We start from the raw sequence: 144179 nt of genomic DNA on the forward strand, positions 1-144179 counted from the left end.
AATCTTGATTTTTACAAGCTGTGCCATCCATTCAACACACATTTCGAAAGAGCTTTATTTTTCGCCAACGGGTCGCCCTCCTGAAATGGTGTGGAGGTCGAAGTCTACCACAGATGCAGATTTTTACATTTAGTGAGTAGTGACACAGCTGCATTATGTTCAGAAATTATTTTTTGGTTTTGTAACGCACTGGGTGAACTTTCTGGCACCACTTTACGTGTGCTGAACACCATCTTATCTAAAAAGTACTAAGAGAGCTCCACATTTGTTAATCTTACAAAATAGCAGAAAAGGGGAAGTCAGTTTCCAAGACATTCGGACGTGAAGACAAGCATACTGACTGAAGTGAAAAACTTAACTGAAGAGCGGGAGTGTGACAGAATTGTTTAAGAACTGTGAACGTGGAAGTTAGACAATTGGCTAATGCTGTTAAAGGTATGATAGGTCGGGAGTTGGCTATTTTGTTAACAACAGTATCACTGGCCAGCATTTTGCAGAGCCTTTCACATTGGCGCACAAGAATTACGCAGACTTGTAGACAGAGGAGAGAAGTCTGTTGCGGATTCTGAAGGGAGCACTTTGTCTGTGGATTTTGAAGAGGGATCTTCCCGAAATCAGCAGCTGGTTTGTTTTAGACTGCAGCAGATCACGTCGCTCGCAACTCTCCACACTACTGAATGCAGAATACTGAGAGAAATTGCAATTTAGGCGAAGCACGGAATGAGAGTTGACGAGCGCTTGTAGACGCGTTATTAGGATCAAGATGGTCCTGCGAATCTTATACTTTTGCCGAATGACTGAAGGCTCATTCATGACTCAGTGAATGATGTCCTCATAATGTAGATTTTCATTCTACTGGCGCAATCACTGTGCGTCCACCACAGATTTGTTTCTCCATGATTCGTCTAGTCACATAAGCTATCTGGTCTTCGCGAGATCATTCGAGAATTAGATTATAACTGTTCCATATTAATAACTGTCAGCTTTCGTGTACTCTGCTTTTTTGAAGATCGAGTAGATCTTGTGATTATTTTTTGTTCGTGTTTGAGTAAGTAGAGAAGTTTATAATAAATAGGCGTTGATGTAAACCAGTTGGATGACTCCCTTGTTATGGTTTCTGAGGTGCAACACCCAAGTCTCATGTTTGCTAGGGCTACCTCTGCCCCATTAATTATCCGTTGCGATACAGTTTTATTAAAGTATGTGAGGGGTCCCATTGTTACGCTGCAAAGCCATATTGCTGCCAAGGATTGTGTGACCGTTTCGGCTCACCAGATCCGTCCCATTGTCCAATGTTTGTTACAACATTGTGATGCTGTGTTCCAAGACGACAGGACTACTGTTCACACAGCTTGCATCGTCCACAACTGGTTGTGTGAGCACAAGGATAAATTGTCCTAGCCACTACAGTCACCAGATCTCAGTAGTAATAAGCCTACATGGTCTTCTTTCGAGAGAAGGGTGCGTCATCGATATCCACCTCTATCACCGTTACTTGAACTTATTATTTTGCAAGAACACGAGTATAAGACACCTTTTAAAACCGCACAGGAGCTGTATTTATCCGGTAATGTGTAGTGTTTTAGGTGTCTCCATTTTGTCCCTTTACGTATACACTGAAGAGCCAAAGAAACTGGTACACCTGCTTAATTATCGTCTAGGGCCACCGCGAGCACGCAGTAGTGCAGTAGTGCCGCAACACGACGTGGCAGGGACTCGACTAATATCTGAAGTAGTGATGGAGGGAACTGCCACCACGAATCCTGCAAAGCTGTCCATAAATCCGTAAGAGTACGAGGGGTGGTGATCTCTTCTGAACAGCATATTGCAAGGCATCCCAGGTATTCTCAATAATGTTCAGGTCTGGGGAATTTGGTGGCCAGCGGAAGTGTTTAAACTCAAATGAGTGTTCCTGGAGCCACTCTGTAGCAATTATGGGGTGTTACGTTATCCTGCTGGAATTGCCCAAGTCTGTCGGAATGCACAATGGACATGGATGGATGCAGGTGATCCGACAGGATGCGTACGTACGTGTCACCTGTCAGAGTCGTATCTAGAGGTATAAGGGGTTCCATATCACCCCAACTGCAGACGCCCCACACCATTACAGAGCCTCCACCAGCTTGGACGGTCCCCTACTGACATTCAGGGTCCGTGGATTCATAAGGTTGTCTCCTTATCCATACGCGTCCATCTGCTCGATACAATCTGAAACGATACTCTTCCAAACAGACAACATATTTCCACTCATCAACAGTCCGATGTCGGTGTTGATGGGCCCAGGCGAGGCGTAAAGCTTTGTGTCGCCCACTCATCAAGGGTACACAAGTGGGCCTTAGGCCCATGTCGATGAAGTTTTGTTGAATGGTTTACACGCTGACACTTGTTGATGGCCCAGCATTGAAATCTGCTGCAATTTGCGGAAGGGTTGCACTTCTGCCACGTTGTTGGTCCCATTCTTGCAGGATCTTTTCCTTGCCGTAGCGATGTCGGAGATTTGATGTTTTACCAGGTTCCTGATACTCACGGGACACTCGTGAAATGATCGTACGGGAAATCTCCACTTCATCCCATTCTTGCAGGATCTTTTTCCGGCCGTAGTGATGTCGGAGATTTGATGTTTTACCACATTCCTGATGTTCACGGTACACTCGTGAAATGGTCGTACGGGAAATCCCCACTCCATCGCTACTTCGGAGATGCTGTGTCCCATCTCTTGTGCGCCGACTATGATACCACGTCCAAACTCACTTAAATCTTGATAACCTGCCATTGTAGGAGCAATAACCGATCTAACAACAGCGCTAGACATTTGCTTATATAGGCGTTGCCGACCGCAGAGCCATATTCTGCCTATTTACAAATCTCTGTATTCGAATATGTGTGCCTATACCAGTTTCTTTGGCGCATCGGTGCATATGTGTGTGGGTATTCCAATATAGCGCTGAAACGCTTGGAAAAATTCAGCCAAACTTGGCATGCATATGACTTACTGCTTGGAAAATATTCTGTGGACGTGGTAAACCCTAGCAACTACATGGATTGGATGGCAGTAAGGGGACACAGGAGGTGATATCAACATAACTCTGCCAAGCATGTAGACATTTCAGTCAAACTTAGCACACATATGGATTACTATACGGGTAAGGTGGCAGTGGTGAAGTACAACTCCAGCACAGCCGCGGCAATGTTTGTGTGAAATTGCTAGTGCGCTGAAGTAGTAGGGAGATAGTGGCACAAGCTCACTTTTGAAATCAAACTGATATGCAAATTAATTAAATTGATCAATTAATTACTGGCCTTCCTGAAGTTCAGGCATCTGGGTTAAAGGATGATTGTCGAGCAATGAAGCAGGAGGCATCTGTAGCGAACTCTGACGTCTAACAGCGACAGACACAGTTCTCAGATGTTTGCTTACAGGTAATACACTTATTAAATTCCTCTCTGTCCAACACCAGCACCTCGTCAGTTGAACACAATTCCCGGCAAAAATAAAGATATTACCTTCCACTCCAGCCTTTTTTTGGCCATCTTGTAGGTGAAGGGATCATCCTATGTAGTGTTTGACTATGTCTGCCACTAATTTCGAGTGGTATTGTGATTTCTTCCCCAGCAGAATAACACTGGTTGTATGACATCGTCAATTTCTTAGCTGTATTGCGATTTTAGACGCTCCTTGTGTAGCGCTATGCATATAGTCGTGTAATTAGACACAATCTTTAATTAGATTATTAGGACCGACCTTTACTTCAGTTTCCCAAGCAAAATAAAAGCAGTACATTAACCTAACCTTCCTGTCCTGCATCTGGACAGTTTCCATGTGTTTGGGGTACACTTGGGCTTTCTGTCCAGACGGACCAGAGTTCCAGTCCCAGGAAGGGTACCGCCATTTTTAATTTCCCGCCAATTCCCAGGGGGGGGGGGAGGTGGGGTGGGACGGCAGCACAGCCCTGGGACTAAGAAATTCCTACCAAATTTCGAAATTCCCGCCAATAGGGTATTTAGGGGAGAGGGTGGGGAGGGTTGAGGAGAAGGAGGAGGGGGGACTGACGTGCAGGCTGAGGAAAACACGTGACGTCATCTAGGGGTCGGGGTGATGGTGGGTAGGGTGTGTGGGTGGTAGGGTAGAGGTAATTAATTGATTAATTTAATTCTACATCTGCATCTACCTGATTACTCTGCCATTGACAATAAAGTGCCTGGCAGAGGGTTCAATGAACCACCTTCAAGCTTTCTCTCTGCCGTTCGATTCTCGAACGGCGCGCGGGAAAAACGAGCACTTAAATTTTTCTGTGCGAACCCTGATTTCTCTTATTTTATTGTGATGATCATTTCTCCCTATGTAGGTGGGTGCCAACAGAATGTTTTCGCATTCGAAGGAGAAAAGTGGTGATTGAAATTTCATGAGAAGATCCCGTCGCATCGAGAAACGCCTTTGTTTCAGTGATTGCAGCTACAATTCACGTATCATGTCTGTGGCACTATCTTCTCTATTTCGCGATAATGCAAAACGAACTGCCCTTCTTTGTACTTTTTCGATGTTCTGTCAATCCTACCTGATGCGGATCCCATACAGCACAGTAATACTCCAGAACAGGACATACAAGCGTGGCGCAAGCAGTCTCTTTAGTAGACTTCTTGCACTTTCTAAGTTTTGTGCCAATGAATCGCATCTATAGTTTGGTCTACCCACAATATTATCTATGTGATCGTTCCAGTTTAAGTTATTTGTAATTGTAATCCCTAAGTATTTAGTTGAATTTACAGCCTTCAGATTAGTGTGACTTATCGCGTAATCGAAATGTAGTGGATCTCTTTTAGTACTCATGTGAATAACTTCACACTTCTCTTTATTCAGGGTCAACTGTCACTTTTCGCACCATACAGATATCTTATCTAAATCATTTTGCAATTCGTTTTGGTCATCTGATGACTTTACAAAACAGCATCATCTGCCAGCAATCTGTGACGGCTACTAAGATTGTCTCCTATATCGTTAATATAGATCAGGAACAATAGAGGGCCTATAACATTAATTTGCATTTCAAAAATGGCTCTGAGCACTATGGGACTTAACTTCAGAGGTGATCAGTTCCCTAGAACTTAGAACTACTTAAACCTAACTAACCTAAGGACATCACACACATCCATGCCCGAGGCAGGATTCGAACCTGCGACCGTATCGGTCTCGCGGTTCCAGACTGTAGCGCCTAGAACCGCTCGACCACCCCGGCCGGCATTTGCATTTCAATTTGATATCAAAAGCTGGCCTGTACCATCATAATCCTACTACTCACTGAATTCGTAAGTGATTTTAGTCTGTAATTTGTATACTGTACTTATAGTTTTAAGAAGATGTAAATAAACTATGTTTTAATCTGTAGACATTTTTCATTTTTTTCTACTTGATATGAGACTGAGGTAAATAAGTAATCAGGTTTCGGTGAACCCTCTGCTAGGCACTTAAATGTGATTTGAGAGCATCCATGTGGATGTAGATATAAGCTAATCAGGTCCAGGGAGATGTGACCTAGACAAGATCTGAGTCCCACTTGTCTCCGTTGACACATGCAAATAAGAAGGGGAAACGTATACTGTTGACTGACCTTTGACGAATACATGACTTTCATTTGTATACTACACTGAAGCACAAAAGAAACTGGTATAGGCGTGCGTATTCAAATACAGAGATATGTAAGTAGGCAGCATATGGTGCTGCAGTCGGCAACCCCTACATAACACAACAAGTGTCTGGCGCAATTGTTAGATCATTTACTGCTGCTACAATGGCAGGTTATCAAGATTTAAGTGTGTTTGAACGTGGTGTTAAAGTCGGGGCACGAGCGATGGGACACAGCATCTCCGAGGTAGCGATGAAGTGGGGATTTTCCCGAACGACCATTTGACGAGTGTACCGTGAATACCAGGAATCCATGGACCCTGCATGTCAGCAGGGAACTGTTGAAGCTGGTGGAAGCTCTGTAATGGTGTGGGGCGTGTGTCATTGGAGTGATATGGGACGCCCGATATGTCTATATACGACTCTGACAGGTGACACGTACGTAAGCATCCTGTCCGATTACCTGCATCCATCTTTGCCTCTTGTGCATTCTGATGGACTTGGGCAATTCCAACAGGACAATGCGACACCCCACACGTCCAGAATTTCTAAAGAGTGGCTCCAGGAATACTCTTCTGAGTTTAAACACTCCCGCTGGCCGCCAAACTCCCCAGAGATGAACATTATTGAGAATATCTCAGATGCCTTGCAACGTGCTGTGCAGAAGAAAGCTCCCCCCCCCCCTCCCCCCGAACTCTTACGGATTTATGCCAGCACTACTTCAGATATTAGTCGAGTCCATGCCAAGTCGTGTTGCGGCACTTCTGCGTTCTCTCGGCGGCCCTACACGACATTAGTTAGGTGTACCAGTTCCTTGGCTCTTCAGTGTAAAACGAAGACCTTACTGCATGTGCCAAAAATTGCACCTATTTTTGTTGAAATGGCCGCTGCTGCATTCTTACACATCGGTTATTGCAGTATTTTAACAAAATGCCTAACGTAATGTTTATTTACTCTTTCATTATAATTACTTAAAAAAATTGAGTTTATTGACCAGAAAAACGTTACAGACTCCCGCTATTTGCATTTATTGGTTTGCTCAGCAAAATATTGCTGTCCTGCTAAATGGGTCAGATGCGTGACATTGCGCCAATGTCTGGCGTCGAGATCCATACACTGATGAAGATATGGAGAGAATCATAGACACTGACGGTGGTGTTATGGGGATCTGCATCGTGGTACTGTCAATAATCATATTACTAATCCATTGTTAAATCACTGATGTTTCCAAACATCAATTTATCCACTATGTCTCAAGCTGCACTATTGTGCATACCAGAATACTGCATAGCAAATCAGCTGTTAAGCTCCATTTTACTGTTGGTTACTACTACAGATGTTTAGATATTAAGGAAGTCAATATAATATTAATTCATGTAAAGATTGTGTAATAATCTGTGATGTTTACCGTGACATCTAAAGGAATATCCGCCTATTTCTTCAGAATTAGATTTACACGTTATTGCTCGGTGTTGTCAGAAGACATACAAGAATCAGTGCTTCTTAATGTCACGACTTGCCTGCCAAATACATCTGCTAACTAGGATACCTCATTTTCAGAAATCATTATTGACTAGTGTTCCAGGTCGGTAAGTGTCAGGTGTAATATCAATGCAGTCCACTCAATTATCTCTTCCTTATGGATCTCGGCTTTTTTTCGTATTTATTCAGATTCTTGATAGCGAGTTTATGTGGGATGGTTGGTACTGTTTTCCTTGCAGCTGAAAAGCATTCCTTTATGATGTGGCTCGGAATGACACACGGTGTGTTTGGAGAGCCTTTATTGTGACTGTTCGCAACAGTTCCTACTTTTGTGTAATTGCTCTTCCAAGCAGCATACCATATGAGCAAACCAGTTTCCTTTTCACCTGCTTTTACTCGTATCTTAGGTACTTGTGCTATGCACAGTTCTATTTAAGAAGAATAACTCAATGTAGTTATAGCGTCGAGTCGCGCACATCTGATTTCATGCCCCACAGCTAATTCGCTACAAATAATAACCTGTAGCTTTGATCCTGCAGTAAAATAGTCTATGCACCGGCTAGAATTGCGAGTTAATACAATTCACAGAAACAGAAAATAAAAGTTAAATGAATAATTTAATAACAAGGGTTCTATTCTAACATCTTTAATTGATGTAGACGACAGAGAATTATGTTGAATAATGTTTATTCAAGGAACGACATCTCAGATAAATGGGAAGTGGTCCTATGTCATGCAGTTAAAATACAGGCAGAAAATATCCTCATAAAATGGTGTAAAGTTGCTTTGAGAGCGTTGTGATGATGGCAGCAAAATCCCCAAACTAAATTGTTATCAAAGATACACGAGAACTAAGGCTATTTTGTAATCACAGTACACGAAATATTCACCAGCTCAAAACAATTGAGAGTTCAACATGATGATTCACTAATTAACACACGTGATACAAAGAATAATATCTAATACTCTGTCTATCCTTATTTCCATAACGCAAGCAGAAAAAGTTGAGTCCTACACTGGAGAATATTCAGACCTCACGAACTATAAAGTCCCTTGAGAAGTTAAAGTATGGTAGCGGCCATTCACACCCCAGAATCAATCACTCATACAATTGAATCACGCATGCTACTACCTCAGGCAGGTCTTCCTTCTTCAAGAACTCGACATAAAGTACCATAATCGTTCCCTTGTGCTCTTCACCCGAAAAGTCGCAACCTCCACTTCACTCTCGTAGTGATCCACTAATGTCTACTTTTCCATCGGCTGAAGGCCGTCACCACCAAAAACACATCGTTCTTACACTCCACAGACATTTGACTCAACATGAACACTTCCCAGACTAAATTTATGTATTACAACAATATTTAAATAAAGAAATGTCATAAACAGTTGGCTACACCCAGATCATTTACATTAAATATAAGTAATAGCACTCCGTCTTCAGGCCACAAGTGGCCCATCGGGACAATCCGACCGCCGTCTCATCCTCAGATGTGGATGCGGATAGGAGGGGCGTGTGGTCAGCACACCGCTCTCCTGGTCGTTATGATGGTATTCTTGACCGAAGCCGCTACTATTCAGTCGAGTAGCTCCTCATTTAGCATCACGAGGATGAGTGCACCCCGAAAAATGGCAACAGCGCATGGCGGCCTGGGGGGTGGATGGTCACCAATCCAAGTGCCGGCCACGCCCGACAGCGCTTAACTTCTGTGATCTCACGGGAACCGGCGAATCCACTGCGGCAAGGCCGTTGCCAAATATAAGTAATAGATGATTCATAAATAAATAAGTCAGCATTCTTGTGAAAGTGTGCTCACGTTAAATGACAACGAATTGTCATTAAAATTTGTTCATACAATTAGTTATGCCTTCTTGACAGAAGCGTCTTTTGGGTCTCTTTTTGAATGGTGTTGTCCATTAACACATGCGACTGACCACTTTTAAATCAGCACAGTTCTTTAACAGCACTTTAAATAAAGTTACTGACACAATAGTAAACTGTTGATTAAATAAAAACACAAATATGACGAAATATGTGAAACTGATGCTGTGATCATTAGCTGTGTAAACGTGGAGAATATGATGTCCATTTCCGGCGACGCGCACCTTGTCTCTGCACCTGAGCTCGCCCAGAGCGGCCGCATGACGCCCTCATCCCGCCGACTCGCAGTCATCCAACCAAGCAAATTCAGCTCTCCTCAATACCAACTGTAGGTGGGCGAATAACACGCCTACATATTAGTAACGTTACATCGTGCAACAAACCAATAAATATTTTATATGTGTGCCGATTTGTGTGGTTCGTAGACAGTGTTTCTTGCGTATCTTGTTTCTGTTTTCCCTCTAATTACGAAACTTTATTTTTAATAAGACCTGACGTCATCAGGTGACGGAGATATGCGTTCTGATGCATGTCTATAGCTTTAAAAAAATTTTATATAGAATTTTTCAATCGTCTTTATCGCAATAACACATTACTTCGCAATTAATTATTATTTTCAGTTGCCTAGCAACCATCTTCAGATCTCTAAAAGTAACAAGAGACAAAAAATTGCGGTTGGGTTAAAATCACTTTTACAAGAATCAACAAAATACATTATTTCACAATAATGAACGTTAAGTAGTTACATAACTCCGAGGTACATCATCAGACGATGGAATACTAGCCTACAGTGTAAGTAGCCACAGAGTATCTACCATTAATAATGGTCTGGGGGTGCCATTTCTTTTCATAACAGGATCTCTATGATTGTCATTTGCAGCACTCTTACAGCACAGTGGTACGTCGACGATATTCTACGCCCCGTCTTGTTGCCCTTCATGAAAAGCCATCCTAAGCTTACACTGCAGCAAGATAATGCCCGTCTACACACGGCGAGCGTTTCGACTGCTCGTTTTCATGCTTGGCAAGCACAAATTTGGCCAGGAAGGTCACCAGATCTCTTCTCAATGGTGAACGTGTGGAGCATTATGGGCAGGGCCCTCGAAACAGCTCTGGATTTTGACGGTCTAATCCGCCAGTTGTCCAGAATATAGCACGATATTCCTCAGGAGCATATCCAACAACTCTGCCAATTAATGCCATGCCGAATAATTACTCACAAAAGGGCCAGAGGTGGATCAACTGTCAATGACTTGCTCAATTTGTGAAGTTCTTTCTCTTGAATACATCATCGAATTTTTCCGAAATGGTAATCATTTGTATGTCTATACATGTACATCAAATCTACCGATTTCCGTCCCATTCGGATTATTCATTCGCGGTGCGTTTTTCTTTTCTTACAATGTATTAACGTGATAAGGGTCCTACACGCCCCTGGGTAAGTGAATCCGACTGAATAGTTCCTTACAAAAGATATTGACTTGTAAATTGTAAGTGGATCCACACTTTCTGCTGCCTCGTCAGTGAAAGACCCAACAATAGTCGCCTAGCTAACAGTCTGTGGTCTTCCAGACATCGACCCACTGTCCGTGTGGATACCTATAGTGCTGTGCCCAACAATTACGAGGGCAGTTCAATAAGTAATGCAACACATTTTTTTTCTCGGCCAATTTTGGTTGAAAAAACCGGAAATTTCTTGTGGAATATTTTCAAACATTCCCGCTTCGTCTCGTATAGTTTCATTGACTTCCGACAGGTGGCAGCGCTGTACGGAGCTGTTAAAATGGCGTCTGTAACGGATGTGCGTTGCAAATAACGGGCAGTGATCGAGTTTCTTTTGACGGAAAACCATGGCATCTCAGATATTCATAGGCGCTTGCTGAATGTCTACGGTGATCTGGCAGTGGACAAAAGCACGGTGAGTCGTTGGGCAAAGCGTGTGTCATCATCGCCGCAAGGTCAAGCAAGACTGTCTGATCTCCCGCGTGCGGGCCGGCCGTGCACAGCTGTGACTCCTGCAATGGCGGAGCGTGCGAACACACTCCTTCGAGATGATCGACGGATCACCATCAAACAACTCAGTGCTCAACTTGACATCTCTGTTGGTAGTGCTGTCACAATTGTTCACCAGTTGGGATATTCAAGGGTTTGTTCCCGCTGGGTCCCTCGTTGTCCAACCGAACACCATAAAGAGCAAAGGAGAACCATCTGTGCGGAATTGCTTGCTCGTCATGTGGCTGAGGGTGACAATTTCTTGTCAAAGATTGTTACAGGCGATGAAACATGGGTTCATCACTTCGAACCTGAAACAAAACGGCAATCAATGGAGTGGCGCCACACCCACTCCCCTACCAAGAAAAAGTTTAAAGCCATACCCTCAGCCGGTAAAGTCATGGTTACAGTCTTCTGGGACGCTGAAGGGTTTATTCTGTTCGATGTCCTTCCCCATGGTCAAACGATCAACTCTGAAGTGTATTGTGCTACTCTTCAAAAATTGAAGAAACGACTTCAGCGTGTTCGTAGGCACATAAATCTGAACGAACTTCTCCTTCTTCATGACAACGCAAGACCTCACACAAGTCTTCGCACCCGAGAGGAGCTCACAAAACTTCAGTGGACTGTTCTTCCTCATGCACCCTACAGCCCCGATCTCGCACCGTCGGATTTCCACATGTTTGGCCCAATGAAGGACGCAATCCGTGGGAGGCACTACGCGGATGATGAAGTTATTGATGCAGTACGACGTTGGCTCCGACATCGACCAGTGGAATGGTACCGTGCAGGCATACAGGCCCTCATTTCAAGGTGGCGTAAGGCCGTAGCATTGAATGGAGATTACGTTGAAAAATAGTGTTGTGTAGCTAAAAGATTGGGGAATAACCTGGTGTATTTCAATGCTGAATAAAACAACCCCTGTTTCAGAAAAAAAATGTGTTGCATTACTTATTGAACTGCCCTCGTACATTGTGTGCAGATATGGCACCACGTCGTCTTTGATAAGACTTCCTGTTCTGCGTACAGGATCGTGCTGGACGTAACCATGTGTGGAGGCTCCGAGGAGAATGAACCTTCTCCAGCTTTCATTCATCCCCATCTTACGGACCCAGCACCTGAGGTGATGGAATGCAGGTCATTAGGTGCACAATAACACTGATTTTTTGAACAGCAGCCGCTGCATTTCTGACGTGTTAAGTCCGGTGGCTGCGCCCTGTCATCGAGGTCTCTGAGACGTTATTTTTCAACAAGTTAACTCATGATCACATGTCCAAACTTTCCTCTCCTACTTCGAAACAGAGAGTATTCGATTGTTGCTCTGTTGAGTAGTCCCCCATTGGAAACATCTGTTCTCTTGTTGCTGGGAGACTGGAACGCCTTCACTCTCCAGCCACTACTGTTGACGAACTCTGTGACAAAGTTCATGCAGCGTACCCATATATCTCATCCAATCCCAATTAGGATCGGTGCCTACGCGATCTAGAGCCGTTGGTGCTGTCAGAGGTGGCGCCCTCTGCACTAAATTTCTCGCCATTCAAACCTGCAGGTGATGGAGAAAAATATGGAAACACCAGGGGAAATTCATGCTTCAACATAAATGCAGATGCTAGTAAAAACTGCAGGTTATGCTATTGTGTTTGGCCACAAACGATACCTGTGGAATACGCTACAAGTGTCAGTCTCATTCAGAACAGTGCTCTGTGTTGTTGTGAGTGCATTATGCCGAACCTGAGTGAATTCGAGTGTGGGCAAATTGTTGCTGCTTCGGTAAACAAGGGAGCAGAAGTATTTGGTGTTTCAGGAGGCCCCATATCGGAAATTTAAACCGCATACAGGGAAACCGGGAAAACATCACCCGCTAAGACACAGCGCGGACGGAAGTTTGTGTTGAGTGATAGTGACGTACAATCATTGAGGAGGTTTATGACGAAAAGTAAGGAAACGACCGCTGCAAATGTCACTGCAATACCAAGTGTCGCACCAACGAACCCTGTCAGCGCCAAAATAACATGGAGGGAGCTCCATAAGCAGGGAACTGCAGGGCGAGCTGGAATTCCAAAGTCACTCGACAGTTGTGCAAGTACCCGTAACAGAAAAACTTGGTGCCGAAGCCATAAAAGCTGGATTATGAAGCAATGGAAGGAAGTCATTTGGCCGGATGAGTCTTGGTTCACACCGCTACCAACTTCCGACCAAGTTTATGTCCCAAGAGTGATACGTGGTATCGGTTCGGTGATGATTTGGGCATCCTTACTGTGGTATTCAATGGGCCCCATGGTTATTGCGCAAGGTCGCATTGCTTCCAGGGGTTATGTGACCATTTTGATTGATCAGGTCAATCCCGCGGTTCAATGTTTGTTCCTCGACGGTGATGTCTTCCAAGACGACAGGGGCCTTGTTCACACAACTCGCATCGTCCCGGACTGGTGTTGTGAGCTCGAGGACGCATTTTGCATCTCTCCTGGGCACTACAGTCATCAAGTCTCAACATAATTGTTGAGCCCTTGTAGTCTACTTTGAAAGAACGGTTGCTTGATCAGTATTCGCCTTGATTATCGCTACCTGAACTTGCCACTATTCTGTAGGAAGAAAGGTGTAAGATTCCCTTGAAAACCATACAGGACATGTATTTATCCATTTCGAGACGAGTGGTGATGTGTTGTGTTTTTCGTGTGTCCATATTTTTGTCCACACGTTTTACAAATTTAATCATATTTTCTCCCTACTATACCATATGCGCACAATGAGTGCGTGGCGATATGGATCTTTTGTGTAAATCATGCAATGGAGAGTTAAACAAAGCGTAATGTCTCATTAAAATGCCTCCAGTGAGACAATCAAATCATATGATGATGACTGCTTCCCTGTCCCCAGATAAAAGCTAACTTACAGTAATTGTTTCACCTACGTACATGAATAAGGCATAGGGGGAAGACCATAAAAACATAACGGAAAGGCTGAAAAGTAACTTTATATTTTGACCAATTAAACACAGGAAAACGCGAAGTTGCTATCACAGAACGGGACTATACCATTCCACAATTTCGGATAATTCGTCTTATGGTTCAAATGGCTCTGAGCACTATGGGACTTAACTGCTGAGGTCATCAGTCCCCTAGAACTTAGAACTACTTAAACCTAACTAACCTAAGGACATCACACACATCAATGCCCGAGGCAGGATTCGAACCTGCGACTGTAGCGGTCGTGCAGTTCCAGACTGTAGCGCCTAGAACCGCTCGGCCAAATTCGTCTTATTGCCGGTCTTCCAAGGGAACCAGAAGATACAACAGAAAAATTATCAAACAAGGAATAAAAGTCCTAACTAATAAAATGTGGAAAACCATCTTGCTAGGAATAAGGGAATTATTGTTGACCATAAGAGATACGAAAGCAAAGTATGTCAACTCTTACCCGAGCAGCATAGGTGAGTGGTGTGCAGTCAGCGCTCAGAGAAAACTGTGTCCTCGCATAGTTGCGATGGTCGCGGTAGGTGTATGCGTACTGCCGTGGTGCAGCCTGTTTCTTACCGATGTGGTTCTACACATCACTGAATCCAAAGTAACGGAGGGCAGTACATGTTAAGGAAAGATGGTGGCAACTTCCACATTACGAGTAATTCTTTCTAGCGGTTTAACAACCAAACGGCACAGTCCAAAACCTCGATCAGAATGTGCCAGCGAGTCTCTGTGGTTTTATTCCGTCAGTGGACACACGGTGACTGCAAACACAGGTAAAAAGCAGTTCTTGCAGCCAGATTTACTATGCAGACTGTGCTGACCATTCCTGCGACATTTTAGCCGGAGTGGAACGGGGAAGCTCTCTGGCGCTTAGGTTAGTTATTCTGCGGTGGCGCCAGTCGGGCACCTCCGCGAAGAAAAGGTCTTATTCCGCAGTAGCGCGTCTGCAACGCCAAGTAGAACGAAACAGCTACTTTCTTTAACGATATTCGCCATTTTGTGACTTTCTTAAACAGTATTATTGGCGGACATTAAAATTACTTTGACTTCACCATCTGATGGAGCTGTGTCTCAGCAGGACATTGTCAGGTGCAAAATACCGAACAAAATTGATATTTTGTTTGAAATTTGCATATTAAGTTTACCGAATTTTCAGATATTCACGAAATCGACCCTCGATTAAGGGGATACGGAATCACCTATCCCCGCAATGTTAATATATGCCTACTATAGGGAACATTTTCTCACAAACTACTGGAGACAGAGAGGTAAAAATTTTACTGTATGTGCATTCATATGTTACAACAATACTGAAACAACAGTTTATTGTCAAAGTATTTTCTTACAGAGATACTGTACATTTATTTTTAAGTAAATTTTTTCCATCGCTTTTTACTAGACTATCACCCCTAAGTCTTTTGTAAATCAAGTAATTAAAAAATCGTTGTTTCAGTATGTAATAGGGACCTATGTCACTACGTCATAAAAATTTCAGACTTCTAGGTTGACCAGTACCTGAGATAATGTTCCTAGATGAAGTAAAAAGTAAACTTACGGGAAACGGAGAAAGAAGATTAAAACATTCCTGATCCGTAGCTAATACCCCCTTCACAGTCTTCATAATCATCTTCAAGTCTTCTTTTGGCACCCCTCAGCACCTGTCTTGCTTTTTTCACTAATGTCTTGATTATATTATCAGCATGCCTTAGTCTGTGCTGATCTAAAAAGAACATAGCACGTACCGTACGGGAACCAACACACATACCCAACTTTTGAAGGACCTGGCATTTAGTTATATTTCCAAGATTGAAGGTTGCCACAGCATCATACACACCAAAATGTAGTGTATTAATTCCGACAAACACTGTTTTTGGGAGACGATGCCATATCACACTATTCAAGCACTCGTTGGGGTTCTGCGTTTTTCCGTGAAGACATTTCATCAGAAGACTTCTGTCAGCCAGATCTCTGAAAATGGGATTTATTTCTGCCATGATGGCTGATGGTAGACTGTGGTGGTGAATGTATTTCTCTCCTGTTGTTAGTCCCCTATTGTATTTACACCAGCTGTTTTCACCTTTGGGGCACAAACCATGTTGTGGATGCTCATCCGTGGATGCGGTGTGGAAATATAAAGCCCATATAGCTCTCCTCATTTCTTCAAGATTGCCTGTATTTTGCCTGATTGCAAGGCCATAGCAGTTCTGAATGTGGTCTATTATGGAATCAGTCAATCTTCCTCTGCCATCCAAGGTTTTCCCATCATCTAGTTTTTTCCCTTTCATAACTGATTTTAACCTTCTCAGCCTGACACCCATTCTCTTCTGCACATGTCCTATACATTCAAGTTTGCTTATATTTACACTGTTCCCATATGGTTTGCTTTCCAAAACTTCTTTGAATGCTTTAGAGTCACCATCTCCCAGATATTTGACATAGCGAACATTATACCACTGTGAAGACCGATGAAAAATTTTCTTCACCCCAGCAACCTCCATGCCACCACTACTACCATAATAATTAGCAAAACAGTCTTCACTGTGTTCATTTTTCAGCCTGCCTGTGCACCTACAGTATTTAGACATTATTGCAACATCAATAACCTTGCCAGTATCAACACTAGTTGCTGTTACAACACCATTGTTGGAGGTGTGGCCCCTTTTCTGCCACGTGCCATCAAACGCCACTGTGAGGTCACGACTGCCGTCATTTTCTTCCACTGCTTCTTCCACAGCAACCTGCATTGACTTCTGTGCTACATCTTCAACTGCAGATCCTAGTACATAATTGTAAGCTTCAAACTTTGAAGGTGCACTTGGAAGATTTAGAACACCACATAGCATATCACCAGCTGCTTTGCCCTTACCAATTGCTCGCAATCCATAAACTAACCTAATATTTACACTATAAAGTTCAGTTTTCTTGTATCCATTATTTACAGTTACTGAAACCGAACTTGGAAACTTACAGCTGTATTTACAAACACTGCATATTAAATTAAACTGGGCAGCCAGGCCAACATGGGATTCTACTTTCAGAGAAACGTTTCCATGACATTTTTTGCAGCACAAACTGTTTTCAAGAGCTTCACACAATATATTCGTATCAATGAGTTCAAAAACTTCATTCCCTCTATCAAGTAAATTATATTTCTCTTCCAAATCTCTTAGTTTTTTATGAGAAGCACTGTTTTCATTTGGTGTAAGTTCGTTCGGCAAATCAGTAATAAGTGGATTCACATTTTCCAACAGTGATGATGATGAACTGCTTTGCTTTGCTAATGAATCATTATTTCTTTTCTTTTGCCAGTTCACACGCTTTTTAAATACTTTTGCTTTAGCTCTAGGCATTTTCACTGCGAAAAATGAAGCACTAAATACGAAATAACTCAACAACAACTACTTTCTTATATCACACTGTTTACAAAACAGTCCCGCCACAAAGTCAAAGAGTAACTTGAGGAAACCAGAGAGAAACATTTTCGGGCAACTAGTGTATAAATAGTTGCTGGAAACCGGGATATTTGACTTCATGTCACTTTAAAGGTACTGCCAAAAAGTTCATGGTCAGCCACGAGAGACGTGTATAACTAAAGCGCAATACCCGATCTCACAAATATATAAAAATAAAATAGTTATAATTGTAGTAGAGCTATGTATGATACGTCATTTTAAAGAGGAAACATGGCAGAATATAATACGCCAATAAAAAAAAAATTCGATTTTTTAACCCAAAATCCGATTCCGTATCCCCTTAAGGTCATAAGATTTGTAATTTTGCGTCCTGCTTGAATCCGTGACTTGAAATATTATTAGGTCTAATGGAGTAATTAGGTACACTTTTCTTGTAAGGGCCGGACGACACAATTGTTGTGGCGTCTCCATGTCTGTGAGCGAAACACCGCGGAAAAATCTCAGGTTTACAAGTAAAATTTCGTTATTAGCTATCGTCACTGGTGATGGGATTTTAATGGCCAGCGATGCGTAAGCAAACGGCCCGTACTTTTCCAATACGCCTCGTACGCTCTACATTTAATATAATTAGTTAACGATGAGTGGATCTCGGTTGTGAGAGTGGTGATGCGGGGTTGTATTCAGTAGAGGGAAGAGTGCGTCAGCGAGTCAACGTGCGCTGCCCATTAGGCAGCGGGAGTAGCTGGGCGGCTGTGGCTGCGGCCGGCGTGGTGGGGGCCGCTTCTCTTAAGCGCGCCGGAGTCCCTCAGCCGGCAGTGAGGTCTGCTCCGCAGCCGCCGCCGCCGTCGCCGAAGCTCGCAGCGCACCGCACCATGGCCGCCAAGGTCTGTAAACTCTGGTGCACCCTTCTCGTCAAAATCAAATATACTCTACTGACACTTCTTTGTAAGAAGCAGACAATGAGCTGAACGTAAAGTTTAACACAGCTGCTGTGTTACCCGCTGTTTACACAGTAACAATTAAAACTGCGCTATAGCGGCAGTCACGGTTTTCGTGTTTTGCACTTTCCCTGGGCTCTTTCGCGAAAAGTTGTAGCGAAAGCCGTAACAAAGGTCATATCACAATATTCATCAATTCGGGACTCTTGAATTTAGAGAAAAGTAGTTCACATGTCTAAATCTAAACTTTGTGAATCACTGTAAAGCGTGTTGTAAGGGATACTTTTTTCTTCTTCTGTATATTAAGACGTCTTCCCGTTGTATTGGAAAGAATTATTGTTTCTACGCCTCTGTGGCTAATTTTATCTGCACCAACTCTAAGGGGTAGATATGAAGGAACTAAAGAGCATTCATGGTTTTTGCCCTGAAAGACGATTATTGAAGTTTTTTAAGTAATTTTTCAAGAGATTGACGTCTTTCTGCGGCTTTCCACCAGTTAAGATTTTACAATTTTATCTGACATTCTCTCGCCAGTAAAATAATTCTGTGACCATTTCACATAGCCCTTCTTTCTTTTCGCTCTCCTGCTGATGCGATCTGGTAAGAATTCCATGCATGTGAGCAGTATTAAAGTATGGGTCATCTCTTTTGTAGCCAAACTGAGTTTTACAGCAACCTGTCAATGAATCGTAGGCTGGAATTTACTTTGTCTACAAGTTGAGTCTACGAAGTACATCCACATCATTTCTTTTTAAACTGTTATTCTCGAATATTTGTGCGGCAGTATTGATTAGTTCTGAATCATTACTCGTCTTGTCAAAGGAGCCCACGAATTTATTTTTCGTTGAGATACACCGTATCTAAATTAAGTTGCCATTTGCACCAGGCTAATGTTTCGTTGACATCTAAATTTATATCACTGGAATATTTATCAAGGTGAATTTCCTCGCAGATAATTGCATCATCTACGAAAAGTCTGATATCACAACTAACACTATATGCTAATTCATTAATGTGCAATATGTGAAGCAACAGTAGAGTTGCACTCTCTGTGAAGCAATGGATGTTATTTTAACTTCTGTTGATGATTGTCCATTTAAGATAATGACCTACGCAATGTCCGTCTTTTGAGCCAGTTGCAGATCTGAAAGGAGCGGATTTTCTTTCGAAGGTTACAATTTCAGGATTTAAAATATGATTTTACAGTCCCTTTTTTACGAGCGCTTTAAGGCAGTGTGAAATGTAAGCGAGACAGATAAATTTGAAACCACAGTCCACGTTAGGCTCAAATGTTTGATCTGTCAGTCAGTTGCCTTCCATACCCATTTCACTGTCGAGTGAGAGCCTCCACTATTGATATAGCTTACACACTACAATTTTCTAAAATATTTGCTTGCCTTATTGATGCTGTGTAGCTTCCTAAGTTCCCTTTTGTTCTTAGCGAATTGTTAATTTCCCGGGTATGGACCACTTACAAACTTTTAACGCAACTCTCAACTGTGTAACACTACTGTATTGCCATTGTACCACGCAGTGTATCTAAATTCACAGCGAACAACTGAGAGATACTAAATGAAAAAGCTGTAATTTTTAAATGTAGAACTGAATAACAAACCATAATGAAACAAATAGTTTTTGATAAGCATTTCTAGCGCTGTTTTCCCAATGAAGCGCCACCATTTATATGGCATAGGATGCTTACCACTCCAGTAACATTCCCTCTTTTCAGTTTTATTCCCTACTGGGCCGTAGGCTTCTGCTTGACTTGAATTTCTATCATTTTACCATATATATTCGAGGGGAGAAGTAATATGTTTTTTGATTGGTCATGAAACATCCGCAAACTGAATTTTAAAGCGCTTTGTAGAGCATTTCTGTAACACAGAAGCTCTTTTCTGAATCATGTTTTGTTTCTTCTGCTAATTCTCTTAGGCAATGATACCAGAACGTTGAACAATTGTCGAGAACTGTTTGGACCAGCCTTCGCTCACCTGTATTTAGAGTTCGCTGTTTGATGGATGTTGCTGAACCCAGATATAGATAGCCAAAAGTTTAATTAGGCAATATCAGGTCTACTCCTGGTGTATGTAACTTGATCTGGACGTCTAAACAAAAAAGAGTGAATACCATTTGAGCACTAAGAATATCTTTTAATTTAATGTATACTGGCAATTGTTGGAGGCATGACTGATTTATATTAGTACAATATAAAGGAAAAACACTCGCCTTCATTCGCAAACCATGGTTATTATTTACTCGTGTAATAGGCAAAATCTGTGTTTTTACAACATAAAGTATACGAACTTCTAACCTGTACAACTGATTACAAAAGCAGTAAGTAATATTTATGCAAGTGTTTATTTTAGTCTCAGTTATTTCTTACTCAAATTTAACTGTATTTGTGCAATAGGACCAACAGAAAATGTCATGCACAAATAATTGTGAAATAATATGTCAAGAGTCTGATATCGGGCCAGCGGTCTAAGTGCATGATGCTTTTTGACAAAAATTGTTATTTTTTCCCTTCTTGTTGCATCCTGAAAGACAATAGAACAGCTCTGTGATAATACGTACGTCTTAGACTACGTTGTAGGCTCTAAGTGGGAAAGAGTGCTAGTCGTGTGTGTGTGTCATTCTCTCGTCCTGTTGTTTTATTTTATTTTTGTCCTCATTTGGCCTCCAGAGCTTGTGCTCTGTTGAGACATCTAAAACAATTGGTTAAATTTTATACTTAATTGTGTGAAATAAATACATAAATGCATATTACAGATATAAGAGTTCAATCTCTCGTAGCTTTGTCCTCAATAAAATGTTAAGGAATGGATTATAAGTAAATTACACACCTCTGATTTATCAGTTCATACCATGTATGAACTTTCAACTTGTCTTTGATAAACAAAAGAAAAGCTGATTTGTGGATGGTGATACTCCATACTGAGCAATGTCGTCAAGAAGTCCAATCGTTCACAGTCAAATCCGGGACACGAAAACAAGATGTGGTTTACAGCAGCTTCCGGCTCACACTCACATGCAGGACAATCGTAAACTGATATGACGTAGATGGAGAGGAAAAGAAGCATGCTCGAAGCGGAGTCGAATAAGGGCGAAAATTGTTGATCGATACAAATGTGTCCTCGTAAATCACGGCCTTGTAGTAATGCGAGGTTGTAACACCGCATTTAGCCACCTTTCGTTTGTTGGGACACGTTTCAAACGCATCTCTTGCCATTGATGTTTCCGTGGCTCTTGATGTCACGTAAGTAGTTTGTGTACGGAAATTTAAAATCAGTGACAGTGTCTATAGACGCAACTCGCTTCCTAATGCGTCAAACTGCCTCATTATAGCGGATGCCCGCATAGGAATCCACCTACAGCATATGGATTGTCTGTCCCCTTCATTTACTGGAAACGTATTCCAGTACAACATCCAAGACATAAAGGTTGGTTGTTTTGTTCCATCTCCGGTATTGAATATTTTTAAGGACTGTGTGTCAGACACGCTTAATATATTTCAGAAGCTGTTCTATTATATTTGTTTATGAAATACACGGCAGAGTCGGAAACAGGTAGTGACGTAGAAAACCTTTAAGGCCAAGCAATAGTGTGGCAGATTTGCTGCGTCTGACAGTGACTGACAGTGGGTAAAAGGGGAGCCTTTGCTCTTGTCTAAATAGGGCAGTCATACAACGAACACAATATATTACGTCGTAGGACCAGAGTCGTCCTCTTGAGTTTGCACGCAGCTGGCGGTCATTATATGGCAGCTGACGTAATACTGAGCTGTGTGTTACGACAATTCTGTTGTGTTTAGGCGAAGGCTGAAACGGTACAAAACATGGGAGGAATCGACGCATTTGCTGATGTTGCTGTAAAATGCATATGTTTGCTTCATAACGTAACTATTAACAAAGAGGGTATTGCAGACAATTACCTCTGCTTATTGTTTAGCTACTGTCGGAAGAAGGAAGCAAGGAATATTAGAATTTAACGTCCCACCAACAACGAGTTCATTAGAGTCGGAGCACAAGCTCCGATTATGGAAAGGGGGGGAGGGGGGGGGGGGAGAGAATATCGGCCGTGCCCTTTTTCAAAGCAACAATCCCGGGATTTGCTTCAAACAATTTAGGGAAATCACGGAAAACCTAAAGTTGGATGGCCGGACGGAGATTTGAACCGTGGTCCTCCGGAATTGCGACTCCAAAACTACTGTCGCTAGGTTAATTAATTTAGGCGAGGAGCGAATTATTAAGAGAGAAATCTAATAAGAGATGTCAGAACAAAAAAACACTGTAATTAATCCAGGTGAACAGCAGAACTGAAATGTGAGACCACTTTCACTACCTCTTATTTAAAAACAGGAAATTGAATTGTTTCTGAAACTGACATGACTTAACACATACTCGCCATTGTGTACCACCAATGGCTCACGCTCGGCTTTAGAAATTATGCTACCAGCAATACACAAATGTATAATGATGAATAGCCAACCGGTTGTACAAATTTTATTGCATTCAGTACAATAAGAATGGTGCAACAGGATGGTTGTTTTTATCCTTCATTAAAACTTAAATACGGTTCCTAAACGTCAGCCATGCTCAAGATTGCAATGTACGGTATGTATTATCTATCAGCCAGGCACAACGAACAGCTCTGAATATAATTTTGTGTAACCTTTCAAAGAGGGAGCTTTCTGCGCAAATGAGATATACCAAAATTTGTGATTAATTTAGTGTAAAATTATTTTATGTGATGTCTCGTGGCCGGCCGAAGTGGCCGTGCGGTTAAAGGCGCTGCAGTCTGGAACCGCAAGACCGCTACGGTCGCAGGTTCGAATCCTGCCTCGGGCATGGATGTTTGTGATGTCCTTAGGTTAGTTAGGTTTAACTAGTTCTAAGTTCTAGGGGACTAATGACCTCAGCAGTTGAGTCCCATAGTGCTCAGAGCCATTTGAACCATTTTGATGTCTCGTTGCTTTAAAATAATGGACCTATGCCACTTTTGAAATAAAAGGTCAATGTATTAAAACAGTAGCCTAGAGAATTTGAATACGGCCACCGTCCCATTGCGAGAAACAGAGACAGAGACCGAGATCTAGGTGAAGGAAAGTATGAATACGTGCAACGCCCCGTAGTGAGAAACATAGTTCTCAGCGCCGACGTGAGCGCGTTAATAACATAGAGACAGGAGCGTGGTGTGATGTTTACGCGATACATGCACTGTGCTTTTGACATGTTAGCAAAGCAGCAAATCATTTAACACAAAATCTTATTACGGAATCTGTGTCCAATGACGTGCAATGTAATAAAATCAATTTACCAAATACTATTATTACTGTTTGAACTTGGAAAGATAATATGAAGAAATGTAATTAAATTCACATTCAGAACTCTTCCTGTTATTGTTTGAATATAGTTGTGTCATTAAAACATAATGAGCGTGTTCAATTTGGAAGAAGTCTCTATCCATTCTGGTCTTTGTCGATCAAGACGGTAATTTTTTGAATCACTGCTGTCCCACAACGATCTGCATTCGTAAATCGAGATAAATCCTATTGCAATCCAGTGGAGGGGTTTGGGTTTCCGAACGCCTGGAGAACGTTACTTGCCTTTATTTGTAGCGCCAACGCTGAAGTACGGATGTGGTGATGTTTCGGTGAGGGGTGGTTTTTTGTGGTAAAGGTGGGTCTCTTTATTTCCTTTAAGAAAACGCGATCAACACAGTTTGCAGCATTGTGTATTGTGTACAGTAGAGACACAGTTCAGAAGCGATGATTGTATGGGCATGGCAATCCAACCTGTCGTAAAGCAGCATCTGTGAGGAAATGATCTGTAGACATAAACATTCCTGAAACGGACTCGCCTGTTCGGAGTCCCTACCTGAACACAATGGAACGTCTTTAGGATGAGTTACAACGAAAACTTCGCTGCAGATCCTAGCGTTCAACATCACTGTCTTCTCTGGTTTCGGCTATTGCGGGGCCGGCCGGTGTGGCCGTGCGGTTCTAAGCGCTTCAGTTTGGAACCGCGTGGCCGCAACGATCGCAGGTTCGAATCCTGCCTCGGGCATGGATGTGTGTGATGTCCTTAGGTTAGTTAGGTTTAAGTAGTTCTAAGTTCTAGGGGACTGATGACCTCAGAAGTTAAGTCCCATAGTGCTCAGAACCATTTGAACCATTTGGCTATTGAGGAGGCATGAGATGCCGTTTCTCCACAAACATTCAGACCTCTCGCTGAAAGTGATCCTAGCAAAGTTCAAGCCGTCATAAAGGTAAAGGCTGGACACACTCCGTAGCAATATTCAAAAACAGGTTTTAGAATAAAAATGGTTCAAATGGCTCTGAGCACTATGGGACTTAACATCTGAGGTCATCAGTCCCCTAAAACTTAGAACTACTTAAACCTAACTAACCGAAGGACATCACACACATCCATGCCCGAGGCAGGATTCGAACCTGCGACCGTAGCGGTCACGCCGTTCCAGACTGAAGCGCCTAGAACCGCTCGGTCACTCCGGCCGGCGGTTTTAGAATAGTTTTGATCAGATAGTGCATATCATAGAATCAAGAAAGAAGCTTGTACACAGGGAAGAGACCTGGAAACACCGGAAGGTTTCAGATTGTTAATATAATGCTCAGACAGAGATTTCGGAATCAGATTTTAAATTGTAAGACATTTCCAGGAGCAGATGTGGAGTCCGACTACAATTTATTGGTTATGAACTGTAGATTAAAACTAAGGAAATTGCAAAATTAGAAATTAAGGAGATTGGACCTGGATCAGTTGACAGAACCAGTGGTTGTTGAGAGTTTCAGGAGCATTAGGCAACGTCTGACTAGAACAGGGGGAAAGAGTAAAGTAGAAGAAGAATGATTACCTTTGAGAGATGAAATAGTGAAGGCAGCAGAGGATCAAATAGGCAAAAAGACAAGACCTAATAGAAATTCTTGAATAACACAGGAGGTATTGAACAAAACTGATGAAAGGAAAAAATATAAAAATTCAGCAAATGAATACAAACGTCCAAAAAATGAGATAGATGGGAAGTGCAAAATTGCTAAGCGGGAATGGCTGGAGGACAAATCTAAGGATTTAAAAAAATATTTCACTAGGGGAAAGATAAATACCACCTACACTAAAATTAAAGCAGCCCTTGGAGAAAAGAGGAGCAGATATATGAATATCAAGAGCGCAGATGGAAAACTAGTAATAAGCAAGGAAGGGAAAGCTTGAAAGTGGAAGGAGTACATAGAGTGTCTATACCAGCGAGACGAACTGGAAGGCAATGTTATAGAAATGAAAGAGGACGTAGCTGAAGGCGAGATGGGAGACATGGTACTGTGAGGACAATTTCACAGAGCACTGAAAGATTTAAGTGGAAGCAAGGCTCCAGGAGTAGACAATATTCCGTCAGAACTACTGACAGCCTTGGGACAGCCAGCCATGACAAAACCCTTTCATCTGATGTGGAAAATATATGAGACAGACTCTCAAACTCCAAGAATGATGTAATAATTCCAATCCCAAAGAAAACAGGTGCTGACAGGTGTAAATATTACCGAACTATCAGTTTAATGAGTCATCGTTGCAAAATATTAAAACTAATTCTCTATAGAGGAATGAAAAATCTGGTAGAAGCCGACCTCGAGGAAGACCAGTTTGAATTCCGCAGAAATGTAGGAACATGCATGGCAATACTGACCCTACGACTTCTCATAGAAGATAGGTTAAGGAATGGCAAACTTACGTTTATAGCATTTGTAGATTTAGAGAAACTTTTTCACAATGTGACTGGAATATTCTCTATGAAATTCTGAAGGTAGTAGGGGTAAAATACAAGGAACGAAAGGTTATTTACAACTTGTATGGCTACAGATGGCAGGTATAAGAATCGAGGGGCATGAAAGGAGAACAGAGGTTGAGAACGGAGTAAAAATAAATGTCGTGTGGCTAAGGCCTCCCGTCGGGTAGACCGTTCACCGGGTGCAAGTCTTTCAATTTGGCGCCACTTCGGTGACTTGCGCGTCGATGGGGAGGAAATAATGATGATTAGGACAACACAACACCCAGTCCCTAAGCGGAGAAAATCTCCGACCCAGCCGGGAATCGAACCTGGGCCATTTAGGATTGACATTCTGTAGCGCTGATCACTCAGCTATCGGGGACGGACGAAAACGGAGTGAGACAGGGCTATCGCCAACGTGATTCAATCTGTACATTTAGCAAGCAGTAAAGGAGACAAGAAAAAAGATTGGAGCGGGAATTAAAGTTCATGGAGAAGAAAAAGAAACCTTGAGGTTTACCGATGACACCGTAATTCTGTCAGAGAGCAAAGGACTTGGAAGAGCAGTTGAATGGAATAGACAGTGTATTGAAAGGACGATATGAGATGAACATCAGAAAAAGCAAAAGAAGGACAACAGAATGTAGTATAATTAAATCAAGTGATACTGAGAGAATAGACTTAGACAAAGTAGTAGACGAGTTTTGCTATTTGGGTAACAAAATAACTAATGATGGCCAATATAGAGAGGATATAAAATACAGAATGGCAATGGAAAGGAAAGCGTTTCTGAAGAAGAGAAATTTTTTAACATCGAATATATATTTAAGTGTTATGAAGTCTTTTTTGAAAGTATTTGTATGGAGTGTAGCCATGTATGGAAGTGAAACGTGGACGATAAACAGGTTAGACAAGAGCAGAATAGAAGCTTTTGAAACGTAGTGCTACAGAAAGGTACTGAAGATTGGGTGGGCAGATCACGCAACTGATTAGGAGGTGTTGAATAGAATTGGGGAGAAAAGAAACTTGCGGCACAACCTGACTAGATGAAGGGATCGATTGATAAGACACGTTCTGAGACAACAAGGGATCACCAATTTGGCATTGGAGGGAAGTGGGCGGGGGAAGGGGAATTGTAGAGGGAAACCAAGAGATAAATACAGTAAGCAGATTCAGAAAGATGTAAGTAGCAATATGTATTCGGAGATGAAGGGGCTTGCACAGGATAGAGTCGCATGGAGAGTTGTATTAAACAAGTCTTCGGACTGAAGGTCACAACAACAGCAGCGCATATCATTCCTGAAGGCTGAGACATGGTTTGATATCTGGCCGCCTCCACAATCTTACGACGAGCATCAGGCGTCAAACAAATTCTCTACTCATCGATGAAGAGAACCCGACGCCACTGATACTCGCTCCATTCCAGTTGTTCCTTGCCCGACTACTTCCTGCATCGCAGTGCCCAAAGTTTTATGCTGTTATTGGAAATCGACACTTGAAGACCTTCAACATTTTTAGTCTCACGGTAGCAGATGAGCGTTCGAAGGACGTCACTGTGATGTACGCTAACACGGCGGCAACTTATTGTGCTGACAACACTTCTTGACCTAAACTGACAATGTGTGCACCGTCTAAACTTCAAACGGTGCTTCGAGGCATGTTGATAGACTTACTCGTACGTCAGTCACTTTACCTCGCGCACAACTGAACTCTGCTAAGAAAACAAGTTCAAAAATGTGTGTGAAATCTTATGGGACTTAACTACTAAGGTCATCAGTCCCTAAGCTTACACACTACTTAACCTAAATTATCCTAAGGACAAACACACACACCCATGCCCGAGGGAGGACTCGAACCTCCGCCGGGACCAGCCGCACAGTCCATGACTGCAGCGCCCCAGACCGCTCGGCTAATCACCGTGCGGCAAAACAAGTTCAATTTTACTTTTACCTCCGTTACCTAGCGATATCCTGCGATGAAAAGAATACTGAGAAAAGGTTTCAAATCAAAGCAAAAATAATAACAATGCAAGTCATTAGGCCGCAGATGCAGGTGACAAACCAGATTAACAAGGAATATTAATCTGTCTTTTCTTGTAATAACAGGAAACATTCCTTAAAAACAAATCTTCTCCCGCAGCTATCCAGAGGGGGGAAGGAATTCAATCAAAAACGGACAGTTCATTTCGATATTTCCCGAATAAGCTACATTTCGGATTTCAGGAATCTGAGTTTTCCTATCGACCAAATGGATAACTATATTTGATAAGGAATTTAAGCTGTCCGTCTCTTTGTTTTGAAGAACAGGTATGTACCTAAAAAAGGCCTCCTTAGTTACTCTTCCTTTAGTGACTGGTAAGAAATCACGAATGGAATGCCATAGAATTCAATTTTTGGTCCAATCCGTTTCCTTATACATGTAAATGACTGTCATTATAATACATCAAGCACAGTTAATTATTTTTGCAGATGACGTGACTGTTATAATTAATTCGGTTAGAGAAACATTAGCAGAATAAATTGATAATAATATATTATAAAGAGTATGAAGGGTCACGAGTTCACAGGTCACAGTGCTACAAATATTTGGTTGTACAAGTAACTATTGACTAAAATTCGAACTGGAAGAATCGTGTTACCGAATGTCTTAACCAGCGAAATGCAGCAATTTTTGTTTGTCATATAATCTGTAGTTTTGAAAAGCAACAAATAAACATCTTAAATATCTACATCAATTAAAGTCTTGTAGTGTACTTTCAGATGGTAAATCTTTATTTACAAATGTAATGATTACAGAAATAATTATATAATGTTCTGAGTCGTGTTTCTTCAAGGACACAGCCATTCTAACTCCACCTTCACAATGTTTACATTCACTAATGAATTTCGTTATGAATAATTCACGGCAGTTTGAGAAGAAGCGTAATGTATATAGCTACAACACTGTAAGAAGGAGTTCAGCGTAGAGACACAACAGTATTTTGGAAATTTGGAAATTTGTGGTACGTTCCTATGGGACCAAACTGCTGACGTCATCGGTCCCTAGGCTTACACACTACTCAATCAAACTTAAACTAACTTACGTTAAGGACAACACACACACACACCCATGCCCGAGGGAGGACTCGAACCTCCGACGGGGGGATCCGCGAGAACCGTGGCAAGGCGCCTAAGACTGCGCAGCTACCGCGAGCGGTACAAAAATATTTGATCGTTTGCCCAACAAAATAGAATATGATAGGTGGGTGATCAAAAAGTCAGTATAAATTTGAAAACTTAATAAACCACGGAATAATGTAGATAGAGAGGTAAAAATTGACACACTTGCTTGGAATGACATGGGGTTTTATTAGAACCACCCCATATTGCTAGACGCGTGAAAGATCTCTTTGCGCGCGTTGTTTGGTGATGATCGTGTGCTCAGCCGCCACTTTCGTCACGCTTGGCCTCCCAGGTCCCCAGACCTCAGTCCGTGCGGTTATTGGCTTTGGCGTTACCTGAAGTCGCAAGTGTATCGTGATCGACTGACATCTCTAGGGATGCTGAAAGACAACATCCGACGCCAATGCCTCACCATAACTCCGGACATGCTTTACAGTGCTGTTCACAACATTATTCCTCGACTACAGCTATTGTTGAGGAATGATGGTGGACATATTGAGCATTTCCTGTAAAGAACATCATATTTGCTTTGTCTTACTTTGTTATGCTAATTATTGCTATTCTGATCATATGAAGCGCCATCTGTCGGATATTTTTTTAACTTTTGTATTTTTTGGTTCTAATAAAACCCCATGTCATTCCAAGCACGTGTGTCAATTTGTACCTCTCTATCTACATTATTCCGTGATTTATTCAGTTTTCAAATTTATACTGACTTTTTGATCACCCTGTATAATACGACGGTGACCATTAAAATTGAAAAACCATGAACGCAGCAGGCAACAGATGCCAAATTGGCATGAAGCGTACTAAATGCATGGATATGCAAATGATCAGCATTTCCCTTATAGGTAAGAGTAACATTATTTACATTCTTCATACGAAAAAAGATTACGCAACGAGTTCTCGTTCGGAAACTGCATTTTAATGTTACGTATTTGTGAGAAATCGTGTTATAGCCAGTGTAAGAAGGAAGTCCCAGAGACATTATCTTTTAAGAACATCATGTTGCCCGTGTTGTTCAAACCTACCTCAGGAGTTAGACTATTTCACTGGCCACGACATTCTCCTGATCTCTCACCCATCGATAACATCTGATCACGGGCAGCCGAAGACTGTCATAACACGATTGATGAACTCTGGCACAAAGTTGAAACAGCGTGGAATGTCGTACACGCGCCTATCGTCCAAGCTCAGTCGTAATCGTCGCCCAGACGTGTTGGAGCCATTGTTACTGCCATAGGTGGTAGGCCTGCGTACTATATTTTGCACCACGTATTCCCCAAATCAGTTACAAATTTAGTTATATATTCTTCGTAGTGTACTGTATAGGCACAATAAGGAAAATGTTGTTATTTGCTAGCCATCCACGTGTTGCAGTTCTAATGGCAAGCAGTGTAGATGTGACTGTTTCCAGTAACAGTTCAACTCTCCTGTGTTCAAACGATACTGGGTCTTCCCGAATATGTAAGTGCATTGCGTTAGATGTGCTCATGCTAAGGATCAATTGCCAATCCCTACTTTAAGTGCCAGTCCTCAGTAGGGTTTCCCGCATTTCGGTACAGTTTTCCAGCGGTGCCATTTCTCTTCCACATCATTTCGAAAGAAATATTGCCATTTATATACACTGATAAGCCAAATTATTACATCCCCTTGCTTAAGGGGAAACGAAATACATCACTGACTCTGCGTATCAGGGATCCGAAAGTTTGTTAGTAAGTTTGTGGAGGTATGTGACATTAGATGTCTATGCACATTCGCGTAAATAACGGGCCACTGATTTATGTACGCGGTGAGGCGCCCGATAACGACCCAGATGGGATCCATAGGATTTTTATCGGGCTAATTCAGTTGCCGAGTCATCAACTTGAATTCATTACAATGTTCCTCAAACCACAGTAGCAGGGTTCTGACTCCGGGACACGGACAATTATACTGCTTAAAGAGGACATCACCGTCGGGGAAGACACCAAGCATGAAGGGTGTAGGTGGTGCGCAGTGTCAGCGTGTCTACCGCAGGTCTCATGCAAGAGCAAGAAAGCGTCTCTCATGGCACAATACCGCTCCCACCAAGCTGCGTCCGTGGTGCGCTAGACTTGATGACGGCGTTTGTTGAGACGACCATCCATCTAGAGTAGCAAAAATTTGATTCGCCCGAAGATTTGCACGTTTCTATTGATCGACGGTCGAATCCCGATGGTCCCCCGCCCACTAAAATCGCAATTGACGATGTCGTTGGGTCAAAATGTGAACACCAAGGGGCCGGCCGAGATGGCCGAGCGGTTCTAGGCGCAACAGTCTGGAACCGCGCGACTGCTACGGTCGCAGGTTCGAATCCTGCCTCGGGCATGGATGCGTGTGATCTCCTTAGGTTGGTTAGGTTTAAGTAGTTCTAAGTTCTAGGGAACTGATGACCTCAGAAGTTAAGTCCCGTAGTGCTCAGAGCCATTTGAACCATTTTTTTAACACGTAGGGACGGTCTGTTTGGTGCTCGATGTTCAACAATGTACGATGGACGGTGTGCTCCGAAACACTTGTGCGTGCACCAGTATTGTGCTCTTTCGGCAGAGATGACACTAATCACCTTCTATCCTACTTTACAGAGCAGACAAGCCTCTGAACCCCACGATTTGTGAAGAGTCTTGGACGTCCAAACATTTAGCGTCTAGGGTTAGTTTCACTGTCTTTTTACCCTTTACGTAGGTGCTCACGACAGTAGTACGTGAACATTTGATCAGCTTCGCCGTTTTAGAGATACTCGTTCACAGGCTCCGCGTAATAATAATCTGCCCTTTGTCAAAGTCGTTTATCTCAATAAATTTCCCCATTTGTAGCCCAAGTGTTCGCTAGGGTGATCTCCCATCCGTGTCTGCTCCGCTTGCATACTTCTGTCACCTCGACACGTTTCCGCAACGTCACTAGACAGCATCCAACGTTGCGGTGGACAATGATCATAATGTTATGCCTTATCAGTGTATGGTCTATGTAACTAGCTCCGTGAGGCTCTGAGCACTATGGGACTTAACATCTATGGTCATCAGTCCCCTAGAACTTAGAACTACTTAAACCTAACTAACCTAAGGGCAGCACACAACACCCAGTCATCACGAGCCAGAGAAAATCCCTGACCCCGCCGGGAATCGAACCCGGGAACCCGGGCGTGGGAAGCGAGAACGCTACCGCCCGACCACGAGCTGCGGACTAGCTCCGTGAGGAAGTTTGCGAGTTGTGGGTTGTTTACAGAACTGTTGGAAGCTAAAGGTCGCCGCCGAGCTTTTCCGTGTCAACGGGTGCGGGACACGCCCAGGCGGCGGCTGGTGGCGCTGCCCTTCGTGCTCCGCGGCCGAGGTCAGAGCAGCCACACGCCTGGAGCTGCCTGCCAACTGCGTGCTGCGGAACACCGAGCCGAGGCACGCCCTGTCTGCTGCCAGATGCACTCCCTTACCGTTCCGCAGCTCACTTAGTGCACGACACGCTCACATCTACGTAATCTCTATTTCTGGCGATTATTCGAGTCCTCACGGTTATACATTTGTAGATACCTAATTGCACGACTTCCATGGATACACTTATGTTTTTTTTTAATTAGTTGATTTTGTCCACAGGTAACTTTTTCACTAATTCTTTTAACGTCTGAGGTTGTACTACTGTTGCGTCACCAAAAATTACGAAAGAAACTTTATGTAATGGTTGTTTATTTTTTCACTTGCAGGTCAAATAGAAACAGGGACGAATCTGAACCAATGTGTATGTTTGAAAGAGGACTGGCGTCAGTGTTACTATTGTAAAATTATTTATAACTGAAATACTGTTCCAGACTGACACCCACTGCAGTCAATAGCGAGCCAGGCTGTGAATCGGTCATTCGTGGAAGCTACAACACCTCTTGCAGATGTCCTCCGTATATGGGGAGACCGGCTGGAGTGGCCGAGCGGTTGTAGACAATACAGTCTGGAACCGCGCAACCGCTACGGTCGCAGGTTCGAATCCTGCCTCGGGCATGGATGTGTGGTGTCCTTAGATTAGTTACGTTTAAGTAGTTCTAAGTTCTAGGGGACTGATGACCTCCGCTGTTACGTCGCATAGTGCTCAGAGCCATTTGAACCATTTTTATATCTACTGAGTTCCCTCTACAACCTCTAAAAACCTGTAAGAGGGATTGTCAAACACCCTTTATAAAAACTGGCTAGGTTAAAATGTGACTTGCATGGCGGCTATCTTTTAGTACCTGAACTGTGCAAACAGCTGAATTTGAGAGAGAATACTGTTTCTGCTGAGACTTGATAAGTACTGATGCGAGGAACTAAACGAAAAGTACAATGGGAATGCGTTACTTTACTGGAAAGGTGCGAAGTATACCAGTACTTATACTATTTCTGGGAGCGATGCTACTTAGCAAACTAAGCAGACTACTCCATTGAAACATGCTTTTAAAATCCAGTTTTAATATATAAATGACAGAACATTTTACAAAGCTCTGAAGCCAGCAACCCAGAACAAATATTCAAAGTCGTCTCCGCTTGGTTTTACACATGCCTTAACTCGTCGCATCGTAGGCTGTTGCACCCTTTCGAATGGCGGACAGTGCTCCATTGTTTCATAAGTTTACATCACAGGTTGATGAAATACCTCTACATTAGGAATGACTGCTTTATAAACCAACTGCTTTAGGTGATACCACAGATACCAAGTGTTGACGTCAGAGAATTTGTAGGCAACAGAGCTGATCCTCCTTTACCTATCCGCATATAATGGTACAGGTAGAGCAGTGTGACTTAACTATCTCTTATTTGCAGATTAGAATACTGTACCAAGCCTGGCAAAAGAGATAGAAAAGATAATTAGGGTGCAACGTCCCGTCAACGACGAGGTCATTAGGGATGGAGCACACGCCTGAAAGGGGGACGGATTAGGGAGGGAAACCGGCCATTCAAAGCAATCATCCCGGCATTCAGCTTCAGCGATTAAGGAAAGTCACGGAAAACATAATTATGAATGGCGGGACGAGGATTTAAAGTCCCCCCGACTACGAGTCCTGTGGCATATCCTAGTGCCACCTCACTCGCTGCAAGACTGGGATAATTTTATGAAAGAATGGACCTACAAGTCAGAAACGCATACATTAATCCAAAACTAACGATGCCGCCTGCCCTGAAATTTACAATGAGGGTTTTCATCTGCCCACAAATTTTGTGGGATTGCAAACATGTGTAGAACCGTTCGGTGGACATTTTGAACATTTTATCAGTGTTTCTAATAAGACATTCGTAAATCGATAATTTAAACGCAGGATTGCAATGAAGAGAGCCAGTAATGATCTGGAAAAGACACCACCATTCATTTTAACAATTAATTTTCGGCTTTGTGTGGACGTAAAATGGCATACTTGACTCGCATTGATGAGCCAGTCTGTTTCAAATATTGCTGTAATACACACACCCATGTCATGGTTTGTGGGAAATGTGGCCAGTTAGCTACGATCCTGTTGCGTCGTTACACACATCAGCTCAGCCCCTTGCATCCCGCAAAGTAGTGTAGGGATTATGGGCACGAATAAATACCGAAACAGTGTCAGCTTCTTACTGAGGTTGTTTCAACTCTCGCCGGTTTGTTAAAATGTGAAATCGACCTGAACACGTCCTGTATATGATGCGCCGTGTTTCGCTTTACCGATTCACTATGAAACCGAAAATAATTGATCTATGTTTAGAAGGGCTGAAAAGTCCCGCAGAGCATTTTTTCACCAATCGCATTTTACATACAATAGATGAATTATCTTTACCAGTCGCATTCATCTTGGGTGATGCCCGGATACTTTTTATCGCAAACGCAAAAATCTCCCCTTGGGTCACTGGATACTACGAAAGCCTGTGTTTGAAATACGTAACCTTGGTTGCTATACAACTACGGAATTTTACTTTTTGCATCCTTAATGTAGCTTTTATTATTTCAAAATAGCACATTATTTTCAACACACTGCAAATAAGAAGCAGTATCGTCTGTCGCGTAGCAGTAGACCGTTCATCTTGCGTTTGTAGCCATACTGTTCAGAATTAGTTGTTATTCCTCAGCACCTCAGCTATTATGTTTGAACTTTCGTTTGTAAATTAGTAATAGCTTAACGTTAGAGAGGTTGTGCCACAATGCAACGGTTTCACATTGATTGTTAATTGTTAATTGTGAACCACCAAAGCTAATACTAGGCTGGCAACTGTGAGACATTACAGACAAAGATCTTCAGTGAGTTGGTAAAGCCAGATTTTTTGCATATATCTCTTCAGAGAAAGTACCTTCAATTCTACTGGAACTATTAGGTATGAATTTATAGTTTCTAGTGTGCAGTTCGACTGCCCGGCACAGTCCATCGGCGGTGACCTGCAAATATTCGCTCTAAGACAGAAAACAACGACGCACCACGAAGGCATCATCCGAATGGGACTGAAATCAGTACATGCGCTGTACATGTACACACAAATAAATGATTACAATTTCAGAAAGATTCTATCGTTTTCTTAAGAGAAAGAGCTCCATAAATTGAGCAAGACAATAACGCCTTGGTCCACCTCTGGCCCTTAAGCAAGCAGTTATTCTGTTTGGTAGTGTCTGACAGAGTTGTTGGATGCCCTCCTGAGGGAAATCGTGCAAAATTTTGTACAACTGGAGCGTTAGATCGTCAGAATCCCGAGCTGGTTGAAGGCTCCTACTCGTAATGCCCCAAACGTTCTCAATTGAGGAGAGACCTGGCACCCTTGGTGGCCAAGGTAGGGTTTGATAAGCAAGAAGACAAACAGTAGAAGCTATCGCCGTGAACGCAAAGTTATTATCTTGCTGAAATGTAAGCCTAGGTTGACTTGCCATGAAGGGCGACAAAACGGAGAGTGGAATATCGTCGACGTGCGGCTGTGCTGTAAGGGTGCTCCGGGTGACAACCAAAAGACTCCTGTTATGTAAAAATATGGCGCACCAGACCATCACTCCTGGTTGGCAGCTCGAATGGCGGGCGACGTTCGGGTTGGTATCCCACCAATGTCCAGCTCGTCTCCAGGCACGTCATCGGCCTGGAATCTCTTTGACCAGAGTAGAATTGTCTTCAGTGATGAGTCCTGCTTGGAACTGAGCGCTGATGCACAGCGAAGACCTGTCTAGAGACGTCCCAGAAAGCGGTGGGATACCAGCCTGACGTCATACAGCCTGACAATCATGAGCGGTTGTCTGGGGTTCCATTTCATTTTATAGCAGGAACCCTTTCAGTGTCATCCGCGGCATCCTTACAGCACAGTGACACCTCGACGATATTCGACGCTCCGTTTTGCTGTCCTTCGCGTAAAGCCATCCTGGTCTTACTCTGCAGCTAGATAATGCCCGCTCAAACACGGCGAGAGTTTCTAACGTTTGACTTCGTGTTTGCCAAACTCTACCTTGGCCAACAAGGGCGCCGAATCTCTCCCCAAGTAAGAACATTTGGAGCATTACGGACAGGGCCGTCCAACCATCTGGGGATTACGACGGTCTAATGCGCCAATTGGCCAGAATTTGGCACGAGAACCCTCAGGAGAACATCCAACAACTCTGTCAATCAATGCCAAGCGTACATAAAGGCCAGAGGTGGACCAACGCATTATTGATTTGCTCAGTTTGTGTAACTCTTTCTCTTGAATAAGTCATTCAGTTTTTCTGAAGCTGTAATAATTTGTTCAAAATGGTTGAAATGGCTCTGAGCACTATGGGACTCAACATCTGTGGTCATAAGTCCCCTATAACTTAGAACTACTTAAACCTAACTAACCTAAGGACATCACACACATCCATGCCCGAGGCAGGATTCGAACCTGCGACCGTAGCAGTCGCGCGGTTCCTGACTGAGCGCCTAGAACCGCTAGACCACCACAATAATTTGTTTGTGTGTACATGTACGTAGCGTCTGTCGATTTCCGTCCCATTCGGATAAGTCCTTCGTGATGCATCGTTTTCTATCTTTTCTTTTTTTCTACTTAGAGTGTTCGTGCACCATGTCATCATAAGCCTCCAGAACCATCTTTGCTGTTATCATATTGTACATTGAATCGCTAAGGTAATGGGGGTTAAAATGTGAACTTTCACAGTTAATTGTTCTTAATGGACCAGGTAAAATCGACGCTAATAGTTTGTACTTTATCATGTGTCTGAAAGTTTTTACGTTAAATTAAGTTACACTTTTGTGGAAAACGGTCTTACCGCTGTGATATAAATTTTATTTTCAATAACTTTCGGTTTATTTATGGCTGAACTGTCTCAATAACGTAATTCTGTTTGGCAGGTGTCTTCAGATGAAGGATTAACCCTCAGAAGGATATAATATTATGAGTACAATACATTGTGGTTCAAATGGTTCTGAGAACTAAGCGACTTAACTTCTGAGGTTATCAGTCGCCTAGAACTTAGAACTAATTAAACCTGACTAACCTAAGGACATCACACACATCACTACCCGAGGCAGGATTCGAACCTGCGACCGTAGCGGTCGCTCGGTTCCAGACTGTAGCGCCTAGAACCGCACGGCCACTCCGGCCGGCTGACATTGTGGTATAGGTGGAATTTTATTTACTGCATCAAAGATCAAACCAGTAAACCCTAGACTGTCTGCCATACAATGTAATGCGTCATTTATGTACACGTCCTCTGATGGCATCAACGCTAAATTAAATGAGAGCTGACATGGGAGAAATAAATCAGGAAAATGAAGTGCTTTTTATCCCGAGAGTTTACCCTGAAGCTAACAATCTCAGGAGAATTTCGCTCTGCAGATATTGGCACTTCTTCACTCTTTCATTTAAGAACTCCGTTTAAAATATTGACTCTTTCCTCAAACTAGTCTGAAGCCCAAAACAAGTGTAAAATTACGTTTCATGTGCGGTATTCGTGTCCTTTTTAACCTTTTAATATTGTAGTAGATGTAACATATATTTTCGGTGTGTGAAAATCGCATTTTTAAGTTTTGCACTTAAAAAAAGAAAACAGCTTTCAACTATTCATCATAACACAAAAACTCGCTTGAGTAGATACTGTTTTTTCCTCCTTTATCTTTCTTTTCGCAGGACTCTCTCTCGTTGCAACACGCTGTTTTGGCCTGCGGGTCGTAAGAATTTCCGTACGTTGGCTGTGTATAAGATTTCACCTGTAAACCCGACTAGCCCATTGTGACTGCACAAATCCGTGGCACAGAGATTCTGACGCAAGTTTCAGTCGATATATGCACCTCTGTCTTCAAGGCACAGGCTTTCACTAGCAGTCCACGCATATTGTGTTACCTGGTAGATTGTGGGCGGGTACTGGCGTCAAAGCATGTCTCTAGCTGTTCATTACTTTGCTTGCTTATCGTAGTCGCACGCTGTATATTCAGAAGTGGGTCGACTGAGGTACAAATAAACTGTATTAACTCTCATTCTTAATGGAAATATTCGGACAATACGTGACAGCATGTAGGCCATTAGAGATAAGCAAACGAGATTCTTATTGGGAAGGCAACACAATTCCTAATCGACTTTATATGTTAAACCTTCCTGTAACGCTATCCTGTTCCTGCTCCCCCCCCCCCCCCTGCTCCCCCCTCCACACACACGCGACGATACATACATACATACACTGCAGTAACCTCGCAATTGAAAATTTCCAAAGATATTAATAGTTACAAACTTCACTCTACTGGACGTACCGGCTTCTTTGATGAGCTTGGATTTAACAGGCCATTGTTTGACAGAGATTCTCTCCCTCCCTCTCTCTCTCTCTCTCTTTTTCTCTCTCTCTCTCTCCCTCCCGTTTCTTTTGATGGCTGTTGCGTCTGTAGCTATATGATTATCCTCCTCGCCTACCGTGAAAAGTATAGTAACGATATTATCTGCATAGCTTTCCAGTATGGATTCTAGCAAAAATGAAGAAGTTGATATCACAAAGGAAAAATAAAAATGTGCGAATGATTGTGAACGCGTGGCCATAAAACAGTGCACATATTATAACTTTCATAGCCTCCTCTAGCTATATGTACCTCTATGCTCTTGAACCGACTGTGAAGTGGATAGTAGAGGGTACTTACTAATGTAACGCATTTAGAGTTTCTTCTCATTTCATTCGGATGTGGGGCGCGAGAATAAAGATAGCTTCAACCTTAAATACACGTGTGCGCACTTAATTAGGTTACTTCTGTTTTCGGGACCATTCGGGAGCGATAAGTAAAAGATTGTAATATGTTCATAGATTAATGACTGAGTATTGGTCCTTCAAACTTTGTAAGTAGACTAGTGCAGGATCGTTGGAGTCTAATTGAAGTGCCCGCAAGCTCAGGGTATTCAGCATTTTCGTGACTCTCTCCTGTGGGTCAAACAAACCTGTGGCCATGCATGCTGCCCGGCTCTGTATACGTTCAATATCCCGTTAGTTCTATTTGTTATAAGTCCCACATACTAGAACAATACTCTAGGATGTGTTATACGACTATTTTAAGCACTTTCCTGTATAGATTGACTCCAATTTCCCAGTAGTCTGCCGGCCGGAGTGGCCGAGCGGTTCTAGGCGCTACAGTCTGGAACCGCGCGACCGCTACGGTCGCAGGTTAGAATCCTGCCTCGGGCATGGATGTGTGTGATGTCCTTAGGTTAGTTAGGTTTAAGTAGTTCTAAGTTCTAGGGGACTGATGACCTCAGATGTTAAGTCCCATAGTGCTCAGAGCTATTTGAACCCAGTAGTCTACGAATAAATCGAAGTGTGTTACATGCCTTACCTATGGTTGAGCCTATGTGAACATTCCATTTCATACCCCCACAAATTTAAAAAGGCAGTTTTTGTACAGAGACTAGCATAGATGTGTCGGATGCCATCCTGGCAGGCTTTATTTTATGCTACTTACGCCAGCTGAAGTAGCAGATCGAGGATGTTGTTAGTAATACGGACAATACCATAAATTCTCCCATACATAATAACCGGGAGACATGCCTGTGTATGTTGAGTTAGGCAGTGTGTTACCTTCCTGCTTGAAGATTAGACCACCGTCACGTACGAATGGCAACAGAATGAGCTGAATGAAATTCTGGACGTATCCTGCACTGTTCTGCATTTCCGTAATGAACAACAGTACATACTACCGTTATAGGCTGTGACTCTCCAAACCATGATGCCAGGCGTTCGTCCTGTGTGTCACAGTCTGATGATCTCCAGCAGCTATTACCCTTCTGATGGATGCTACCGTCACTAGCGACCACTACTGACACAAAGGCATAAACTGTTCTCATCACTAAAAATAACTTAGAATCATTAACCTTTCGAACTGAGTCTTTCGCTGCATGACTACACGTTGAAAAAGTGAGAGAAAGGGTGGTGAGTGACCACCTTCTACGGAGCCAGGCTTCCAGGAGTCGCTTTCCAGTGGTCTTAGATAACGCTCTGAGCCTAATCCAAGATGACGACGGTTTCACTATCTCTAGACTACTAGCACTGATACTCATAAACATCTCATAGCTAACACTCTACATTCAAAGAGTTGGCTATCTCTTCGGAATTACCATCCAGCCCTCAAACCCTTGCTTCTGACACACAACGCAATCTTGCTGAAATCAATTTATTTGCACTGATTGTGCTCGTCGATGGCACTCTGGATTTTCTGCAATGTTGAATACTAGGAAGGACGGAAGGAAGGAAGGAAGAATAACGTTTAACGTCCGGTCGACATCGAGGTCATTAGAAACGGAGCACAAGCTCGGAAAGTTTCAAGGAAGGGGAAGGAAATCGACCGTTTTCTGTCAGGAAATCATCCCTGCGTTCACCTGGAGCCATTTAGGGAAATCACGGAAAACCTGAATCTGAATGGCCGGACGCGGATTCGAATCGTCGACCTCCCGAATGCGAGTCCAGTGTGTTGCTGTCACTAGCAACCATTACTGACACCAAGGTACAACCTGTTCTGATCACGAAAATTACCTTAGAAGCCACCTCGGTTAGTTTGAACACTAGGATCTTTCTGAAAGTCGTTAGCAACAGTTTATTACAACTGAAATTCGGACAATGTAATAAACTTAGTACTATCTGTCGACACTTTTCAATATCACTGAAGTTTACCAAGTGACAACAGGTTGTATTTATAAAATGACCGAATCGATGTTTCGTTTCGACAGCGTGTTGTAATAACATTCCTTCGTAAAGGGTTAAAAGCTGCTGCTAACATTCATGTGAGACCTAAGAACGAGCATCCAAGATGAGCGTCTTCGAGTTCACCCTTTGACTGCCTTCACGAAATTCAATAAAGAAAGAGCTGACGTGTTCATTGGAGAAGACAGAGGTGTCACTGTGAATGAAATCGCAACAAAACTTGCGACAGTGCGTAGCGCAGCGCGGAAAATGATTCAGAACTTGGTTGTTCAGAAGTTTGCGTCTTTTGGTCCCAAGTTTTTTAACGGAAAGTGCGAAGTTCTGGGATGAACCACCACAAATGAAGGAGACAATTTTTGATAAGTATTTTCGACAGTTCATGAACACCTGTTCTACCATAACGAACCTGAAATAAAACGCCGCAGTATAGAATGGCATCACTAGGACTGACTATAAAAAAAAAAAGAGAGAGAAAGGACAATACGATCTGCTGGGAAAGTTAGGGGCTACGTCTTCTGGGATGTAGAGGGTTACATTCTGTTTGAGTTTGTTCAGGTGCTTTTGGATTTCCGTCGTGCACTTCATGATAAACGCCCTAGAAACATTATCCTATACGCGAGTCGAGAACGAGAGAGCAGAGAGGGCTGTGACGAAGACGTCAGCCAATTGCACGCTGACCGACCCCTCTCCAGGACGACAACGCGACAGCAGCGGACTCTATGCGAAGAAAATACACTCCTGGAAATTGAAATAAGAACACCGTGAATTCATTGTCCCAGGAAGGGGAAACTTTATTGACACATTCCTGGGGTCAGATACATCACATGATCACACTGACAGAACCACAGGCACATAGACACAGGCAACAGAGCATGCACAATGTCGGCACTAGTACAGTGTATATCCACCTTTCGCAGCAATGCAGGCTGCTATTCTCCCATGGAGACGATCGTAGAGATGCTGGATGTAGTCCTGTGGAACGGCTTGCCATGCCATTTCCACCTGGCGCCTCAGTTGGACCAGCGTTCGTGCTGGACGTGCAGACCGCGTGAGACGACGCTTCATCCAGTCCCAAACATGCTCAATGGGGGACAGATCCGGAGATCTTGCTGGCCAGGGTAGTTGACTTACACCTTCTAGAGCACGTTGGGTGGCACGGGATACATGCGGACGTGCATTGTCCTGTTGGAACAGCATGTTCCCTTGCCGGTCTAGGAATGGTAGAACGATGGGTTCGATGACGGTTTGGATGTACCGCGCACTACTCAGTGTCCCCTCGACGATCACCAGTGGTGTACGGCCAGTGTAGGAGATCGCTCCCCACACCATGATGCCGGGTGTTGGCCCTGTGTGCCTCGGTCGTATGCAGTCCTGATTGTGGCGCTCACCTGCACGACGCCAAACACGCATACGACCATCATTGGCACCAAGGCAGAAGCGACTCTCATCGCTGAAGACGACACGTCTCCATTCGTCCCTCCATTCACGCCTGTCGCGACACCACTGGAGGCGGGCTGCACGATGTTGGGGCGTAAGCGGAAGACGGCCTAACGGTGTGCGGGACCGTAGCCCAGCTTCATGGAGACGGTTGCGAATGGTCCTCGCCGATACCCCAGGAGCAACAGTGTCCCTAATTTGCTGGGAAGTGGCGGTGCGGTCCCCTACGGCACTGCGTACGATCCTACGGTCTTGGCGTGCATCCGTGCGTCGCTGCGGTCCGGTCCCAGGTCGACGGGCACGTGCACCTTCCGCCGACCACTGGCGACAACCTCGATGTACTGTGGAGACCTCACGCCCCACGTGTTGAGCAATTCGGCGGTACGTCCACCCGGCCTCCCGCATGCCCACTATACGCCCTCGCTCAAAGTCCGTCAACTGCACATACGGTTCACGTCCACGCTGTCGCGGCATGCTACCAGTGTTAAAGACTGCGATGGAGCTCCGTATGCCACGGCAAACTGGCTGACACTGACGGCGGCGGTGCACAAATGCTGCGCAGCTAGCGCCATTCGACGGCCAACACCGCGGTTCCTGGTGTTTCCGCTGTGCCGTGCGTGTGATCATTGCTTGTACAGCCCTCTCGCAGTGTCCGGAGCAAGTATGGTGGGTCTGACACACCGGTGTCAATGTGTTCTTTTTTCCATTTCCAGGAGTGTATAAGCGCCGCGGCCCAGTTATACAAAAGTCACAACACTAGCGAATACAAGGGTCAACTGTATTACTTCTCTTGTATTAGGATTGATATACTGAAGGACATTGATTATTTTGTCTGTCGCCCTTTGCTTGCGACACATCTGTTTAACACAAACTTAAGTATTGAATTTTTTTCTTTTCCCAATAAAACTCATTAATATGATTTGCTCGAATGTTCTCTAGCGATCCGAGAAAGCAGGTTTCCTAGACACCTCATATTCGACGACTAGGCAGGGTTCAACGAAAACAAAAATATCTACTACTGCTACTGAAGAGGAGAACCACCCAAGAAATTTTCCTCGCTCTTTGTTTAAGATGTTCGAGTTGCAGTCGGTTTATCTGGATGTTATTCGTAACTACGCTTAGGACCTAGATCATAGTTACAGAAATGCGAATAAAACTCGTTGGTTAAGTATTTTTGGTCCCAGACAAAGCAGTGCTAGCTGCGACACCGTGTCTTCGAAGGGCGATCTTCCCCAGTGTCAGCCAGCTCAATGAACACTTCGCCTGAGCAAACATATTTTGCCTGCCTAATGCAGATGGCTGTGAGCACTATTGGACTTAACTTCTGAGGTCATTAGTCCCCTAGAACTTAGAACTACTGAAACCTAAGGACATCACACACATCCATGCCCGAGGCAGGATTCGAACCTGCGACCGTAGCGGTCACGCGGTTCCAAACTGTAGCGCCCAGAACCGCTTGGCCACCCTGGCCGGCCCTAATGCAGAATTGTCAACATTGCAGAATACATTTGACAAAAATGTGACCGTCGACTTACTTTATGGAGTGGTTCAGAGTCATTCTGGTAAATTCACTCGATAAGTTCTTGTCATTTAGATTAAATATTCTGAATTATTCTCATTTAGGCGATGACATAGAGGTAACAAATTTACGTTTTTGAGACCAGAAAGCTCATTCCATCAGAAACTGCAGCTTACTTCACCATTTATGTTGAGAATTCTCTATTTTAGTTGTCACTGGGACAGCATGCGGGCACTGTTTGACGCTGTTATATGCTACCTTAGCGGTAAAGTATTTGATGTCCAAGCGAAAGTTTGCGTTAGTTTTCGTTTCTAATCTCGCTGGGGACAATATTTCTATATCTTGTGTGAAAGTGATGCTAGCAGACAGATCGACAATCACTAAGGAAATCCTAAGACAAATTCTCCCTCCTCCCCCCCCCCCCCCTCCCCATACGTTTAGTCGCTACCTTAAGTCTATACCCTGTAGGTCTAAGGGTGGAATACTTGCTGAATTGCACACTTGTTGATACCTGCTTTTCCTGCTACTGGCGATTATATTGACTCACCTGTGGCACTGAATGGTTTGTTATCTGGTTGTCGTTATGTAACCACTCCTACTGCTCCATTTGCACACTTCCGTGGTAGTTCTCCAGTATGACGTAGACACAGACTGTTTCGAAGCCGAAAGTTCATATTATCTTGCTAATTCGTGACAATTTGGGGTACCTTATTGTATTAAGAAAGACTTTTTCTTAATATTATGATAAGTTGAAATTCAATTGTATTAGTACGGAGCATACTAAATAGCGATAGCGTTTTTTCATTAGTTTATTGAACAGACCCTATAAACATAAGAGATAAATTAATCAGCAGCAATATACTTTCCCACATTATGCAAAACAACCTGACAGTGGTTGGATGGTTTTCCGACTCCAAGCATGTAGACAATATGTTGGTAGCACTTCGTCTCCTTGCACGATGTGCTGTGATAACAGATAGTACAGCTGTGCAGTTCAGCATAACAATAAGGCGACGGGTCTCGCGAATTCTATCACCGATTGTACATTGGGTGTCCAAAAATCAAAAGTGAATGTTCATAATAGTGGTTTGCTAATGCCTTTCAGCATGACCCTCGCACCTCAGTGCGATCCTCGAATGCTCGAAACAACACACTGCCTCTTCCAGCTAGTCAAATACAGTAGGATTAGATTTTGAACGCTCAGTATGTCTCCTCCTCAGTTCACAACTCGGAATTTCAAAACAAATCTTTTATTACCCTCTGTCATTTCCTTATGAAAGTATAGCGTTTTTACTGTACATCTTCAGAAACCGACTACTGTATTTTTGGCTGTTGGTGAGAATCGGCAAAATACATGCCCAGTTGCGTCTTCTACGAGTTCAGAGTCTAAGGCCAAACCAGAAAAACAGCTCCAGACAGTCCGAATACTTGCACCGGATTTCACTGGCGCGACAACACACTGAGGTAATTGCCATGGCATGCGCCAGGTATCCGGTTGTCAACACACGCTCATCGGAGTGCCGCATTCTACACCGTGACTCATCATCTACAGAGTACGCAGACGAATGGAGGTGTTATCTGCGCAACTTTAAGCGACGTCACTAATTCATTCTTGCTATTAGTAGCTTATTGACAGCAGTAGGAAGATGGAAGTATCCATATCGCATATCGATGGGTGGTTTTGTCAATGACCTCAGTGCCACAACTGACATGTCTGTAGATTGGTTTGTACAATGTAAGTCAGAATTGAGACGTCTCTGCCAGTTAATTTCTTAGACATGCTGGAGCTAGAATGTTGATTGCCTTTGATGCTCACTGGTCTCAGTAATATCACTAACATTCACTACGCGTGTATAACTAAATCTCTCAGCCAGAAATCTCAATCTCGGAATAATTTCGTTGCTAGAATTGCAGCTTCACGTTTCACTAACAATCAACTAAAAACAATTTTTTCTAATGTTTTGATAGTTTACTTATGTAAGCTACGGAGATTCTCACTCGAAGATTTATGCTATCTACATAGCAAACAGTTATGTGATTGGATTCTGGGCTTGTGGTCTGTCTTAGGGACCAATTCCCCGTAATCTGTAGTGTCTAACGGATCTTCTTCTTTTTCTTGTGCATTTATCCCACATCTACACGGGATCGTCATGGTTATTATTGGATATGGCATGGTTTCTTCAATCGGGGTCATGATGCCCTTCCTGTCGCTGACCCCTTACCTCCCGGGAGAGAATGTGTGTAACGTAACTGTCTGTGCGTAGTGTTACACATCTGAAAGAGCGCCAGTGTTTTCTAAATATTTACCAATGGTGTAACTGAATTGGGATATGGGATGTGGGAAACCGCCTAAAAACTACACCCAGGCAGGGTGGCACTCGGACCCTCGTCGTTAATCCTCCAGACGGATTGGACTCGAGGCTGGTACACCTGCTACCACTAGACAACACTCAACGGTTAACTGATGGGTCCATCACAGATTCGGGCTGATTCCCCTTTAAGTGATTCCACATTCGGAAGCAATACTTGCTGCCTTTGGCAAAAGCTTTCTCGTGTAATGGTCGTTTACCCTTCGAGATGTACTGAATGAGAGCAGCTACCGATTTAAGTCGTTGTGACGATTTGAAGCGTAGATATCTCATAGACTTTATTATCAGTTGTAATGAAGTTTATGTGTAAAGCCCTGTCAACGAAATCATTGTTAGACGTAGAACTTACTGAGATCGAGAAATATGAGGAAGGAAAGTGGTCATCGCCACTTAAGCCTTTCACTGTTGAGTGCGCCATAACAGTGCGCACCATTGTGTGCGGTCTGGCCCGCTGTGCTGGGCATGATATGGCTCTGAGTCGTTATCATGGCAGGCACTTCTGTATTTATTCTCACCAATAAATTCGTAAAATAAATTTTCCTTTGAATATTCTTTATAGTCCCCAAAACTAGATAACATTACAAAAATTTTGTTGAGCATAGGATTATACAGCCAACCGGTTGCAAATAACTGTCAGGTGCACTGATCTAGGTTTCGACACCTACTAAGGGTGTCTTCATCAGAACAACCTTTTTATAAACCCTATGAAGTACACAGAAAATTTAGTATGACAAAAAAATGCATTAACCAAGATGACATTTGAAATGACATACAAAGGTCACTTACGTAAAATCACACTGTAAAATGTCAATGGTCAGAAATTAGAGCAGTTATGCTCTAGTCAGAAATAAAAAAATAAAATACAACGTTCCAGCGTTTGCCACGTGCGCGTTGCTGGGAACAACGTTGGACTAATCGGCCCAGTGGCTTAATTGCTGTCACGAAAACAATACAAGTTGTGCCGCCCATCGCGCGCGGACAGTGACATGTGCCCATTTGAAACATTATAACAGAAATAACAGAAAATACGATAGTTAATTTTAAAAAAAAGAGTAAAGAAAGAGACCTAGACAGTAGTAAAGCATATTAAGTATAACTAAGAACCATCTATTAGGCGTTACAGAAATTACTATTACATAAGGGACGGAATAGTATAGAAATTTTTTTACAAACAGCTGTACAATCCAGAAAATATTTGCATGAAGGTGACTTTAGTAGCACATACTGTATCTATGAGATTTGAAGAAAACGATGTTTTCGAACCAGAGGCAGGAAAATACAGTAAAAATAGAGAAATCAAAATTCAGCGAGCAGTGGATTGAAACCATTAAAAATTTTTTTGTTACGCAGTTGTAACTATTCATTGAGGATAAGGTCATTGTTCTTACAAATATACTTGAAAATCTTCAGCTCTTCGAGTACATCGAGCCTATGACCTTTCTTTTTTCTATTTAGAATGGAAATTTCTTGATCGCATTTCTGTTTGTGTTCGGAAATTAGCAGATGATCAGCAAAAGTGGAATTGTGTACATTAGTGCCTCTTTTTCCCAATAAATGTTCCTTGTACCTTACACCAAAAGACCTTCCAGTATGTCCTATATAATAAACTGGACTCGTATCGCAAGGCCGGCCGAAGTGGCCGTGCGGTTAAAGGCGCTGCAGTCTGGAACCGCAAGACCGCTACGGTCGCAGGTTCGAATCCTGCCTCGGGCATGGATGTTTGTGCTGTCCTTAGGTTAGTTAGGTTTAACTAGTTCTAAGTTCTAAGGGACTAATGACCTCAGCAGTTGAGTCCCATAGTGCTCAGAGCCATTTGAACCATCGTATCGCAAGGAATTTTACACACTCCTGAATTGCGGATAGGAACAACTACGGACTTGAGATTGTGAATGAGACTTATTTGCAAGTTATTGTTTGTGGAAAAGGTATATTTTTCAATCAGAAGACGACGAATTTTATACGAATGAGGGCCCAAAACTGGAATCGAGAAAACATTTTTATATTCATTACTGTCGGAAACAGCACTGTTGCCTAAAGTGGTCACTTTAGCATCAGTTTTAACTTTGAAGATCTTCTCAACTAGGATTATAGTCGTTATTAAGTGCAATTGTTTTTATTATATTTATCCCTTCACAAAGCTTGTCTGGTGACAGAGGTACAGAAACTGCACGATGAATGACTGAATGAAAAATGCTTCCTTATGGGAATGAGGATGAACTGAACTGATGGGCGCGTATTTTGATCTGTATTAATGGCTTTTCGAAAAATTCCGACAGAAAGTCTGTCGCTGTCAAGAGCAATACTGAGGTCCAATTAATTATGCTGACGATCGTTATATTCTAATTGACAAGTGAAACTGATTTTTTCTGTTAAAGATTGGTTCCAGGACGAGGGCGTGCACCGTCTCCGGATCGAATTTTCCAGTGGATTGACGACGAAGGCCGGTGTGATGACCGACCCGGATGTGGTTTTTAGGCGGTTTCCCATATCCAATTACGTAAATGCCGGGTTGGTACCCAGATGCACTATCCGCAAACGTTTAGAAAGTGGTCGCACACTTTCACATGAATAACACTACACGCAAACAGTTGGTTTCCACGTTTTCCGTCCTGGGGGTAACAGGGTGGCACAGGAAGGTCATCCGGCCGCTGCATAAACTATGCCAAATTCACTCCTGTATGCTCTATACCAACCAATGTTGTTTACTACGTGACAGTTTGGACTGCTGTCACCTGTTGTTATACGCACTGAAGATGACTATGTTATAGTTGAAATCTGTATCTGCTGTAATAAAACGACGGATTTCGTGATCGGTCGCTCTTCTTTTCTAGATTCTCTACCAATTAAGCTACCCACAATACACTAACCTACGATGTATTGCGTGTCAGACAGGCATAACGAACAGCTCTGAGTACAATTTTGTGTGACCCGTCAACGAGTGACCTTTCTTCAAAAAGAGATATCACATAATTTGTGATTAATTTAGTCTAAAATTATTTTATGTGACCTCTCTTTGTTTTAAAAGAATTGACTTATACTACTTTCCAAATAAAAGGTCAATATATTAAAACAATAGCCTAGGGCATTTGAATACGATCACAGCCCCGCGGCGAGTAACAGGAAAAAAGGTACCGCCAGATAAAGGAAAGCATGAATACACGCGCAACCCCACCACGAGAGAAACAATTCTCAGCTTCGGTGTTAACGTTTTAAAGGCTAATTATCTGAGTACCCTAGCATGTGGTAAACTTTATACCAATTTGACGTTTGTGGCGTACCGCCTTCATGGTAGACAGCAAAACAGAAGCAGAATTGCTGGCTTGTTTTCAAACGCTCCTTCACAAAAGAAAATCAAGAAATGCTGCCATCATTCAGCAGTCGTACTACCGCTATGAGTGACTTACTAATCGGCACTAGAGATGCTGAAAAACAGCTAACAACGCCAAAACTCCAGAAGACCCAGTGAAGTTCCTGCAATTTCTATACAGGACTTTCCAGCGAATCAGCTCTTCTCTTGACCTTGATTTCCTGCAGATTCAGTGAGCAAGGATACGTTCCCTATGATCGGAAAGGACTATGGGCTACATCCAAAAGTGCCGTCCTGTTTCACTCACATCTTTTTGCAGCATACAGTTACAAATATTCTGGTTCAAAAATTGTTCAAATGGCTCTGAGCACTATGGGACTTAACATCTTAGGTCATCAGTCCCCTAGAACTTAGAACTACTTAAACCTAACTAACCTAAGGACAGCACACAGCACCCAGTCATCACGACGCAGAGAAAATCCCTGACCCCGCCGGGAATTGAACCCGGGAACACGGGTGTGGGAAGCGAGAACGCTACCGCACGACCACGAGCTGCGGACAAACAAATATTCTGAGTTCAAACTTTATACATAATAGACTGACAATTCATACAGTACAAAGGTAATTAAATATAGGTGTTAAAACGAGTAAAATATAAAACTGAGTGAACATTCCACGTTATAGTTGTATTTACTTAAGTCGATTAGAGTCCCACACAACCGGTTTCACAACTTTCAAGTTGCATCCTCTGGTATATATCTGTACAGAAAATTTTAAATTAATGTTTCGATAATGGAAATTGAAGTTATCTGAGATATCTTAAAGTACTGAATGAATAGCCTAATTAGAAAACAGCGAGTTGATCGCATACGCCCCACAAAGAACTGTCCTACATGTAGTCAATAAACAAAAGTAGTTGTTTCATATCAAAAGAACGCTACAAATGCCATGTCGTATGGCACAGGGATGGTTACAGAATGCCGCCGAGTAACAGTTGGCGTGACTAGGCAAAGTTTTCAACCCTCGTCAATTGATAAAAACCAACATCAATGATGAATTTCATGTCTAAAAAACGAAAGAACAAAATTAAGGATTAGAAACTAATCCTTGATTAAAAAACAGTAAAGCAGTAACTCAAATGGAAAACAGATGGGGATCTGTACAAATATACACCAGAAGATGCAACTTAAAAGCTTCGAAACCGGTAGTGTGGGTCTCTAATCGACTTAAATAATTACAGTTTCAGCGGAGTATTGGACTTTTTAATAGTTTTAACACCTGTATTTAAACACCTGTTGTTCTGTAGTAACTATCAGTCACTCATGTACAACTATTTTAGCTGCGGTTGCCCCCGTTTTAAAATTATCTGTCAAACTTTACAACCTATACGGACTAAAGTAATTTGCTCTGTGGACACCAACGTGAGCTCTGAAAATATCAGTCGTGTGCAACTCAGCTCGCACAATACACACACGATAGATTCTGTGCTGTATACGTCTGTAGACCTTCGAAAATCTTTTGACTCATTTCATTGCCACATCCTAGTCTCCTAATGAAACTACGTTCCTATAAGCCATTTCACCAGGTTTACGACTGGATCGAAAGTTTTAGCACAGGCACGAAGCAGCAGATTACCCCGGATGGAGAGGCATTCACAAACATCTGATGAGCGTTAATATCTGATAGTGTATCAAAGGATGGTAATAGGACGGTTGATATTTATGTCAAGCATTAGTGATCTAGTTGGAAGTTTAGTTGCAGTCCCGGGCTCTCTAGATGATACAGTTAGCTGTGAGGAAATTCTGTATAGTAAAAAATTCCAATAATATCCCGCTACATATCGGTTAAATATCAGCCTTGTGTAAGTATCGTCAACTTGCTCTTGATATAGAGAAATGCAGAGTTTTGCTCTTCAGGAAACAGTAAAGTGTGGTATTCTTTGGCTATTGGAATAATGAGTCCCAATTAGAGTAAGTCATGTTGTTGTTGTTGTTGTGGTCTTCAGTCCTGAGACTGGTTTGATGCAGCTCTCCATGCTACTCTATCCTGTGCAAGCTTCTTCATCTCCCAGTACCTACTGCAACCTACATCCTTCTGAATCTGCTTAGTGTATTGATCTCTTGGTCTCCCTCTACGATTTTTACCCTCCACGCTGCCCTCCAATGCTAAATTTGTGATCCCTTGATGCCTCAAAACATGTCCTACCAACCGATCCCTTCTTCTAGTCAAGTTGTGCCACAAACTTCTCTTCTCCCCAATCCTATTCAATACCTCCTTATTAGTTACGTGATCCACCCACCTTATCTTCAGCATTCTTCTGTAGCACCACATTTCGAAAGCTTCTATTCTCTTCTTGTCCAAACTGGTTATCGTCCATGTTTCACTTCCATACATGGCTACACTCCATACAAATACTTTCAGAAACGACTTCCTGACACTTAAATCTATACTCGATGTTAACAAATTTCTCTTCTTCAGAAACGATTTCCTTGCCATTGCCAGTCTACATTTTATATCCTCTCTACTTCGACCATCATCAGTTATTTTACTCCCTAAATAGCAAAACTCCTTTACTACTTTAAGTGTCTCATTTCCTAATCTAATCCCCTCAACATCACCTGAATTAATTTGACTACATTCCATTATCCTCGTTTTGCTTTTGTTGATGTTCATCTTATATCCTCCTTTCAAGACACTGTCCATTCCGTTCAACTGCTCTTCCAAGTCCTTTGCTGTCTCTGACAGAATTACAATGTCATCGGCGAACCTCAAAGTTTTTACTTCTTCTCCATGAATTTTAATACCTACTCCGAATTTTTCTTTTGTTTCCTTTACTGCTTGCTCAATATACAGATTGAATAACATCGGGGAGTGGCTACAACCCTGTCTCACTCCTTTCCCAACCACTGCTTCCCTTTCATGCCCCACGACTCTTATAACTGCCATCTGGTTTCTGTACAAATTGTAAATAGCCTTTCGCTCCCTGTATTTTACCCCTGCCACCTTCAGAATTTGAAAGAGAGTATTCCAGTTAACGTTGTCAAAAGCTTTCTCTAAGTCTACAAATGCTAGAAACGTAGGTTTGCCTTTTCTTAATCTTTCTTCTAAGATAAGTCGTAAGGTTAGTATTGCCTCACGTGTTCCAACATTTCTACGGAATCCAAACTGATCTTCCCCGAGGTCCGCTTCTAGCAGTTTTTCCATTCGTCTGTAAAGAATTCGCGTTAGTATTTTGCAGCTGTGACTTATTAAACTGATAGTTCGGTAATTTTCACATCTGTCAACACCTGCTTTCTTTGGGATTGGAATTATTATATTCTTCTTGAAGTCTGTGGATATTTCGCCTGTCTCATACATCTTGCTCACCAGATGGTAGAGTTTTGTCATGACTGGCTCTCCCAAGGCCATCAGTAGTTCTAATGGAATGTTGTCTACTCCCGGGGCCTTGTTTCGACTCAGGTCTTTCAGTGCTCTGTCAAACTCTTCACGCAGTATCTTATCTCCCATTTCATCTTCATCTACATCCTCTTCCATTTCCATAATATTGTCCTCAAGTACATCGCCCTTGTATAAATCCTCTATATACTCCTTCCACCTTTCTGCCTTCCCTTCTTTGCTTAGAACTGGGTTGCCATCTGAGCTCTTGATATTCATACAAGTGGTTCTCTTCTCTCCAAAGGTCTCTTTAATTTTCCTGTAGGCAGTATCTATCTTACCCCTAGTGAGACAAGCCTCTACATCCTTACATTTGTCCTCTAGCCATCCCTGCTTAGCCATTTTGCACTTCCTGTCGATCTCATTTTTGAGACGTTTGTATTCCTTTTTGCCTGCTTCATTTTCTGCATTTTTATATTTTCTCCTTTCATCAATTAAATTCAATATTTCTTCTGTTACCCATAGGATTTCTACTAGCCCTTGTCTTTTTACCTACTTGATCCTCTGCTGCCTTCACTACTTCATCCCTCAGAGCTACCCATTCTTCTTCTACTGTATTTCTTTCCCCCTTTCCTGTCAATTGTTCCCTTATGCTGTCCCTGAAACTCTGTACAGCCTCTGGTTCTTTCAGTTTATCCAGGTCCCATCTCCTTAAATTCCCGCCTTTTTGCAGTTTCTTCAGTTTCAATCTGCAGTTCATAACCAATAGATTGTGGTCAGAATCCACATCTGCCCCTGGAAATGTCTTACAATTTAAAACCTGGTTCCTAAATCTCTGTCTTACCATTATGTAATCTATCTGAAACCTTTTAGTATCTCCAGGATTCTTCCAGGTATACAACCTTCTTTCATGATTCTTGAACCAAGTGTTAGCTATGATTAAGTTATGCTCTGTGCAAAATTCTACAAGGCGGCTTCCTCTTTCATTTCTTCCCCCCAATCCATATTAACCTACTATGTTTCCTTCTCTCCCTTTTCCTACTGACGAATTCCAGTCACCCATGACTATTAAATTTTCGTCTCCCTTCACTACCTGAATAATTTCTTTTATCTCGTCATACATTTCATCAATTTCTTCATCATATGCAGAGCTAGTTGGCATATAAACTTGTACTACTGTAATAGGCTGAAGAAATACAAAACCGCACGATCACGTAAGTTCAGTTGTAGATAAAGTAAACGGCAATTCGTGTACGAAAGAGAATGCGTACAAAACACTTTTACAAATCATGTCTGAACATTGCTCAAGTTTATGATCGTATTAAAACGGGACAGTGGGCGAGTTCAAAGAAGGGCAGTGTTAATAATCACAGTCTTGTTTGAAACTCGAAGAAATACGCCGTACATCTGGTGAGAAACTTCAAGAACCGTGTTCCAGGAAAGAAGCTACGAATATTCATCAGCCTCTTACTTGTTTATCCCAAAGAGATGAAGCATATCAAATTAGACAGACAGCTCGCACAGAGACGTACATAGTCCATCCGTAAATGCAGCATGAATTTATGGTACAATAAAAACTGCCCGCTGCCACGCACTTCACAGTAATTCACGGTGTATAGATGTAGATGCAACTGTATCATTTCCAGCGAAATTCTCTGGTTGTACAAAGCTGAAACTCAAATCCTGTCCCAACAGACCTCGGAAGGCCGAACGGTATAGACCGAAAGCCGTGTTATCCATCACTTGGGCGCGGCTGTGGAGGGTGTTGCGGTGAGTTTTCGTTACCGGAGTCGCTACCTCTCAATCAAGTAGCTCTTCAGTTGGCGTCACAAGGGCTGAGTGCACCCTGCTTGTCAACAGCGCCCGGTAGACCCGGACGGTCACTTAGCCAAGCCTGACAGCGATTAACTTCGGTAATCTGACAAGAACCGGTGTTACCACTGCGACAAGGCGACTGCCATTGTAGAAAGCAGTTTTATTTAAAAATTTTTTGATAGTTCTTTTTTAATTATTTAGGAGTTTAATGAAATTAAATTTTCTTTAGAAAAAATATATATTGCAAGGTACGCTAAACGAATACATGGCTGCAAATATTCTTTAAGCGAACTATAGCTGCTACATTTTCTTTTCACATTGCCCCGCTGAAGTAATTAACTACTCGTTCAAACTGTAATACGATGGAAACTGTTGTTGCCTGTGTCGCATAACGAATCGGCGGCCGACTTTGCTAGTTGGCTGCAAGGACGAGGCACTGTTTTCGTTCTCTACTCCAGTTAGCCAAATAGGGTCTCCAGAGACAGTCGACCTGCTCGAGTAGTTTAAGGCGCAACGCGCTTTCTGAGAGGTGAGCCAGATTAGACTGTTGGTGCTTTTTATGCTGTTTTAGGGTGTTTTCTTATGGTCGTTTGGGTTGGTGCCGGGCTGGTCTCCACGGTACACCGCAGAACTCACGGTAAAGAATACAACCAGATCGCTCGATATGAATCCCATCGAAAATCTATGGGACATAATCGAGAGGTCAGTTCGCGCATAAACTCTACAGAGGCAGCATGGATCAATATTTTTGCAGGGGAGTTCCAGCGGCGTGTTGCGTCCACGCCACGTCGAGTTGCTGCACTACTCCGGGCAAAAGGAGTTCCGACACGATATTAGGATGACTTTTGTCGCCTCAGTATATTTTCTGTTCGCTGGTTCATAAATAATTTAGTTTGCTTTCCCAATTCACGATGAAAGCGTAAAAGTATCACGGTATGTAGCTGTTAAGAACGTTGTGCGAAATTGTCAACTACTTCAGACACGTTTTAGGCTCAAGCGAACATACGTGTGGTGAATACCAGAAGTGGAGAGTCCATCCGGATAACGATTTGACATACTTATTTTTGTGCTCCATATCGTAGTCCAGGGTTCAAAGTCGACAGGTTCACTGTTTGAAAAATGGTGGCATGTTGAATTTCAATTCATTATTTTACAGAAACACTGCTAACTTATTACATATTTATTTTTCATATAAATAAACACACACTTGCTTACAAGCCCACTTGCCGCGCGGGGTAGGCGTGCGGTCTTAGGCGCCTTGCCACGGTTCGCGCAGCTTCCCCCGTCGGAGGTTCGACTGCTCCCTCGGACATGGGTGTGTGTGTGGTCTTTGGCGTAAGTTAGTTTAAGTTAGATTAAGTAGTGCATAAGCCTAGGGACCGATGACCTCAACAGTTTGGTCCCATAGGAACTTACCACCATACACACAAGCCATCTTGCCAAACATGTTGCCAACCCAAAATTTCTAAAAAAGATTACCTAGAAAACGGCGACAGCAGACGCACGTCTGGTTCTTAAGCGAGCGCAGCACCAACTGTCACTTGTACTTGAAGCTTTTCTTCTAAAAGCAACACTATGCACATTGACTTTTGAAAATCAAAAGGCAGTTTACTTGAAATTATTATTTATTTAAATGGTATTCGTACAAACTGCCACTCCAATCCCTTAATGTTACTTTGGGAGTCCAAGAATTGTTTCATCTATATGTGGATCAACCCACATAAGGTAAACGAGTGTTTGGATATTTTCAGCAAGACGGAGTAACAGCACACGCCGCCTTGACAACCTTGTCAGGAGTGCACGAGAAGTTCGGTGAGAAGAGGACAATCAGCAGAGAAAGTACAGTATCCTGGCCAGCTGATGTCTCCCCTCCTGTGAGTTTTGCCTTTGGGGCAGTGTGAAGTGTCAGTCGTACGCAGACAATCCTCACAGAATGGAAAAGTTACAGCACATCACTGAAAGCGCTATTGCTTCTGTCCCTTACGCAGAGGTCCTAAGCGTCTCTCTCTCTCTCTCTCTCTCTCTCTCTCTCTCTCTCTCTCTCTCTCTTTTTTACATCATAAACAGCAAGCCATCTAACGGTGTGTGGCGGTGGTTACTTCCGGTACCACTAAGTGACCCCCCTCCCCACCCCCGCCCCGCCCCCCATCTTTCCCTGTTCCACTTGCGAATTTTCTCATCGTGGACATTTCGTGACGTGTATATGGCAGGAAGTAATGTTATCCGACTCTTCCCGCAAAGCGCTCACTAGAAGTTTCAATAGTAAACCTCTCTGTGATGCACAACGCCTCTATTGTAACGCCTTTATTGTAACGGATCTTCTCCTATGTCTTCTATCTGTCCCACCTGGTAAGGATCCCAAATTGATGCACAATACTCAAGAGTTGGTCGAAAAAGCGCCTTGTAAGCCACTTTCTTCGTAGATGAGTTACATTTTCTTAAGATTCTTCCTATGAATCTGAGTTTGACATCTGCTTTTCCTATTATTTTTATTATGTGGTCATTCCTCTTGAGGACGCACACTTAGGTATTTTACGGTAGATGCTGCTTCCAGCAGTAGTGTAGTTGTACAGTAATGGATTTCTTTTCGTATGTATGCACAAATGTTACATTTATGGACGTTTGGTGTCAACTGCCAGAGCCTGCACCATTAATCAATCCTCTACAGGTCATTCTGCAAGTCGATACTGTCTTCTGGCATTGCTACTTTCTTATAGACAACCGCATCGTAGGCGAACAGTCTTGAACATCACAGTGCTACATCGACGTGAACGGTGGTAATTTCCAGCATCTTCTGTGGTTCTCATTAACAGGGTGAATCCCGCGTCAGTCCCAAGGTAAATATTTATCGGGCCACTTTTGTTTTTCTCACCTTGCATAACTGATACACTAACAGATATCCACACGAGTAAATGCATTTAGTGGGCTGGTATCAGACAGATCAGAACATTACAAACAAAATTAATATGTTGTCAGACATATATGTTGTCTGCAATCGAAATTCAACTGAAATATTACGTAAATGTATGTTAAAAAACAAAGACGTTCATGTGTTCAAGAATCTGTCAATTATCGACCTTACACAGGCGCTACAAGAAAGCCGGTAGATACGTGGGATTTTAGCGCAACCGGTAGTGAAAGATTAATCACAATAAGGATGACAAAATGTAGGAGACGTCTTTGTGCTTTCATCGGATACTAACCGGAAGGACCAATCCTTCTCGTTGCAAGTTGTAAAGCTGAGACTGGCCCTAATAAAGCTGCAGGGACGACAAATGATCGTTGTCAGACCTTATCTGTTGAGTTTCATAGCGCGAGACAAATGTACTCTCACTCCTGAATGCTGAGTACTTTTCTTCTTGACAGTGTCACTGTACTAGACTTACTGCTCCACTTGCACCGAGAAAAGTGTATTACTTCCGTTTAATGTAGCTAATTTAATTATTTCAGGAGCGTTACACATATTTATTCAGTGCTTTTCTTTTAGTCACTTGCTATAGGAGTTGCAGGAGTGTCTTTACCCGTAACAAAATGTTCACGAAACTATTCCATGCCACATCTGGACATATACTACGGAAACTACGTAACGACGTACTCAGCACAGTGTATTGTATTCGTGATCGTGAAACAAGACATATTATGCCACATCCGCTGCAAATCATTACTTCTGCAAAATGAAACATTGACACGCACGTGACTGTTGCCCTACAAATTCTCAGAGACGGTATCTGGCAATAGTTCAGTTGATATTTCCCAGTATTTCAAGGTCTCCTATCAGACAACTAATTCATTGACGAGTGACTGAACAGTAGATAGCTGCTGTGTTTGGGAGGGAGGGAGGGAGGGAGGGAGGGGGGGGAGAGGGGGAGAGAGAGAGAGAGAGAGAGAGAGAGAGAGAGAGAGAGAGAGAGAGAGAGAGAGAGGGGGGGGGGGAGGGGGGGGGGGGAAGAGAGTTCCTGTCACGTGAATGAGATGTTATTCCTCGTACCTTGCACTGGCCGTCGGCGTGACAGTCTAGCGCAGGATAGGAAAGGTGTACGACAACGGAGAATTTGACAGCGGCCAGACCGTGAGTGGCTGACGCATAGCACACACCATCTCCGACGTGCAGCCCGTGTATAGGAATACTTTCACTGAAGGTGTTCGTTCCAACTTCCCTTCCCCTCGACGTTCTTTTTGAACGTAAACATGACTGTTTCTAAAACTCCCTGGCAGATTAAGCTGTGTGTCGGACTGGGACTCGAACCTGTGACCTTGATCTTTCACGTCCAAGTGCTCTACTGATACAGCTATCCAAATGCGACGCTGTACCCGCCCAGAAAGCTTAACTTGCACCAGTACCTTATCTCCTAGTACCTCATCTCCTACCTTTCAAACTTCGCTGTTCTCCTGCAGGCAGTATAGGAGAATTTCCGTGAAATTCGAAAGGTAGGCGGAAGTGAAGCTGCGAAGGCGAAGGGGGGTCCTAAGTCGTACTTGGACAGATCTATCGGTAGAGCATCTGCCTGCGAAAGACAAGCGTCCCAGGTTCGAGTCCTGTCAGACAAGCAGTTTTAATCTGCAAGGAAGTTTCAGATCAGCGCACACTCTACTGCCGTGTGAAAAATTCATTCTGGGTCACTGTTTCTTTGTGTCCTACCATACCCTTCAATAGTTCGTAAAGTTTCATATCTGCACTTTTAAAATGTCCTTATTTCTTAATGAAATATCTTAACTCACTTCTACACATAACTGTCAACAAGAGTAAAATTTTAAAACTTCAATTTATTAATGTACGCGTCCACAGCCTAAATGTATCGTCTAAGTGATGGAACCATTCTAACCAACGCAGGCTGTCAGTTTTCTACCTTAAATGTACCATGCATGTAAATTACATTACTAGCCAATTTCAGCCTTAGACCGTTTTCAGATGTCTGCAATATAATACCAAAATTAAAGTGAATAAGTAAGACACATTAGTGAACAACATTATGCTTATGTATTACAATTGTTGTTCAAATTACTTACATGGTATTTGTGATGTGTGTGTCACATTTAAAAATCTTGTTTCGTGTTACTTGGGGACAGACACTTGTTCCCACACATACATGCGTCGAATGTTACACATATGGTCTTGGCATACTGCTTGGGTTTACCGCGATTTGTAACAGTTATGTTTATGTATAACTGCGTGAAAGTACACGGTGTGCTGTTAAACAAATGTGCAAGGACTAGTAAGCTAGATGTCAGTAAGGTTTTTGTCCACACGACGTGTTGTGCAATTTGTGCGTGTAAACTAATTGATACCCGCAAGACTATATTTGGAACATTCGACTTATGTATGTGGGAACAAGTGTCTGTCCAAACAGAACAAGACACAAAATTTTTGAATGTAACACACACATCACAAACATGATGCAAGTAATTTAAACAACAATTGTTATACGGAAGCATAATGTTGAGCACTAACGTATCTAACCTATTGACTGTACTTTTAGTATTATATTGCAGACATCTGAAAACGGCTTAAGGCTGAAACTTTCCAGTAATGTAATTTACATGCACGGTGCATTAAAGCTATAAAACTAATAGCCTACGATGGTTAAAATGGTTCCATAATTTTGACGAATTTTAAACTTGTTGACCATATATCGTATGTCCCAGTAGCAATCACAGGAAATGTTATAAGCAAGGCAATTAAAATGTCTCACAAGCTGTAGCACTTTATTGTTAACAACCATTTTTGCTAGAAAATAACTTTTGTCTCAACATTGTTTTTTTTCCTGCATAGATATTTTCATATTTAATTCGGTGCGGATACTGTTAAATTCGTGTGTTTCCATGTGTAAGTAATTCAGTGCTGAGGAGTAATTAATTGGCTTCGTTAGTTTCAAATGAAGATTAATAGTGTAATTATATTTTCATAAATAGTTTTGACTGATAAAGTGAGGAACAGAGGATATCCCCTTGAACACTTTTTATGTTATGAAATGGTTGAAGGCTTTCTTTAAGTCCTTGAGAGCTTGGTTTCTTGAATGAACTCTCCCTGGGTTGCTTTTTTCGATAATCTGTGGAAAAGAAGTATTGCGTCAAACATCCTTTCCTAAAACCTACTTGTTCCTCAGCGAGTCTTGAACTCGCAAGTTAAACTTTTTTAAATTTCCCCGTTTACGATTTAAGTATCAATATATATCTTCCATAAGTAGTAAGACTAAATAACATCTTTCAAGAAATGTTTGTTTTACCTAAAAGAATATAGTAACTGGCTATATTTTTTTACAATTTTACGTGTGACAAAGCACATATTGGGGTTTCATCCTTCCTCAATTGACGCAATACAGTTAAATATTCGTCATTATTACTTTTATGTCGGCTGCAGTTTGAATGCTACTGTTCCCTCTACGTACGTTTTCTCGGGTGCTTCTTCAGTTTTAATATCTTCGACGAAGATGTACTGTTTACTTGTTGCTCTGAATTTTAGCGAATTGTTTCAATGTGCCGGAAGCAATATTTACCACATCGTAAATGACGTAAGAAACAGTACATTTACGGCGAACGATCAATACTGAAGAAGCAACCAAGGAAAAGTACGTAGGTGAATTGGCAGCTGTAGCATTCGAAATGTAGCTGACAATTTAAACCACAGCCATGGAGCTCAGCCACCATCGCCATGCACTAAATGAGGGGTTGAGACTACAAGCAAACTGACAAGGGGAGGTCAATGTTGGAATCACAGATTTACTTCAAATTTTGTTGACCTTTAGTAGGCCATTAAAACAATATAATGTGCAAGTAATAAGGCGTACTACTCTGGCAATTTCGAGAAAATCTCGAGAAGAGTTTTACGCGTCTATTATGTGGATTATATATCTGTGAGTAGGAACCGATCGGTTGCGTTCATTATGGTCAAGTGATCAGTGTTCGAACTCAAGAGACGAACATGTCTGAGGCTACGGTTCGACTCTCGCTCAAGCGTAATTTTTAATCTATACTATCGGAAGAAGTGAAATTTTTCAAAATGTCGACGAGGTGTGTTTTACCTTAGAAGCTCTGAACATTCCCTGTAAATGCGGGAAAAATGCATTTCAATTTATGCTTTCCGTGTCTGTATGACAAATACCATCCTGCAATGTGTGGTACCGAGTGCATACCCGGCGAGGAATTGTACATTGCTCTTGTGATCTGGCCCATTGTGACTTACTTTATTACTGAATAACGTCATTCGCATCATTATTTATAGAGGTTTGACTTGAGCTTACCAAGCCTGTCCCTCGTCCTTGACAGTTTAATTAAAAGTAGTAAATAGACAGACAAATAACATGAACTTCGCTACAACTTCATGAAAATGCACGTGGTTTTTCTTCTTCATTATATTACCTCTTCGATGCCATGAAAATTAAATAATGTGTCCAGTGATGAAAAAAATATAGATTAAAAAATACGTGTTAGCAGGATTCGAACCGACACCCTATGCCTGCCCTTCCCCCAATGCGCAACCCCTAACCACTTGATCAGAATGCCTTCTTATAGCCAGACCCTTGACACATAATAGGCGCGTATAACTTCTCTTGTGATTTTCTCGGAATTGCCACAGTAGTGCACTTTACTAGTGTACAAAGTCTGAACTAAATCCATGATCCCAACGTCGTGGCCTCCCCTTGTGAGTAAATCACTGCCAAACTTAGTTGGTTGTTTATGGATTATGTAAGTTACTGTCGAACCATCAGATAATTTTTTTATAATGGTCAGTTAATCGGTGTAAAGCTATAGATATGGCTCAAGACTGTAGTACTTGTGCATTTATTTTTATAATATATTAAAAATACATATACCCATTGCACCTTAAAACTTTTTAGAGTAAATCGGATACAAGTGCAAAAACACTTTCTTTGCTTTATTCTGAGGATTTTTTGATACAACACACAGGATACACTTAGTACAATACATTATCGCTATGAAAGATAAATGTGTGCATAATTAATGCAAACTTAATACAACAAGCTGAGAGACGACAGATAAATATCAAGTAAAATAAAAATATCAATGTTGGTGTGGTTCCAACATGTACGAGGGATTATTCATTGTCACTGTCTATAATCCCCTCACAGTCTCTACCTTAATATAGAATCAAAATCATTTCTTTCTGTGGTATGCCTTGAAGACTGTGTTGTGCATTTTTCAGCCTTCTTTGTCCTCATCTTTGACCTCGTACTTTCTTTTTCCACTTCCTCATCTTTCACCCAGGCTAACTGAAGTCTGAGAATGGAATATATTGTTACAGAACTCACGATAAATTGGAGGGATGTAGTTCGTTATTTCCTGAATATTTTTCCACTTCTAAAATTTTATTTCGTACTTATCTTGATGTAAAGGCTACAGCCTCCTAAAATCCATTTCAAGAAACTCAAGAGCACGCTTTCGTGAATACTTGAACTGCATTTTTAGAGGATCTTCTTTGCTAATTGAGATCCTAATAACATTAGTCTGTCTTATTTTCTTTCCTTAAGTGTCGTCAGCAACTTTGCCTTGCTGTGACAGTCATGGGTTTAATTGAAAGAAAGTTTTCTGTTTTTATTGCCACTACGGTAAGCTTTAGGCTTACGTTTTTCACTGCTTCCATCCTGTCTCGGAGAAACAAATACATATTTCAAGTGTTTGTTTCAATTATCGCATTCCGTTTACGTACGACCAGGTTCAAGGAACTTGTGATCAATGGTGTCAGTTTGCTGATTTTGCTTCAGGATGTACATCCACTACTTTAAAACAGGTCTATTTAAACAAGCATTAAACATTGCTGTATGCGATCTTAAAAGCAAACACATCAGGCTATTGCAATACTTTCGAAAATGCAGAACTATAGTAGAAGTTGCCTGTACATCTTTTAGTCTGAAGCTATACACACTTTAACTTAACGAATATGCGCTTAGATCATTTTCTTGCAAAATGTCACTTGTTCCACTTGTATTTTCAGCCCCTTAAATAATGATAGAACGTTTCTGTGCTCGGTTCGTTCTTCGCCTACACGTGTCTTCGTTTCCTCTGATGAGCACCGCAGAAAACAGATTTGTATGAGTCCATTACGTAAGGACGGCTGGAGACAGCTGAAAGCAGTTACGTAGCTGCTGCATTCCTTAAAGTCAGCTGTGGCCTGTAGCCCATGACACGAAAACGGAGACGCCTGGCTATTGGTGAAATCGCTGCTACGCAACACAAAAATGTGTCATAAGTCTCAGGTGTGGGTCGAAATTCCCAGCAGGTAGGATACGCGAGATTGTTTTCTGATACACTTCATTAAGTGGTCTTGGCAACGGCGAGAACAGTTGCGCTGGCAACGGCCCAGCCGCTGCCGCCTACCGCACTCTAGCTCTCCGACACACTTGTTTATCTCCGTGGATACCAGTGAAGGCTACAGTGTCACGGCTATTTCTTAGTGAATGTGTTACACTTAATTATGAAGGCCTTAAGTAATTTTCTTTTCTGAGCCCCTGTTTATACAGAACTGAAACGCTCACATTTTTTATACCACCGATGTAGGTCACTGGCGCGGCGACACTGGCTACATCCACTCGTATTGAGCGTGTGGAACCACTTCTCGCTGTGTTGTAAATCTCTCTGCATCTCCAACTACATTTACTCTTTGTTGTAATTCCAATTTTAGTTCTTCAGATTCTGTGGGACCATGTAAGCCAAAGCTAGTTGATCATGGAATGAGTCACTACATAACTAACAGCCAAAAGGTATAGTGAAAGTTCCGAGACAATTGAACAACGGGCTACATGAAGTTCGCCAACTGACATAGCAAATTGTCATTACAAATGCACGGCTGGAGGATATAATGCCTATCTGTGTGTTTTTACTATCATACCTGTTTCTTCACGATTTCTAAAGACGTAATACAGGATGTTTATCATGTCATCACAGGTACGAAAACCCTTCGTTAGGGAGTTGCAGCCGCGCGGGATTAGCCGAGCGGGCTAAGGCGCTGCAGTCATGGACTGTGCGGCTGGTCCCGGCGGAGGTTCGAGTCCTCCCTCGGGCATGGGTGTTTGTGTTTGTCTTAGCATAATTTAGGTTAAGTAATGTGTAAGCTGAGGGACTGATGACCTTAGCAGTTAAGTCCCATTAGATTTCACACACATTTGAACATTTTAGGGAGTTGCATGAGTTTTATGATACATTAACAACGTAAATTTACAAAAATTGCAATGAATTGATGAATGCCCGGAGCCTGCGTTCCATGTTTTCCCATTCTCTGTTGAAAATTCCTGGAGTGCGTCGTATTTGATTAAATCTATTTTGTATATGCTCCCTCAGAGCTTCGATATCTGGTACAGGAGTTAAATAAACCAAAAATTAGAAATATTCCCAGACCTAAAAATCCATTGGATTCAAATCTGGTTATTGGACAGTCCATGCAATGGATCCACTTGACCAGTCCATCTATTCGGACACTGGTTATTGAGAAACGGGAGAACTATTATAGTGAGATGGAGCACTATCGTACTGAAACCGCAGTCGTTGGATGACGTCTAGAGGTACATTATCAAGTACATGTGGCACCTCATTTCTGAGAAACATTAGGGATGTTTGTCCAATAGGACGCTATGGGAAGGAACAGGGACGATAATCATTAATGAATCCATCCCACACGTTGATGCTGATTCACTGTTGATGTTTATCATGTCGTACTTGAGGTTCCCATACGCCCAGATGCGATTCTTCTAATTATTGAAGATGTCACCACGAGCAAAGCCAGCCTCGTCAGTGAATAGGGTAAATGCTAAGAAATACATGCACACAGCTTACTGCTACAACATGTTTTGACAGAAATAAACTCTCCGCTAAAATGTGTCTCTTGTAAGTGTTGGTGGAAACGTCAAACGTTTTTACGCAAGGTAACCGCCTCCCAGTGTACATTTCTGAATAAATCTAGCGTGCTGTTACCGCATTCCCACATGCAAGGCAATACACGTTGTGCTTACTCATTCCGCGCACTGAATACATAGCTTTATAAAGTGATGGAAGTTACTTTGAAAATAGCACAAAAGAGAAAAGACAATCAAACAAATCTAAAAAATGCCACTACCATCTGTAAAGAAGTAAGTAAAAAGTAGGTGAAAATGCATGCAGGACCACTAGCTCCGTAACGAAGAATTTCCCGGCCCATGGTCATGCGGACTTTTTGTATTATTTTGGTGTCAGGAACGCATCCCTACATGAAAGGATACCAGTTTATAAACACTCTGTACGTAGAGGGGTTCATATCCCCATCCGGCCTTTATGATTTAGGTTTCCCGTGTTTTTCCGAAATATCTTAAGGCGAGTCATGGGATTGTTCCTTCTAAAAGAGCGCAACTGATTTCCTTCCCCATCCTTGCCATACTGAGCATATTCTCAATCTCAAATGATATCATTTGTGAGAGGACGTTAAACCCTAATTTTCTTTCTTCCTTTGGTACGGTTTGACGAATACCGAGTCTACGACGCAACATAAGATGAGTAGATGAGTCATGAAAACATGAAGAAACAACATGAATGCTAAATGTTTTCTAATACCATCTACCCACCTTCTATTATGTCGTAGCCACGGTCGTTTCCTATCTCTTGGAATACAGCAAAGAACTTCCCTTTTCCATCTCACACTCAGTCGCCCGGCTGCATCCCAGATCCGATTAACATTCATTACTGTCACAATTACCTCTTCCAGTACACCTGCTACTGTCTGTGTTTTCTAGTAATCCTAACATGCCTCTCTCTGTTGTCTGCTTAGCAACTAACAATAGTTGAACGGCTTCCGCATTGAAAGTCCATGTTTGACTGTCATATGCCAAAACGCGTTGTACACAATGGTTGGAATCTGTATTTGAGACACGCCGGAACATACGGTGACGCAGATATGAGGAGGAAAGGAGACGTTCGAACCTGGAGGAGGAATAGGCTTCTAAGTGGATTTTTGTGCTGTTAAGTTATTCCACACGGCAATAAATATCATTTGTCCCTTATAAAAGTAATTCGGACTTCTTTGCCTAATTGCAGCAGGGGCTGTTGTCCTGTAATTTCGGTGATAGTGGCTTTACTATTTGCCGTGATTTGCAAGAGATAGATTAACTTCATCCTTACCCCGTTACTCTACACTATAAAAGCCGTATTTATAAGGACATGAAATATAAAAGGATTTTATAGATACCTTTGGCGATGAGAGCGATGAACTGAAAATAAAGAACACATTGGTGTGCCACAGCTTGGTCACCCCAAGCAGTGATTTATCTAGTGCCTAACCAGAGTACGCAGTGAAGCAAGTAGTGACGAGACTGTCTCACCACATTGAGAAATTGCTCACACGTTAGCGCGGTGGCACCAATCGAGACGGACTAAGAGTGATTTCTCAACGGATCTTTTAATAGCGAGACAGTGGCCGCTTTAAACCTTCGCCATTGAAATTTATCCGTTGAGTTACTCTCCCACCGCGGGGTGGCGGCCGGAAGGGCATCCGGCCACCCTTTCACATTAACATGCCAAATCCGATTTAACCACGCCAACCCCGCGCAAAATGCGGGACAAAGGCGCCAGCGATAGATAGTTACTCTACCACCGCCTGCCTCAGGATACCAGTGCAAGCGAGGCTGCCCTGAACGAGCTACCTCTACTGTTGCAATGCACAAGCCAAGGGCAAGCACCTCCGACAATTGCCGAAAGTAGCGGACGCATAGTGTGCACCGTACCCTTGGCACCAGGCTGTCGGGAATCCTCACATACCTCTACCCAAAGGACAAAATTGGCGCCCTTTTCACCACACCGTGACCTTCGAAGTAGCTATCCCACTGTAATTTGTAACATACTTGTTGGGTTAAATAAACGTACCATCGTTTTAGAGGGACGAAAGTAAAAAAGTGGGGAAATATTTTGTGTTGTGTACATAGTTCTGCGTAGTCAGCACGTACACAACTCTCCCAGTAGAGCGCGCCCCACTAAGCACAACAGCGCAGGCGCAGCACTCGTCCATCTCCGCACTAAGAGATGGCGCTGCCATAGAGACGGACCAAATTCTGCTTCCGCCGATCCGTGTATTAATATGTAGCGCAGCCAACGAGATTGCTGCTAACGTAGAACCTTTTCTCCTCGTGGATCACACTCGCGCAGTGATACATGAACGCACAAGGTATTATAATGAGTGTACAGACCTCCGATTAGTCGGTCTGCATTTGTGTGCAACAGTCTGTAAGATTTCTACATTTGTCTGTACCAGTCTATAGTCAAGTTTCAGTCTGCGCCTAATAAGATTACCATATTCCTGTACATAGCCATAAAGATAATAGAATAATATTAACGTACCAATACCAAAGGAACTTCAGATTGTCAATTGTAAATAGCATCCAGAACCAAGTTAAGTAATTTTTATGCTTGTTATTATTTTAATAAATGTGTGTGAAAATTAATAAAGTTCTGTTTAAAGTTGGTTACCGTCAATCTGCTACTCTAAGCGTGCAAGTGGCATTTCTATCGTCTGACCTAATGGCAGAAGGTAAACACGCCACGATAAGACCACGAGACATATTGCTGACACTCGCCTACTTCGTTAGAGTGACAAGTCAAATAATCTGATGGTATGTGTACTGAAGGTCTTACAGTATGCACACCACATTTTGTAAGGTGACTAGCTGCTCAGACAATTTAAATTACGTATTACGTTCATTGGCCGGTTAAAATATGGTACACCAAAGATGAGACCTTTTTAACTAATATTTTCACATGAACCGATTCGTTATACGCCACCTATTTATTCCTCCATTTGTCAGTATCCTAAAAATTTGGATATTAATGTTATGCCTTTGTAAAGTGAGAAATGCAGTTATAATCTTTCGTATTCATGTTAGACACGAAGTACTACAAAAGCTCAGTTTGGTATAACAAAAGAACTCCAAGTTAGGTTCACTTTACTAGTCGAGATCGCATGTTTTATCCAGTTGTGACCTAAATCTCTACATTTATCGTTTGTCATCTATGCCACTCAGTCCAGGTTGCCAAAATGCGGTCATCATGGTAGAGTCCGTAAGACAGGATGAAGAGGAACTATTGCGAATACACTACACTTTTACCAATCAGGTATCCAGGGATGGCGTTCACGTCCCCAGTAGAAGTCAGACACTTTGCGTCTAGAAAAGGGAAGTAGACGCGGTGGACTCCGGGCCGCCAGCTAAGGTCACAGCAGACAACGAAATGCCGACGCTGCCACACGCACAACTCTGGCAGTACCCTCGTGTTGGGCCAACGTTGTTGGCTTAGGTTTTCATGTGAACAGGATGGTCGTCATGTGCTTTGATCACATTGAGTGGTCCAAGCCGAGCGAGGTGACGCAGCCGTTAGCACACTGGACTCGCATTTGGGAGGACGGCGGTTCAACTTCCTGTCCGGCCATCCAGATTTAGGTTTTCCATGATTTCCACAAATCACTCCAAGGAAATACCAGGATGGTTTCTTTAAAATGGCACGGTCAGTTTCCTTCCCCATCCTTTCGGAATCCGAGCTTTTGCTCCGTCTCTAATCACCTAACTGCCTACGGGACGTTAAACTCTAATCCTCCACTCTTTATTTCGTGGTCCAGTACTCGATCGTTCCTTCGTATGGTGCACATCTACTCACATAAATATAATTGTCATAGTACCACTATCTGTAAGTAAGGCTTTCGATTGTGATAACCAAGATTTTCTCACGCAAAAGTTAAAATACTACGGAACAAACAATATAGAAGGTTCGTGGTTTTTATCTTACTGTATGACAGGAGGGAGAAAGTGCCGATTCCATGTCGAGCATATACCAATAGCTACAGCAGTATTTTAAGCTAGCAGGTGTGGTGTGGCGTAGAGTTTTATTTCGGGTCCTCTGTTTTTTTTTTCTGAGATACGTAAATGATCTTTCATTTGCATTATCAGAAGATCCTAATTCGGTCATTTCCGCAAATGATAAGTCTATTAATAAAACTAGTGTTAACTAACTTTCTGAAATGGTAGATAATGAAATATTTAAAAATATCAACACATTTTCGAAGGAAAACGTATTGTTATGAAACTTTTACAATGCTCAATACGTAGAAATCGGTACTTCTCACAGAACTCCACAAGCTATAATAATAGGCTTCTCAAACAATAAAATATAAAAAGTAGACAGTGCTAGGTTTTTGTGAGTACAGATAAAGTATAATCTTAAATAAAAAACACACCTCTTAGAATTAATGAAGCGCCTTGGTTCAGCAGCATTTTCAGTACGCATAGTATTGTTGTAAAATATTTTAACTTGAAGAAACAAATTTATTGTGTGCATCTCCATTCAATAATAAGTTATGGAACTTCTTCGGGGATCTCAAATTACAGGCATATGATTTCCATAAAAAAGAAGCGTGTTTTCATAATTTCGTTCTAGAACATCCCGCAGAAAATTATTCAAGAAGCTTGCTATTTTGACAAGCGCCTTGTCATCAATATTTTTATTTTCTCAAAAAAAGTAGTGAAAGCATGGATATACCTCTAGAACCAAAAAGTCTGTACAAACTCTTAAAGGAGTCATATATATAAGGGTATACATGTATTCTCCAGTCTGCCTGAGCATATTAAATTTCTTGTATGCGCTGGAATTTAAGATTAAATCAAACAACTTTTTCTTGGGTAAATCCTACTGTATTGAAGAGTATTCAATACTTCACAACAATTTTTTGATGATTAATGTGAAGAGTTTTTCTTAAGATAATATTTATCCCTATTTTTAAAAGTCAGTCTTCGAAAGAAAGAAATATAAACATAAATGACCTAATAGATAACGTAGGAAATACTACGAGGCTTTTCGAAGATGATGTTGTTGTATTCAGAGAAGTTGTATTAATAAAAATTGTAGCGAAATCGTGGAAGACCTGCAGAGGATCGAAGCTTGGTGCAGGTAGTGCAATTGGCTCTCAACGTAAACAAATGTAACGCGCTACGAATACATAGACAGAAATCCCAATAAAATTGAAGCAGATTCCAGAATTAGAATCATTGGAAGTATACTCAGGAAATGCAGCCCATCAACCAATACTTGAATGTTGCTCGTCAGTCTGGGATCCACAGCAGACGGGTTTGATAGAGGAAACGGAGAAAATCCGAACAACAGCGGAGCGCTCCGTGACAGGTTCATTTAGAAAGCTCGAAAACGTCACGCAGATGCTCAGCGAAGTCCTGCTACAGGCACTGCAAGAGAGGTGTTCTGCATCAAGGGGAGCTTTACTGTTAATGTTCTGCGAGCGTACGTTCCTAGAAGTCAACTAATATATTGCATCTTCTTTCATATATTTCGTGAAACGACCATGAATGCAGATTAAAGGTCGCAAGGTGGCTGGCTAACAATCATTCTCTCTGAGCACAATTTCTCTTACAAAAACGTAAGTTTAATGGAACTGACGGATTTAGAAACATAGATAGAACTGATTTCCAAAACGTTGTCCTGCATAATTCAAACAACGGTGGAAGGAAAGAAACTTTTAATGACTGCGGAGAAACAGTCAAAGGACTCCCAAAGGCCTAAATTTTCGGTCAAATCCTATTCGTTATATTTGTGACTGAACTTCCACTCAATATTCATCAAGCAGAATTGTTCTTCTGTAGATGATACTAGTGTTACAAAAATCCTATTAGAAAAGAAGCGATAGAAGAAATTGTTAATGATATTTTTCAAAGAATTATTAAGTGATTATTAAGTGATTCTGCGAAAGTGGTCTCTCACTAAATTTTGAAAAAAAGAGAATACTCTTTTCAGTTCTGTAAAACATATAAAGTTACACGAACAATTGATGTAGCACATGAACAGGAGTCAATAAAAAGGCTAGAATGTTCTAATTTTTTTTGGTTGTTCATACTCATGAAAACTTGAACTGGAAGAAGCATATTACTGACCTACTCAAATAATTACATTCAGCTACCTCTGCTCTTCGTATAATTTCTGGCTTTGGGAACAAGCGAATCAAGCGCCTAACATATTTTGTATTTTTCATTCAATAATGTCTTGTGGAATAATTTTCTGAGGTAATTTATCAGTTACAATGGACGTATTGATTACACAGAAGCGACCAGTAAGTATAATATACAGTGTTTACCCGCAGTCATCTTGTAGGCACATGGAAAACATGGACTAAAGCACACACGGGCTGAGCAGTGAGCCAGGCTAATAGTCGCTCATCAGACATTAATCTGCCTCATCTCTCATCCTCGTAAGATAGCGCGCTGAGCATTAAACTGCACGAGCAGGCCGCCTACCTCTGGAGATCATGTTTGGCTAACTAGACTAGGGAACGAAACACATAACCGCACCAATGTGATTTGAACCCCAATATTATAATTTTGGAAGTAAGATTAATAAAAATGAAAAAATGTTGAAAAATATTTCTTAGTTGTTGTTATTAAAGGAAGGAAGATTGGGTTTGTGAGCTTCTGTAGAGAGACTGGGTTGATGCAGCTCTTCATGCCAGTCTGTCCTGTGCAGGCCTCATTATCTCCGAATAACTACTGCGACCTATAACTTTCTGAAACTGCTTACTGTATTCATCTCATGGTCTCCTCCTACAATTTTCACCACCACGCTTCCCTTCAATTTTGAACTGATGATTAATTGATGTCTCACACTGCACAACTAATTTATTTTCTCCCCAGTTCTATTCATTACCTCTTCATTAGTTACACGGTCTACCCATCCAGTCCTCAGCATTATTCCGTAGCACCATATTTAAAACGTTTCTACCTCTTCCCGTCCGAACCGAGTATCGTCCACATTTCACTTCCGTGGAAGTAAGATTAATAAAAACCGCACAAATACGTTAAAAAGAATTCCTGACACTTAAATTTATATTAGATGCTAAAAATTTCCCATCTTCTTGAGAAATTTGTTGCTTGCCATTGTCAGTCTGCATTTTATATCTTGTCTACTTCGGTCATCATCAGTTGTCTACCTTCCCAAGAAGAAAAATCAATTACCACTTTTAGTGTCTCATTTCCTAATCTAATTGTCTCATCATCGCCTGATTTAATTCAACTACAGACCATTACTCTTATTTTGCTTTTGTCAGTGTTCGTCTTGTATCCTCCTTTCAAGACACTGTTCATTCCGTTCAATTGCTCCTCGAAGTTTTTTACTTTTTCTGTCAGAATTACAATGTCTTTGGCAAATATCAAAATTTTTTATTATTCTTCCTGATCATTAATACCTTTTCCAATTTTTTCTTTGGTTTACTTTATTACGTGCTCATAGTCCTCGTTAAATAACATCGGGTATAGGCTACAACGTCGTCTCATTCCCTTCTTAACTATTGCTTTCCTTTTATGCACTTCGATTTTTGTATATACGGTCTGGTTTCTGTACAAGTTGTGCGAGGGGCATTCAATACCTAATGCAACACATTTTTTTTCTCTAAGCTGGTTGGTTTTATTCAGTATTCCAGTACACCATATTATTACCTACTGTTTTGGTACAAAATCCTATTTTTCAAAATAATATCCGTTCAGTGTGACGGCCTTACACCATCTCACTGGGAGGGCCTGTATGTCCGCATGGTGCAGCTCTACTGGTCGACGTCGAAGACAACTTGTGGCTGCATCACCCCTAACCTCCCCGTCATCCACGTACTGCTTCCCTCGGAGTGCATCCTTCTTTGGGCCAGAGAGACGTACTGCTTCCCTCGGAGTGCATCCTTCTTTGGGCCAGAGAGACGGAAGTCCGAAGGCGAGAAATCCGGGCAGTAGGGTGGTTGAGGAAGAACAGTCAAATGAAGTTATGTGAGTTATGGAAAAGGAGAAGTTCATTTACATTTTAGTGACGACGAACACGCTGAAGACGTTCCTTCAGTTTCCTGAAGGTAGCATAATACACTTTAGAGTTGATCGTTGCATTATGAGGGAGGACATCAAACTGACTACCCTTTCAGAATCGCAGAAGACCGTCTCCATGACTTTGCTGGCTCAGAGTGTGGCTTTCAACTTCTTCCTCGGAGAAGAGGTGGTGTGTCGCCACTCCATGGATTGTCATTTTGTTTCCGGTTCGAAGTGATGAACCCATGTTTCATCGCCTGTGACGAGGTTCGACAAAAAGCTGTCACGATCAGCCTCGTAGCGCGCAAGCAATTCCGGACAGATGGTCCTTCGTTGCTCTTTATGGCCTACTGTTAGGTGGGCAGGAACCCAGCGGCCACCCCAACTGATGGATGAGTGTGTCAGCACTATTAACAGGGAGGTCCACTTGTGTAGCGAGGTGTTTGATTGTGATCCGTCGATCAGCTCGAATGAGAGTGTCCGGATGTTCCAACATTGCAGGAGTCTGTGGGCGGCCGGCCGGCACGCGAGAGATCGTAGAGATTTGCGCGACCTTGTTGCGATGATGACAGACGCCTTGCCCAACGACTTGCCGTGCTTTTGTTCACTGCCAGGTCTCCGCAATGATTCTGCAAGGTCCTGCGAATATCTGCGCTGCTATGGTTTTCCGCCAAAAGAAATTCAATGACAACGCTCCTCTTGGAACGGACTTTCATTACAGACACCATTTTGAATGTTACGTATAGCGTCGCCACCTGTCCAAACTTCATGAAACAATAGGGACTGAAGTGTGAATATTCTACGAAGTCCCACAACAACTTCCGCATTTTTTCGTCCGAAATTGGCCTAGAAAAAATGTTACATTACTTATTGAACGCACATCGTAAGTAACCTTTCTTTCCCTGCCATCTAACCCCTGCTACCTTACGAATTTCGAACGCATTGATCGTGCCACTGATGTACCGTTCAGCAGCTGCATTGTATTTTATCGACAAAGTAGCAGAATTTGGCCGTGTGCTTTCACACATATTCGACATTTCGTAGTTTTTTTACCATCTGTGATTTGCTGAAACTGCGTTCACAAGAGCCGGCTGCTGTGGCCGTGCGGTTCTAGGCACTTCAGTCCGGAACCGCGTGACTGCTACGGTCGCAAGTTCGAATCCTGCCTCGGGCGTGGATATGTGTGATGTCCTTAGGTTAGTTAGGTTTAAGTAGTTCTTAGTTCTAGGGGACTGATGACCTCAGATGTTGAGTCCCATAGTGCTCAGAGGCATTTGAACCATTTTTGCATTCACAAGATGCTTTAGTCACTGACTGTCCTCAAAACTATTTTAATGTTCGGACAAGCATCTCTTAACCCATTCTTTAAAAAACCTTCAGAATGTCTAAATGGAAATCTGCTTTCACCTGGAACTTGAAAGCAACTATATCATTAAGTAGTTATGCTGTATGAATATCTCTGCTATATTTCACACCAAAATCAGCTAAACACTTTTCACGATAAGATACACATCTTTCAATCTATAACTTTCCTGACAGGAACTTAAATTCAGGTGAAATAATTGATATCTGTTTTCAATTTCACTAATTATTCTTTGTTCCGTACTCGAGCACTCTTGCTGAAACAGTTCACTGTGACTGCTGTGTGCATAAACAGAGCGAAAGCCTTCTTCTCCTAGGAAGTTGACAGAAACACAAGGACTAGAACAACTCGTATATCTATTCCGGTCAATTCTTAAACCAACTTTCTTTTTCTTTTTTATTCTTTGTCAGTTTTTGCGTCCCATCTGTGCGTGCGCCCTTGGTGGGGGACTATCACACACTCACTCGGTACAGCATTGAGTGTACAAGACTTTTGGGAACACCATACACAAAGACTAAGGCCGATCTTTGTCATGTTACTTCTTTTAGAGTAGATCCCCATACCGTTGTTAGGAAATGTATCGCGTTAAAATTGTGTAGTAATCATGGCCTTTACGTTTTGTGCATTAAAATAAACTTCCGAGGAATTCAATCAGAGATACCTACCTAGCTCCGAGAGGCTGTTCGCAGGTGATGCTGTTGTGTATAAGGAGATTACAACGTCAGAAAAATGGCAAAATAAAGAAAGATCTGTGGAGGATCGATAACTGGTGTGGGGAGATGCTGTTAACGGCCAACGCAAATAAATGTAACGTATTGGACATGAGTAAGCGGAAGGCACCTATTACTGTTTGATTACACAATTGGCGAAAAATCACTGTAAACAGCAACGAACGTAAAATACCTAGGAGTTACCAGCTGGAGCGACCTAGAGTGGAATGGCCACATTTTTTCCACAGAGTCTTGAGTATTGCTCATCAGTTTTGGGTCCTTACCAGCTAGGATTAATAGAAGAGGTAGAGGATGTCCAAATAAGAGAAGCGTGTTTCGTTATGGGTTCGGTTAGATAGCACGACAGCCATGCAGAAATGGTCATCAAACTCCTTTTACTGTTGCAGTTCAAAGAACGTGCATCCTAAGAAATGTCAAGCAATTTCAGCTCTCACAAAGGCATACACACAGTTTTTTCCTTCTTAATCTGTGAATGGAACGGAAAGAAAGCTTATATGAGAGTGTTTAAAGGAGCAGATATGTAGAGGGTAGAGGAGGGGGGATGGATAGGGAGAGGGGGGGCCTGGAGGGGATGGACAGAGACAGGAGGATATGGACAGAAAGGGAGGCGAGAAGACATGTTGTGCGAGTAGTATTGGCCTGTCTTGCAGGGGCTAAATTTCCTGATGGGCCCATCTGAGAAGAGGGGTGAGGGGATGGATGGTGAGGAAGAGGGGAGGTCGAGGAGGACAGAGGAAAGTGAGGAGGAGATGGACAGATAGAGAGGAGGTGGGGAGGCAGATGGGAAACGAAGACGACATAGAGAGATGGGAGAAGGAAATGGAAAGACAGAGAGAGTTGGAAGAAGGAGATGAACAGACAGACGTGGAAGGATGAGGTGGACAGAGAGAAGGGATCTGAAGGGATGGACACACAGGGGGGAGGAGGAAACGAGTGCGATATATGTGTTCAAATGGTTCAAATGGCTCTGAGCACTATGCGACTTAACTTCTGAGGTCATCAGTCGCCTAGAACTTAGAACTAATTAAACCTACCTGACCTAAGGACATCACACACATCCATGCCCGTGGCAGGATTCGAACCTGCGATCGTAGCGGTCGCCCGGTTCCAGACTGTAGCGCCTAGAACCAGACGGCCACTCCGGCCGGCGATATATGTGTCAAACGAGTACATGAGCGAAGTCGCAGAGAAAAGGGTAGTGTACAGTATACATAGGGTAGTCAAAAACAGTCTGAAAAGCTTGTAAGAGTGTAGCAGGATAGATTGTGCTGATAGAAAGAGAAGGGTATGGACAGAGAGATGGGAGGAAGGAAGGGACGGTCAGAGAGAGAGAGAGGGATAACGAGATGGGCAGAGGGGAGAGGAGGAGGAGATACGTGCACAGGTGAAAAGCCGCGGGCAAAAGGCAAGGTACACAATAGAAAAGTACTCTCAATTCAGCATTTAACAGTGATTCGCCAAGTATAGATGTAGGTAATGGATACAAGGTAGCAGTTGCAGTGATGCGTGGGTATTTCAGAACAACCCAGCAACTAAAGTTGGCCAGAATACATATAATCTGAACAATAACAATGGTTTCTGGAATAATAAGCGAAATTTGTTGTAAATTTACATCGCAAATTTCATACCCAAAAGGCACAGCGACACAAATCCAAGTAATTATACTGGTCAACGAACTGAAATTTTGCTTCTGCATCTGGTTTCTAACTATCGTATTTAAGTAATTTTGGGACGAGGATTTCAGAAGAGCAGACAAATTTTTCCATCACGCTACATTTCTGAAACACAATATAACAATAAAAATTGTATCGCTTTCATATCAGACACGACATGAACATTAGTAAAACCAAATTATGATGTATAAACGCGATGAACATCAATGAAACAAAAGTATGAAGTACATGACTCGAAATTTGTCCAAACATTTACATAAAACACCAAAACAATTATATTATAAGATAAATCACATTACGATCAAAACAGTAATCATAACTGGAAATATTGGATGATGATGCTTCTGTTTTGTAAGATTTCTCATCAGTTTCCGTAAACAACGTATAATCGTTCATCATTGAGGGTTCCAGCTTCCATGGTAAAAGTATATTGGTGGAAACGTTCACTCATATCGGTAACCGCCACCATATTTCACAGGAAAAAATTAAACTACGAATAAAAAAGCGTATTGTTGTGACAGTCTACAACACTTTTTTGTGTTTGTGCAACAGTACAATTGCTATGGAAACATAATTCCCTTCTCTTTTGTTGCACAAAAATTCATGAAAAATTGCTTTGAAAGAAGTTGCAACATGCAAATTGAGATTCGCAAGTTTTGCATCGACAGTCTCATCGATGACATATTTTCTGTTTGTGGCCGCATAAAAACATCTTCTTCCAAGTAGGCTTCGCTACCCTAGGAAAAACTCCTTTCACATGATTTATCAAAGTTTTTTTGTTCAGAATTCTTCATCTGGCCTAATCTAATGTGAAGCGGAGGCTGTATAACTTTAATGGACAAAAGTAATTGTTCTTAAAAGTAATGGTGTGTTCTTAACGTTTCATTTCCTGTAACATGGGTATGTCTCCTAAGCCATTTCTTGACATTCTGGTTTTAGAGGTGTCAGGTGTCCGAAAAAAAAACATCTTTTTGTGAAACTGGTCTGTAAAACTGTTCAAAGTGGTTCAAATTGCTCTGAGCACTATGGGACTTAACTTCTGAGGTCATCAGTCCCCTAGAACTCAGAACGACTTAAACGTAACCAACCTAAGGACATCACACACATCCATGCCCGAGGCAGAATTCTAACCTGCGACCGTAGCGGTCGCGCGGTTCCAGACTGAAGCGCCTAGAACCGCTCGGCCACCACGGCCAGCTGTAAAACTGTAATCAGTGCAGTAACTTTTAAATCACAGAAAAATCATACACTCACGAGCTTTATACTTGATGGCCTTCTTATCCACTAAACGACCGAAAGGTAATGATGGAAGTTTGTTACCATTACACAAAAATGTCGCTTCTAAGATGCTTTTACATGCAGCAGATAAACAGTTGCCAGTGTTGAGCGTTATGCTGAACATCCAGATCTTGGATAAAACCATTTACATCTGTGCGTACACGCAAACCGGCACTAGGTAACGCAAAAAAGTAACTTAATACTGACACTTTTTACATATCAAATATACAGGGTGGTCCATTGATCATGACCGGGCCAAATATCTCACGAAATAAGCGTCAAACGGAAAAACTACAAATGAAACTTGTCTAGCTTGAAGGGGGAAACCAGATGGCGCTATGGTTGGCCCGCTAGATGGCGCTGCCGTAGGTCAAACGGATATCAACTGCGTTTTTTTAAAATAGGAACCCCCATTTTTATTACATATTCGTGTAGTACGTAAAGAAATATGAATGTTTTAGTTGGACTACTTTTTTCGAATGGTTCAAATGGCTCTGAGCACTATGGGACTTAACATCTGAGGGCAACAGTCCCCTAGACTTAGAACTACTTAAACCTAACTAACCTAAGGACATCACACACATCCATGCCCGAGGCAGGATTCGAACCTGCGACCGTAGCAGTCGCGCGGTTCCGGACTGCGCGCCTAGAACCGCTAGACCACCGCGGCCGGCCCACTTTTTCCGCTTTGTGATAGATGGCGCTGTAATAGCCACAAACATATGGCTCACAATTATAGACGAACAGTTGGTAACAGGTAGGTTTTTAAAATTAAAATTCAAAACGTAGGTACGTTTGAACATTTTATTTCGGTTGTTCCAATGTGATACATGTACCGAACTTATCATTTCTGAGAACGCATCCTGTTACAGCGTGATTACCTGTAAATACCACATTAATGCAATAAATGCTCAAAATGATGTTCGTCAACCTCAATGCATTTGGCAATACGTGTAGCGACATTCCTCTCAACAGCGAGTACTTCGCCTTCCGTAATGTTCGCACATGCATTGACAATGCGCTGATGCATGTTGTTAGGCGTTGTCGGTGGATCACGATAGCAAATATCCTTCAACTTTCCCCACAGAAAGAAATCCGGGGACGACAGATCCGGTGAACGTGCGGGCCACGGTATGGTGCTTCGACGACCAATCCAACTGTCATGAAATATGCTATTGAATACCGTTTCAACCGCACGCGAGCTATGTGCCGGACATCCATCATGTTGGAAGTACACCGCCATTCTGTCATGCAGTGAAACATCTTGTAGTAACATCGGTAGAACATTACATAGGAGATCAGCATACATTGCCCCATTTACATCGCCATCGATAGAATGGGGGCCAATTATCCTTCCTCCCATAATACCGCACCATACATTAACCCGCCAAGGTCGCTGATGTTCCACTTGTCGCAGCCATCGTGGTTTTTCCGTTGCCCAACAGTGCATATTATGCCGGTTTACTTTACCGCTGTTGGTGAATGACGCTTCGTCGCTAAATAGAACGCGTGCAAAAAATCTGTCATCGTCCCGTAATTTCTCTTGTGCCCAGTGGCAGAACTATACACGACGTTCAAAGTCGTCGCCATGCAATTTCTGGTGCATAGAAATATGGTACGGGTGCAATCGATGTTGATTAAGCATTCTCAACTCCGACGTTTTAGAGATTTCCGATTCTCGCGCAATTAGTCTGCTACTGATGTGCGGATTAGCCGCGATAGCAGCTAAAACACCTACTTGGGCATCATCATTTGTTACAGGTCGTGGTTGACGTTTCACATGTGGCTGAACACTTCCTGTTTCCTTAAATTACGTAACTATCCGGCGAACGGTTCGGACACTTGGATGATGTCGTCCAGGATACCGAGCAGCATACATAGCACACGGGCATTTTGATCACAATAGCCATACATCAACACGATATCGACCTTTTCCGCAGTTGGTAAACGGTCCATTTTAACATGGGTAATGTGTCACGAAGCAAATACCGTCCGCACTGGCGGAATGGTACGTGATACCACGTACTTATACGTTTGTGACTATTACAGCGCCATCTACCACAAAGCGAAAAAAGTGGTCCAACTAAAACATTCATATTTCTTTACGTACTACACGAATATGTAATAAAAAATGGGGGCTCCTATTTAAAAAAACGCAGTTGATATCCGTTTGACCTGTGACAGCGCCATCTAGCGGGCCAACCATAGCGCCATCTGGTTTCCACTTCAAGCTAGACAAGTTTCGTTCTTTGTAGTTTTTTCGTTTGACGCTTATTTCGTGAGATATTTGGCCCGGTCACTATCAATGGACCACACTGGATAATGAAATGAAATAAAATCGACCGGAAATGAAAAAAAAAACATGATTTTAAATATATCTAGAATCTTACGAGATACCACAACTTTAACGGTTCGTTTTGATCTTACAACCAAAAATACGTAGGCCTATATCACACAGCATATTCAAAATGATTATTGACAAGAGTTATTGAGTGTGCAGCTTAACACTAGATGGAGGCGAGCACTTCAGGCCTTAAATTTGTAGCTGAGAGGAGGAGCTAAGATAGTGTGTGTTGCAGGTTTTGTTGCTGGGGAGCGTGGTGGCGCTGGCCGCGGCGTCGCTGCGGCCCACCAACCCAGACCAGCTCCACGAGCTGCTGTTGTGGGCGCAGCGGGTCCAGTCCGCTGGGGCGCACTCTGGCGCACGCCTGCACGATAAGCCGGTGAGCAGACTTCTCTCCCATCAACCTGGCCCATCCTGACCTCTTTCCGAGGAACGTGGTTATCCAGACATGCGTAAGCGGACCGGGCAGGCCACTCAAGAATCCGCTCATTCCTCAAAGCATGCCTTGTGAGAACTGCGGTGTGGGACCTTGCATTAACCCATTGGAAAATGGTATAACATTTTTGACACATATTGGAAAGCATTCAGCCTCCATTGTTCATTTACCGTAGCTTTCAATCTCGTATCATAGGGAAACATAGCTGTTATGTAATGTAACACCGAAATCGAATGTAAATAAAATACGACCTGTAAATACAGCTGAAGGTATCATCCCTACAACATAAAGTTTACCAGTCCTGTTATCATATCCGATATCTCCCACACCACACCTGCAACTTTTCACCAGATCATCTACGGGCGCGTTGGGGACTATCTGGTGGCTATAAACAGAAGCGACAGTCATTGCTGGACAGCAAAGAATGCTACTCAGTGTTACAGTTGACTCTGGCAAGTCTCAGTTATTGATGGTACGGTGTCAAAGGTAAAAGACACAAGGAAACTCTAGCCCTCAACCCATCTTCCGGCAACCTGAACTACATCTACGTCTTAACCAATATACGCACTCCGAAAGCAATCATATCGAGCATTTGTACTACTACTAATCATTCCCTTTCCTGCTCCGTTCGTCAATTGAGGGAGGGAGAAATGACTATTTATATACTTTCGTACGAGCCCTGATTCCTCTTGTCTTTGTGGTCGTTAGGCGAAATGTATCTAGGCCTTCAGTCTGTTGTAAATGCCGGTTCCCTAAACTTCTTCTAAAGAGCTTCGCGAAAAGTAGGTCTTATTCCCGCCAGTGATTCCCATTTGAGTTCGCGTAGTATCCGTGATATCCACATGCTGATCGAAGCTCCCATTAACAATCTAACAACACGCCTCTGGTGGATCGTGGTGACACTTTCCCTGTGACCTCTGGTTGGACTTTAGCTTTTGTCATCCGTCTGTTTATCCAGAGTCATTGGGCTATAGCCTGCTGTTTGAGCAATCTGTCGTTATGATGGTCCCTTGTCCCAAATGGCAGTGACGCGACCTTTCTCAGAGACCGAAAGAAGGAGATATGTCGCACGTGTACGTCCGTTGAGCATGCTGTGTTGCGACCTCCAGCTGAAAAGTTTCGGTACCGTTAGACAAAGCAAACAGCCGTCATATAACCATACCATTATTCATCTGTAGGAATGGCTCTTTTGTATACTGGAGGGAAGGGACGAAATTTTCTTCAACATACCCCATGGGGATGGAAATACTGTAGTATTATATTTACGAAAAAAAAAAATTTAAAGATTTTTTAATTCCTAGACCGCAACTGGGGATTTTCCCTAAACGATTAAAGCACGAAAGTTAGTTTCCGTTGCTTCCTACAACCATCAGATCATCCAAACAGTAAAAACCAGTGAATACACAGTAAAACTGTCGTCATTAACTGTAATCATGCAGTTGCATGCATTCGTACTGTGGACCAACAAGACTATGACATTATGTAGTTACAAATATCGTGAGCGACCCAGGTTTTAAACCATAATCTCGCAAGAAGTCGGTATTAAGAAAGTCGAATGGCCAGTTGCATTAGTTACGACGTGGAAGATCTGAAGATGGTTCTAGAGAGCAATTGAAACTAGTTATTGTGCTTCAATTTATTGAGGTGAAAAATTACGATCTAAGCATTAAATTTTTTAATTAGTTTTTTTATTTCATAAATTACATTACGTCTACTCCCTGACAATGTCAGGCTTCACTACTGTAGTATCAGTTTGGTAGCGTTCAGACAAGGTGTCCATGAGGTAATACCTTCAGTTTCCGTCAGTGTTTCTTGTACAGTGAATACTGGCCGCTCAGCTAAGAAAATGTAGCAAATATATGGATTGGACAAAAATATAGAAACACCGCGAGAAATGCATGTTTGGACGTAGATGCAGATGCTAACCAAGCCTGCAGGTGACACTATTGTATTTGAGCACAAATGGTACCTCTGCAGTGCCCTCAATACATTGCAAGAGTCAGTCGTCGCCATAACAGCGTTCTGTGTAGTTGTGAATGCTTACGTTCACGTTAAGTGAATTCGAACATAGGCAAACTGTTGGTGCTTGTGTAGCGGTTCTTCTGAGGGAGCCGAGGTGTTTGGAGTTTCAAGAGGCAACATATCGAGCATTTATATCGCATACAAGGAAAGCGGAAAACCTCATCCGCTAAATCACAAAGTGGACGAAAATGTGTGTTGAGTGATAGTGAGAGACGGTCATTCAAGAGAATTGCAACGAAAAATGAGAGAACGAAAGCTTCCAAAGTCACTGCAGAACTGAATGTCGCACTCGGGAACCGTGTCAGCACCAAAACAACACGAACGGAGGCTCCATAAACGGGTAACTGCGAATTGAAGGGTGAGCTGGATTTCCAAAACCATACATCAGTTATGCAAATGCCTCTAACAGTAAAACGTGGTTCTGACACCATAAAACGTGGAGTATGGAACAACGGAAGAAAGTTTTTTGGTCGGGTGAGCCTTGTTTCGCACTGTTTCCAACTTCTTGCCGAATTTACGTTTGGCGTACGCCGTCCAGAACTACCTGTTGCCAACAGAGAAAATGGGGGGGGGGGAGGGGGGAGGGGGGGAGGGTGGGTTTGGTGACGATTTGGGCAAGCATATCGTGGTATTGCCGCGTGGGAATAGCCGAGCGGTCTTAGGCGCTGCAGTCATGGACTGTGCGGCTGGTCCCGGCGGAGGTTCGAGTCCTCCTTCGGGCATGGGTGTGTGTGTGTTTGTTCTTAGGATAATTTCGGTTAAGTAGTGTGTAAGCTTAGGGACTGATGACCTTGGCAGTTAAGTCCCATAAGATTTCACACACATTTGAACATTTTTTATCGTGGTATTCCACGGGATCCATGGTTACTCTTCAAGGTCACATTACTTCCAAGGCTTATGTGACCACTTTGGCTGTCCATGTCCATGTCACGGTGCAATATTTGTTCGCAAATGGTGGTACTGTGTTCCAAACCGACAGGGTCCTTGTTCACACAAAAAATGGTTCAAATGGCTCTGAGCACTATGGGACTTAACATCTGAGGTCATCAGTCCCCTAGAACGTAGAACTACTTAAACCTAACTAACCTAAGGACATCACTCACATCCACGCCCGAGGCCGGATTCGAACCTGCGACCGTAGCAGTCACGCGATTTTGGACTGCAGCGCCTAGAACCGCGTGGCCACCGAAGTCGGCCCTTGTTCACACAAGTCTCAACGTCAAGGACTGGTTTTGTGAGCACGAGGATGAATTGTCCCATCTCCCCTGGCCACAGCAATCATTAGACATCAATATTACTGATGCTACGTGGTCTACTATGGAAAGGAGGGCACGTAACCGCTACCCACCTCCATCATCGTCACCTGAACTTACCAGTATTCTAAAGTATGAATGGTATAATTTTCCACTGAAAACCATACAGGGCCTGTATTTATCCATTCCAAGACGACCGGGAGCTGTTTTAAATGCCAATGGTTTTTCTAAATCATATTGGGCAGGATAATGGGTTGTGTTTTCGGTGTTTCCATATTTTTGTCCACCTCCACCTTTAGTTGCAAATGTCGCTGGGCCGTGGAAATCGTGGGCTTCTGTAAGTTAGGCGGATTTTATTGGCGTTGGTCATCCTTCACAGTACAAGCTCCTTAATTACCTTAGCACTTGCATTTAACTCCCATATTGTTTCCTCGCTTTTTCATAATGAGTGATCAAACAGTTTCCGTTCGAAGGCCGTACAGTTCAGAATCGGTATGCCAATCAGGCAAAATCGGCATGAGCACTGAGGCAATCATCCTACTGACGCACCAGACTGAAGATATCCGTTTCGTAAAACACTGTGTCGTGTTACATGATGAAATTCGTAGTTGCCTGCTGCACTTCCTTGTTCGACAGGAAAAGGCAACCCTTCGAGGCCTTTTTTACGGGACCGAAGGCGTAATAATCTCATGGGGAGAGATCAGGAATTTAGGACGGGTGCTCGAGTGTCTCCCACTTGAATCAGCGTAACTTGTGCGTCACATTTGTGATATGGGAACGTGCGTCATCATGAAGCAGCAGCGCACCCTGTCGCAGTTTTCGACAGACACGCTGCCAATACTCATTCTCCTATATTCGACGAATTTCTGTCGGTTTTGTCCTTCGACAGCCAAGAAAATAATATCACTTTGGGTCTGTTTGGATGCATGCAGTAATAATATCGCCGTAATTCAAGTTTCCGCATTTACCATACGCACGTCGGAAGACACGAATACCACACTAATGCCTTGTCTACATGTCGGTGCTTATATATACACATCATTAGAGTCGCGCTACGTTGCATATACGCTGCAACAACGCCCTCAAACGGAAACTTTTTGATAGCCCCTTCCCCCTTATACATTATTGGTTAACTAAGGCGCTGTTGCAAATCAACTGGCAGCTCTGAAATATGATAAAAATTAATTAAATATTGAATAACAGGGGGGGGGGGGGGGAGAGAACAGCAGACTTTAATATCTAGAAAAGAAAGAAGTAAGTTTTCCAGCTGTACATGTCTATAACAGAGCAGTGACTCAACTTCCGTAAACAATTTACACTCTAAGACAAAAACGCACCACGAGGGAATTATCTGAATGGGACAGAAATCGGTAGATGTAATCTAAATTTACAGACAAACAAATTATTACAGTTTCAGAAAAAAACTGTATTATTTATTCAAGAGAATGATCTTCACAGATTCATCAAGCCAATAACGCATTGGTCCTCTTCTGGCCGTTATGCAAACAGTTATTCAGCCCTGCCCATAATGCTCCAAATGGATCTCAACTTGAGAGATATCCGCACACTTGCTGGCCAATGTAGGGTGTGGCAATCACGAACATAAGCGGTAGAAACTCTCGCCTTGTGTGAGCGGACATTATCTTGCTGAAATGTAAGCCCAGGATAACTTGCGATGAAGGGGCGTTAAATATCATCGACGTACTGCTATGCTGTAAGGGTGCCGCAGATGACAACCAAAGAGGTCCTAATATGAAAAGACGTATTACCCAGACCACTACTCCCAGTTGCCGGGCTGTATGGCGGGGCCGCACCGGATTACGCGAGCGGTCTCAGGCGCTGCAGTCGTAGACTGTACGGCTGGTCCCCGCGGAGGTTCGAGTCCTCCCTCGGGCATGGGTGTGTGTGTGTTTGTCCTTAGGATAATTTAGGTTAAGAAGTGTGTAAGCTTAGGGACTGATGACCTTAGCAGTTAAGTCCCATAAGATTTCACACACATTTGAACTTTTTTTTTTTCTTTTTGTATGGCAGGAGACAGTCAGGTTGGTATCCCACCGGTGCCTGGGGTGTCTCTAGGCTCTCCTTTGCTGGGACTGATCATTGCAGACAACTGTACTATAATAACTGTGATTCCTGCCCGCACACGGCGAGAGTTTCTAGTGCTTGTCTTTGAGCTTGTCAAACCCTACCTTGGCCAGCAAGGCTGAGAACGTTTGGAGCGAGGCCCTCCTGCCATCTCGGGATTTTGACAATCTAATGCGCCGATTGGACATAATTTGGCACGATATCCCTCAGGAGGATATCCAACAACTATTTCAATCAATGCCAAGCCGAACAACTGCTTGCATATGGGCCAGAGGTGGAACAACACACTATTGACTTGCTGAATTTCTGAAGCTCTTTCTTCTAACATCATAATCATTTGTTTACTTGAACATGTACATCACATAAACCGATATCTGGCTCTTTCGGATAATTACTTTGTGGTGCATTGTTCTTGTCAACTGGCGGAAATTACGGGTTATGATGACACTTTTGTACCATGAGGCACAATAAACATTCATCGCTACGCAATTAAAAAAATTATTACCTCATCCTGACAAAAAGGAACGTCTTAGAAGTAACACAACAGGTAAATAAATAGTAGCAAACGATCTACACAGCCAATCCTAGAATCTCGTCCATGTGTGCTGCTGCAGTGTCATGGAATTTTTACCCAGCCTGTCTCTTGGAGCACCTAGGTCATGTCCTTCCTCTATCAGATCCCAGCCAAGAGTGAGGTCCTACACAGCGGCTTTAGCATGCTGACATCCACATCACACTTAACTGCACGATTTTGAAGAACTCCGCCAATGGGCATTCGCCAGATTCCACACCAAAGTCAGACCACCTCCCCTTGTTGCAAATACCGGCTTCTTATGTAGTATTTCTAAAATGTACCTCTGCCTTTAAGATGAGTATTTTTAATTTTGGATTCACTGTGTTAATATTTCGTAACCTAGGATTGTTGTTTCGCGCCATAGTCTCTTCTCGAGGATGGGGCGATTGGGGTGAGGGGGAAGATAAGTCAGTGCCCATTCTGTAACAGTTCATTCGAGAGAGAAGCATCTCATCGTTTCGGGAATGCGACAACGCAGTTTCTCCTGGTTGAAGAGGTGCCCCCCTCCCCACCATCGTCCCCAACTCGCTGCACTAGGTGCCACTTCTGGCTTTGGCCGCTCAGAAAACTAAACCAGAGATTACAGTTTTCTTGCAAACTGTTGCCATCTCGCTACCTTACCACAGAAACAAATATTAGTGGACGATGATCTTGTGGCTGTCGTGTCAAAGGATTTATGAAGAGGGACTTGTAGTTGTCCTGATAAAAGCGAGCCTCACGTAACAAGGCAGGCGTCACAAGTGTTGATATTTTCCAGCAGAGCTCCCAGGAAAAGCCTTCGCACACCCAGCAGAGCGAGCGGCCGGTACCCATCAGCCCGCAGCCGCAGACGCCGCCGCAGCCGCAGGCACTGCTGCAGCCGCAGGCACCGCCGCAGCCGCAGGCACCGCCGCAGCCGCAGGTGTGGTCGCCGCCGCCCGTCGCGGACTCCGTGCTGGAGCTGCTGCGGCCCGGACTGCCCGCTTACGAGGAGTACGACCGCAACCAGCGCTTCTCGCACTCCTTCCTGCACGGATACCGACACACCTGACCGCGCCACGCTGTAACTGTAACATAATAAAGCTCGTCGCACTCACCACACTTTCTTTTCTTCATGATTCCTACGTTCACTCTGACGATCCTTTTCAGAGCTGTCCATTCTTTAGCTGGCACCAGAAGCCGAGTACGAGACCTCGAGTGCACTAACTGGAAGAAAGAAATCTGCCACACAGTCGTAAGTCCAGGTCTTCATTTCGCACAAATCTCACGATGGATGTAGCTGTGTTTCCGCTACAAATATACACTTCATAAGCGAAATTCCACCGCTGATCATTAAAACTCGAACACCAGAGCAAATAGCAAATAACGAAAATATGCTTGTTGTGTGTAAACTGTGTAGTGGGGTGAATACAAGATTAGATTTGAAGGTGATTCAGGGGCACAAGGGTGCGAAGCGTAATAGACAGAGTACAATCTATCGCAGCAACAATGGCTCTAACCTGTCTGGGCATCAAGTCGAACTGAACTTGGATGACAAAAACTGTTACGTCGTTCCGTGCTGCTTTATCTTTGTCACAGTTCATCAAGTCTGACGAGTGGTACACGCTAGTCTCTCGGCAACCTGTGACCATATGTTTTCAATGGGTGAGAGGTTTGGAGACGAACTGGCCAGAGCTACAGGTGACACACTCTGTGTCGAGATAGGTCAAGACAGCGCACGTAACAAGTGGTCACGGAGATCTTGAAGACAGGGCGCACATACCAGCAATAACACATCAGAAGCGTAGCGGCTGCTGCCCAAGTTATCGGCTATACGATCCAGAGGTGATCGTGATGTGTACCGAAAGGCACTCTACAACATTACGGTGCTTGCAGACGATGACGATAATGAATGTAATCTGGCAACGTTCTCTCTCCTCAGATTCAACATACTCGGTTATGCCCATCGTGATGCTGTATGCAGAATCAGGGACCTGCCTGACAAGTAGACGTGTTGCCACTTCTGTGTCCAGTATTGTCTCTGCTGCTGTTTCGAGAGAAGTTGAAACAATGGTAGCAGTGCTGATAATTAGTGGTGCTCCATACATCATAGTTGTGTGAAGTGGCTACTTCTCTTGTTTCAAGTAAACCCATTTCCTGACGCAGGGTACGTACAGGGAATAGGCAAAATAATGTAGACACCTGGACTTACTTGGGAATTGTTTATTACACTACTGGCCATTACAATTGCTACACCACGAAGATGACGTGCTATAGACGCGAAATTTAACCGACAGGAAGAAGATGCTGTGATATGCAAATGATTAGCTTTTCAGAGCATTCACAGAAGGTTAGTGCCGGTGGCGACACCTATAACGTGCTGACATGAGGAAAGTTTCCAACCGATTTCTCATACACAAACAGCAGTTGAACGGCGTTGTCTGGTGAAACGTTGTTGTGATGCCTCCTGTAAGGAGGAGAAATGCGTACCATCACGTTTCCGACTTTGATAAAGGTCGGATTGTAGCCTATCGCGATTGCGGTTTATCGTATCGCGACATTGCTGCTCGCGTCCGTCGAGATCCAATGACTGTTAGCAGAATATGGAATCGGTGGGTTCAGGAGGGTATTACGGAACACCGTGCTGGATCCCAACGGCCTCGTATCACTAGCAGTCGAGATGACAGACATCTTATCTGCATGGCTGTAAAGAATCGTGCAGCCACGTCTCGATCCCTGAGTCAACAGATGGGGACGTTTGCAAGACAACAACCATGTGCACTAACAGTTCGACGACGTTTGCAGCAGCATGGACTACCAGCTCGGAGACCATGGCTGCGGTTACCCTTGACGCTGCATCACAGACAGGAGCGCCTGCGACGAACCTGGGTGCACGAATGGCAAAACGTCATTTTTTCGGATGAATCCTGGTTCTGTTTACAGCATCATGATGGTCGAATCCGTGTTTGGCGACATCGCGGTGAACGCACATTGGAAGCGTGTATTCGTCATCGCCATACTGGCCTATCACCCGGCGTGATGGTATGGGGTGCCATTGGTTACACGTCTCGGTCACCTCTTGTTCGCATTGACGGCACTTTGAACAGTGGACGTTACATTTCAGATGTGTTACGACCCGTGGCTCTACCCTTCATTCGATCCCTGCGAAACCCTACATTTCAGCAGGATAATGCACGACCGCATGTTGCAGGTCCTGTAGGGGCCTTTCTGGATACAGAAAATGTTCGACTGCTGCCCTGGCCAGCACATTCTCCATATCTCTCACCAATTGAAAACGTCTGGTCAATGGTGGCCGAGCAACTGGCTCGTCACAATACGCCAGTCACTACTCTTGATGAGCTGTGGTATCGTGTTGAAGCTGCATGGGCAGCTGTACCTGTACACGGCCATCCAAGCTCTGTCTGACTCAATGCCCAGGCGTATGAAGGCCGTTATTACGGCCAGAGGTGGTTGTTCTGGGTAGTGATTTCTCAGGATCTATGCACCCAAATTGCGTGAAAATGTAATCACATGTCAGTCCTAGTGTAATATATACTTCCAATGAATACCCGTTTATCGTCTTCATTTCTTCTTGGTGTAGCAATTTTAATGGCCAGTAGTGTAATATGGGGTTCGACCCCCATTTGCCCGTAATACAGCTGCGATTCTTCTTAGAATACTGGGATATAATGATTGTATAGTCTCCAGTAGAATGTAATGCCAGTCTTCGATCAGAACCTCTTGTAGCTCCTGTAGTGACGAGGGAGGTGTAAATCTGCTCCGGAGTCTGCGCTCCAATACCGCCCACAAGGCACTGTGCTGGCCAGGGAAGATGCCGCAGTTCAGTTGCATGCTCCTCATACAACGATCGTACTTTCCTGGCTGTGCGAATGGGTGCATTAACGTCCTGAAATATGGCATCATTGTTGGGAACAATATTTAAATCATGGGGTGCACTTGATCACCTAAAAAGTTCACATAATCGTTGGCTGTAACACGGCCTTCGACAGTAATGATGGGCCCAGCAGAATACCATGATATGCCTTCCCACACCTTCACGCTTCCACCTCCATGCTTAACCGCTGGAATCAAGCAATCAGGTTTCTTTTGGCTTTCTCCAGACATAAACCTCTACCCGATGTTGGAACTAAAGAAAATGTTGACTCGTCGGACCGTATGACGCGTTTCCACTGATCAGACGTCCAGGATTTATGCTCCTGACACCATGTTTTACGCCTCTCTGCGTTGGTTGTCGTCACTAATGGATTCGGATAACAGCTCTTACGTGAATATTCACTTTATGGAGTTCTCGGTGGACTGAGTCGATAGATACGGGATCTCGAAGATTCTATTGAGCTTTGCAGTCACTTTAGCCTCCGTAGTTTTGTGTTCTTTTGACACAATTCGTGTTAGCGTACGACGATCTCTGTCATTTAGATTTCATTTGCGCCCACTATTACGTTTACACGATGATGTCTTTCCATATATTGTGTAATCTGTCATTATTGTTGAAACAGTTGCTCTTGAAACATTCAATAAGTTGGCTGTCTTGATTACTGATGCTCCAGTTAATCTGGTCCCTCATAATCTGCCCTCTTTGGAATTCTGCTAGGCCTTTCATTGCATTTCGACCTCGGCCTCTGAATGCAAATACGAAGTGTGCATTACTCGTAAACAACCTGCACTGAGGCCTAGTCCGTACTGAACACGCACAGTCTAGCGCAACACATGCCTTACCTGCATTGTTGACCGTCAAACACAATTATCATCTTGCTACCACTGTTCACATTATTTTGACTATCCCTATATGGTGTTAAATATGGCCCCTTGAATTCATATATTCCATGTTAGTATGACAGTTGTGGGACACAGACCAATGCGATCGTTCGTATTGCGGAATGATAAATCATAGTCAAGACAGGTCACGACCCCGCCACTGCAGTATTCGGACATTTACAGGTAGACATTACCCCTTCTCGAACGAGGCATAACACCAGCTTCTCGCAAACCATCAACATTCAAATGTGATTTCTGAATGAGAAACTAACTGCATAATTTTTCTTTACATACAGAATATACACCGATAAGCCAAAACACTATGACCACAGCCCACCGCGACGTGGGATGCCGCCTGCTGGCTTTGCGGGCATGTGAAGCGGAAACAAAAATAAGTAAGCGAAGCAAACACGGACGGGGGTCTCCTAGAGAACACATGGACTGAAAATGGGAAAATCCATTGAGATAAGCGACTTTGACAAAGAGAAGATTATTATTACGCACAGCCTGTGAACAAGTATCTCGAAAATAAGCCAAAACACTATGACCACAGCCCACCGAAGTTGGTCGAATATTCACTTGCTACTGTCGTGAGCATCTACGGAAAGAGGTAGGAGGACAGTGAAACAACCACTAGGTGCTAAATGGATGGACGTCCTCAACTCTTCAAAGAACGTCGGGTTCTGAGGCTTTTCTGCTCTGTAAAGTAGGATAGGTGGTGATTAGTGGCATCTCTGCCGAAAGAGCAGAATGTTGATGCACGCACAGGTGTTTCAGAGCACACAGTTCATCGTACATTGTTGAACATCGAGCATGTGGGCATGGGACCATCGGGATTCGACTGTCGATCAATGGAAACTTGTCGGTTCTTCGGGTGAATCACATTTTTGCTTCACTAGGTCGATGGTCGTCTCCACAAACGCCGTCAGCAACGTGAACAGCGGCTCGAAACATGCAGAGCGCCACGGACACAGGCTGGTGGGAGCAGTATTACGCTGTGGGTGACATTCTCCTGCGCTTGCGTAGGACCTGTGGTAGGAACCAAAGACAAGCTGACAGCTGCGAACCGCCTGCATCCCTTCATGCTTGATATCATCCCCGACGGCGACGTCATCTTGCAGCAGTATAATTGTCCACGTCTCAGAGCCAGAACCGTGCTTCAGTGGTTTGAGGAACACTATAGCGAACTCACGTTGATGTTTCGGCGACTGAAGTAGCCTGATGTAAATCGTATGGAACCCATCTATGTCGCTGTCGGGTGCGATTACCCTATACGCAAACCAGCGGCCCGTTACTCACGAGAATTACATGACCTTTACGCGGACCTCTAATGTCACATACCTCCACAAACTGCCGGCCGGAGTGGCTGCGCGGTTATGGGCGCTACGGTCTGGAGCCGAGCGACCGCTACGGTCGCAGGTTCGAATCCTGCCTCGGGCATGGATGTGTGTGATGTCCTTAGGTTAGTTAGGTTTAATTAGTTCTAAGTTCTAGGCGACTGATGACCTCATAAGTTAAGTCGCATAGTGCTCAGAGCCATTTGAACCTCCACAAACGTACCAATAAACTGTCGGATCCCCATACGCAGAATCAGTGATGTATTTCGTTCCAAAGATGGACAAACAAGCTATTAAACAGGTTATCATAATGGTTTGATTCATCAGTGAAGGTGATATTACTTCCACCTATTTTGTGCGGTCGTGCTGCACATACTCATACTATACTTCATGCCAGTTCCACGTTTGTTGTATGTCATCATCATGATGTAGCAATTTTAACGGTCAGCAGTGTACGTGATAGAACCTTGCTGTGATGGATTTAGTAAGGCCTGCATTGGGAACACCGATTCTTGTCATTTTGCAATAAGATATGCCCACATCTTGAAGCTAATTTATGTTTTAAAACTCCCTGGTATACTTAAAATTTTTCTTGGACTGGGAATCTAACCCATAACTTTCCTTCCACGAGAAGTACTCTTACCGACTGAGCTATCGAAGCACAACTCAAAGCCCCTATTCTGTCAGTATCTACCTGTTACTTTCTCAACTTCACAGAAGCGCTCCTACGTATTTTGCTTGGTTAAAACCCGTGGATCATATGACATCGTATAGAAATGGCTTAGCCAAAGCAAAAGGCAAGTTGTAGCTTCCATTCCTAGTGCGACACAAATTCTTAATCATCAAAGAAGCTTCAAATACTGCACACACTGTTGAAGAGTGTAACACTCCTTCTAATTTAAGTTAATCACTGTTATTAATATGGAATGCGAGACACTTAGCAGATGGTCTTTAAAAAATTTGTCATGAAGCTGATTTCGGCTTCGCCAGCCACCGTCAGATGACAGTTGAAGTTTGCAACCACATATACGCAGATGGCTGGTGACAGCACTAGCAGTGGAGGGTATATAAAGTGTCTCTAGGTCATGGGAAACGGTGCAGCCGTCGTAGTCCGGAATCGGAGCGATTTACCGTTAAAGCATACCGTACAAGACAAATTGACGCTATGCGAAATTAGTGGAGCACGAGTCGCTGGTGACGGGGCTGAACGACGGCTGTAGAGATGTGTACAAGCGAACAGACGTCCAACTGCTGAGCTACTGACTGCCCACGTGAACCAATGGGCTACCAAAATGTCTCCTCGACGACCGTTCAGCGAAGGTTGCTGTGTCTGGGGCTAAACAGCAGGTGCATGGGTCATGCACCGATGCTGACTGCCGTTCATCGGCGACGAAGGCTGGAATTTGCACACAGATACCGCAACTGGACGTCCACTGAGTGGCGACAGGTTGCTTTTCAGATGAATCTCCTTTTTTGGGTCATCCGACAGATGGCCGTTTGCGTGTACGGCCCTACAACTATCGTCGGAAGGATCCAGGCTGGAGGAAGGAACGTTATGGTCTAGCGAACGTTTCCATGGCATTCCTTGGGTGAGCTCGTCATTCTGGAGGACACGATGGATCAACACAAGTATGCATCTATCCTTGGGGACCATATCCACCCCTAAATGCAGTTTATTTTTCCTCGGCACGATGGCATCTACCAGCAGGACAATGAAACGTGTCGCATCGCTCACAGTGTACGTGCGTGGTTCTAAGAGCATCAGGATGAGTTTACCATACTCCTCTGGCCACCAACCTCCCCGGATTCGAACCAAATCGAGAATCTGTATGATCACCTCAACTGGGCTGTTCGCATCATGGATCCTAAACGAGAAACCTAGCACAGCTGGCCACGTCTCTGGAGTCGGCATGGCTCCACATCCCTGTGTGTATCTCACTGACTCTCTCTCTGTACGTCCGCGCTGCAAAAGTTGGTTATTAGGCTTTTAGCAGGTGGCCTCATTAATGTGACGGGACCGTGTATCAGGGTCACTCAAAAATAAATGAGCCAGAGGCTGTAAAATGAAACCCACTGAAGGGATCGGGACATCATTCCCTATGAAAGGAGGTGTGGCCCCAATGAGAGCGTTGAAGCCCAAACTCGCCACTAGGTGGGCACGGGCGCGGATTCACATGTCAACAGAATGAGCAAGGACACGCGTCGACCGTCCAATGCACACATTCGTGCTGAAAACAAAGACGTGGGAGCTTCCAAAAAAGACTAAAGTGGTGTAGTGCGTTTCCTGACAGCGGAAGGAGTGCGAAGAACAGAAATTCATCAAAGAATGGAACAAGTGTACAAAGAGCACTGCATGTCTCATCACGAGGATCAAGGCTTGGCACAAGCTTATCAATAAAGGACGGCTTTCGTTGCCCAATGACGTGTGATCTAGAACGCCACACAGCACTGCCAGTACCATTGTCCAACAGCTGATTGCCCTCATTATCGAAAACAGCCGAGTTACGGTGGCAACCAGTACCCCAGAGTTCAGGCCGTTTTCGATGAATTTCCGCTGCCCGCACTCCTGCCTCTGTTAGTAAACGCACTACACTTCTTAGTTCTTCTTTGGCAGCCTCCATTTCTCTACTTTCAGCAACACCGAATGCAGTGGACGGTCGACGCGTGCACGTGCTCGCTCTGTCACCGCGTGGGTGTTCGCCGATATTCCTCTAGCTGAGAGTTTGGAGCCTCAGTGTTTTTATAGTGGCCACAGCTTCTTCCATAGACAGTGGCATTGCGATCCCTTAAGCGCTTATCATTTTGCAGCTTCCCGTTTTTTGCTTTTGTTTGATGCAAGCTCAACACACAGATATTGTTGATAGAGTTAAAGAAGATACTAAAACTATGAGGCAGATGGCTTGAACAAGAAAGTATTACTTTTTCATATTATGCAAAGTCATTACATCTAACAAAAAAAAAAAAATGAAAAATTGAGTTTTTGTGCTGTGTGGAAATCGTAATATTTAACAAAATATGTAAAATAAGACTGACCGTGCTGTATTTATATTGACAAACGACTAACCAGGTGCACAGTCACACTTCACAGGTGCAGGTTGCCTATTTAATAGATTCAGGGGCAACAAACATTTGAATTTCAATATTTAATATAATTATTGAGCGAATTTAAAAATTTAAAATACCGTCACAATTTACTCATTAACAGTAGTAGTCTTATGTTAAAGGCTTAATATTGAAGTCAAGTGTTACAGTTACAAACTGTGTATATGTCTTCAGGTAGCATAGCTTCCAACGTTCAAATTTCCTCATACTATATTCATCCAGTATTTGAAAATGAGATAACTCAGCTCTTCCATACATTATTTCAAACTTTATGAAGCTTTTTCTCGCTGATCGCTGATACCCCCACAAAAGAGTTTTCCGCTTACCACATTTTCGTTGTCCATATAGTACAACTTCAGGATGGGAGACGACATTGAAATTATTACTTCCTTACTACTACTTCTGTTCGCAACACATTTTGCAGACAGTATCTACGTCTATCACTGAATGTATGCGCAAAATTATGTCGTTGTACAACTCTTGATTCAGAAAAAGTGAAGTCATAAACGTTGAAATGTGTCAGAAATTAGCTTTTGTTTAAAACGGAGTGTAAATTACTCAGACTATAGTCACCCAGTGTTTGATAATTAGAGCCGTTCGAGACTTCCAACAAACATTAAACATACTTTCAAACTTTTTATTAACTATTTATCGCTTACATGCTTTGTGTCTAATATTTGACTCATTAACTCATTTGTAAAGTAATCAGACTTTTGAAACCGCTTTATACATGGAAGTTAGATTCTATAAAGATTCGGGATTAGGGGGGTTACTCGTTGTAATCCAAAATTTGGCTAAATGAATCTCAGTTTAAGAGAGAGGAGAGGGAGGAAATTATATCTAGTCAGATTTAAACTGGTGTTTTGCATGTCCTATCTCAAGTATTTCTAGTTTGTCACATTCCTGATTTTCTTAACGGTTTGTAAGACGTCAGATTCTACACTGTGTGGGTGGCTGTCGTTTATAAGATGTTGAATCTGTATCTTCTAGCCTCCAGCTCCTTATATTTTCATAACCTAACTGCCACAGCTCTACCTGACTCTGGCTCGCTGCCAATGCTCTCAAGACAGTGTGTGGTTCCCAAGCAGCTTTCTCACCTCACTGTTTATCTTTCGCGTCCTGAAATGTTCTTTCAAAATGCAGTACCAACTTTGCCCTTAGTGCGACTTTCTTATAATTATGAAAATTGATATTTACACTATTTTTCTATTGGTAGTTCTAAACATACTTCTGATTCTATTATGGCCTAGTGGAAGTCGCATAACTAATAAACCTCCCTCTATATTGCATCGTAAATTAAAATATAATTCTTCCACACGGAATATTGACGACATTAACAGCTGTTAGTTATAATGGAGGTGACACTGAATAATTGCGTGTTTGAATGAGTCGAAAAATTTTGTATGCATACAATGAAATTTTTGTAGGCATTAAGTTGCAATGTACGAATAACTGTAACCAACCACGAGTTTTTTTAGAAGTAATTTTATTGTATCGTTGTTACTTTCGGGGCTGAGTCTATCATCAGATGGTAGTATCGATTTTTTGTCAAGATTTACATTTTTGTCCTAAAATGTAACAAGGTTTTTTGATGAAATAGTTTTACAACAGGTTTTACGTTCTATACAAGCACAGTACATTGTACTTATTTCATGTAAAGCTCTCCTTTACATATTATAAGAGAGAGGTTTGGTATTCTTTTTTGATCTACGCAGATCCATGAGCTAAACTAATCAAGATGGTGAATGCATTTGTTTACATTTGCTGCTGATTTGATGTGCCATAGAACTCGATATTTATACAGATAAGATATACTTCTAGAGTTACTGCAAAATTACTTCTTCATAATACAGATCATTTTATAAGATCTACATTTAATTATTTAGGTTTGTTGGTAATGGCCAATGAACAATATTCCATCAATTAATTATTATTTCTATCATTTCAAACTATAGAAGATGTAGCGAGGTACATTTGTTTTTTTTTTTTTAATTCTAGTTGATAATTCAGGATGAAGTCATGTTTACTGTGAATGTGGCTGTGTATTTCTACTTCTTCTAACAAATTCATCTGTACTTTTTTTGGCAAAATGTTATATGCCTGAGACTTCTTTCTAACAAAGTAATCCAGAAATATATAGACACAAACAAAACACAACGTAAATTTTCACAAGAATCAAATGATCTCAGAAAAATGAATAAGAAACTCATAGACAATAAAGTATTTGCAGTTGCAGAAGACAGAGGAAGCTCTACAGTAATAACACTTGATGATGATTGCTTAAATAAGACACCAGATTTTCTAAAGAACAATGAGATAAGAGGACTTAATTATGATCTAAAACTCAAATTAAAAGCTTAGTTTTAAAAAATGTTCAACGAGTATAAGTTTCTACTAATGTGAACCGAAAAATCTGAATCTGCATAATGAACTTCCCAGCCCCAAAACTTCAACTGCTACCTAAGATTCACAGAGAAAATTGTCCTATATGTTTGACCGTGAATTCACAAAAGACCTCTTTCCACAAAAGCAGTGAAAAACTTTGAGTTTTCATGAAGGCTTATAAATTTGAAGATAATTTTCGTGTAAACAATAGCTATGAGCTTTCAGAAAACATCAGAGACATACTCATACCAAACACAGCCAGATTTACATGCTTCGTATAATTAACTTGTATACAAATATACTGGTAAAAGAAACAGTCTCATTAATTAAAAATTTTGCTTAAATATGAAACGATCAGTCTACCTGAAATTTATGAGCTTGTTGAACTTTTAACCTTGATGCTAGCATATAACTATTTCAGGTTGAATAACAAATTTTATGAACAGGTAGATGGTATTGCAATGGACAATGGTCTGGCTAGCTCTCTAGCCAAAATTTGCATAAATAACTTACAAACATCTTTTTTCAAAGCCAATATGACAATAAAGAAAAATGTGCATAATAAAAATGCTATACTTATCTTGTTTGATGGAACAGTGGTAAATATTAATAAATACAGTGGTAACCATAAATTTAAAATATACAGAAACTCATTACAATTGATGTCACAATCAGCAGCTCGCCACATCACCCCAAGCATCACAAATGGCTTACTATAGGGCAATGCTCAAAAGAATGGAAACATTGGACATTGAAAATAAACTATAGGAGCTAAAAACAATTACACTAATAGCCGAAAATAATGGTTATACCTCTGATACCATCACTAAACTTCGCAACAGAATTAAAAACCAACACAAAGATAGTTCTATGTACAAACCAATCACGCCAAATGGCGCTTTAGCGCAATAGCTCCCCAAAACTCTACCAGGTATGTTTGCATACCATTCATTGGTAAGCTGTCACACCAACATGTAAACTTTTTCTGTGCTAAAAATATCAAAATGATTCCAAAAACAATAAAATACTAGACAAAAATGTTCAGAACTTAAATGTTAAGACTGAAGTACAGCACAGGTTTGGTGTTTATAAACTAAATTATTCTGTATGCCACAAATTTTACATTGACCAAACTGGTAGGACTTCCAACATATGATATCATGAACACATGGATGCCATCAGGTTCAAGAACCTAAACAAATCAACTTTTGCTGCTCACTTGGCCCAACACAGAAATAAGCATCAAAGAAAACTTGGACGTATTACATTTTGCCGAAAACGAGTACAGACGAATTTGTTAGAAGGAATAGAAATATACAGCTATTTTCACAGTAAACCTGACTTCATCCCAAATGAGCAACTAGAATTTAAAAAATCAAATGTACCTCCAAAATTCCATACAATGCCTGTAATTATAAATGATAGAAATAACAATTAATTGACAAAGAGAATATTCCTCAGTGACCATTATGATTAAACATAAATAAATACATGTATGCCCATATAAAATAATCCATATTGTGAAGAAGTATCTTTGCAGTAACTCCAAAAGTATGCCATATCGGTAGAAATATTAATTACTTAGGCACATTAAATCATCAGACGATGTAAAAAAATGTATCTGCCATCTTGTATTTAGTTCAGTTCATGGATCAGCATGGATCGAAAAAAGGAAGTCAAATCTCTGTCTTATAATATGTAAAGGAGAGGTTTCATGGTGTAAGTACAGTGTATAGAGCTTGTATAGAATGAAAAATCTTTTGTAGATACATGTAAAATCACAAAAACTTTGTTGAATTTTGGGATACAAATGTAAAATCCTTTGTAAACTGTGTAATCACAAAAAATTGTTATATTTTACTACATACACTTGAAACTTGCCAAGAAATCTGCTTGATGATGGGCTAAGGCCTGAAACTAGAAATTTCACAAAAAAATAACTTCTAAAAAACCTGTGAGTGACTGCAGTGTGTCTTACAGTGTAATTTATTTAAAAATCTGCGGTTGTCTCTAAACAAATCGTATATAATAACAAAATACTAGTGTTAATACTGATGAATTACAAAAGACAAATTTGTATTTTATGAACCATCTAAGCTCTACAGCCCTGACATTATGGACAAAAGCAGACTTTGGAGATGAAAATGTGGAAGGATAACTCAGTTTTCCTGTGGCGACATATTCTGGGTCAATTCTTCATGGAGAGGGGGAAATGTTCGTTGCACAAAAGCGTCTGATAAGGATAATTTATGGTGCCTATCTTAGAACATCTTCTATACAGGTCTTTAAACAGTTTGGCATATTAACACAGCCTTCCAGAGCTACAGAAAGGAGTAAGCATTCAGCTGTAAAAATGTTGGACTACTTACCCACTGATGTGAAGAGTTTAAAATATGATAAAGTTAACTTCAGACACAAACTGAAGTCATAGTAGCATGACATTCCCTTGTAATCCATATTTCTGAATGTCTAATATTAATACTAAAGTGTGTATGTGTGTGTGTGTGTGTGTGAGAGAGAGAGAGAGAGAGAGAGAGAGAGAGAGAGAGAGAGAGAGAGAGAGAGTGAGAGGGGTAGAGGGAGTAAGATCCATGTAAAAGATCAGCATGTTGTCATATTTCTACTGAGATACTGTAATTCGTCCATTAATTAACATTATGTTATACATGACGGCGAGAGATGGAAATTATGATGCATGAAACACGCAAATTGTCTAACTACCCTCACACTGAAAGAGAAGATAAAAGCAACTTTTGAATTCTATTTTAGCAACCCATCTTTATTATAATATGCAGGTGTTGTCCACTGCCGATGATCTATTCATGTTAGATGATTCTGACCGAACTCACATAGCGAGAGACGTCTACGATTGGTTTTAAAGGCTAAAAAATACAAGTTTCCAGGTTTCTGCAATAAAAGATTTAAATATTAACGAGTGTTCTGGACTGCATGATTAACACAATTAAGGCCCAGTTAACCTTTTCAAGCACGTTTCATGTAATTTGAGCAGCTTCTTTGCGAAGATTGTCACAAAATCTCACTGACTACCGTGAAGATCTGTACGCGTAATTCCTCAGTATCCTGATTTGAAAGAAACAGATGGCTTTCCACCATGTTAGGTGAGTGTTCATATTACTATTATCATTATCATTATCGTTATTATTATTATTATTATTATTATATTAGTATAGTTATTTCTGAATCTTTTGCAGTCTTATCAGCTATTTCTAGAATCCCCGTTTTCATGTAACCCTGTCATTTCAAACATGTTGCATGCCTCTTCCTTCAGTTAATAACAGCGTTTATTTTGTCCAGTCCGCTCTAGGTCTTCCTCATCAGCTTTTTTGTGGCTAACATTCACATTGTCTCCTTGGCCAACAATCTTGCCCCATTTCCCATATGTGGCAAAACCATTACAGGGTATACTTCTTTATTTCTTCAAGCACACCTTTATATTTCTCAATAGTATTTTTTCGTAGCCACGATATTGCACGACTTTTTCTTTTAAGTTACTTTCCACGGCTCTCTGCGTCAGTGTCCACGTTTCTGCTCCACAGAAAAGAACATCTCTGAATGACTGTGTCACATAAATTTTTCATCCAAAAAGTTCCGAGACTAATTTTATTCCTCCTGGTGTATAAGCGACGCCAGTGCAATAATTACGGTGGTGCCTTGAGCTTACATATGTAAACAACAGACGTGCATTCGAACAGTCAGTTGTAAGTAGACGGTGTTTTGCAGAGGGCGTGCGACCGTAGTGTGTCAACATTGTTGTGTCACAAAGCGTACTGGAGAAACAGCTATAAATCAAATGTTCAAGATATTTCCCAATATGTCCGTAAGGAGACAAAACTGTGTGCAAAGTTGGTCCCGCACGCCTTGACTCCCGAACAAAATCAATGATATATGGACACCTGCCGCAACTTAATCATAGGGTTACCAGATTATCTAATAGAAATGTAGGACACATTGGTAAAAATGTAGGACATTTATCAGAAATATAGGACATTATTGCTCAATGGAAATATTATGTAAATTTCAAATTTAAATACTATTAACAATACCCACAGGCATATGCATTAATATTTTTTTAAAAAATTCTGACACATACAATGTTAAATATGATAATCAACAGCAGTCAGTTATATTTCTCTGAATAACTAATCCTGTGCAAAATATTTAGCTTGTTTGAAATATAATCAAAAAATTCCAAACAACTGAAGTTTTTAAAATTATACTTTACAAACACGATACATTTGACCGAATCAACAGATTATCTGTTCCTTTCATCTGTAAACTGTGCTCTTATAAGAGAAAATACTCTTTCAACATTAGCATTATGTGCAGGAATAGAAAAAAATACTGAATTAGTTTCAACAGTTCAGAATGGCAGTCCTCATGCTTGCTACCACTGAAATATCTAACTCACTTATCATTACAGGACAATTTCTCAAGTTCAGAGCTATGATTCTGCAAAAACTGGTTCACATTACATATCTCATCACAACACTTGACATCATCTATTACAATGCCTTTATCACTCAAGAACTGTACACACTTTTGTACATTATCCATGCATACTTTATCATTTAAATTTAACCACCTAAAACAACTGAGTTCTGAAAAGAATTCACACCATTTATCTAAATAGCCGATACATTCGCCATACAATGAAACAGCCTCCTGCTCAATATTGTCAGCTTATTTATCAAGGCCCTCCTCCCTAGTACTTATCAAGACCTTTTTCGTCTTTAGTGACATGAAATTACTCTCTAATCTATTCTTAAGAAGAAAACACACATGATCTGAAATTGCGATCATCTCAACAATGGATGTTTGTTCACTTTCAAGTTGTTGTATCCCATGGTGGATCACAGACATCAATGAATGTAAGTGATATAAATAAGCCTTACTCAAACTGATTTCAAAGAAAACGTTTAGAACTTTTGGAGCATTGGATATAGACAAAAAGTAAGATTTTAAAGCCTCATACATTTCAATTATTCTGTCAAGACAAGGGAACAGAGATAACCACCTCGTTTTACTGTGACTAAGAAGTTGTTTGTAACTAATTTCTACAAACTCACAATAATGCTTGAGTTCCTCAGTTCTCACTGCATATGTAGAAAAGTGAAGTCTTTAATGGGTTAGATATTTTAGTGGTAGCAAGCAGGACGACTGTCATTCTGGACTGTTGAAACTAATTCAGTATTTTTTTGCTATTCCTGCACTTAATGCTTTGAAAAAAATACACTCTAAATCTACACTTAAAATATCCGACCCGTGCTGAAAGGCATTGTTAAGAATGTGAGCTGGGCAACTCACTCCAACAAAATTTTCATTAATATAGGACTTTAGTTTGGTGAATACATTTTTACCCTATGGTCGACTTATACCACCAAAATTTGTGTTCGTATTGTCAGCACAAAATGCGACACATTTATTTTCTATTCCTACCCCTACTAAAGTGTCTCGAACATACGATGATATTGTTTTGGCACTTTCATTTTATATAGTTTTAATTTCGATTACCTTTGTCTGCATACCGCCAGCTTTAAGGTCAAAATATTGTATTGAAATAGGGAATACTTTCTGGGAAGCATTATTACTGCTGTCGGTACTAACCCCAAAAAAAGAAATTTCTTCTACACGTTGTATCGCCACGTCAACAGAATGTGGTGCAAGGACTTTGTTAATTATCACTTCGGTCTTTCTCTTGCGCTCGAAACTTTCTTCTCAATTTGAGAATCACTGCATAGTTTTGTGTTTAGTTTCGGCCTGCAGTCCATGGATTTGTATGATGCGTGGTGATTAACAACATGAAATGCAAGCGTTGCCTCTGCAGCGCTAACACGATATGCTGACTGTGTGGGTTGAGCAAAAAAACCTTTAATATCTCAAATACCTGCAGAATTTTGAGGTGTTTTATGTTTCTTGGAAGACAGGTGTACTTCCAAATCTTGTGCACCTACAAGTGAAACGTTTCCGTATTAATATACTAAAATTGGCTATTAAAAATTAAATTTTTTTAAATAACCGCCATAGCAATATGCCGATCAAAGTCAGACAAAAAAAACAAAAAAAACTGTTTGATAACCTTACCTTTGTGTGCAACACAAACAAATGTTCCTGGAAGACAAATAAGGCATTGTGCTTCGTATTCGCTTCTTCCTGCCTTGAAACATTTATACTTTAACGACAATTTGTCACTGAATTTGCATTTTCGTTTCGGCATTTCGACTTGCAAAAAAAGCACTGTGAATTAACTGTTGACTTTCCTCAATAAGGCATTGTGCTTCGTATTCGCTTCTTCCTGCCTTGAAACATTTATACTTTAACGACAGTTTGTCACTGAATTTGCATTTTCATTTCGGCATTTCGACTTGTAAAAAAAGCACTGTGAATTAACTGTTGACTTTCCATAATCTTAATCTTCGATTACCAAACTGCAAATAGAAGAGAGAGAAAATCAAGTCATTGGCTCTTCACATCTGTATTATGATTCGTTGTCTCGATTTCCCGTCATTCATCGCACCGTTACAAACATCTGCATAGCACGCAGACACTGCCGACACCGAAGTCCATTTTAACCCAGAGTTCAAATGCTGTGTAGCGACATCCCTCGTTCTTTCTAACTATGGAATGTATATTCTGTATCACTGTAGCTGTGTTGCCATAGCGACTTGCAGTTGAGGTTAATAACCAATTATTCGTTTCTATTTTCACAGATGCCAATTCATTTCTAACGGTCACTGTTTCTGAAAATGTAGGACATTAGAGACTCTACAAAAATTGCCCCCGGAACCCGGACAAATGGTTAAAATGTAGGGCATGTCCGGGAAGTTCCGGACGTCTGGTAACCCTACTTAATGAAAATTAAAAACGCGGAGAACTTATGAAAACGTGGTGTTATCAATACAATCTACCACAACGACAAAGTGCAGAGATTCACACGAATAGTAAACGCTTTGACGACATAACTGACAGTCAATCCAATGAAATGCGTTAGATGAACAACAAGAATGTTCCTGATAGATTCACATGGTTGTATGAACGTTCTGTGCGTTGTGATCATGTGTGTGGGGAGGAGGTGGCAAGGGGGAAGGGGAGAGAGTATGTAGAACATCTGGATCACTGGAACTGATATCTACAATTTTCTGTATATTTTTAATACAATCTAAAAACTTTTTGGACTGCTGGTTATGGTTTTATCTGAAAACTTCGTACTTGTCGGGCTATAACAGGGGATACATTCTGACTACAGCTTACATGGTCTAAGATATCGTTGCTGAAATTTCTGTCTTACTACACTCTTCTTTAGAAACTTACGTACCTACATACTTACATTCCCCACTGTTCCTTCGTTACCTCACTACCCTCGTCTTGCTACCCTACTATCCGATTTTATCTTGAGTTCCATCTTTTCGTATCTTTCCAGTAAGTTTCATATCGAGCATTCTACATCAAAGCCACCAGCTGCTAAGCTCAGCTGATTGTCCAGAAGTAGAAGTATATAAAAAAAATCGTCTCCTATTTGCCTTTGCCGTTATTTCAGAACTTCATTAATACAAACCTTAAATAGAGTCTGGTATAAATAGCAGCCTTGATACAGTCCATTATTCTTTACAACCATTATAATTATTTGCTTCAGTATAGACAGAGCTTATTCGTACGGGTACCAACCCATAATCAATCGACAGCGAAAAGTTCTTTGCTCTTCTGAAATGGTGGAAAGCTAATTACACTACGAAGCGAAAGCAACAGGAATGTAAGAAACGAAAGCGGTCCGCAACAACTGCTTCAGATCTTCAAATGTAGAGCAACAAGTACTGAATAAGTGGCTCATGTTAGTTTCATTGGCGTTATTCTGCAGCTTACGGACTCAAAAAGAAATGTCCACTGTGTAGCAACCAGCCTTCAGAAACCTACTACAGGCATACTTAATCTTGAACGATACGTTCTTCTGACACCAAATATCCGAACATAAGAAAGGCATGAAGGGAATGGATTACACTGCTGTCTTCTGTACCCTTTAGGAAGGCCGTGACAGATTTGTTGCATAACTTGTATGTCAGACGATCACCCACGAAGTTTTCTCACCCAGTCCCTGATAATTGCAAAATTCGCCAGACATCGTGATTTCACACGTTCAGTATCGTGTGTTCCTATAGGAATGAGGTTTTATTTGCACTGCCACACACTGGATCTCAGCAACATGCGATCGACATATGCCTTGGCACTATGGTTCCTTTAATTTCATACATCGTGCTTGCCAAATATCAATGAAATTCTTGAACAAGGTATTCACTAAGTTCTCAACCACACCTCACGAAATTTGACTAGTACCCTCTTTCACTGTGTTCTTTGTTACCATGATACCAACCTCCATCCATAAAAAAAGCTCTTCGTGCTCTCTCTAGTGGCCACTTAAATGTCGTAAAATACTGCGAAATCCACATCCCGGAATCATAACTAGAAACATATCAGTGTAAATGAAATGAAAAGAGTGTCTATTAGTCTAATAACTTACCTTAAGAACAGGGGTTTCTGTGTAGTTAGTACACTCTAAGATAAAAAAGAAAAACAACGCACCACGAAGGAATTATCCGAATCGGACGGAAATCATCAGATGTGATATACGTGTACAGACAAACAACCCCAGTTTCAGAAAAACTGGATGGCTTATTCAAGAGAAAGAGCTTTACGAATTGAGCGTCAATAAAGCGTTGGTCCATCTCTGGCCCTTATGCATGACGTTATTCGGCTTGGCATTGATGGATAGAGTAGATGGACGTCCTGCTGGATTTCGTGCCAAATTCTTTCCAATTGGCGCGTTAGATCGTAAAAATCCCGAGCCGGTTCGAGGGTCCTGTCCACAATGCTCCAGACGTTCCCATTTGGGGAGAGATCCGCCGACCTGGCTGCCCAAGGTAGACCTTGGCAAACTCTAAGACAAGCAATAGAAACTCTCACCGTGTGCGGGCGGGCATTATCTTGCTGAAATGTAAGCCCAGGATGGCTTTAGGTGAAGGTCAGCAAAACTGGGCGTCATACTACTGAGCTGTAAGGCTACGACCACACCTGACGCGCCTCGCTTGGCGCCCAAGTACCTAACGACTCACCTGGTGCCCAGCGCTTGGATACTTGGTGGCCATACCGGAGCATCGATGCCACCCACTCGCGCCGTCGAAATGTCTCCTCCAAAGCTGAGTCAGGAAATGCTTCTGGCAGAAAATATTTCTTTGAAACTGTTGCGGAAACTACCATCAGGAAGTGTACATAGCATTAATTATGAGAGAGGTGAGCGCTGAGAATCAAAAATGTTGCATAAAAAAATTCGGGAATTTCTAGGAAAGTTTCTTTGGTTATCTACGAATGACTGTAAAACTGTTCGATATCCCTCACGGCTTTTACGGAAAAACTACAAACATTCCCATTTGGTTCAAATGGTTCAAATAGCTCTGAGCATTATGGGACTTAACATCTGAGGTTATCAGTCCCCTAGAACTTAGAACTATTTAAACGTAACTATCCTAAGAACATGGCACACATCCATGCCCGAGGCAGGATTCGAACCTGCGACCGTAGCAGTCGCGCGGTTCCGGACTGAAGCGCCTAGAACCGCTCGGCCACTGCGGCCGGCATTCCCATTTGAAAACTGCCGTTATTCATACATCTTCATCAGTGGTATAGAAGAAACAAACGAAATTGCGTATTCAGCAGCGTTTATCAGGTAGCATAATCTTCGGAGCCATTAGACGACACGCCAGGAAGAACCATCACGAGCGTTCCTCTAGCCACACTCCTAGCGACTAGCTTAGTCACGTAGCGCTCAGTGCGACCAGTCTCATAACTTCACAGCTGTTTGTTTAGCATGGTGGAACGCCTGGCGAGTCGCGAGATACCTAGGCGCCAGGCGATGCGCATCAGGTGTGGCCGTAGACTAAGCGCGCAACCAAAGAGATTCTGCTATGACAAGAAATGGCACCCCGGACCATCACTCGTGGTTGTCGGGCCGTATGGAGGGTGGCAGTCACGTTGGTATCCCACTACTGTCTGGGGCATCTCCAGACACTTCGAAGCGGGACTCATCACTGAAGACAGTTCTACACGTCAATGAGATTCCTGCCGAATGTCCCCGTCACCACTGCAGACGGGTTTGTTGGTGTACAAAAGTCAATGACAGTCTGCACAAGGGGCACCGTGAGTTCAGTCCCCTTTCTGTGAGCCGCCTATTAAAGGTTCTTGTAGTCACTAATGAATCAGTTGCACGTCGGATCGATGATAATGATGAATCCGGGGCTCTGAGTGCATCATGTTAAGTCGTCTCCCTTGGTCGATCGCTTCACTCTTGACACTGAGTTCGGCAATGGTTCAGCCATTCCCGCCAACGTCGTCGAATTGTGGCATTGCTCCTAGTCAAATATCGAGCGATTCGATGATTAGTCCAATCGGCTTCTTTGAGTACGACTACACGTTCTCTCGCAAATTCTGACATCTGCGTATATTGTTCACGCACCTGTCTGCAAGGAATACTGTCCAACTGAGTATCGGGACTGAAGTTCGCGAAGACCTTATGCCCTGGTACCGATATGTCCACGGTTTACTTTTCTTGCCAGCTGCGCTCTGAAATAGCGTTGCAGCGTCACACATCCATCCACCGGCCTCCCAAGTTTACAGTTTTGCATTAGTCACCGATACCTGTATTAATATCAATTTATGATCAATTGGTATAACTCTTTGGTGGTGCGACTTTTTTTCGTCTTAGAGTGTAAAAGTAACACAAAACTATAGTATTCAGAAAATACGGCTCAAATACTATTTATATGAGCAAAGATAGTTATTCCATTGGGCACTGAATAGTATTATAAACTGTCGTAAGCAATGATGGCACTACAGAATGTGGTTAAGTTACGATTTTATACACTACATACGACGTATGTGGAAACCGTTTAGATGTTGGTGAGGGGCATTGCAACTGGTACAGATGCAACGAGGCGACAGCAATCAGCTGAGTAACATAAACTGCTCAAAAAGAATTTTGCACGACCCAAATGAGTTGTATAGTTACCTTTCTTTAACTGGAAACGTTTTTCTCAGTGCTATATTGACCACAGTAAATCATTACGCCGGCCGGAGTGGCCGTGCTCTGGGCGCTACAGTCTAGAACCGAGCGACCGCTACGGTCGCAGGTTCGAATCCTGCCTCGGTCATGGATGTGTGTGATGTCCTTAGGTTAGTTAGGTTTAATTAGTTCTAAGTTCTAGGCGACTGATGACCTAAGAAGTTAAGTCGCATAGTGCTCAGAGCCCTTTGAACCTTTTTTTAAAATCATCACGTGTAGCCACTTGTGGAACTGATGTTAACATGCACCTGGGTTCCCAGAGCAGGTCAATAGAACGCACTGTGTGTCCAGTGCGACTTGTTTGCACTGTTCAGTCTGTCAACAAGCCTCGAAGGGTCACTTCAAGTTTACAGCGTGCGCAAGTGTCACTTTAAGGCGAGAGAGATTTCCAGCACCAGAAACTGCCAGCTGAATAGGGTTGTAGCAGATCCACCATGTTATTTAATCCGTATATTAATCAGTAAAGGAAACCAAGGAGAAACTTGTTAAGAGAATTAACGTTCAGGAAGATGAAACAAAGTCTTTAAGGTTTAACTTATGGCGTTGTAACACTAGCAGAGATGGAACAGGACTTCAAAAATCAATTGTACATTATCTTGAAAATAGGTTATAATATGAAAATTATCAAAAGTAAAACTTAGGATATGGAGTGTAGTCGAATTAAATCGAGTGATGCTGAGGGAATTGAATTACATAATAAGACAATTAAAGAACGAGACCAGTTTTTATATTTCAGTAGCAAAATAACTGACGACGGTAATATTAAAAAGAATATAAAATACAGGCTAAAAATAGCAAGGAAAGCTTTTCTGAAAAAAAGAGAAATTTGTTAACATCGAATATGAATTTAAGTGTTACGCAGTCATTTCTAAAAATAATTAGCTGGAGCGTAGCCTGGTTTGGGAGTGATATGGAAGATAAATAGCGCAGACAAGAAGTGAACAGGAACGTGTGAAATACGGTGTCAAAAAAGAATTCTGAATATTAGATGAGTACATCGGATAGCAAATCGGGAGGTACAAAGAGGTACAAAGAGATTTTGGCGAAACTTTATTAAAAAAAGGGGCATCTCGATAAGACTCACCCTAAAACATCGAGGAGTAATTAATTTGGTAATGAAGGTAAATGTGGATGGTATAAATTGATGCGGGAGAGTAAGGCTTGACTATAATAAGCGAGTTCAAGTGGATTTAAAAAAAAAAAAAAAAAAGAAGAAGGAGCTGCAAGTTTTCCCACAGAAAGCACACTTGGAATTGGCGTGGAAGTACAGCAACATAATAGACAAATGTACTTGAAATATACTGAAATGATAAAATGTTTTCCTATTATTTAAATTATGCAAAAGGAAGTTATGCACTGACGACGATAAAAGCTGTTGTTTTTATTGTAAGTACACCGTAAGGTGGCTCGCGGAGTATAGATGTAGATGTAGAAATGTAAAGTATAGAAATGAATTGCTTAAATCTTGCAGAAAGAACGTGTATAAAGTCGGCGAAATGTGTTACTGTTGGGTCAAAATTTTCTAGGGTTGATAACTAAGGAAAGTTTCGGTCGTTGGAATTATATTTTTGAAATGTATGGAAATGTTCACTGTGTGAGAAGAACAAGGGTAGTTTGATAAGTAGGAAAGGATTCGAATAGTGGAGGGTAAGCTGATTCATCAACCAGTAGTAAACGCACGAAGTTCAAGGATTTCAAGTAAATGATAGAAACTGGTTGTCATAGTTGAAGATGCACTGGATCACGGCTTTGTAGACTGATGAATGATGGAGGAATGCAAGTCCCATCTGCGTTCAGTCGGTAGGTTCAGTCTATTGTGGGTCTTCTGTTGGAAAGCTGGCAGGCGGTGCTTTCACGTTAGTGTATGATCACGAGTTAATATGAGGTATTATACTGGAGTTAGCTACAGGATATGTCGGTCGTGAGTGGTTTGTTAGAAGCACAGGATCGGAAACTGCGAGTAGTTAATCCTATAATTATTGCCTAGGTTTTGGAAGCGCCTATCTTAAGGAGCCACTGGTTGCACAATGATGTAAACTGGTTAAGATGGAGCACAAGGGACCGTTGGGATATCCGGAGTCTATGGTAACCGACTAGCTAAGCGAGGTCATCAGCGTACTGGAGAAGAAACGAACGCTTTACAAGGGGAAACATCCATCTAAATCTACATACAAAAACAGAAAGCAATGTTAAAGCAAACGCGTTCGATCTTACTAAACAGCTACAAAACGAGTGAACTTACCCAACACGTAGCTACAAGACGCCACATCGACTAGTTGTTTCAAGGATCACAGCTTTGACAGATGTAAAACGACGAGTACACGTTGCAAGAAGAGACTTCAGCAGTCTCTACGTACAGTAGAAGGAGAGTGCTTCGGAAGTAACAGACTTAAGAAGGAGGGACATGCAACGGGCTGTCTCCATCAGGAAACAATGGTGAGCAAATTACTTTAAAAGAACAGAAAAAGTTTCATATAAAAGTGTGGGGAGTGCTGTAGGAGCAGGATACAATAAAACCTGAACCGCCCCCCCTGGTTTCATTTCTGAAGCGACGTGAAGGCGACATGGCAGCGAGCAGGAGCTGGAAGAACTCAGTCAACTGTCTCATTATGGCATTCTCCTCCTCCTTACCACATGCCGGAACACAACTATCGTCAAGGGCAACTGCGGAAACAGGCCGAAGACGCGAACAATGGTAATGACCCTGTTATTTCCTTCACACACAAGGCAGTCTCGACGGAAATAGCCTCAAGGAGAAATGGAAAGACGAAGAATGCTGAAGATACGATGGGACTTCGAAAAGGAAGTTACATATCTCTATGGCAGGCCAAATAACTTTTACTGAACGCTGCAGTACGCTTCAAAGTGACGCAGATACATGACACTATTTTTCAACACAGTCACCCAGTCCCTGTAAATAACGGCCACAACGTTCTACGAACTGTTCAAGTCCTTAACGACAGAAATCCTCTGCTCGGTCACGGAGCCATACGAGAACCGTTGTGTAAACGCCCTATGGTGGGGATAATCTCTTTCCTCAAAATCTTATTTCAACTTTCCGAAAAGATGTAAATCGCACGGTGCAGACTCTGGATTGTATGGCGGATCAGCGTCTTCCACGCCTGTGTGCCCTTGATGAAATTATTGCTACGATCTCACATTCGGCTGCACGCGACATTGCATTTAGTCCATATACCGCTAGAATTTCGAGGTGAATTTGTGTGCAGTTTAGACGTTTTGCCTGCAAGAATCGTATTGTCCCGCGTACTTCTACTCTGGAGTACATTTCCAGTTACCGTGCCACTTTACTCCCACACTGTGCTGCACCTGCTTTCCGTACCGCAACAGAACTGTGTCTGCAGGAAACCCGAAACATGTACTCTCTACTGAGAACGTGCCACGCAGTGGTCTTAGCAAGGGACGACGTTTGCAACTTGCTGGAGTCCCCACGTATATGTGCGGATTTACTAACGATTGCTGCAACAGAGAATGAATTATTTTAAACGGTGGATTTTACTGGTCTACTACTGCTAGGAAGATAACCTGCTGTCTAAGAAACTGCAGATGTTGTAGCTATTAAATAAGGTAAACTTTTCGGTACAGTGTAAGAAGCATTACTCAGTGTATTTCACAGGGAGCCGAGAAGACTTAATCCCAAAAAGGGAGGTCAGTGTTAAATGTAAGTAACTAAGCCTGGTTACTGATTCTGAGACATAATGTCCTGTGAGTATACTGAGACGTATAAAGTGTATTCATCAATCTCTGGCGAGCTCGCTCACTGCCTTATTGAGGGTCTTGAGAAGCCCACATTGTTTGAAGGGAGATCCTCAATTCACGTTACAGACCTCTCGGTGTTGTAGTAGGTAGATAAATTTATACATTGAAACATATGTTCGCAAGCGGTCTGTTTCCATGATACACGGAAACCAAAATCGACTCATATTGTACCCATTTTGTTTCCTCTACACACTACTTTCTGATACGCCGGACGCTACCTTCAATTCCGATGATGCCTCTCCATTAAGAATTACATACTGAGTTGTATTCGCAAGTAATTCTTCAATACAAATATATGTTGTATTCGGATACTCCGTATCCACATACACTCCTGGAAATGGAAAAAAGAACACATTGACACCGGTGTGTCAGACCCACCATACTTGCTCCGGACACTGCGAGAGGGCTGTACAAGCAATGATCACACGCACGGCACAGCGGACACACCAGGAACCGCGGTGTTGGCCGTCGAATGGCGCTAGCTGCGCAGCATTTGTGCACCGCCGCCGTCAGTGTCAGCCAGTTTGCCGTGGCATACGGAGCTCCATCGCAGTCTTTAACACTGGTAGCATGCCGCGACAGCGTGGACGTGAACCGTATGTGCAGTTGACGGACTTTGAGCGAGGGCGTATAGTGGGCATGCGGGAGGCCGGGTGGACGTACCGCCGAATTGCTCAACACGTGGGGCGTGAGGTCTCCACAGTACATCGATGTTGTCGCCAGTGGTCGGCGGAAGGTGCACGTGCCCGTCGACCTGGGACCGGACCGCAGCGACGCACGTATGCACGCCAAGACCGTAGGATCGTACGCAGTGCCGTAGGGGACCGCACCGCCACTTCCCAGCAAATTAGGGACACTGTTGCTCCTGGGGTATCGGCGAGGACCATTCGCAACCGTCTCCATGAAGCTGGGCTACGGTCCCGCACACCGTTAGGCCGTCTTCCGCTCACGCCCCAACATCGTGCAGCCCGCCTCCAGTGGTGTCGCGACAGGCGTGAATGGAGGGACGAATGGAGACGTGTCGTCTTCAGCGATGAGAGTCGCTTCTGCCTTGGTGCCAATGATGGTCGTATGCGTGTTTGGCGCCGTGCAGGTGAGCGCTACAATCAGGACTGCATACGACCGAGGCACACAGGGCCAACACACGGCATCATGGTGTAGGGAGCGATCTCCTACACTGGCCGTACACCACTGGTGATCGTCGAGGGGACACTGAATAGTGCACGGTACATCCAAACCGTCATCGAACCCATCGTTCTACCATTCCTAGACCGGCAAGGGAACTTGCTGTTCCAACAGGACAATGCACGTCCGGATGTATCCCGTGCCACCCAACGTGCTCTAGAAGGTGTAAGTCAACTACCCTGGCCAGCAAGATCTCCGGATCTGTCCCCCATTGAGCATGTTTGGGACTGGACGAAGCGTCGTCTCACGCGGTCTGCACGTCCAGCACGAACGCTGGTCCAACTGAGGCGCCAGGTGGAAATGGCATGGCAAGCCGTTCCACAGGACTACATCCAGCATCTCTACGATCGTCTCCATGGGAGAATAGCAGCCTGCATTGCTGCGAAAGGTGGATATACACTGTACTAGTGCCGACATTGTGCATGCTCTGTTGCCTGTGTCTATGTGCCTGTGGTTCTGTCAGTGTGATCATGTGATGTATCTGACCCCAGGAATGTGTCAATAAAGTTTCCCCTTCCTGGGACAATGAATTGACGGTGTTCTTATTTCAATTTCCAGGAGTGTATTTGGTTTACTAGGGGATTGCGCGGAACTGTATCGATAGCTATTTGTAACTAAAGAAACACGGCATCAACCTGAGCTTTACAGTCTTCTGGTTTCTGGATGAGATGACTAAAAAGAGCAAGCTGTGTTTCACACGTCTGATGTTTGCGGGTGGAACCGAGGACAGCTGCTGACTCGTGGAAAAAGCTTCTAGCCTCATAGAATGCGCTTTCTGATTGTGGCAAGAATGGAGCTATTACTTACTAGATGTATTCAAAAATTAAGGCTCCTCGGTCATAAGAAAGATATATTAGTTAAAAACGTTTCAGTTTCAGTTTTAATTTCCTCCAAGCCTGTTTCACCTTTAATGTAATCGTTTATTTCTAAGCTCTTTCGGTAACGTTGCAAGGCTTATTTTATCCCTCTGCACAGAAGTTCTCTGGTTAGGACTGCACCAGTTGCCAACAGCCGTGTTGCGTTGCTCGTCATCTTGAAACCGTTGTCCACCAAGACAGTCTCTCAAATGAAAGAACAGGTAATAGTCATTGGGTGCTAGACAGGAACAGTAACGTGGGTCGTTGAAAAATCTTAAATCTTTGCGTCTGTCGATAAGCATTTTCTGTACTCACCTTGCACACGATTTGCACTCTCCGATCTTTTCCATGTCCAGTGTGTAAATTCTGTTGCCGCAAACATGAAGAAATTCATCAGCTAGAGCAGGAACTGTAAATAGTTGATGTGAAATTAGTTTTTGGTCCAGCTGTTGCAAATTGTCACAGGTCTGTATGCTGGGTTTGCCGCTCCACTCTACGTCAAGCCCATTTGTGCGGCAACTTCCTAGGTTTTGAACTTTCACGCAAAAGGTCGCCACTTCTCGAATACGTGTTGTAAGTAGAACACTGCCCAGCAAAAAAAGTGCAGTGCACATAGGACATGGCTGGGTGTAACGAAACTTTGTACGTATATGCAAATGTCACTATAGATATTCGGATTTAGGGTCACTTTGGATAATTGGGATGAAATCATCTTCCAAAGCCTTCACGTACCGTTCGGTATTCATCAAGTTATCAAGGAATATCGCACCGATTATTCCGTGACTGGACGTTGCACTCCACACAGTCACCCATTGAGGTTGAACAGACTTCTCGATCACGAAATGCGGTTTCTCAGTCTCCTTAATGCGCCAATTTTACTTATTGACGAACACATCCAAATGAAAGTGTGATTCGTCGCTAAACCAAACCACCCATTCGCAAACTAATTCCCATCACGCCCCTCGGCCAACCGTGCACTTTGAACGTCCTAACGAAAACCGTTCAGAAGTTATGACGATTTTATTTCACGTAGTGCAATAACTGTCAACCTGTACGTTTCTCTGTGACGGGTAGAACGGCCATCAGGGTGCATTAGTGTTGTTCATGTTGAGTGTTATTACGAGACCTTGTCGGATGTATAAGGGGCATGAACGGCATCCGATTTTAGGGATCATTGTGAAGGACGCGGAGAAACCACCCACTCGTATCAGAAAGTGTTATCAGCAAGTGAAAGAGTTAAGGGGGCTAATTGTGAGTCTGCATTTGGCCAGCTGGTCTAATTGTGCAATATACAATTTGTAGGGCACTCGGTTGTGTCAGTGCCCATGTTGGACTGCTTGGGAACTTGAAGATTCGTCGTCAAGGTTCCAGTCTGCAACATCTGAGCACGCAAGAGAGTAACAAAGTATTGCACACCAAGCGCATTGTATCACTTCATATCCGCGCCTGTCATCTGAGAACAAGTAATGGACTCCCTGCAACGTTCTGCGTCATCCACCACCATTGGTCGGAGACTAGCAGCAGCCAGACTAGGATATTACCGTCCCATCCGTAGCCTGCCGTTATCACCACAACAGAACCGTCGGGTTTTCGAGTGGTGACGTGATCGGAAAGCATGGACTACTGACGAATGGCGGTCTCATTGTGTTCAGCAATTAATTGCTGTTCTGCATTACCCCAGATGACCACTGTAGGTGAATATGGTGGCGAACTCGGGTGAGGTCCCGTTGTTCCAATGTTTTGAAGAGGCATATGGGTGCTGCTCCTGGCGTCGTCTTGTGGGGAGCCATCGGGTATGATTCCAGTTCTCGGCTGGTAGTGACTGAGGGAACACTGATTGCCCAGTGTCACATCACGGACATCCTGCGTCCTCGTGTGTTAGCTCTCGTGCAACAGTATTCTGGTGCCACTTTTCAACACGACAATACTCTTCCACACATGTTGTGTGTCTCTATGAACTGTCTTTGTGACGTTGAGGTACTCCCGTGAGTAGTGGAGTTGGGTAAAAAGGGTCCATTGTTCTCCTTATGTAAACAAACCGGCCACTTGGCTTAGCCTCCTTATGTAAGAAAGCTACACTCCAGTTAGTCACTGCATTGTTTATTTAAGCTTATTTATCACTCTAAAGTAAACAGGCTGCTCACTTCTGCCCTTAAGATACGTTTACGTAAATGTATGATGTAAAATAGCTGTTTTCAAAATTCCCCCACTCCTTTATATCATCTGGATTGACTGATATCCCTGCAAGTATCCAACTGCATGCATGCCACTCTACGTTGCATTTTCAATTATTCCATCATGGTATAGGCTCCAGGCTGACAAGAAATACTCAAAAGTTCGGTTGAATAAGTTGGCCACTTCTTCTATCTTCTTGTCTTCTTATTTAATCATTCTAATTTAGGTCGGTCTCGACATTTACTCTTAGGTATTATGTGGTTGTTACCGAACAATGATTGACCTTTTTGTAACTGTATGCAATAGTTACATTTACGTGCATCCAGGTGCCTGTACCATCGTATGCAATTCGCCACAGCCTTCCGGCGTCTATCTTCTTATAGACAGCTACATCACTTACGACTTTGCGAAGCCCCAATGTGTCTCAACAGCTACGACGGTTGTGATCTGGTATAGGGATCATTGACTGTCCTGGTGGCTTCTTAGAGAATCACGCCTGTTCCTTAAGTAGATAAGGACAGAGAGCACGAGTGCAGATAACGGTCTTATCTTAACACCACTGATAAGGTAATGGTACATCAGTTTACACATGCGGTGTCAGGTTATACAATCCTGCTAGTTATATTCATGGTCAACCAGATCCCCTCCTCTGAGACGATCGCTGGCAGTTGATCAAGGTCACCCAGGAGAACGCTCAACCCCTCCCCTCCCCCATTCCCCCTCCAGTCTGCTGCTCCCTGGGCCAATAAGATTCAAGCAACCATTCCACCCTCTGGTTTTTATAACTAGAGGTATTCAGTAGGCGGTTTCATTTTAGAAGTGTGCCCATAGAAAGAGAGGATCAGAAAGTGGCTATTTGTTAATAACAAATTAATTTTATTGTAATTAGGTTAAGATATGCCACTTAAGGTGTAGTGTATGGGTTTTCGTTGACAACAAATTAAATTTAATATAACCCTCATTTCGTCATTTGAGGCGCCAGTAGAGACCAACCATCACCCCCAGGCACACATACAAGTACTATCAGTTCCATGTTTTTTACATTTTCCGTATTTTTCCATATTTTACACAATTTAACAAAATCTACATATTTTTCAACATTTTTGCCATTTTATATTTTGTTCCATCATTTTATTGTTATTCCATCAACATCGCATTGTGTCATATCATGCCATGTTACATCACATTAAAAATACAACGCTCTCAGCCACAGTGCAACATATGCTCAAAATTATCCTGACGATCTGACAAAATTACCGATGCCAAAGCAAATTCTACAAGTACTGCAGTTCTACCGATTTCCAACCAAAGATACTGTATGTATAAGATATACCCCTCACTGCTAGAAATACAAACCTCGATTATGAGGCACTCGCTGGTAAACGGGGATTGAACACGGCAAGTATGAGGCACTTGGAGCAGTGACGGGTGGAGTCTGGCTGAGCCGCCGCCGCCGCCGCCCTTGACCCCAGGTGGCGAATCATGTCCCCACACATCTCCCCGGCAATGTTAGAGAAACTGCATTATGTATGTGCATAATAGTCCCCGACGTGATCGACCTGGTTGCTGGCGGAAAAGATACTGCTCCCACATCAGTTATTCAGCAAGGGGTCTCCCGCCCATGTTAATAATACCAAGCCTGTCTTACCACGCCATCGCCTATGCATTCGTGGCTAGAAATCTGTGGCCGGCTTTGCAGATAAGGCCAAGCACTCATCTCTCTTCCCTCTTTCTCTACCTGGACCAATAAGAAGTAAGCTCCCCCTCTTGAACCAACAATCCCATTCTTATCAATAGACATGTAACACTTAATTTAGACCTATTTTGTATTTGTATCGATATTTATATGTCAATGTGTGGTGTTGCTTATGTAGAGTGTTGTATCCGTCAAGGAAATTCTTTGAATATGTATACTTATTTCACTTACGTGAACTTTTGAACCATGTTGTGTAAACTGTGCTTGTGGATTTAAATAAATACTGGAATGATTGTTATGTAATGTTCGGTAAATGTCTTGGTCCTTAGTCAGGGAACGTAGGGTTTAATGTAAAAGATGTGGAGAAGCCCTGCAGCTACGGAAGTAGCCTGGCGGAGTGGAAAAGGTGTGGTGCGCTAGAGGCAACTCGTCCTTTGTAACGGGTAAGGAGTCTCGGCTGCAGTCTCGCTAGCAGTAGCGGATCATTGTGACTCATATTCTTGGAGTTTTGATGCTAGAGGAGCCTAAGAGCAGTATTTATGGGCGTCGGATGCTGCATTTGGTGATACTACTATCATGGCATGATTTTTGGCCCTGTAAAAACATATTTCCGAGCCCAAGAAGATCTGTAACAGGGCGAGGCCAACAGTACTGCCATGACTGCATGCCGACATGTTAACAGCCACTGCAAATTACGCCACCAGTGCCCCCAGCCTTCCACTAAATTGTTTATATTTGGCACTCTGTAACTGGACCAGGTATTTGTGAAATTTGGTTGCTTTCAATTACAATTGTGGTGTTGCTAAAAACTTATCTTACACCCCCGATTATCCCAAATCACGAACCTGGAGAGGAAACTTATCCTAGTGAATTTAATTCCGAGTGTCCTAATTTATTGTTGAAAGACTTATTCGGCAGCTGTGAAAGTAATTGTGATCGATTTCTAATGTTTTTAAAGTTCAGTTTTCTAGTTTGAGAAATACTCCACTTCCAGTGCATTTTTAAATCAATCTGCAGTCATTTTCTTAAATAATTTTCCTTGCTGGAAAAGCTGCCTGGAAATAGTAAAGTTGTTGGTTAAAAGAAAATTAATATTTATCTGAAGTGAAAAAGATTATTAATTGTTGCATTTATGCACCTTGATCAGAATTACAAAGTTTTATCAGTGTTCATTTCATGAGAAAGTGTTTGAACTTGAATTTAATATTGTGTCGGCTTTTTCACAGCCAACTATATTCTGAGTAGGGTAAAAGGCTGCTTATCAAAGCACATTTGTTATTTGAAGAGTTATAGTTTGTTGTGCTTTCCTTAATTAATAATTATTCATGAAAATACTTACCATTTGTCATACATACTTCTGTAGTTTTGTTAATGAGCATGGTTCTTCAAACCAAGGAAATTTAAGCGCCCTCATGTGCTAAGCTAGCTAGTTAATGAAGCAAAGCAAAGGCTCAGTTAGATTTGCATTCTGTTTAATTGCTTCAAACTGAGCTTAAGAATGAAATATTTACTGTGATAGTTATTCTATTGCACGCTGGTTAATGCACAGGCATACAGACCCCGTTCCAAGCAATGATGTTAAATGGCTTCTACTGAAACGTGATGCGAGGCTTTTTAAACTTACTGGACTACCGAATGCAAATGCAAATAAGCGCTCTGATATTTTCTTTTATAGTGGATTATTTAGGGTTGCCACCCAACGAAGTTGGGAATAAATTAATTACAATTAATTAAAGAAATTATTAACTTGTTGCTTAGTAACCCTTAATACGTCACTACTCTCATCAAATGAACACTGAAATTAGTTACTCAAAAGCGTGATCATACTGAATGAAAGCACTTAGTAAAATTAAAACATAATTCTATAGAATCTAATTAAAATTCAGAATCTGGGCCTACGAGAATACTGCGCTTCGGTAACGCCAGGTTGGATGTACTAAGATCGATTTCGGAAGGGGTGGCTGCGTTGATGGACACTCATGAAGTATAAACACAACTTATTTTAACCAAAGACACAATTTAAACACTCTGCAATAAACAGATTGTAATACCGCTTGCCGTTGCCTGATTTAAGTTTACCACTGTTTCAAATGGTTGAATGGTGACTGACCACATGAAGGGAAGGTATGTGAAAATTCTGGCAAGAGAATAGGATAAATGCACGTACTTACGCAAGATCCGTACTAAAGAAGAAAGCTCAAGACACATTAGGTCTTTACTAAAGAGTCAGGGAAAGAGATTCGTGCCTTCCGAAGTAGTAATCTTTCGACAAATGCAATTGCTTAAAATATTGGGTCTAAGCAGTATGGGACTTAACATCTGAGGTCATCAGTCCCATAGACTTAGAACTACTTAAACATAACTAGCCTAAGGACATCACACACATCCATGCCCGAGGCAGGATTCGAACCTGCGACCGCAGCAGCAGCGGGGTTCCGGACTAAAGCGCCTAGAACAGCTCGGTCAAAGCGGACGGCGCTTAAAATATTCTCAGATAAATAAAACCAATAAAAGATGGGGAAGGGAGAGAGGACCACGTAGAAACTAGATTAAAAAGAGGTGGCACATTTGCCAGGTGGCTGAATATTTTCACAAAACGGTTAAATTACATATGCGACGCGCAAAGGAAGATAAAATGAACTGCAAGAAATTTATCCCTCGATAGACACAGATAGCTGAGGGCCCAATTGGTTCTTCCAAGCACCTAATTCAGACTAACAAAGCAAGCACGCTATCCATCTGAAATTTCATACGGTAAAATACACTAAAATCCATTAATTACATAGAACATTCAACACAACCCAAATTCACTCTAGGGAACACGACTGATTACCACTGAACAACACACAAGGCAAGTTTGCGCCATGTGGTGGAAAGCATAAAGGCAAATTTACATCACTACATGGGAAGCCTTTGCACACTAGAAGTTCTGATAGCACAAAGAAAATACCAGAAGACACTTATTAAAATTGGTAAATTGCACCATGCCTATCCTGCATAAACTGTGGATCATATAATGAACCATCACTGTAATAAAAAGTGAACTATACCAGTTCAGCTATCCTCAAGACTTACACATCTCACTCTAAGCTCAGTCTTAAGCTACCGACCACGCTCACCGACTGCACACCGTCAAGTGCTTAACCACCCCAGAACAACGGATCTCCGCAGGTAGACAGAACAGACCAAAGGGGTTGCTTCCGGTACCAACCTACCCACTGTCGATAAAGACGACATAGAAGGCACAAACCTCTTTGCTTTGACTGAACACCAAAAGTTGGCCAGACTGACCACAGCAGACAGCAAGTTCCATACTACTAGCTACCAATGGAAACACGAAAAGTATATTCGGATACTCTTTCACACAGATGGTAATGAGAAGAGTGGAAATCTAGGAGCATAAAATATATTCAGTGTAAATCTAATTTAGGGCTTACATGTAAACAATTACGTAATTTAAGTATTATTATAGTGATGCAGTACACAGAGACCTTTCAATTTTATGGAATATGATCATTAATAATGTTGTGTCCTGCCTACACGCCAAATATGGGTTGCCAAGAAAACCTGCTTCTCAGATCGCTAGACAACAATTCAAGCAAATCGTATTAATGATTTTGATAACAGTAAGATAAACGACAATACTTAACTTTGAGAATTTACAATGGTGGTCGCAAGCAATGGGCGACAGACAAAACAAGAAAATCTCTTCAGTATACACAACTCCTAATACAAGTGAAACAATACAGTTCCTAAGTCGCTGCTGTAGAGCTCGTAGAACGGCTAGTCTTCAATCGGGCCGCGGGCAGGCGGCGTGGAGCACATGTTCTCTTCGCCTAGAGGCCGCTGCTGCCTCGGTGTCGTCCTGGAGACGGGTCGGTCAGCGTACTATTGGCTGACGTCTTCTTCACAGCCTTCTCTGCTCTACCGTTACTGGCCGTCGTGCCGGCGCTTCACTTTTACACCGGAACATTCCTCCCCCCCAAAGCGGCGGACCTTCGTCGTATAAGGAACTCGACAGCAGCGGGGCAAGCCGAAGTGTGGATGCTGCGCTGCAATGGAAGCTGTGGCTGCAGGGGTCGCCAGGCTTCCGGTCGTACTCCGTCGTCTGACCTTCGCTCTGGTGGAAGCGTCCACCGGAAAACGACCAAAAGGGTACGTGTCCACCACCTGCGGCCCACAACCAGATGTAGAAGGCGTCGGCTGTTACAGTGGGGGCGGGTCCAGCTCCATTGGTAGGACGAGAGGAGCCGGAGACGGCAAAGGCTCCGTCTTCATGGGGTCGTCCCGTGGTATCGTGATGACACCCTCTGGCGCCTGCTGTGGTCGCGCTGTCCTCAGGAGCTGTGAATCTGGGGGGAGAGACACAGAAGGGTCAGCGTGCACGTGATAGTGGCGAATTTGATTGTGATGTCGGCGCTGCAATCCTTCCGGTCCTGAAATGAGATACATGCATGCGCCAAGTCGATGAAGGACCTCGCCTCGCACCCACCGTCTACTGTCGCTAGGAATCCTGAAAAATGCAATATCATGCGATATTCGCGGCCTTCTTTCGGCGCCGGATGCAGGGAAAGGTGGAGCAGGTGGAGCAGTGTCCGATGGCGGTCCGCCGACAATGATCCATCTCGTGGATGCGAACGATAGGAGGCGAGGAACAGTTGTAATGCTTGATCCCTGGTGTGTGCGGTGCGAAGTTTGGCTATCAGCTGCTTGAAGGTTCTGATAAAACGTTCCGTTTCGCCGTTTGACTGTGGATCGAACGGAGCACTAGTTAGATGCTGTATGCCATTGCGTTCACAGAATGTTTCAAATTTATTTGACGTGAACTGAGGTCCGTTGTCCGATACTACGACTTCAGATAAAGCTTCGAGGCAAGAAATAGAGGACAACGCCTGAATTGTGCTATGTAACGTTGTCAAGGTCATTGACACAGTAAAAGGAAACTTGCTATAGGAGTCTATCACAATCAACCAACGAGTGTTCTAAAAAGATCGCGCAAAGTCTATGTGAACACGTTGCCATGGTGACTGCAACTAAGGCCAAGCAGAGAAGTTTTGTAGCGGAGCGGACTGTTTTCCGCACATGGGTGACACTGTGACGTCATCTGTTCTCTTTGGGTACCAATACCCTCCAAGTACAGCGTCGACGCGCTAACTGCTTGGTACGAACAATCCCCCAGTGTCCTTGGTGAAGTAACTGCAACACTTCTTTTTGCAAAGCTTTGGGATCAACACACGCGACTGTCGTCTGTCATTTTGAACAAGAATCACTCGTTTCTGTAGAGCGAAGCTATGCCGACGTGCCAAGTACCGACGCGCTAAAAAGTTCTTTATACTGTGCAGTGAGTGAGGCCAAGATGTGCGAATGTATTTTAGCAAAATGTTCAAATATGAATCAGCTTCCGTGGTCTGTAAAATTTTCCTATAGTTCAGCGGAAAGGATTGAAGCAGTTCAGAATCCTGAGCATCGATGTGACAACAAGATGCAGCAGAAGCGTGAAAGTCTATATCAGGGCTAATCGGAAGACGGGAAAGTGCGTCCGCATTACCATGTTGAGCTGTCGGACGACACACAATATCGTCATGATATTGAGACAACAACAAAGCCCATAGTTGAAATTTTTGGACAGTTCGTACAGGAACCGGCTTCGTCGGATGAAACAACGACTGCAATGGCTTGTGATCAGTCACTAAGTAGAATTTTCTGCCATACAAATACTGGTAGAATTTGGTGACACCATACACAATAGTAGATACCTCTTTCTCTATTTGTGAACAGTTACACCGAGCTTTGGACAACACTTTTGATGTCACAGCAAGAGGTCTGACTGTATCACCAATTCTGTGCGAAAGCACTGCACCGATTCCGTAGAGGAAGCGTCAACATGCAACACAACCGGTTTGTCAGGATCAAAGTGCACCAAGCATCAATCACTGAGCAATGCATCTTTTAGGTTTCTGAGAAGCTTCTTGGCACTCATCTGTCCAAACAAAGGGGACATTCTTGCGACGCAAGCGATGTTATGGAGCTGCGACTTGTGCGGCGTTCGGTATGAACCGAATATAATAGTTCATTTTCCCTAAGACTGACTGCAATTCTGTGACATTATGAGGAACTGGCAGGTCCCGTATAGCTAACAAATGCCGTTGAAGAGGGTCTGCACCTTGACTGTTGATTACATGACTAAGATCCTGTAATTCAGGTTTAAAAAAAATCACTCTTGTCCAGTCTACACTTTAGTCCAGCATCAGATGACACACGAAACAAAGCACGCAAATTTGCAATGTGTTCTTCAGGTGTACGACCTGCTACGACAATATCGTCCAAATAGTTCGAATAGTTTGGTACTTGAGCAGTCAGCTGTTCCAAATGGCTTTGAAAAATGGCAGGTGCGGAAACACTGCCAAAAGGCAAACCCAAATATTTAAACAAGCCCAAATGAGTGTTCACAACACATACCTTTGAGATTCTTCATCTAGTGGTATTTGAAGATATGCTTCGCGCAAATCAGTTTTTGAGAAACAGCGACCAGTGCGCAAGCAGTCCATGAGATCCTCTGGGCGTGGCAATGGGTACGTATCAACCATAGTTTGGGAGTTGACTGTAGTCTTAAAAGTCAACACAGCGGTAAATACGACCTGAAGGATGTTCAGATGTGTGTGAAATCTTATGGGACTTAACTGGTAAGGTCATCAGTCCCTAAGCTTACACATTACTTAACCTAAATTATCCTAAGGACAAACACACACACCCATGCCCGAGGGAGGACTCGAACCTCCGCCGGGACTAGCCGCACAGTCCATGACTGCAGCGCCCAGACCGCTCGGCTAATCACGCGCGGCCGACCTGAAGGTTATGGGAGCAAAACCAGTGGACTTTCCCACTGGCTAGCTTGTATGGGCGCAATAGCTTCGCTATCTTGGCGTTCCTTAAGTTCAGTAGCGACTTTGTCCTGTAATGCAGTGGGAGCAGTTCTGCCCTGGCAAAATTTCGACTGAGCATTGTCTTTCAGAGCAATATGTGCAACAAAACTGTTAGCCGTGCCTAAACCTTCAGAAAAGAGTTCTGGGAATTCTTTCAACAAGCCAGCTACATTGTCTTTTGCATGGAAAGAAGACACTGACAACATATTGTCCTGAATTTTAAAGCCAAAGAAATCAAATGAATCAAGGCCAAGTATGTTCTCACAATCGTGTGATTGTAGCACCATAAATGTCACTGTTCACTTATGTGAGCGATACATGGCAGGCAAAGTAGGGGAAGGCGAGGCAAGATGGGGAAGCTAAATTTAAACCCTTATAAAAGGGACAAAAGTAAACAAATTCAAGTAGGTTTGATTATCATTTGTTTACTTAACCACTGAATTACAATAGCATGCAAAGAAACCTGCAAACGTGTTACATTTAGTTAGAAATATATCGATTTGAAACATAAACTACCAATTCCCCGTCTTGCCCCATATGCGGGGTAAGATGGGGAACTAGCATGAATTCATCTCTAAAGCTTAAATAAGGACTGGAATAACGAAATCATGTGACGATAAGGTTTCGAAACATGGTTCTGCGAATTGTAGAATCAGGTATTACGTTCTATTTAGGCCTCTTACTTTCACATAGTACACAAGTGTGGACAGCCACGTCATCATCCCTGCACAAGTGTTGTGGGCCCAGCATCCGCAGCTAATACACCGTATCCAGCCTTCTTCAGAGAAGTCATAGCAGTATAAACAATCTCCACTCTCTTCCTCGTCGTCATTCGACCTCAGTCTATTATTCCTTGAGCATGAAGGGGTGGTTAAGACGTCAGTAACGTTCGTCACTTTTTCATTGTCATTATGTCCTTTTGGTTTTATCCCGGGCTTATTAAAAGTCTTTGAGAAGAGTTTTCGTTTACATGCAGCACGTTTGGGGACTCCTTTTCGTTTAATTTCTTCTGATAGTTCACTCCTTTAAGGAGATTCGGTTAAAATAACGGGTTTTCCACGACTATTAGATGGTTTCCTTTTGGTTTTTTTATCCACCTTTGGAATAGCTAACACCATTTCAGGGCTGGTAACCTGAAAGTTATACGAAACAGAGGCTTGATCGTCAGTTGTTAATTGTTCAGGTGTTTTACGTCTTGACAACATCTCTGGTATTTGGTCTTCCGTTTCTGTAACTGCAGATGTGTGAACTTGGTGAATGTCTGTAGTTGAACAGGGAAGGTAATCACTTTCTTGAAAAACATTTCTGTTTACAGGCCAAATGCCTGTTTTCCGAAACCCGTTCAGTGCTGTGGACATTGCAGCTGAATGAATGAAGGCTTTTCCGAATAAACTTGCGATCTGATGCAGCGTAACAAATTTTCCAGGATGGGTACGAAGCCACCATCTTACTTCATCTTCGTAAAATTTACTGAGAGGTTTCATAAATGCCACGTCCAATGGTTGAAGACGATGTGAGCAGTGTGGTGGCAAACACAGCAAGACAACCCCATTTTCGCGGGCCACATCTATCAGTTCTAAATTCTTGGTGTGCTTTTTGTGGCTGTCCAATATGAGAAGTATTGGTCTTTCCTTTGACGCTCTAGTAAATGCAATAAACTTCTTAAACCAAGTCAAAAATAATTCTTTCGACATCCAACCAGTTTCTTGGACTTCTGCCCAGGCACCAGGGGGCAGGCCAGTCTCAAACGCTTGTTGCATTCGTTTTCAAGGATAATTAACATAGGTGGTACGTAGCACTCCGACGCTGAAACACAGATTTCTGCAGTCACAGTCTGGCCTCTTTCTGCTGAAGTAACTGCTCCCACCTGTCTGCGCCCTTTCAAAGCAACCACCTCTGTGTGACCTTTTGGAATGACTGTTAAACTAGTCTCATCGCAATTGAAAATTCTGTCTCCCGTAAACTTGAATGTGTCTAATTGACTTTCTAAAAAGATCGAAAAATCGATCTACAGCAACTCGATTAAACCCCATTGCTCGTGCAATTGATGTGGCCTCTGGTTTTCGTATTGTTAAGGTTGGATTTCGTGCAAGAAACCCATTAAACCAATCTCTTCCAGCAGATTTGGCTGCAGTATTAAATGGATGTTTCAAAATGGCTCTGAGCATTATGGGACTTAACTTCTGTGGTCATCAGTCCCCTAGAACTTAGAACTACTTAAATCTAACTAACCTAAGGACATCACACACATCCATGCCCGAGGCAGGATTCGAACCTGCGACCGTGGCAGTCGCGCGGTTCCGGACTGAGCGCCTTAACCGCGAGACCACCGCGGCCGGCTATTAAATGGATGTTTGATGTTGTTTCGTTCAGCTACCTGAAAAGTAAGTTCACAAAGTTCTTTAAGTGTTAGGCCAAAATACTGTCCTTCCATCTTTGTTAAGTAGTCTTTAAGTACTGCCTCTTGTTCTGGGGTAAACACACTAGTGATTGGTCCTAACCTTTTCACAACTGTATAGCCAGAATTAGCACGTTTCTTTGCCACATGTCGTTCAATCGTTGTCTGTGGCACGTTGAACTGTCGAGCAAATGGTTCAAATGGTTCAAATGGCTCTGAGCACTATGGGACTCAACTGCTGTGGTCATAAGTCCCCTAGAACTTAGAACTACTTAAACCTAACTAACCTAAGGACAGCACACAACACCCAGCCATCACGAGGCAGAGAAAATCCCTGACCCCGCCGGGAATCGAACCCGGGAACAACTGTCGAGCAGCCCTGAAAGAATCCATATGACCTTGTATAACAGAATTTACAGCGCCTTCCATTGACTCTAATGACCAATCTTGCCTAGACGTTTGTCGCCGATACTTGTGAACCATCTGAAATAAAACACGTGGAACGTACTACTGAGTCAGATCATTCCTGGTAATCTCTATTAAATAATAAATACCACATTTCCAATAGTAAGTCGTAAAAGCAAAGCAAGAATACTAACTTTGCACGTTTTCTTTATTTTTATGCACCATGTAGCCTAAAGATTAGTTTGTAATTAATTAGGAAACTTTGGAATAACGAATACCATTCTATTTACAATTGTATTCAACGTATAATGTACGTGTTCAACACCCGCAGCGAGGTAAACACATGAGGCGATAAGAACGTAACGGTTGGACAAGTAGCATAGGCAAGACGGGGAAGCTCCCCATCTTGCCCCACCCCGTCTTGCCCCCTACCATGCTGTCAGGTTTTGTTACGCCTACATGAACACTGGCTACTGACACAGCAGTTTACTGTTAATAAGACGTATTATTCAGTGCTATATATACTGTCTGGACAAATGTTCACGAAACACACGTTTTAGGACCTCGAAAGGTGTAGAAGATTGCAAATCAGTATAACAATTGTACATACCTTGCGAAGCTCACAGAAACCGCCACGAAACTAAGGTTCTGCAATCTCAACACACTGGGACCTGTGTGTTGATGATGTTGACGTAGCTATCCACGGATGGCAGCACTCTAACTGTAGCTTATAGCCCTTCCCCGTCTTACCCCACCTCCCCGTCTTGCCCCGCCTTCCCCTACATTTTTCCAAGAATGGGAATGTCTTGTCCATTATAAGCTGTCAGGTGCGTGCTAGTTTTAGATGGGCATGGGGAGCCTAACAGTTCATACGTGTTACGATTCAGCAATATAACAGAGCCACCCATGTCCAACAGATATTTCACACGTTTTCCGCAAAGAAGCAAATTAACAAAAAGTTTGTTTGACTGGCATAGCACTGAAAAACTGTTCACTTGCTAGTATTGTTAAAGCCCGCAAAAGGCTTTGAATACATGGCATTTATTACATGAGCCTTATGACTAGATGTTTGTGAGTGGGCAGAATACTTATGTTTGTTCCATTGCTAACATATGGATTCTACGTGTTCTTGCTTTCCACAAACGTAACACAGTTCTTGTCAGAACGGGCAATCTTGGAATTTGTGCCGTAAATAGCACCGAGGGCATGACTTAATTCAGTTTGCCTGTTTAGAGAGCTGTTAACGAAGTGTGGAGAATTATTTACATGACATGGCATGCACAAGCTGTTGCTGCCTAATGGGCCGGTCACGAGCAAGGGGAGACTTGACTCAACAAATTGTTGGCAGTATTGGGGCTGGGCCTGTTCTGTTCCAAAGTACCATAATCCAAGATGGCGTCGATGACGCTATCCAAGATGGCGACATGACGTCATCCAAGATGGCGGCCCTGACGTCATTCAAGATGGCGGGTTTTGGCAGGAAGTTTGAATTTTGGGGCGAAAGTGCAACGCCCCCCTCACCCAGAAAAATGGCGCGAATTTCAAATTCCAACATGATAATGCGTCACACCCCAGTTATTTCTACTAAGCAAATAAAATGGCGGGAAAAAAGGACTTGTCTTTATTATTTAACCTATTTCAAGCAGATGTGCTCACCAATGAGTCTGGACTGCAACTGGCTCAGTTCATATCCAGGCCACCAGAGAGTACCACCATGATGTCAGATCATGACGCAAGTACCGTTATTCAAGATGGCTGCACCCAGTGTATTCACCACATGGTGTAAGATTGTACACTTGGGCTACCTCCACTAACCTAACCCCTCCCCAATAAAAATCGCACAAAGTTCAAATTCCAACACGATAATGTGGCACACCTACGATAATGGCGGAAAAAACGGACTTTTTTATATAACCAATTATAAGCAGATGTGTTCTCCACTAGGTCTGGACTCCAACTGGCTTAGTTCATATCGGTGCCACCAGAGGGTACTCTAATGGCGTCAGATCATGATACAAGTACTGTTATTCAAGATGGCTGCATCCGATGTACCCACCATGAGCTCCAGAGCTCAAGTGGTTTAGTTCATATCGTCAACACCAGAAGACGCCACCGTGATGTCGGATGATAACACAAGATAGTCTGCTCTCTCTCGCGCGCAAGCTTTATAACCAGACATGAGCTGCGCCACCTGTCCATGGGAGTCTGACCGCTTAGGTCACACACCCTCGGCTACCACCTCCACACACGCGGCGGACGTAGTCTTCTGTAAATATGCTAACTAAAGTAACACCAACACCACACATCTATCAATCACCTAAGTACTTAATTCCATTTCAATTTTAATCATATTCAGTAATTCAATTTACATTTTCAATATTCAGTGATCAAATGTGAAGGTCCACATTTTCCCACTATCAGTGCGGTGTTCATTCATGACCTAGCACCCCCTACCCTTAGAATGCTGTACCAATAGTCATGTGACTCTATGTAAGAAAATTGTGGGAAAGAATCCTGCCTCGGGCATGGATGTGTGTGATGTTTTTAGGTTAGGTAGGTTTAAGTAGTTCTAAGTTCTAGGGGACTGATGACCTCAGAAGTTAAGTACCATGGTGCTCAGAGCCATTTGAACCATTTTTTGAGATCCTACACTCTAGAACAATAATTTGGAATTGATAGCTTCGTTGATTTAGGTGAAAATGTGTCCAACTCAATTCGTCTCGAACTCCATCGCGTATAAAAATAAGTCTTTTCTTGTTATTCTTAACTGTATGCTATTACATTACGGTGCTTTGAAATCTGTTACTATACATCGATAAGGAGTGCTAAGCTCCTCGACATGGTCACATCGAGAGAAATCTTGTGCACTTGGATGGTTTGGGACTTGGAGATGTCTGTAGAAATGTGAGCAAGAAAGTGGAAAGAGTAACGCGTTTGTGCAGGGGGGGAAATGAGCCTGTCTTTCACATCAGTTCTGAGAGAGTGATTTCGGTTCGCTGATGTAAATGGGATGACTTGGTATGGTGGGGGATATGGACTGTAAGTTTACTAGATCGAGGCAGTACTCAGAGATATATTCCCTGGTTGGAGATCAGTTTGACGCTCCGATATTCTAGCGAGTATAGTATGTATTTGATGACCTGTAGACAACTTTGCGATGCTTAGTTGTCGGTGCAAAATGGTGATCAGTGTAAAATAGTTTATTACCACTGAGTATAGCGTCTGTAGAAAGAAAGAACAGGTTGGGGGTGTACAGATTGAGAGAACAGTTGGAGCAATTTAGCAATCTTTGCAAAATATTCGATTGATTGTGGTGGTGAGAACATTTGCGTATGTTGAGAGCAGGAAGGCTATCTTGTTATGTCTGGAAGAAAGATTGGATTGGGCGATATCTTGGTAAACAGGTGCTGTTAGGGCGGGAATTTTGACACATACAAGCTGAGACAACAAGAAAGTGAGTGTTAACTATTTCTGGGGGGGGGGGGGGGGGCTATGGAATTTAGTAGGGTTACACTTGATAGCAATGAGACTTGAGTATAAGATTGATAACGTTGCTAGACGCGTTTGCGATGATATGTAGCTATGCGCGGTGAAGCGTGAGTCAAACGTGACGTATGGTCCGCTACAATTGCTAAGGACAAAATAGGTTCTGCTATTGTGGAACGGAATTCTGCAGCGTTCAAATGGCTCTGAGCACTATGGGACTTAACTTCTGTGGTCATCAGTCCCCTAGAACTTAGAACTACTTAAACCTAACTAACCTAAGGACATCACGCCCGAGGCAAGATTCGAACCTGCGACCGTAACAGTCCCGCGGTTCCGGACTGCGCGCCTAGAACCACTAGACCACCGCGGCCGCAATTCTGCAGCGTCTTCGCTGGACTGCAGTTAGAGTGAGGGTAGTGAGGAACGCCCCACGTGCGCGGCTCTGCTTGGTGTGCACGCTATGTAAATAAGCCCCCGGTTATTAACGCCGCATACATACAACTTTTGCCAACGTTTGGCTGCAGCTCGCGGTTGCGCTCCCGCCCGATCGCACAATCATCAGTGTCTAGCGTATAGGAATTTCTCTTGTGTTACGTATGAATGGGGGTGTCGCCACCTCATGCTTGTGGAAGCCGAGCAGGGCCTGTGCGCGGTTTGACATCTGACGGGTGTGTGAATTCGCGGGGCATAGGGTGTGGTGGAGGGTGCTTGCGCCCGTCTGTTGCGTTATTTTTCGAGCGGCCCTGTATTCTGCGCTATGCGCTATTTGGACAGTTTACAAGTACTGAGCGTGTCTACACACTAGTGTGATGAATTATTTAGGCGCAGTTTGCTATTGTTTACTCAAATTAGGAGTTGGTTGCATGTCTGTGGGCTGTGCAACATGAGCCCAGACACATCTGGGTGGATCTTTTGTGTGATAGATATACTCTATCATTAAATAAGTTGTTTGAAAATAAATAGAGTGCACTCCATCCTTACTCTCCCCAGCAGCCCAGAGCAGGATGAGTCGTTTTCCCACCATTTTCCCTCACCATCTTGGTTTACGTCACGAAAAGGACGACAGCGTTCTCTGCTGGTGGTACTGGATACTAGACCTCGTGGACAACACACTATTTGCCGCCATCAGTGATAACTGTAATTGCATCATCAGCTGCTGACGCGGAGGCGTCCTCTGGTGGCGACGAAATGTACTCAGACAGTTAGGATGTGGAGCTCTTGCTGAACCCACTAGGTGGCGCCATCTTAGATTACAGTACTTGCGTCATCACCTGACGTCACTAGAGCATCCTCTAGTGGCATCGATATGAGCTAAGTCAGTTGGGCTATGGTCTGAGTGGCGAATACACTTGGTGGTGGTGCTGCCTCTAATTATTTAAATAAAGATTGGGTCATGATTTAGAAAGTTGACGATTAGGAAGCATGTTTGCAGGGTCTTTTACATGGATTATTATTTTGACAATTTATGAGTTGTTTGGCTCTCTCGACGTAAATGTATTGTATTATTTACGAGTGGCTCACATGTCTGTAGGCTGTGCATTGAGTTATTTTTGACGGTTTACAATTAGCAAGTGTGTGTGTAGACCCTTATACATGAGTTATGTAGGAGTAGTTTGCAGGTCTGTGTGCTGTGGGACATGTCAGAGCGTGTGTTCTGTGATAAATATACTCCATCGCTAAATAAATTGCTCCAAAATAAATAAAGTACAATGCTTCCTCTCTCCATCAGCCTAGTGCAGGCTGAGTCCTTTTACAAACCGCCCCTAGGAAGAGGTGGTGGCGTGCTGACTTAGGTTAGCGGTGGTGGTGAGCTTAGTTTGCTTCAATTTTCTTACGTTGGTAGCGAAAGCAAAAGTGAGCTTTCTTTACAGCCAGAATTCAAACTTGTCGCCGGTTCCTAGGAGGAGGTGGCGGTTGGATGGCTGAGGTTAGAACAAGTGTCCTTTCTTTCCCACAATTTTCTTACGTAGAGTCACATGACTATTGGTTCAGCATTCTCGGGGGGGGGGGGGGGGGGTGCTAGGTCATGAATGAACACCACGCTGATAGTGGGAAAAGGTGGAACGTCGCATTTGATCATTGAATATTAAAACTGTAAATTGAATTATTGAATATGATTAAAATTGAAATGGAATTACGTACTTAAGTAATTGACAGGTTAGATGTGCAATGTGGGTGTTACTTTAGTTAGCATATTTACAGAAGACTACGTCCGGTACTTGTATGGAGATGGCGGCCAAGGGTATGCGACATAAGCGTGTCCGGTTATATCGCGTGCACGCGAGAGAGAGCAGACGATCTTACATCATCACCGGACCTCATGGTGGCGTCCTCTGGTGTTGACAATATGAACTAAACCCCTTGAGCTCTCGAGCTCGTGGTGGATACATCGGGTGCAGCCATTTTGAGTAACGGTACTTGCATCATGATCTGACATCAGGAGAGCGCCCTCTGGTGGCACTGACATGAACTAAGCCAGTTGCAGTCCAGACCTAGTGGAGAACACATCTGCTTGAAATTGGTTAAATAATAAAGACAAGTCCGTTTTTCTCGCCATTATCGTAGGTGTGCCGCATTATCATGATGGAATTTGAACTTGGCGCGATTTTTATTGGGGAGGGGTTAGGTTAGTCTAGGTAGGCCAAGTGTACTATCTTACACCACCTGGTAGATACATTGGTGCAGCCATCTTAAATAACGGTACTTGCGTCATGATCTGACATCACAGTGGCACTCTCTAGTGGCCTGGATATGAACTGAGCCAGTTGCAGTCCAGACTCAGTGGCGAACACATCTGCTGTAATTTGTTAAATAATAAAGACAAGTCCTTTTTTCCCGCCAGTTTCTTTGCTTAGTAGAGATAACTGGGGTGTGATGCATTATCATGTTGGAATTTGAAATTCGCGTCATTTTTCTGGGCGAAGAGGGCGTGGCACTTCCCTGCCAAAATTAAAACTTCCCTGCAAAATCCACCATCTTGAATGACGTCACGGGCGCCATTTTGAATGATGTCATCGCCGCCATCTTGGATAACGGTACTTTGGAATAGAACCAGCCTAGCCCCAATACGACTGGCTGCTTAAACTTATCGGCCTACATGGCACGTATCTAGTATTTGCGCTACAGCAGCTGCTGTACTGTATTTAGTAGAGACGCGATTAGTTTAATCTGAAACTGAAACATCTGCATTAGCTGCGTTGCATCGAACGCTTGCAGCTGTGGCGCCTGAACTGGGGGTGTGATAGGTGGGTTGCTCATCGTGGGAGAACCAAATGAGATAAACAGACAAGGCAAACAATAAGAATAAATTCAAAAGCAAAGAAAATTAACGCAACTCCCACCTGAAAACACTAATTAGCAAAAACTCGAGAAGAGACACTGTTAAAGCAAGTAAATACACGCCTGCAAAGAAAAGACAAAGTAGAATTAAGGCACCAGCATAACAGAAAAGCCCACGAAAAAGGAAAACAGAGAATCTGCTGAAATGTAGGATTTCGCAGGGATCGAATGAAGGGTAGAGCCACGGGTCGTAACACATCTGAAATGTAACGTCCACTGTTCAAAGTTCCGTCAATGCGAACAAGAGATGACCGAGACGTGTAACCAATGGCACCCCATACCATCACGCCGGGTGATACGCCAGTATGGCGATGACGAATACACGCTTCTAATGTGCGTTCACCGCGATGTCACCAAACAGGGATGCGACCATCATGATGCTGTAAACAGAAGCTGGATTCATCCGAAAAAATGACGTTTTGCCATTCGTGCACCCAGGTTCGTCGTTGAGTACACCATCGCAGGCGCTCCTGTCTGTGACACAGCGTCAAGGGTAACCGCAGCCATGGTCTCCGAGCTGACAGTCCATGCTGCTACAAACGTCGTCGAACTGGTCGTCCAGATGGTTGTCGTCTTACAAATGGGGATCGAGACGTGGCTGCACGATCCGTTACATCCATTAGGATAAGATGCCTTTCATCTCGACTGCTAGTGATACGAGACCGTTGGGATCCCGCATGGCGTTCCGTATTACCCTACTGAACCCACCGATTCCATATTCTGCTAACAGTCATTGGATCTCGACCAACACGAGCAGCAATCTCGCGATACGATAAACCGCAATCGTGATAGGCTACAATCCGACACTTATCAAAGTCGGAAACGTGATGGTACGCATTTCTCCTCCTTACACGAGGCATCACAACAACGTTTCACCAGACAACGCCGGTTAACTGCTGTTTTTGCATGAGAAATCGGTTGGATATTTTCCTCATGTCAGCACGTTGTAGGTGTCGCCACCGGCACTGACCTTGTGTGAATGCTCTGAAAAGCTAATCATTTGCATATCACAGCATCTTTTCCTGTCGGTTAAATTTCGCGTCTGTAGCACGTCATCTTCGTGGTGTAGCAATTTTAATGGCCAGTAGTGTAGTTTATGTGAGTTGGTGATTGGTCCAATAAACTGCTGCATCTACTTCATTTAAGTTACATATTGTTGAGAGGTATATGTTACCATTTGCTATCTCAATGGCAATTTGTTTGTCTGACTCCCAAGTTAGTAGTACATTTATCTGCAAGATTTAAGTTACTGTGTTGTAGTGTGAACAGATATAAGGAAAAGAGTTTAATGTGTGTGTCAAGGAAGGTTAGGTTAGCCTTAGCACTACCTTCTGTTTAATTATATTTCTTGGCACAAGAATGCCTAATTAGGCTGGCGACTGATTAATATTAATATCTAATATTTCAACTTGCTTTTGTGCTGGGAGAACGTCTGTTTCTGACCCACCTGTTTACTGTTGCTTATACTCTACTGGAGTGTTTCGGAAACGAATTCCAGTCTGGTTGTTCTGTTCCCATTAGGTTATCTCACTGTCACAACTTTATCAAAAATTCCTCGCAGAGGTGTAACGTTAGCATCGAGTGCCGTTTAAGGTGGTCGGTGTTATCGTTACAGACAAAAAAATGTGTAGGCGGTGTCAGTCTTGGTCAGCCAGAGCTCTCACGCGGTATAAAAAGGCATGTAACCTATGACAACACGTTATAAACTACTGCATAATCAGAGTATATGGAACATTACATGAGGACTCATAAATAACTACGAAAAAAATCCGAAAAGGAGCGCTGCAAATCCTTCTGTGTCATTACAATGGTAAGGTTAGTCTGGAGTTTCATTCAAATGTGGGCAGCAATGGCGAAATGCGACGAAACTGCTATGTTCGCCTACACATGGACCATACTGGATCTGTCGGGAAAAATTTGATGACAAATACTATCCTACAAAAACGCTGGCGGTGGGCGAGATCTGCCAGTGCTCCCAGTTAGAATAAAGAGGCACGACACACAAAATAAACTCTTGCAATATTAGTGTGCGACATTACTATAAGATTTGTAAATCCAAGGTATATACACGTACCCGCCACTCAAATGAGATTGAGTACTGGCTACAGTGCAGTAAAAATAAACTATTTCTACATACAAAGTCATGGCAATCCTGTCACTATACGATAAAACGCGACCTTACAGAGCTGCAGAGTTTGCGCGCTGTCTGTCGATAAGCCGAGACGAATATCAGTCATACGGATTCTCCAAAGACACACACTGAATCGAACAATTAGCAGCCTAATAACAGTTACTTATCGAGTGGGACTTGCAGGCAGCGCTGGCCACCCCAGTGACAGCTACCGACGCCGACGGCACTGATTCCGCCATTGCAATTCTCCAGGTGGCTCAGGGAATACTGCAATCGTTGCAGCCCCCTTCTTCGCGTAAATAAAAGTCTAGCTCTGGGAAAGAACCACCTCGGCCTTAATTTGCAGATGTCGTTTGACATTAGCCACCAGAAAACGTCCAATGCAAAACTTATAATGGGGAATCTCTGGCTTGTGTGTTACGTAAAATGAGGGTGGAGGGGTGAGAAGGGAAATGATAGTGATTATTGATGTCAGATGCAACAGGACATTACGCGGAATCAGCGGCGACGAGGGAAAATTGTGTACCGGACGGGGATTTGAACCCAGGACCTGCTACTTAGACGGAAGGTACGTAAAACGCTTTCGTCACCCGGACGCAGTGTTTATCACAACCGTGAGGACTATCTCGACACGCCTCTCGGGCGACCCTCACTGCCATCTAGAGCCACCTATCCGCAGTCCCCATCCATGCCCTCCATACTCGCTACTCAGAGATTCCGGCAGGAAGGCGGACTTACTTGTGCATCGGCAGTGAAGAAGGAGATTCGTTGCCCGTCTAGGCAAATCAATTACACGAATGCGTGGTGTCTGTTCTTTCGGATATTCATATAATTGATTCGCCTCGATGGGCAACGAATCCACCGACTTCTGTGTCACTATAGGTAACCTATAGTGAACACTCCCACCTGCCTGGATAAAGACCACCGCCCGACAGTGCTGCCCAGGTAGTGAGATGGAGACGCTTGAGTAGCATTAGTAGCAGTGAGAGGATTCAGTATGCAAACGGCTTCGGAAACGTTCTAAATTATTTTTATTACATGGCTCATTGGACGTTAAGATTCGAAGACGATGATAGAACAGAGAGGGTGAAACCGGAGTCGGTACATAGCGTATCCCCCTCGAATAGCACTAAGGGAGCCGCCAATCTTAATGTCCCCATCCGATGGACGGAATACCACCAGAAGTGCCGCATGCTCTCACTTAAGGCGCATTTACACCTGTGCATCTTGCGCCTTGTCGCCATGCAGTTGCGCTTGCCCCACACGCAAGTAGAAGCACCCCTGTACGTGCCTGCCGGTTTCTCAACAGGTGTGCACGTCCACGCCAGTGTTCACACTAGTCACCTAATCAGGACATACGACTGCCTGAAGAAGGAGGAAAACCCGCTTTTCCCAATTTCGTGCTGCAAAAACATTTTAACATACGTAAGGCTACCCCATAATGTTCTTTGAACTTATTTTTCCATCAAAAACTCTCCTTTCCCTGTAAAATAGAAAACAGCTGCTTTTTATTTCGCGTGATTTTTTAGCTGCATAACGTTTCTCAATTGATTTTGAAGGAAGTATTCGCTTTAAAGATCTGATTTTTTCGTACCTGGTAGCGTGGGACAGTACTTTCGTAATATACCACTAACCTTTTCATAATTTGTGACAGTCATGGTGAAAAGACGCTATTTGTTAAGGACGTACACTTGATTTAGAAATCTTATACTGAAAAATTGTGATAGCGAGTAGCTTCCGTTCGCTAAATTTTAGTCCATGCATTATTGCACGTGAGATGTGGCTAAAAGTGCAAAAAAACTCTTGAAATGGTAGTGAAATTGATATCTGTCTTCTTTCACAACTAAATGCGAGTTACTGAATGGCGGCAATACTGTGAATGAAAGCTGACGCTTTCACTCGGCTATACAATAGTGTCAAACACTTCTGGCTGTCTGCCCCTGGTAGCTGAATGGTCAGCGCGACGGAATGTCATACCTAACGACCCGGGTTCGATTCCCGGTTAGGTCGGAGATTTTTCTCCGCTCAGGGACTGGCTGTTGTGTTGTCCTTATCATCATCATTTCATCCTCATCTACACTTAAATCGGCTAAGTTGCGTCAACTGGAAAGACTTGCACCAGGCGAACGGTCTACCCGACGGGAGAGCCTAGCCACACGTCATTTCCAAACACTTCAGGATAGGAAACGAACAATGCAGGCGTAGTACTGGACTCTCGTGTGATGTTAATAATCTATGTTCAGAAAACTCCAAATACGTGAAAATTTTTCCCTAATCAACGACTGATTACACTGGACAGTCACTTGCCATGGTCTCACAGTACACGTTATAGCAAGAAAGAGAAGCAGTTAATTCTTTTCCATTTCTTACAATTAAGTCGAATGTACATTTCGTATAGGAAACTGGAAGCGAAGAATAAATTAATGTGAAAGGAGACTCTGTTTTGGATCGCTTATAATAAAAGCTTGCAACATTGTATTGTTTTCCACCTGGCAATAACAGAAGTATACTTATAGATGTTTGTACGTCTATCGTGATTAACACATATAGCGTTCCTGTTTAACATTTTAGCTTTCGTATTTCTGGTAGAGAGCAGTGCCACTAGTTCTAAATAATTACCTTATCTCCACTTTCAAGGAACCGTGCACAGCTCTTAGGAGTCGTATTTCTTTAGAAAATTCAAATGACGAAATTGTGGGCAAGTGGAACTTTATTCTAATGGACTTTTCCCTCGATCATCTGATTTCACGATGCTAAATCTTTAAGTTCTTCTCTAAGGTATCTCCGTTTCGATTTGCCTCTTTTAACACAAAGAACAATGGGCGGATTCAGTGTAGCATCAAACACTGCAGATCACTTAAACGAATTATTATCGATCGGTGTAGGTGAAGTGTTGTATCCTCGAGGAGATTAAACCAGTTTAAACCGTTAGAAGTGTCTTTGTGTTTATTTCTATGATGTTGATTTTTTCTCTCATTGCCTGAGCACAAATAAAACTGTGTATGACGATAAAGAGAGCAGGATTAGTGCACAGTAATTGTTTTTAAGGAAAACTTTGCATAGAACCCTCTACGTCCCATTCATTATACAGAAGCTCTGGTATTGCAAAGTCTTACAGATATTTATCTTTGCATTTATTGCACTTCTGAGGCTTCTCAGGCAATAACAAGTGCCACCTTGAATGGCGTCTTGAAGTGTCTTCATCAAAGCTTGTTTGTCCTTCTTTGTCGTATCATTCATTGTCAAGTTTTATTTTCATTTTCTTAATGATGCAGTACTTGACAAATGCGGTAGCTCATCGACTGGAGCCAAAAACGACCTTCCACGACGACCTTCATCTTGTATGACAGCCAGATTGAAAAGTAAAAACTCTTGAGATAATCGTATTTGGCTTATTAGTTCTGTTTCCAGTGACAAGAAACTATACAGAGGTTTTGGAATCAAAATACTTTTTAAGAACTTCGTGTGGCAAAACCAAGGCCAAGTGAAACTATGTTGTGATGGACTTTTCTCTGGATCACCTAATCTAACTTTGCTAAGTTTTTTTAAAAAAAAAAGAGAAAAAAAGATATTATCTGTAACTGTCTCTGAGGTGTTCCCATTACAATTTCACCGTTTTCACTGAAATAATAATCAAAGGATGTAAGAAAATGTAGGTCTTAAATTCAATATTTCTAAAAAACTATCACAATGAATGAACTAATAAAATGTCTGTTCTACTAACAAAGCTGAGAAAAAAACTTTGCAGGTGTCATTACAATATTTGTATTTTTTCCCCACCAATTGTGAAATGTGAAGAAACCTCTTTCTTTAATAAAATAATACCTTGTGCAATGACACTTTTGGAAATATAAATGGGCGATATCTGATAAATTTACTTCAGAAACTGAAGCGTGGCTCAACTGGCCAACACTCCGTCGAACACTCCGAATGTCGCCAGCTGGCCCCGGCCCTTGGGTTCTCGCCGTCCCATCGCGACCTGGCCGTCAGCGTGAACACTACCTAAAGGCAGGAACAAAACATTTGCTAGTTCTTAACATTTACGATGAACAGCTCAAGAATATTACAGTAGGGAAACATATGGCAGAATTAGGTAGTGAGTCAGAACGCGGTAACGGTGTTTTTTACCTGTATGTGCGCTCATATATCGGGTATTGTTAGGACTAAGTCGAGAGGTTGAGGCGAAATACTGAACAATGCATCGATGCAATTATGTGCTGTGGTCTCGGTTTTTCTGTGTTGATGCGTTTTTCCTACACGTTTGTGTAATATTCACGTATTAATATTACACAAGTAAATAAACAGTACTTCCCCGTTCTACAGAACTTTAATTATTTTTGCGTTTCTTTAGATTTTGTACACAATAGTTTTTTTTGTTTTCTGTAAAAAATGGTTGGAGTATAGTCGTAGAAAGAGGGAGAAATTCGTAAATGGCTCAGATCAAATCCAGGAAGAGTCATCACAATGTTTCAAATTGCGATCTTGTTAGGCAATACATATTTGCAGTCCTCAACGATGTTACATGTTGTTAATGGCTTTCAAAAATCTGGAATTTGGCCTATCAACAAGAATGTCCTAAGAACTGAAGATTTCGCACCATCAGCTACCACGGATATTGAGTAGAAAATTCTAAAGGAAACTTTATCAGAGCCACCACACTCGTTTAACACAGCAGGTCTGGAATCTCCATCCCAGGGGACAACTGCTACACCAAACTCACGAACCCGCCACCTTGTGTGGTAGCGACGTCTCCAGAATGTAGCTTCCAGATTTACAGTCCAGAGACCATATTACCAATTCCAAAAGTAGCTTAGAAAAACAAATGCGTTTCACGAAATAGAGACAAAATAGTTATTTTGACCTCTTCTCCTTATAGGACGGTGCTAATTAACGCACAGGACGAAAAAATAAAGAAGAAAACCAAGCAATATACAGCTAAGTGTGCAAAAATGAGCCTTGAATTAGTCGACCAAAAGCCTCATGCAAGCAAAAAACCTATAACTGGCTCGGAATGATTAAGAGTGATCTTAGCTCCAAAACATTCTCTAAACTAAAGCAGCCGAATTCGTTCAGTGATAGTGGTACATTAGAAGAGACCGATGAATGCTATTACTGTCTTGACTATTCTGAAGAGGAATTAGAATTATATATTAATACTTTCAGCCGCTGACGGGCGTTGATATATATCAACAGCGACAGGTGAGAATGTGTGCCCCGACTGGGAGTCGAACCCGTGATCTCCTTCTTACATGGCAGATGCTCTATCCAACTTTTTTTGTTTTTTATTTTTTTTATTTTTTATTTTTTTCTTTTTATTTTTTTTTTTTATTTTGGTTAGGGCTTCCCATCTCCCCTTATCCAACTGAGCCACCGAGGGCACAGAGGATGGTGCGACT

General features: G+C 42.7%; 1 protein-coding gene across 1 annotated transcript; it reads left to right on the plus strand.

Annotated features, from left to right (window-relative positions):
- The first annotated feature begins 17918 nt into the window (after positions 1-17918).
- On the plus strand, positions 17919-88804 carry LOC126470885 (sterile alpha motif domain-containing protein 1-like). The gene is made up of 4 exons (XM_050098909.1): positions 17919-17922; positions 18037-18236; positions 81594-81737; positions 88486-88804. The coding sequence occupies exons 1-4, from the start codon at positions 17919-17921 to the stop codon at positions 88756-88758; spliced, it is 621 nt and encodes a 206-aa protein (XP_049954866.1). The 3' UTR covers positions 88759-88804.
- Positions 88805-144179: the final 55375 nt, after the last annotated feature.

Source organism: Schistocerca serialis, chromosome 3, assembly GCF_023864345.2.
Source record: "Schistocerca serialis cubense isolate TAMUIC-IGC-003099 chromosome 3, iqSchSeri2.2, whole genome shotgun sequence".
In the NCBI taxonomy this organism is placed as follows: Eukaryota; Metazoa; Arthropoda; class Insecta; order Orthoptera; family Acrididae; genus Schistocerca; species Schistocerca serialis.

Coding starts and splice junctions, on each gene's coding strand:
- LOC126470885 (XM_050098909.1), top strand. Junction 18,237..81,593: donor ACCGCACCATGGCCGCCAAG/GTCTGTAAACTC, acceptor TGTGTGTTGCAG/GTTTTGTTGCTGGGGAGCGT. Junction 81,738..88,485: donor CACGCCTGCACGATAAGCCG/GTGAGCAGACTT, acceptor GATATTTTCCAG/CAGAGCTCCCAGGAAAAGCC.